Source organism: Macrotis lagotis, chromosome 1 (genome assembly GCF_037893015.1).
Source record: "Macrotis lagotis isolate mMagLag1 chromosome 1, bilby.v1.9.chrom.fasta, whole genome shotgun sequence".
NCBI lineage: Eukaryota > Metazoa > Chordata > Mammalia > Peramelemorphia > Peramelidae > Macrotis > Macrotis lagotis.
Window position 1 is genome coordinate 542,098,809 of NC_133658.1, and position 129,692 is coordinate 542,228,500.

The 129,692-nt window shown below is 36.9% G+C and overlaps 1 protein-coding gene and 1 pseudogene across 7 annotated transcripts; one reads left to right on the top strand and one right to left on the bottom strand.

Moving 5' to 3' along the window:
- The first annotated feature begins 3,559 nt into the window (after window positions 1–3,559).
- On the top strand, window positions 3,560–93,562 carry BCLAF3 (BCLAF1 and THRAP3 family member 3). Of its 7 annotated transcripts, XM_074214286.1 has the most exons (15): window positions 3,571–3,649; window positions 4,067–4,272; window positions 35,437–35,587; window positions 36,810–36,884; window positions 39,151–39,723; window positions 40,089–40,751; window positions 49,103–49,224; window positions 53,870–53,984; window positions 55,012–55,075; window positions 58,205–58,323; window positions 64,586–64,691; window positions 74,767–74,922; window positions 75,288–75,347; window positions 89,675–89,704; window positions 91,552–93,561. In XM_074214286.1, exons 4-13 carry the CDS (start codon window positions 36,844–36,846, stop codon window positions 75,324–75,326), a joined length of 1,998 nt encoding a protein of 665 aa, XP_074070387.1. In that variant the 5' UTR covers window positions 3,571–3,649; window positions 4,067–4,272; window positions 35,437–35,587; window positions 36,810–36,843; the 3' UTR covers window positions 75,327–75,347; window positions 89,675–89,704; window positions 91,552–93,561. The 7 variants fall into 7 exon arrangements, with proteins under 7 accessions (XP_074070384.1, XP_074070383.1, XP_074070381.1 ...); XM_074214283.1 differs by lacking the exon at window positions 35,437–35,587 and having other exon boundaries at window positions 3,560–3,750; window positions 4,183–4,272; window positions 55,015–55,075; window positions 91,552–93,562; XM_074214282.1 differs by lacking the exon at window positions 35,437–35,587 and having other exon boundaries at window positions 3,560–3,750; window positions 4,183–4,272; window positions 49,106–49,224; window positions 91,552–93,562.
- On the bottom strand, window positions 71,481–72,496 carry LOC141507019 (complement component 1 Q subcomponent-binding protein, mitochondrial pseudogene; annotated as a pseudogene).
- Window positions 93,563–129,692: the final 36,130 nt, after the last annotated feature.

Here is a 129,692-nt window from a genome sequence, read left to right on the forward strand (position 1 = left end):
TTGAGTATGTTCTATCACTTCAAAACAGGAAGGGAGAAGGGAGAAAATAGTGGGAAGGGATTGATATTCAAGGTATTCTATCAATAAATCAATCCTAAAGGCGCTTATGGATAAAAATGGAAGGACTACAAATAAAAGAAAAATGGAAAACATTATGCAAAAAACATTGCAACAATCTTTTTTCAAGGACATAAACCAATATATCAGATATACTTATAGAGGAGGTAAAAATGTCATTAAAGATAATAAAGATGGGAAAAGCAACCAGATTGGACCAAACATATACAGAAGAGATATATACTTGATTAGTCACAATTGTGAAGGCATTGAGGAACCAATACAGAAAAAAATACCTGAAGGAAGGGAAGGTACTAAAGACAAGAGAAAAAAATCTAAGAACTTTTTAGTACAGAAAAAAAGCAACTATGAAAATGGCAATTTTTATGTCTATTTTGCCATTCATTAAAAAAAATCTACAAGATTCATCTCAGTCAGCCAATTCACACTTATTAAGTATCTCTTATTTGCCAGTGTCTTCACTAAATGCTGGGGATAAAAAGAAGATCAAAGTCTTGCCTTCAAGGATATCTAACAAGCTAAAGGGGAAGACAACATGTAAACCATTGTTTACAAACTATATACAGGATAAACTGGAAATAATCAACAGAGGGAAAGTACTTGGAATTAAGAGTAAGGGGGAAAGGCTTCCTAATGGGAATCCTTGACAAAAATCTTAGTAAGAAAGAAGAAAAGCAGTTTTTCTCAAATAATAATCAACCATGGATCATATCTTTTTCATTTTTACAATTGCTTTTCATTTTTTTAAAAATTTCTTTTAAGGCAATGGGGTTAAGTGACTTGCCCAAAGTCACATAGACAATTATTAAGTATCTGAGGCTGGATTTGAACTCAGGTCCTCTTGACTCCAGGGCCAGTGCTCTATCCACCATACTACTTAGCTGCCCCTGCCCCATGTTTTTCATTTTCAAAGAGGATCAATGGCATCACAGGTTGATATCTTGATTTTCTCAAGAATTGGATTGTAGTGAGGCAGAACTGACACAAATTCATCAGCTTTACTCTCTTCCAGATTCATAGAGTACAGTGGCAAGAAAAATATTAAGTGATGCAGGGATGACATGGACATCTTCAATATCCAACCAAGCTCCAAGAGTTCCACAGTACCTGCTGAGGAGTCAGCTGCCTTTGTGGTTTTGGGAACAATTGTTCTCATTTTCCCATCTTCATATACTTGGAATAGACATCCTCCTAACTCACCAATGGGTCTGAAACACCTTGAGCCTTCAACCTTATTTAGAACATCAGCCAAGATGGTTTTATTGGGGTGTAGGTGTTGCACTTACTACAACTTCTAGGAACCAGAGTCAAGTGAAGGAAGATACCAAAGGCAAATAAGCATAGGAGAAAAGAGCTCAGTATGTCCTCACAGCAGAGGGTCTAGTCCTCCCTGAAGAGAATATAAGATCCTATTGTGCTTATTGTTTATTAAATACAAATTTTTTTTGATTCAGTAGAAGAAACACTATTTTCAAGGTTCTTTAACAAAAAGATATCTCCTATTCATACATCAGAATGATTTTTAGATGGATTGGAACATATGATACTGAAATAACCCTGCTCAAATGATGAAAATCAGACTTGTCTAAGGATGTTTGCAACTGTGATAGACAAGTTCAGGTTAAAGAATGATGGTCCTCTGTGGATGGTGAGGTCTTCCAGATGTCTTCCAAACTCAATGGAGTTTGTTCCAATCATTTACATAATTATTTTCTTTTTGCATTTGCCCAATTGATGATCTGAGAGATTTATTCTCATTTTGTAATTGTCCAATTGATGATCTGAGAGATTTATTCTCGTTTTGTGTTTGTCCAATTGTACTTTCTAAGGATTTGTTTTCTTGTTGCAAGGTATTGTCTCTCCCAAATTTTTAAGCTCCTTCCTTATTTCTTCAAGGAAGTCTTTTTGTGCTGAAGACCAGATTGTATTCTCCTCAGAGGTTCTAGGTCTTTCTGAGTTAGCATCTTTCCCTTCCAAGAATTTTTCTATGGATCCACCTTTCCGCTGACCCTTCTTCATTTTGATAAGACCTTGAGTTGGGGAGGGGCGGGTTTGCAGGGGCTTGGGATCCCTGGAGGCTTTACTCACTAAATGCAATTTCTCTGGTTGGTTGCTTTCTCTGGAGTGTCTGTGACCTTGATTGAGGGCTTCTCCCTTTGCTTGAAGGGAGGAGTTGGAGCTATTGAATTCTTTTGTCTCAATCAATGGTGGGCTTTACCCTGGCCTGAGGTCATTCACTCTCAATTGTCAGCAGGGCTGGTTCTTCTGCTCTATCCACTGCACCACCTAGCTGCCCTGGGAGCAGTTCTTGAGGCTGCCAGCAAGATACACCAGGATGGGAACCTGCACTCTCCTCCTCTGGTAACAGAAGGATGGGAGCATGGTGGGGAGGGGGGTCCTCCACAGGGTTTCTATGAGATAGTGTTGAGTTTCTATGATAATGGAATGGGGGTTAGTGTTAGTATGAAGTCAGTAGAGGTCAATCATTTAACACAGTTGTCACATAACATTTTTGATTAAAAAAAGCTAACAATAGCATTTTTTCTCTGCTACAAAAGGTCATTCTAAAGTAGAGGATAGGGCGGCTAGGTGGCGAAGTGGATAAAGCACCAGCCCTGGGGTCAGGAGTACCTGGGTTCAAATCTGGTCTCAGACACTTAATAATTACCTAGCTGTGTGGCTTTGGGCAAGCCACTTAACCCCATTTGCCTTGCAAAAAACAAACTAAAGTAAGGGATGTTCAGCTTTTGCAGATTTGTTGGTGAGGGGCTGCTGGGTTGTGTTTGAGACCCAGGCTGCCCATCCTTTCTTGGAAAAGTCATCAGGCTTGAATTCGGGCCTAGCTGAGCTAGCAAGGATTGGATATATATATATATATATATATATATATGTATTTTTTTTAAAGATTTTATTTACTTTGAGTTTTCCAATTTTCCCCCTAATCTTGCTTTCCCCACCCCCCACAGAAGGCATTGTTGGTCTCTACATTGTTTCTGTGGTATACAAAGATCCAAACTGAGAGAGAGATCATAAGGGATTAGCTATCTTAATAGCCAGGAAGGCTGCCATTTAGACAGCTTTAAGGTTAACTAGGAGCTTCCCATATCTTATCTCCTCGAGGCAGAGTCTCTAGGTGGAGGTGTTGGGCTAGGGCAGGGTGATGCCCCCAGGCCACAGGCATCCTTCACTTCCGGGTGGCCCCCTTCCAGGGGGCGGGGCCGCGTGCCACCCCTCCCAGCGCGTCCTCCTCCGCCGCTGGCGTGGGGCAGCGGGGCGCTTGCGCACTCGGCCGTCCGTCCGCCCCTCCCCCGCGCGGAGACCGGTGAGTGCGCGCGCGCCCCAGGGAAGGAGACCGCGGCGGGGCCGGAGCGAGTCTGCGGCTGCGGGAGCCGTCCGTGGCGCCGAGGTGAGGCGGAAGAGGCGGGGCGCGGCGGAAGTGGTTCCGGGTGCCCCGGCTACGGCTCGCTGCTGCAGCCGCGGCAGCCTCAGAAGCCGCCCGGACTTGGGAGGCGGCGGAGCTGCCGGCGGCGGCCTGCGGAGAGACGCTGCGGCCTCTCGGGGCCACTCCGCGGTGAGCCGCCCGAGCAGGACCGGCCGGGGCCGGGGAGGGATGCTGGGTGCGGCGGCCCAAATAGGGCCGGGACCCCCGCCCTCGTGGGGCGAGTGGGCGAGGTGCGTGGGGGCTGCGAGGAGAGAGGAGGGCGGGGGGGCGTGGGCTTTGGACCCACGCCGGCGCTGTTTCTGCTTAGGGGTCCCTCCGCCCCGCAGCCGGGGGGCGGGGGAGGTTCGGGCAAGTTGCTTCCGCACTGATCCCGTCCCTGCAGGTGGTGGTCCTGGCGCGGGGAGCCGGGTTCCAATCCTGCCTGAAACGCTTTATCTTTAGAAAATATCGACAAATCCTCCCGGGGTGGGGGTGAGGATCCAATGAATTACCACGATCCACGTTGCAGCATGAATATTAACTATCATTATTACTGCACCCTCCTAGGGGCGTGGGGGTGAGCTGGTCGCCGCCCCGGGTTTCACGGGAGACTGCCCACTAGGCTTTCCTGCCCAGTGCGGGCAGAGGCCAGCGAGTCCCACCTTTTCCCCATTCTCGCGCAGCCCGGAGTGCCCCAGGACGGGAAGCCTTTTGCACTACGTGGGCAGCATGTCCTTCTCCCTGGGGGAGTTCACCAGCTTCGAGCCCGCCGAGTAAGTAGGGGTGGTATGGGGAGGGACGGGTCGCGGGGTGCAGGGCCGAGAGAAGGGAGGGAGAGAAAAGCACTTCTACCTGGGGAGGGGGAGATTCTGCCCTTGGAATGAGCTTACCTGGCCCAAAGAAAGGACAGTCTTGGCACCAAGCCGGCGGGCAAAGTGGCTGAAACCTCGCCTTGTCAGTTTGGGGCACTTCTGAGGGATGGAAAGTTTGCCCTGCAACTGATGTGGAATAAAGCGTGATGCCAGAAAGAAAAACTGAATTTAAGAATTTAAAGGGTTTCTACAGTAATTCTAAAGGAACCAAAAAGAAGAGCATCCTTCTGAAATTTTGAAGCTTTTTCCCCCGTGTTTTTTTTTCTAAGTAAAAATGATGGGGCGGCCAGGTGGTGCAGTGGATAGAGCACTGGCCTTAGAGTCAGGAGTACTTGAGTTCAAATAGGGCCTCAGACACTTAATTACCTAGCTGTGTGGCCTTGGGCAAGCCACTTAACGCCATTTGCCTTGCAAAACAAAAACCAAAAAAAAAAAAAAGGAAAATGACTGCTTCTTTGTCTCCCTTTTTTATAGGAAACAAAAAATAAACTGGTTATGTAGTTTATTTTGCAACTCCCTCCTATTTTTTTTTGGTAACACTTTACTGAATGAAAGGTACTTGTATTTCATAGGAGTGAATTCAGAGGAAAGATTGGGTTGTTGAATATCAATTTTCTGGTTCATTTTTTTCATTGAATCTTGAGCCAGAATGTTCATATCCTTAGATACCTTGCGATTAAAACCCTTTTCTTCTCAAAATCTGTTACTTTATCCACAGAAAAAAAGGCAAAATTTTAGACAAATTAATATTTGTTAGATAATACAGTACTTTGCAGCTGTGAACTAGCCCACCTTTATTGGTTTCTTGTCCATTTCATTATTAATAACTAAGGTTTACCAAGCTCTTTACATACATTTTATCTTTTTTCAAAACAATCTTTTGAAGTGAGAGGTAGGAATGAGAATGGAAGGGAACTTTTTTTTACAGTTTTGGCAGTCTCCTGAATGAGATCTTATGAGCCCTTTCTCAGAATGTTTTTTAAAGTTACAAAGGAAATTAGTCATATTGAAATAAAGTTATTAAGAAAAAATTTTTAAGTTCAAGGATTCTAGATAAATATCTGGTTTTGGACTTTGAGAAGTTAGTGACTTAGGGCTTCCTGGCTTTGAAGCCAGCTGTATATCCACTCGGAACTTAATTTTTATTACCGTTTCCTTTTTTTTTAAAAACTAAAAAAAGAGAACTGAGTACTTAAGTGTAAATAAGTAAATAAGTAAATAAGTTCAAAGATAGGATTTGAACCCAGTCACAGGGCATTATAATTTCAACTCGTGCTGCCTCTGCTATATTGATTATATGTCGATTTAATTTTTGTTTTTAGTTCAAACTGGTTATGGGTATGTCTCTTTTCTGAATTCAGATCACAAGATCCATCTAATTGTCCGCTCTGGCAATGCAATTAAATTCTTGAGACATCTGCTGGAAGTTTCATTCCTCTAAAAGCAAAACATCTGTTGAATTTTCATTTTCTTTGCTGAGGGAATTTTGGATTTACTCTTGGCTAACTAGAAAGAATAGTTTTGTTATACATTAATATTAGTATTGTCACTTAGTTTGTATCAGCTGGGAAAAGAAATAAATTTGAAGCATAACTAGATTTATATTTTAGATTTTAGGAAGCAGGCTTTAAAACTTGAGTGAAAATAAAGACTCAGTGCTTTTAAGATAGGAGATGCTAAAGGAAGGTGATCAACACCTACTATGTGCCAGGTACTATGCTCTTTTGTTTGAGCCTTTCAACACCCCTGGGAAGTGGGTGGTTGCTAACTCTACTGTACTGATTGAGGGACTCCCCCAGGGACATCTAACTGGGAAGGCCATATATGCACTCTGGTGTTCTGGTTTTTAGGCAGGGTGCTCTAGTCACTGACTGGACTAGGGAGGCATCCATGAAATGTTTTCCAAAGAGTGAAATGGTAAGCTACAAAGGCTCAGGTGAGCTTGGTTGCTTAGCAGCATTCAAGCTTTGATTTTAAAAAAGTAGTTTTTAAGAAATTCACCTTAGGAGTGACAACTCTAGGTTTTTGTTTTTTTTTTTTTTTTGCAAGGCAAATGGGATTAAGTGGCTTGCCCAAGGCCACACAGCTAGGTAATTCTTAAGTGTCTGAGTCTGGATTTGAACCCAGGTACTCCTGACTCCAGGGCCATGCTTTATCCACTGGGATACATAGCTGCCCCCCCCACCCCAGGAGTTTCAACTCTAAATCTGGAAATCTTACCCTGGGCTTTTTACTGTCCTTTAGCTGAATGTCACATGATTTACTCCATCTACCTAACATCACCTATGCTTCCTAGCTTTGTTCTTCCTGTCATGCCTGGCAATGCCACCCCCTCTGGTATCTAGCCAACCACATGGTACCCTGGAGCACTGAGCTTTATGGCTGAAAGACTCAAGTTCAGATGTGGCTCCTGAGGTTAGCTGTGAGATCCTGGGCTAGTTTCCTCAAATACAAAATGAGGAATAGCATCTATCTCCTAAGGGGATTGTAAGAATCAGTAGCTAATATTTGTAGGGCAGCTAGGTGGTGCAATGGATAGAGCACTGATTTTGGAGTGAGAGAATAGGATTCTAATCCAGCCTCTGACACTTGGTTATTCACCAGCTGAATGACCTTGGGCAAGTCACTTAACCCTGATTGCCTCATATCTGGGACCATCTCTAGTTGTTCTCATTCACTGGTCCCAGATGACTCCAGAGGAGAAAGTAAGGTTGTTGACATAGCACAACACCCCTACACCCCTCACTCAAATCCACTTCACATATTTGTCTGGGCATCACCTCTTGTGGTTTTCTTTGTGAAGCACAAAAAAAACCTATTTAGCTAATATTTTTTAAATGCTTAGCACTGTGTGGGCACTTCTTTCTTTTTTTTTTTTAAGGTGTTTTTGCAAGGCAAATGGGGTTAAGTGGTTTGCCCAAGGCCACACAGCTAGGTAATTCTTAAGTGTCTGGGGCCCGATTTGAACCCAGGTACTCCTGACTCCAGGTCTGGTGCTTTATCCACTGCCCCACCTAATTGCCCCTACTTAGTAATTTTTAACTAATGCTTGTTTCCTTTTTTTCCTGGATCTCTTCAAATTATCTAACATCTAATTAAATGATTACAACCTTTTGCCACTAGATTTGTATCTCTTTATCTCCCTTTTGGCTTTACTAACCCATCCTTTGACCACCTCTGGGTCACTGCTCTCATAAATGTTGTTTTTCTTCTATTTGTTCTTTTAAAAATTTTATTTTAAATTTTTATTTATGGCAGTGGGGTTAAGAGTGAAAAGGTCACACAGGCAATTATTAAGTGTCTCAGGCTGAATTTGAGCTCCACTTTGTATTTCTTTATAAACTCCTTTAGGGCAGGGATTATCTCTTTTGTATTGTATTTTGTGTTCTTAGCATAATTTACTGGAGGGCTTGAGCCTTTTATGAGCTAAGGCTTGTATTAATAATAAAGTGTCATGTTAAAAGGTTTGTGAAGTTCCATATATATTTTTCAGTTTTATGAGGTAATAATTCAGATATTATTTTCATTTTACAATCAAGAAAACAGAAGCTTATAAGAGATTTTTGGTGATTTTGCAAATGAGTACTGTGTTAAGGACAGAGAAGATACTTTTAAATATGGTTGGTACAAAACCAAAAATAAAAATTGGTTCACTGTTTGGCCTAAATGATACTAGGTGAGAGAGATGGTAGAACTACTCAACTCTTTTTACTTTCATTTTCTTCAAGGAGAATGGGTTCCCAGCCTGAAACAATGCAAATAGGAGGGGATAATAGCTGAAAGCCATTAAAATAGTAAAAAAGCATATAATTATCTCAAATGAACTTGTACCTGCCACCCTGAAGTACCCTGCAAATGGTACCTCTATTGTTGATAATCTCAAATCACCCAACATTTCTTTTTCTTTTTTTTTGGCAAGGCAAATGGGGTTAAGTGGCTTGCCCAAGGCCACACTGTCAGGTCATTATTAAGTGTCTGAGATCGGATTTGAACCCAGGTACTCCTGACTCCAGGGCCAGTTGCTTTATCCACTGTGCCACCTAGCCACCCCATCACCAAACATTTCTCAAGCACTTATTATGTTGCACTGTACTAAGTGCTACAGAACAGAAAGCAGAAAGAAAATCTTTGTAATCCAAGAAAACTAGAAAAAGGGATTAAAGTGGAACAGGAGGAGAATGAAGGTAGTTGCCCTGTCCTGGAGGGCATTGTAGAGAGTCAGAATTGTGGTCTGGAGAGCACTGAAAACATAGTTGTCCCTATTCTGAATGCAGCTTCTAGGAGGAACCAGCCAATCAGATGGAGAGGTTTCAGGGGTGAAGGAGCTACTTTCAATGGGAATGGGGGTGGGAAGTGAACTTCCAGGGTGAATAATTTTCTATGGAATTGTAAAGAAAGTCTGTATGCACATCTTATCTGATGTGTAGTTTTTCTCTACTGTACAGAGAACTTTGTAAATCCCAAGAAGGGCCATAAACAGAGCATCCTTAGAAATGGCAGTGTTGAGCATATATCTGATTTACAAGAAGGAACTGGTTGGGTTCTCCCAAACTCCAGGCCTATGATCTTGTTATACTCTGACACATTTCTAGAGGAATCTTAGGTCTGCTAGAAAGGGCACTGGCTTTCTAAAGACTGAGTTGGAGTATCTTCTGTGCTAGAGACCTAAGTTCGTATATGTGTCCATTCGGATCTTCACTCTACCCAACTGAAAAAAAGGGAGAAAGTCTTTCCCTGCCAGGATTCTTCTTTTGAAGCATTTAGCATAGGGCTCTGTCCATAATAGGTGCCTAATAAAAATACTTGTTTCCTTCTATTGGTCTTGGTCTCCTTCCTGCTTACTTATGACCCTGAGGCAAATAACTTCATTTCCTTGGGCTCTTGTTTTGTCATCTGTGAAATGAAGTGATTGGACAAGATGATTTTCAGCTCTAAATCTCAATTAAATAAATGGTTTTTCTTCTCTGGATGACCCATATTGGTCTGCTGAGATTAACTGAATTTGAAAATATGAATTGGTTTATGGTAGGGTAGCCACTCTCTGGCATCTTAGAGGAAAAGAAATAAAAATCCGATATAATTAAATCTGTATTTGGGATTTTAGGAAAGAAGATTTTTGTGCTTGCTTTTTGTTTGCCTTCTCCCTCACAGAAATTGCCATCTTTGAACTTGCTTTTACAAAGTATTTTTTGTGCTTAATAAACTGAGTTATGCAAAAATAGAGTTGGCCCTTTTATTCTACTTAAGATAATAGTGGTAAAAGTACTGTTCTTCTAGGTTGCTGATTCTGTGAAGAATATAGATTTAGTGCATTTTTAGCATGAGTTAATTGAGGTGTGAGCTTGTGGCTAGAGTGTTTGTCATTCGGACGTAATAATCCCATTGGATTCTGATCATAGCATTTGAAGCAATTTATGTTCATTTATTGTGGGCATCCTTCTTTCAGGGCTGAAAAAATTTTTTTTTCCTTTCATCCCAGTGCTGATTATTTTGTGCCAAATTTGTACCAAAATATAACTTTAACAGGAATTAATTATAATTGCAATTTGTTACTTTCTTCCAATCTATCCTATAAATTAACCTGAAATGGCTAAATAACAAAACTTTGAGAAACATGTATTTTTTCGACATAGCATACTCCCACACTGAAAAAGTTAAGGACATGGATAAATTAAGGCACCTCTAGAGGAAGACAACAGTATTGGTTTGAGTAATTGTTTTGCTTGAAAAAGAAAAGTAGAAAAAAAGAAAAAAGAAAAAAAAGAAAAGTAGATTTAGGTGAAATATACTAGCTTTCTTCAGTTCTGGAAGAATTGCCAGGTGGAAGAATTAAAATTTATTCTCCCAGTCCGCTTAACCTGAAGCAGTGAGTAGAAATTGTAGAAAGGAATCTTTAGGTTTATTACAAGGAAAACTTAGTTAAAAATTAAAGGTCCCAGGGGGGTGATGGGTTCCTCATCACTAGAGATCTTTTAGCTTAGGCTGGATGACCACTTTACCAGGACAGTTGTAGGAGGTGGATGACACCAGATGACTCTTCAGAGATTCTTCAGTTCTGCTTAATTACCCTTGATGAAGTCTTGATAACTCTTTATCTTATTATCTTCCTAATAAGATATGTTAATGTCATGTCCATAATTTTTTCTAATTTTATGAAATGTAGGTATATTTTCATCTATCATGTAGATGAATACATTTATGGAACATTAGATTTGGAATCCACAAAGGTGTCAATTTCACGGCCAACACCAGGGTCCATGAAAATGCAAAAAAAATAGTGGAGCCATAGGGATCTATTTTATTTGAGTTTGACACCTTTCACTGAAGTGGACTTGGAGTCAAGAAACTGAGTTCAAACCTTACTTCAGTTAGTCAAATAGCTACATAATCCTTCCTGGTCAAGTTGCTTAAAACCCTTTTCAGTCTTAGCTTCCTCAGCTGTAAAAATGAGAATAATGAAAATCTACTTAAAAAAGGTTGTTGTGAGGATTAGCTAAGGACCACATATAAAGCACTTTCCACCTTTAAAGCATAATATAAATTGTTATTTTCTTTTATAATTTCAAATTGTTTTCAGAAAGTTTAGATTAAATTCACAGATCCATCAGCAGTGTTAGTCTGCTTGCTCCACTCCAATATTATTTTTGTAATTTGTCTTGGGCTTTATCTTCTGGGCAAGGGGATGAAAATTTTGTTGGAAAGGGCAATTTTTAGACTTGTTTTGAATCCTTTTTAAGGCAATTAATTTACATAAGTTAAACTTCTGTATTAAGTTGTTAAAATCAATTTCTATGTTCCCTCTTTTTGCCCATTTTTCAGCATTTTTAAAAAATATTGATTAGTATAGCGAACAATTGGTGAAGAAATTCCTTCTTCATGTAGTTTGGCATCTCTTCAGTAAACTTAAATCTTTTTTAAAAATGTTTTTATTTGTTTTTTTGAAAAACATGGCATGGTAATTTTCACCAAGCTTTTTTTTTTTTTGCAAGGGTGAGTTTGTAAATCCTCCTTTCTTGTGTCTCCCCCTCCCAGAAAACAATCTTACATAAACTCTCTACACATGGAATTATGCTAAAAATAAATCCATATTTCCAACCCTTTATATTATAGATGAGAAAATGTAGCCCCCCCCCACAGTATTTTCAATGACCATGGCATTCTAGTAGTGATTATGTTAAAATGTAGGAGTTGAAACCACTTTATGTTAAAGAGATAAAAACTTTAAATATTGCCACTATGGACAATTTGTGTTATATACCTTAGAATCATAGATGGATAGAATGTCCAAAAATGGAAGAGTATGGGTATCCCAAACCATTATTTCTTTTTTTTTTGGTAAGGCAATGGGGTTAAGTGACCTTCCCAAGGTCATTCAGCTAGTAAATAGCAAATGTCTTCTATCTACTGCATCTAGCTGCCCCAGTAAACCCATTATTTACAGTTGAAGGAAATGAAGTCCAGTGAAGCCACACTGCTGAGGTATTTACTACTTGAACTCAGATCTTACTCCAAATTCACTGCTCTCATTGTGACACTGATTCTCTGCATATCTATAATGATTGATGTTAGAATTTTCATCAAGATTTAATAAGTAACTTGTACACTGATATTCAGAAAAAAATTTAAAATTGTAAAAGAGCAATATGGTTTTTTTTGCAAGGCAAACGGGGTTAAGTGATTTGCCCAAGGCCACACAGCTAGGTAATTATTAAGTGTCTGAGACCGGATTTGAACCCAGGTACTCCTGACTCCAGGGCCTGGGCTTTATCCACTATGCCACCTAGCTGCCCCCAAAAGAGCAATATGTAAGAAAACTTCAACATCTCTCAGCCTTCACTAAAATCATGATTCTTAGCTAAATAAAAAAAAAAATAAAAATATCCTAGGAGGAAAAGAAATATTAACCTAAAAGATGCCTCCCAGTTTTTAATCATCTTTGATGGCAGTAGAGCATAGTGGATAGGCAGGCCATTGGATTTGGTAGCTGGAATATTTGGGTTCAAATTCTATCCCAGCCACTCTTTATTTTCATGATTAAGTAACTTTCCCTTTCTGTTCCTCAGTTTTCCCATCTGTAAAATTATCTTATCATCCCCTTATTAGATTGTAAGCTACTACTCAAGGTCAGGTACAATCCTTCAACTTTTTTTTTAATGTTTAAAATTATTTTTGAATTTTATAATTTTTCCCTAATTTTTGCCCCCCCCCAGAATGCAGTCTGTTAGTCTATACATTGATTTAAATTGAATGTTGAGAGCCACATTCTCATTAAGATATCTTTAAAAAAAATAGAGATAGCATGATTACATAATAAAATAGTTTTTTTGAAATTAAAGATAACAGTTGATCTTTGTGTTGAAATTGCTTCATTATCTATGGTACCTTTTAGGAGGATATAATTTTCTTATTCTCTCTCTTTTTTTTTTTGTTAAAGATTTTTCAAGGCAGTGGGGTTAAGTGGCTTGCTCAAGTCCAGGAGGCTAGGTAATTATGTCAGGCAGGATTTGAACTCAGGTACTCCTGACTCCAAGGTCAGAGCTATATCCACTGGGCCACCTAGCTGTCCATCCTTATCTCTTTTAATGAGATCTATTTTTGCAGCTGCTTTGTCTGAGATAAGGATTGCTACCCCTGCTTTTTTCACTTAAGTTAAAGCAAAATATATTTTGCTCTAACCTTTTATCTTCATATGTATCCTCTCTGCTTCATATGAGTTTCTTATAAGCAGCATATTGTAGGATTCTGGTTTTTTAATCTAATCTGCTAATCAATTATGTTTTTTGTTTTTGTTTTTTTGCAAGGCAAATGGGGTTAAGTGGCTTGCCCAAGGCCACACAGCTAGGTAATTATTAAGTGTCTGAGACCAGATTTGAACCCAGGTACTCCTGACTTCAGGGCCAGTGCTTTATCCACTATGCCACCTAGCCGCCCCTGGATTATGTTTTATGAGAGAGTTCATCCCATTCACATTCAGAGTTAAAATTACTAGTTCTTTATTGCCCTCCATGCTATCTTCCCTCTATTTCTATTTTCCCCTTTATCCATATTCCCCCAGTATTTTCTTTCTGAATACCATCACCTTCAGTATATTTGCCCCCTTGTGTCCAACCCTATTTTCTCTTTGACTTGGGAGTTCTGGAACTTGGCTATAATATTCCTAGGGGTTGTTTTTTTGGGATCTCTTCCTGAGGGAGGGAATCAGTGGATTCTCTCCATTTCTATTTTGCCCTCTGCCTCTAGGATATCGGGGCAATTTTTCTGTAGTAATTCTTTGAAAATGATGTCAAGGCTCTTTTTCTGATCATGACTTTCAGGTATTCCAATAATTTTTAAGTTATCTTTCCTAAATCTGTTTTCCATATCAGTTGTTTTTTCAATGAGATGTTTCACATTTTCTTCTAATTTTTCTTTTTTTTTGGTTTTGAAGTATTGATTCCTGATTTCTTGTAAATTCATCAATCTCCCTGAGTTCTATTCTTTGTTTGAAGGATTTATTTTCCTCAGAGAGTTTTCTTATCTTTTTTTCTATCTGGCCAATTTTGCTTTTTAAAGCATTCTTCTCAATAACTTTTTGAACTGTTTTATCCATTTGACCTAAGCTGGTTTTTAGCATGCTGTTTTCTTCTTTTTTTTTTTTTTTTAAGGTTTTTGCAAGGCAAATGGGGTGAAGTGGCTTGCCCAAGGCCACACAACTAGGTAATTATTAAGTGTCTGAGACCGGCTTTGAACCCAGGTACTCCTGACTCCAAGGCCAGTGCTTTATCCACTACTACACCACCTAGCCGCCCCAGCATGCTATTTTCTTAAGCATTTTTTTGGATTTCCTTGACTCAGCTGCTGACTTCACTTTCATGTTTTTCCTGCTTCTCTCTCATTTCTTTTCCCAGTTTTTTTCTTCTAACTCCCTCATTTGATCTTTCAAAGTATTTTTTGAGCTCTGTCATAGCCTGAACCCAATTTCTGTTTTTCTTGGAGTCTTTAAGAAGCAGGAGCTTGTGCTTCCTCATCTTCAGACTGAGTGTTTTGATCCTTCTTGGGCTCACAGGCAAAATATTTCTCAATGGTGTTCCTCTTTTTTCTCTGCTTGCTCATTTTCCCAGCCTGAGTCTGTTTTGGGGGTGCTTTCTGAACTTTTGGGACACTCCCACAAGGGTCTCAGTGTGTGAGGCTCTGTCCTCCCTCCTGGTCTGTGAATGACCATATGTGCCCTCCCTGCCACGGGGCCAAGGTGGGGGGGCCCTGTTCTATTGGGGGGCTAGACTGAGATCAGGATCTGAATATGTCAACCCCAGCTTCCTGTTCCAAGGACAGACCTTGGTAGTCTCTCTTCACTCCCCTCCCTCAGCTCAATGGGCTCATGCCCTGGGGGCTCCTGCTTCCCTGCTCAGCCTGCTTCTTTGTTTCCTAGATCTGGGCTGCAGTGGCCAAGCTGCTTGCTGTGTGCCCTGAGGGCTGGGCTTCACGTGCTAGCTCTGGCAGAGGTGTCCCCCCCCCTTCCCCCAATCTGTGCCTGGTGCTCCCTGGGGTGTAGGTCAGGATACTCCCCTGCTGCTGTGAGTTGCTGCTCCCAGCACCCTGGGGCTGCCTCCAGAAGGCTGAGGTTCTTTCTCTCTGGCGGGCCGCCCCTCCAACCCCAGGGAGCAGAGCCTTTCTGCTCTTTTCCAGGTTACCTTGAGTAGGAGAACTGCCCCACTGGGTCCCTCTGTGGGTTCTGTCTCTCAAAAATTTAGTTAGAGTCCTTAGTTTCAAAGATTTATGAGAGAGGGCCTAAGACAGGATCTATTTTAGTTGCCATCTTGGCTCCGCCCAGGTTACTTTCTCTGGAGTGTCTGTGACTTTGATTTGAGGCCCTCTCCCTAGGCCTGGCTGGGTGGTGGGTGTGAGGGGTAGCAACCTGGTCTAAATTTTCCTTGAACAATGGGCTAGGCCCTGTGTTGAGAATATTAATTTCCCTTTTCTGCTGAGGGATCTCTGCTGCCCACACCTGAGCCTGGGGCTTGATGGGGCGGGCCTGTTTCTGACTTCCTCTGGGAAGAGGTCTTCACTGAAAGTATGGAGCTCAGGGCCCTGGCTGAGTGCATCACTGTCCAGCAGCACTCTGCATCTCTCTGTGCTGGGCCTCCCCAGAGCTCCATTCCCATGGCTAAAGCCTCCTGGATCTTGGACCCCACTTCCTCAGTCAAATCCTTTGCAGCTGATTTTAGGTTAGTCTGGCTTTGACCCTGCCCCCACTGGCTCTCTGCCCCTGGATCATCCCTGGAGACAGACCTTTTGGTAGATGTTCTTCTCCTAACTTTTCTTTCTGGTTTTATCGATAAGATTTCTGTTAAGAGGTTTCTTTCATATTATTTCTGAGGGGGAAACTTAAGAGATCTTACCTCAGTGCCTTTCTTCTCTCCACTGTCTTGGCTAGAAGACCTAGTAAATGTAAATCTGAAGATTGACTGGGTTATAGCTGATTTATATCAGAGTTAAGTGTTTGAATCCAGATCTTCTTGACTTTGAGCCTAGCTTTCCAATCACTATACTACCAGAGTCTAAACTTTTTTCATTGTGCACCCTACTAAAAACTTTCAAGAACCTTTACCCCTTCAATATGTATATATTTACTTTGATAGAAATTCAGATTCAGTATGTACGATTTTACTGATAAATATGTAGGTTATATTTACAAAAAGATATTGAAGAGCAGATGATAAAGATAAAACACTTGATCCCTTGGAGTTTACTGGGGAAATGATATTTTCAGGCCTGTGCTTTTAGAAAAGTATATTATTGTAATGGATGGAGAATGAATTGTAGTGGCGAGAGAGACTAGAGGCTTGGATAATAGTTTGCAATTATTGCAACTATTTCTTCATATAGGAAGTTTGTTAAAGACTTAAAGTATAATAGTAGCTGTGAAACTTTTTTTTTGATAGCTTACTGGCAGGAGTTTCTCTTAATCCTTGCTTTCTAGGACTGAGTTTACAATGCCCAAGTTCCTTTAGAGGTGTGACTGTCTGTTGAGGGACACAATTCATATATTTTACTTAAGGCAGTGGGGTTAAGTGACTTGCCCAGTTTATATATTTTTAAAAGGACTTGTGGACCTGTCGGGTGTTGGAGAAAACAAGCCCCTTAATGAGTTAAAATGTCTTGAATAATATGTGAAATAGGGAGACTGAACTAATATACAAGTCAAACATACAAATTTCAAGATGTATATGTAGTACTGTGTTGGAGAGTACAGGAACACAGGTCCATTTAATTAGAAAGGCTTATTCCCACAGGAGCAGCATATTCCAGAGGGGAAATATATTCCCATGGAAGTGTGGGGAGTTCTACTGTAAAGTACTCTTCTGATTTTAGTGGGCTGATTTGTGTGTCTGTTCAGGGCACAGAAGATTTTTGAGATAGGTGCAGGGGGAAGGGATATAGTAGTAATTGGCAAGCTTATTTGGGGGCACATACCTGTCTTCATCTTGAAAAGATTACTGTCAAAATTTTTCGATGACCTATTCTTAGAGCAATGGTTTCATGCATAGATTCTGTAAACTACCAGTTTTCTTTAGGGAGAGTCTGTCAAGGTTGTATCTCACAACAGAAGAGAGAAGGACCAAATTCTTCCTTGCTCATAGAATCCAGCAGCCTCTCTGATGAGGGCACGCCATGTTGGAAACTCCTGTGGCAGTGTCTCCTTGCTATACAATCAATTCCAAAATTCTTGAGAGACCCTCAGAATGTCCTTGTTTAGTTTTTTGCAAGGCAGTGGGGTTAAGTGGCTTGCTCAAGGCCACACAGTTAGGTAATTATTAAGTGTCTAAGGCTGGATTTGAACTCAGATACTCCTGACTCCAAGACAGGTGCTCTATCCACTGCGCCACCTAGCCACCCCCAGAATGTCCTTGTGTCACTTCTTCTGATTCCCCTGTGAATGCTTGCTGTTTGAGTTCTCCATAAAATAGTTGTTTCAGGAAGCATCCAGCTTTTGAACTCTGGGTAACCCATCTGAATTGTGCTCTCTGTATTCCTGTTAGAATGCTTTGCAGTGAAGCTCAAGAAAGAACCTCAGTGTCTGGTATCAATGGAAACGATTCAGCTAAGTCTATTGCAGTTGTGCATCTCATGACCTCATTACAAAGATAATCTTCTGTTTCCTAAATGTAGAATTTCCTGAATATACTCTTGCAGCAAACATTGGCAGACAGATTGTGAGACTGACAAAGGCAATATGTGTGGTGCAGTATGATGAACTGATCACAGACTCATCCTTTCCAAGCTAAGTCACATTCAACTGAAAACAGTGGTGCCAAGGCAGAATGACTACCAGAAGAAACAGTGATCAGTGTTGGAAGGGATGTGGGACACTAGTACATTTTTAGTGGAGTTATAAACTGATACAACCATTCTGGAGAACAATGTAGAACTATACCTAAAGGGCAATAAAACTATGCATACACTTTGGTCCAGCAATATCACTACTAGATCTGTATCCAAAAGAGATCATAAAAAAGAGAAAAAAGACTGAAATGTACAAAAATGTTTATAGCAACGTTTTTTGTATTACCAAAGAATTGGAAATTGAGGGGATGTCCATCAATTAGGATGGCTGAACAAATCTGTGATACATGAATGTGATGGAATACTCTTTCTGTAAAAAATGATGAGGTGGATTTCAGAAAAGACTGGAAAGACTTACATCAATACATCATTGAGTGAAGTGAGCACAACCAGGAGAAAACTGTACACATTAACAGCAACATTGTATGATGGTCAGCTTATGATAGACTTAACTCTGCTCAGCAATGCAATGATGAAAGATATTTCTAAAGAACTTGTGGTGGAAAATACTATCCACATACAGGAAAAAAGAGCTATGAAGTCTAAATTCATACTAAAGCATTTTATTTTTAATTTTAAAATTTGTTTTATGCTTTTTGTTTTTAACTCCTTTTGTTCTGATTGTTTTTACAACATGACTGATGTTGCTGAGAAAAGCTAAATCTTGCACAGACTTGGAATATGAATGTTGATATTAGGGTGTTAAATGTTCTGGTTCTATTCACTTAGTGTCAATTAATGTAAATCTTAGCAGAGTTTTATGAAATCTGCCTACTTATTGAGCAGTAATATTTTATTGTATTTATATACCACAACTTGTTCAGCCCAATTAATGTACATTTGGGGTTTGTTTGGTTTTTTTAGATTTTTTTTTACAAGGCAAATGTGGTTAAGTGACTTGCGGAAGGCCACACAGCTAGGTAATAAAGTGTCTGAGGTCAGATTTGAACTCTGGTACTGCTGAATCCAGGGCCAGTGCTCTATCTGCTACCACCTAGCTGCCCCCATTTTGAGTTTTTTAAAAACCAAATTAGCCAATGATTTCTCTCCCCAGCTTCTATGTTCCTTCTATAACTGCCTTAATAACAAAAATTCTTTGAAATTGTTATCTTCTCTAGTAGGAATGTAGACAGTTTAACCTTATTAAATTCTTTGTGATTTATCATTTTATACTTTTCTTCAGTCTTTTATTTGGTAGTCAGATTTTCTATTCAGCTCTTATCACTAATGCTATTGAAAGTCCTGTGCTTCATTAAGTATCCATTCCTTTTCCCAGAAGGCTAATCCTTGGTTTTGGGAAGCTTATTCTTGGTTGTAATTCTATTTCCTTTGGCTTCTGGGATGTAATATTTTAAACCCTCCTATTCTTTAATGTAGAAGCTCTTAAATCTTGTGTTATCCTGACTGTAGCTCCAGATACTTGAATTTTTTCTTTCTGGTTGCTTGCTATAGATTCTTCCTCACCTGGGAGGATTGTAATTTGACTATCCTATTCCTAGGAGTATTCATTTTTGGTTCTCTTTTTAAGAGGACAGTTATGTGCCTGAATAGAACACTGGCCTTGGAGTCAGGGGGATTTAAGTTTGGTTGTGGCCTCAGATAACTCCTTTTTGAACTCTTGTAGGTCCTGAGACCACATTTTGCTTTGAGGCTTTGATTGTGGCTATTATTTTGTTTTTTTTTTGAAGTGAGTGTTTTGGTGTTCCTTTTCTCTGTAGTAACTTTCTATAATCAGATTTTTTTTGTTTCCTCATTTTTCCAATGTATTTCTTGACTTTTAACTTAATGTTAAAGTTAGGTTCTGTTCCCTGGAGTGGAGGAGGTACTGTCCCAAGTTTCAGGATTTTCATGCTCTTTTTTCAGAGCTTGGTCTGGGGATTTGTAAGTCTCTATTCTTTCAAGATGGTATGATATGGTCTAAGGCAAGGGTGTCTCGATTTCTTAGCTCTTCTGGGCTTCTTTCCAACAAAAATTGTCATTGCTCACCTGATCTATGATCAACCACAAATACTCTTTTCCACTTTGGAACTGTCACCAGGATTCTTGCTCATGCTCATGCTCCTCCTCTCCCTGGATCTGTGACCTGGAACCAAATGTGAGCAATGTATCATAACCCAGTGCTGGTAAAGTGTTGCCTATAATTTCTGACTAGTTGTCCAACCCCCTTAGCATCTGTTGACCTGTGCTGTGCATTCAGTAGCCCTCAGACCCTGCTGATGTTGTGCCAGGGTTGTTTCTGTACTGGACTATGCTCCATTATCACCTCAATGAAACAGGCTTTTTCTGCCAACTTTTTAAAGCTGTCCTGGGCTGGAAAAATAGTTTTATACTGTCATTTTCTTGCTTCTTCTGTTGCTCCAGAATTTGTTTTGAGTCATTATTTTAAAGTTTGAAGGAAAAAATTTGAGAGCTCAGGCCAGGTCCATGTCTTATTCTTTCATGTTGACTCTCCCCATATGCTGTTATTCTACAATGATTTTCTTAGTATTAAGGAATTCCTTTCTGCCATAATAGAAATCAGAAATCTTATTGTACAAGACATTTCTTTGCTTTATTATTCATGTCAGTAAGACCTTTTTAAGATTTGGTAATGGAGGGTGGCTAGGTGGCATAGTGGATAAAGCACTGGCCTTGGAGTCAGGAGTACCTGGGTTCAAATCTGGTCTCAGGCACTTAATAATTACCTAGCTGAGTGGCCTTGGGCAAGCCACTTAAACCCATTTGCCTTGCAAAAAAAAAAAAGATTTGGTAATGGAACTTTTCTAGTAACCATGTGGCAGATAGGTTATTATCTTCTTTACCTCTTCTGGGTGGTTCTTTATTATGGATAGAGCACTGACGTTGGAATCATGAGGATGAGAGTTCTAATCCAGCCTCTGATAGAAGTTGTGTGACCTTGGACAAGTTATTTTACCCTGATTGCCCCGCATCTAGGGCCATCTCTAGTTGTCCTGATTCATTGTTGCAGGAAAGCACCAATTTGCCCAACCCAGATGCCTCTGGAAGAGAAAATGAGACTGGTGACTTAGCACAGCACCCTCTCACTCAAATCCATTTCATGTGCTTGTCATGGTATCACTTCCCATATGTCATGGTCTTCTTTGAAACTGAAGGACAAACATTATTATTGTTACTCAAAACTAAAAGGAAAAATCTGGCTGAAAGTCTTTTAATGTTAAATGAAGCTTTCACCAAACTTTTAGTGCTTTTTTTTTTTTTTTTTACAAAGTTCCATTAATAGGTTGTATATATTTTATTATGGCATTATGTTATATGACTTCCATTTCAGCTGCATGTTAAAAAGAAAGTACCATTTAACAAAGTAAAAGTGACACAGCAATTTGTCTTCATTTTTTTGTGTAGTGGTGATCTGAAGAGGTGGGTATCATAGAATTTGGTGAGTTGTCATGGTAACCACCACAAATGTACAGGGAAAATATACATTCCAGCTACTATAGTAAATCAAGTGGTCATCAAACGCATCAAAACTATGTGAGAAGCTTTTTATTCTGTCATTATCCTCATAAGGTAGGATACAGACTGGTAATATAATTTTTAGTGATTTAATAGCTATTTCTTTAAAACAAGAAAATTGAAAATTTTTGAAGCAAAAATTTAAACCAAAGTAATGGTAATATTATAGGGATTAATTTTTTATAAATAAATTTTTTATAAATAAATACCCTTTTCCTCACAATTGCTATCATCAAAGGAAGAATGATCGTATTACTGTATTTCACTGATAACATAATTAATATTGTAAACCACCTTTTCATTTACAAAATAATTTCATTCCTCCTAAATTAAGCTTGGTAAAATACATGAATAAATTTAAGTGACAGTTCTTTGCCTTACATTAAAAACATACCTGCCATGTCAATTCAATAACCTAGGTGTTCCTTTTAAATTGATTTCTTTCCCCGTTCTACTCACTGGGAAAAAAACCCCTACCAGGATTCTTGATTCTGTTCCTTCTTTGTCTTTCTCTCACACTTTGCCTGCTGGACTCCAATTCTACCTGACAGAAATGATGAGTAGAAAATGGCAAGCCACATTGTTGCAGGAAAGCACCAATTTGCCTAACCCATTATAATAGAATATGAAGCTCTTAAGTTTCTAAATTGATTTTATTCCTCCTTTGTTTCCTCTCTGACTTGCATGCTCCATACTGGTTGTAACAAAGTTATAGTGGTTCCTTTTTGTAGTTGTTAGCCAGTTTTCCCTTTATTCTTATCATTCCCTTTAACCACTACCTTCATTTTTTTTTATTGTTGCCAATTTGGGGGAATGTTAAGTGAATGCAAATTAGTTTTAGTATTGGTTTAAGTAAGTTATAAATCATCTTTTTTTTGTTTTTGGAAGAATGCTCTTCAGTTCTCAACTCCCAAGATCCTATTTTGTTGTATATTCAGCATATATGCATAGATTGATTCTCTGCTGCTTGTGCTCATTGGTCTAACAGTTTACACCAAGAAAACCCAGGTGCTCCATCAGCCAGCCATACCATCTATATGTGGAACCATTGACTACAGCAAATGGAGAAGTTCTGAGTACTGTGGATAAGTTTACTTGTCTTAGCTGTGTCCTTTCCAGGGAGGTACACATTGATAATGAGGTTGACACATACCTAGCCAGAGCTAGCTCAGTATTTGGGAGACTCCAAAAGAAAGTGAGGGAGAGAAGAAGTATTAGACTGACTACCAAACTGAAGGTCTACAGAGCTATTGCACTAACCTCATTGATGAATGCCCATGAAATCTGGACAGTCTACCAGTGCCATACCAACAAATTGAATTGTTTCCATTTAAATTTTCTTAGGAAGATTGTGGAGGTCTCCTGGCAAGAAAAGATAGCAAACACTGTGATCCTTTTTTGAGTTAAACTGCCTAGCACTCCAACAGTACTAGAAGAGACAGTGCAACTACGATGGGCTGGACATGTTAGAATGACAGATATACGCTTGCCCAAAAACTATTTTATTGAGGGCAAGTGCTCACAAGGGGGTCAGAAGAAGCTATATTGAGACAACCTGAAGGTCTCATTGAAGAACTTTAGGATTGATTGTACAGCATGGGAGACACTGGTACAGGACTGCTGCTTGTCGAACTCTCATCAATGAGGGTGCTGCTACACTCTGTGAGGAAGGTAGACTTGAAGCAGCTCAAATGTGACATAAGTATGTTTAGAGTACTTGCCCCAGGTGGTCATATGGGCTATTTTATAACTGACCTGTGGTAGAACATTCTGAGCTTATATTGGGTTGATTAGCTACGGTCGGACATACTGTAATTTGTCTCAGAGAAAGTAATGTCATTTTGGCCTTCATAAGGAAGGACAAGAACCAATCATGATTCTAAAGGAAGATAACCTTGTGGGGACAGGTCAGATCTGATGTTAGTACTATGTTTTCTATAAAGACTCCAAGATTAGTCTTTGCCTGCACTTTTTCAGAGTTGGTAACATGTGACCTCAATTGAGTCTCCAGCAGGTCTTCTCTGTAGCTTTCTTATTAAGAACTGTTGGGGGTCGGCTAGGTGGCATAGTGGGGGCGGCTAGATGGCGTAGTGGATAAAGCCACCAGCCTTGGAGTCAGCAGTACCTGGGTTCAAATCTGGCCTCAGACACTTAATAATTACCTAGCTGTGTGGCCTTGGGCAAGCCACTTAACCTCATTTGCCTTGCAAAAATATAAAAAACAAAACAAAAACAAGAACTGTTGGTCTGATTTAATTTTTGTTTTATTGTTTTTTGAATTTTACATTTTTTTTCCGCAATCTTGCTTCTCCCCCCCACATAGAATGCAGTCTGATAGTCCTTTTTCTTTCTTTTTTTTTTTTTTTTTTTTTTTTTGGCAAGGAAATGGGGCTAAGTGGCTTGCCCAAGACCACATAGCTAAGTAATTATTAAGTGGTGTCTAAGGCTGGATTTGAACTCAGGAACTCCTGACTGCAGGGCTGGTTCTCTATCCACTGGGCCAACCTAGCTGCCCCTGTAGTCTGTAGTCTTTACATTGTTTCCATGCTATGATCAAAATTGAATGTGTTGAGAGAGAAATCATATCATATCTTAAGGAAAAAATAAAAGATAACAAAATTACATTATAAGATAACACTTTTTAAAAAAGACCTTTGGTCTTTGTTTAAACTCCATAATTTATTTGGATATAGATGGTATTCCCCATTGCAGATAACCTAAAATTGTCCCTGGGTGTTGCATTGATGGAATGAGCAAGTCCACCCCCATGTTGCTATTAGGGTGTACAGTGTTGTTCTGGTTATGCTCATCTCATTCAGCATTAGTTCATGCAAATACTTCTGGACTTCTCTGAAAACTTATCTTTCCTGATTTCGTAGAGCAATACTGTTCCATAAACATACGTATACCACAATTTGTTCAGCCGTTCCCCAGTTGATGTACATTCACTCAATTTCTGGTTCTGAGCCATCACAAACAGGGCTGCTTATGAATATTTTTGTACAAATGATGTTTTTACCCTTTTTCATGATCTCTTCAGAGTATAGACCCAGTATTGGTATTGCTGGATCAAAGGCTATGCACATTTTTATTGCCCTTTGGGTGTAATTCCAAATTGCTCTCCAGAACGCTTGGATGAGTTCACAGCTCTACCAACAATGTATTGGTGTCCCAGATATTTCCCACATCCCTTCCAACATTAAACATTGCCCTTTCTAATCATATTGGTCAGTCTGAGAGGTGTGAGGTGGTACCTCAGAGATGCTTTAATTTGCATTTCTCTAATCAGTGATGATTTAGAGCAATTTTTTTTCATATGGACTGGATAGCTTTGATTTCCTCATCTGTAAATTGCCTTTGCATGCCCTTTGACCATTTGACAATTAGGGAATGATTTGTTTTTTTATAAATATGACTCCGTTCTCTATATTTTTGTCAGAAATACTAGTTGTAAAAATTGTTTTCCAATTTACTACCTTTCTTTTGATCTTGGTTACAGCGGTTTTGTTTGTGCAAAAGCTTTTTAATTTAATGTAATCGAAATTCTCGTTTGTTTTTAATGATCTCCATCTCTTCCTTGGTCATAAACTGCTTCCCTTTCCTTAGATCTGAGAGTTAAACTATTCCTTGATCTCCTAGTTTACTTGTAATATTGTCTTTTATATTTAAATCCTGTACCCATTTTGATCTTATCTTGGTATAGGGTGTGAGATGTTGGTCTAATCCAAGTTTCTGCCATATTAACTTCCAATTTTCCCAACAGTTTTTATTGAAGAGTGAGTTTTTATGCCAGAAGCTGAACTCTTTGGGTTTATCAAAAAGATTACTTTAGTCGTTTCCTGCTATCTCTTTTGCACATAGTTTACTCCATTCATCCACCACTCTATTTCTTAGCTAATACCAGACAGTTTTTAATTTTAGTGTTTTTTTTTGGCGAGGTAATGGCATTAAGTGGTTTGCCCAAGGCCACACAGCTAGCTAATTATTAAGTGTCTGAGACCAGATTTGAGCTCTCTATCCACTCCACCACCTAGCCACCCCAATACCAGACAGTTTTGATGACCGATGCTTTATAATAAAATCTTAGATCTGGTAGGGCTAAGCCACCTTTTTTTTTTGACTTAAAGATTTTATTTAGTTTTACAATTTTTCCCCTAATTTACCCCACCCCCCCAGAAGGCAATTTGTCAATCTTTACATTGTTTCCATGGTATACATTGTTCCAAATTGAATGTGATGAGAGAGAAATCATATCCTTAAGGAAGAAACAAAGTATAAGAGATAGCAAGATCAGACAATAAGATATCAGTTTTTTTCCCCTAAATTAAGGGTAATAGTCCTTGGTCTTGGTTCAAACTCCACAGTTCTTTCTGTGGGTACAGATGGCATTCTCCATCTCAGACAGCCCTAAATTGTCCCTGATTGTTGCTCTGATGGAATGAGTCCATCAAGGTTGATCATCACCCCCATGTTGCTGTTAGGCTGTACAGTGTTTTTCTGGTTCTGCTCATCTCACTCAGCATCAGTTTATGCAGATCCCTCCAGGCTTCCTGAATTCCCATCCTTCCTGGTTTCTTTTTTCTTTTTCTTTTTTTAGGTTTTTGCAAAGCAAACTGGGTTAAGTGGCTTGCCCAAGGTAATTATTAAGTGTATGAGACCAGATTTGAACCCAGGTACTCCTGACTCACTCCAGGGCTGGTGCTTTATCCACTATGCCACCTAGCTGCCCCCCTTCCTGGTTTCTAATAGAACAATAGTGTTCCATGACATACATATACCACAGTTTGCTAAGCCATTACGCAATTGAAGGACATTTACTTGATTTCGAATTCTTCGCCACCACAAATAAGGCTCCTGTGAATATTTTTGTGCAAGTGATGGTTTTACCCCTTTTCTCTCTCTCTTCAGGGTATAGACCCAGTAGTGTTGTTCCTGGATTAAAGGATATGCACATTTTTGTTGTCCTTTGGATGTTCTTTTAAACCCCCTTCTTTTGCAATTTTTTCATTAAATCCCTGGAAATTCTTGACTTTTTATTTCTCCATATAAATTAGTTTTTTCTAACTCATTAAAGTGATTCTTTGGAATTTTAATTGGTAGGGCACTAAATAGGGAGTTTAATATATGTAGAATTGTTATTTTTATTATATTAGCTTGGCCTATCCATGAGTAGTTGATATTTGCTCAGTTATTTAAATCTGATTTTATTTGTGCGAGAAGTGTGTTTTCATCAAGTTGTTTTCATAGAGTTTCTGAGTCTGCCTTGGCAGGTTAGGCTCCCAGGTAATTTATTTTGCCTGAAGTTTCTTTGTTTTTTTAGGCAATGGGGTTAAGTGGCCTGCCCAAGGCCACACAGCTAGGTAATGATTAAGTGTCTTGAGGATTTGAATGTGGGTACTCCTGACTCCAGGGTCCAGGCTCTATCCACTGCACCACCTAGCCGCCCCCTGAAGTTTCTTTGAATGGAATTTCTCTTTCTAGCTCTTGATGCTCTATCTTGCCAGTAATATATAGAAATGCTGAGAATTTATGAGGGTTCATTTGATATCCTGCAACTTTGTTAAATTTGCTAATTGTTTCTAGTAATTTTCTATATGATTTTTTTTAGGATTCTTGAGAGATAGCATCATGTCATCTACAAAGAGTTAGAGTTTTGTCTCTTCCCTATTCTAATTCCTTCGGTTTCTTTTTCTTATTGCTGAAGCTAACATTTCTAACACAGTATTGCAATATTAGTGGTGATAATGGATTTGGTATCCTTGTTTCACCCCCTGATATTATTGGGAATGACTCTGGCTTCCCCACTGCATTTAATGCTTGTTGATAGTTTCAAATCAATTCTATAGTGGTTTTTAGGTTTTTGCAAGGCAAATGGGGTTAAGTGGCTTGCCCAAGGCCACACAGCTAGATAATTATTAAGTGTCTGAGACCGGATTTGAACTCAGGTACTCCTGACTCCAGGGCTGGGGCTTTATCCACTATGCCACCTAGCCGCCCCTTATTCTATAGTGTTTTTAGTAGGAATGGGTGCTCTATATTGTCAAGTACTTTTTCAGCATCTTTTGATATAATAATCATGATTTCTGGTAGATTTGTTATTGATGTAGTTAATTAAACTAACAGTTTTCCTAACCAACCCTGAATTCCTGGCATAAATCCTGCTTGGTCATAGGGTATTGTCCTAGTGATAACTTGTGGTAATCGCTTTGCTAAGATTATATTTAAGATTTTTGCATCTATATTCATTAGGAATATAGGTCTATACTTTTCTCTGATTTAATGTAATTTTATTATTTTTATCTCAAATATTTAAGAAATGAATATTTTCCTACCTTTACAAGTGATAGAAGTGTTAGTTCTACTAAGGGTTTTTTTTATTTCTGTGGGTAGGAAGGGCATAGGGATTATTATTTATTGGGGGGGACTGGAAAACCAATAATAGTCTGTTGGTGTACTTTTGGTCATAGGTCTTTTTATTTTTCATTACAAGATCTGAAGAATTACTGTGAAGAAACACTAAATTTTATTATGAATCAAAGAAAATAGGAAAAAAAACTATAAGACAAGTTTAAGAAAGTTTTATATGTATGCTTAGTCAATTACTTCTAGGTGCTTTGAACCAGAGGAAATACTAATAATACTTCATGAGACTCTGGGAGTAAGGCCAGAGAGGTCAGGAAGTTAAAATATCAAATTTAGATGTGGATTTTTATATTTAAAAAATAGAATTGTAGGAAATTTCAAATCTCTTGTAAATAGCATACTTTACCTTACAAATAATTAACCTGATTTTAAATACATTTCCCATGTAACTTTTTCAAAGCTGTCTGGCTTGTGATTCCTTCTGAATTTACTTTTGTGGATCAAAATACTGCTTGACTTCCCTTCCTTTTCTCCTGTCATTAAAAGTAAACCCTTAGGAGACAGGTGAAATCAAGGAAAACAACCCCCCCCCCCCCATGCCGTCTTATAGGAGTAGGAAACCTTAAAAAAAAAAACCTATAGAGAGTGAGTTTTGCCCATTAGGATTTTGAGAGACTCTTACAAGGTTGGCCTAATAGCCTGGTGTGTGGGGGAGTCTGAAGATGTTGTAATCCCTCTCAGGAAACTTCAGCTAGTTATTCTATTTAGATGCTAGATTTCCTCCTTCCCTGCCCAGGATGCTCCATAATGGACATTCCTTTTTGAAAAAACAGATGGTAGTAGATCAGTAAAAGGGACTAAATAATCAAAATTAGAATATTAACCATTAGTAATCATTGATAAAATGGAATTTTTTTAAGGAATAATAATGGAATTACTATTGTTGGTACCATGTGGAAATAAGTTTGGATTTCATAGTGCGATTAATGAAATATTTTGGGAAAGTTTTCTCTATAGTTTTTTTTTTTATTTACTTAGACTACGTAAAATATGTAAAAAAATCAATAATGTATGCATCTTGAATAATTCATTTACCCTATTTTTTAAAAATTCTTTAATATTCTCATTTTGTACAAATAATTTTTTATACATTAATAAAATATTCGTGTTTAAGAGTAAAGAAAGTTATCCCCTCCCCTCAGAAAATATAGACTCACTTGAGCGATAAAGTAAAGGGGAGAGAAAAAGATTAAGATTAATAATTGTAGGTATGGCCAGGTGGTGCAGTGGACAGAGCACCAGCCCTGGAGCCAGGAGCACCCAAGCCCATATCCTGCCCCGTACACCTAACAATCTTCCAGCTGTGTGACATGCAAGCCACCCCAACCCCACTGCCATGCAAAAAACCAAAAAAAAGAGACCTAAAGTAAAATAGTGATAATAGTAGGGTAGCTGGGTGGTAGACAGAGCACTGGCCCTTGAGCAGGAGCATCCGGGTCCAAATTCAGCCTCAGACACCCAACTATCCCCCTGCTATGCGGCCCCAGGCAGGCCACCCAGTCCCATTTGCTCTGTACCACCAAATAATAATAAAAAAATTTGCTTCAGTCTGTGTTCCAACACCACCAGCTCTGTCATGGGTGGATCACATTCTTTATGATAAGTCCATCACAAAAGTTACTTCCATGTTTTTCCACCCTTGCCATTACTGATCGGAACTCCCTCCTTTTGTATTTCTCCACTACCATGTGCAATATTTTCTCTCTCCTTTTACTCTGACTCTGCTGTAGGGTAGTTGAGTGGCGCAGCAGACAGATCCCTGGCCCTGGGGCCAAGAGGTCCTGAGCCCCCATACCATCCCTTAGGCCCAGCATCCACTTGGCCCTATGGTCCTGGAAAGGCCATCCAATCCCAGCCCCTTGCAAGAACTAAAAAAGAAGAAGTGTTATATCTGACCACTCTCCCCTCATGGTCCATCCTCTCCTCCACTCACGTCACCCCCCCCCTTCCCCCTGTCCCCCTTCTCTTCTTACTCCACATGTCTATACCCCTTTGAATATATATGCTGTTTCCTCTCCTAGCCACCTCTGATGAGAGCAAAGATTCCCTCATTGCCTCTTGCCTTCCCCCCTTCCATATTGCAATAGCTCATTGTAACAAAAATCTTATTATATGTAATATCTTGGCCTATTCCCCCTCTCCTTTTTCTTTCTCCCATTACATTTCCCTTTTTTCTGTTGACTATTTTTACATCATATTTTATCTTCAAATTCAGCTTTCTCCTGTGCTTCATCTATAAAAGCTCCCTCTGCCTGCTCTGTTAATTGAGAAGGTTCATATGAATATTATCAGTATCATTTTTCTATGTAGGAATACATGTAGTTCATCATCATTACGTCCCTCATATTTTCCCCTTCTCCTGCAATCTCTATGCTTCACCTGAGTCCTGTATTTTGAAGATCAAACCTTCTGTCCAGTTCTGTCCATTCCGACAGGAACATTTGAAATTCCTCTGGTTTATTGAAAGTCCATCTTTTTTCCCTGGAAGAGGACATCATTCAGTGTTGCTGGGTAGTTGATTCACGGTCACATTCCAAACTCTTGTGCCTTCCGGTATATTATATTCCAAGCCCTCTGAGCTTTTAATGTAGGTGCTGCTAAGTCCTGTGTGATCCTGACTGCAGCTCCATGATATTTGAATTGTGTCCTTCTGGCTGCTTGTAATATTTTCTTTTTGACTTGGGAGTTCTGGAACTTGGCTATAATATTCCTAGGGGTTGTTTTTTGGGATCTCTTTCTGGCGCAGGATGGGTGGATGATCTCCATTTCTATTTTGCCCTCTGCTTCTAGGATATCAGGGCAATTTTCCTGTAGTAATTCTTTGAAAATGATGTCAAGGCTTTTTTTCTGATCATGACTTTCAGGTATTCCAATAATTTTTAAATTATCTTTCCTAAATCTGTTTTCCATGTCATTTGTTTTTTCAATGAGATGTTTCACATTTTCTTCTAATTTTTCATTCTTTTGAAAAGGTTTTGAAGTTTTGAGTCCTGATTTTTAGTAAATTCATCAATCTCCCTGAGTTCTATTTTTTTTTTTAAGGCTTTTGGAAGGCAAATGGGGTTAAGTATCTTGCCCAAGGCCACACAGCTAGGTAATTATTAAGTGTCTGAGGCTGGGTTTGAACCCAGGTACTCCTGACTCCAGGGCCAATGCTTTATCTGCTGTGCCACCTAGTTGCCCCTATAAAGTGGATTTTAAACAAAATTTATTGATGAACTTTTGACAGAAAAATGAAGAGAAATACTCTTAATTACTCTTTATAAGCACATTTCATTGTTTTACATTTATATCTTAATTTATTTTAGGGGTTTTTGTTTTGGTTTTGCAAGGCAAATGGAGTTAAGTGGCTTGCCCAAGGCCACACAGCTAGGAAATTATTAAGTGTCTGAGACCAGATTTGAACCCCCAGGTACTCCTGACTCCAGGGCCTGTGCTTTATCTACTACACCACCTAGCTGCCCCTATCTTAGTTATTTATAGAAAAAAGAGACCCCCTGCACACCTGCACGCCTCCCAATATATATATAATAGTCTATTCTTGTAGTCCTCTCTGTTTTTCAGTCCTGGGAGAAGGAATGGTGTAATTAGCTCTTCTCCAAGACAGTGATTTCATTTCTACTTTTTTTCTCTTCATCAATTTATATATTTAGGGCTGAAATGTACTTCCCTCTCCTTCAAATGTATATATGTATGTGTGTGTATATACACACACACACATATAAAATTGGTGACTTCTGGTTGTTGCACATTGATTTCTAGAAATTTACAGCCCTCCTAACCATTGCTTTTTCCTTTGGTTTTTTTTTGTTTTTGGCTGTGTAATGGTCATGAAGAAGAACCTGAGAGTTGATTTAACATGTCTTTATTTCTCTTAATATATATTATGTTTGTGTGTGTGTGTGTGTGTGTGTGTGTGTGTGTGTGTATACATTTTTTTTAGGTTTTTTTTGCAAGGCAAATGGGGTTCAGTGGCTTGCCCAAGGCCACACAGCTAAGTAATTATTAAGTGTCTGAGACCGGATTTGAACCCAGGTACTCCTGACTCCAAGGCTGGTGCTTTATCCACTACGCCACCTAGCCGCCCCAACAAATAATAATTTTTAAGAGAAATAAATAGCCTACCCGATAAATACATTGGAAAAAGTCCAAAAATATGCAGTGTGTTTATGCCTTAGATGTCTTTCATTCAAGTCAGAATTCATCTTTAATTCACTTTTCAACATTTGCATCGTTGTAGGTTTCTATGTTTTCATGACTGCTTACTTCATGTCGTATCACTTCATGTAGATCTTTCCCTGCTTCTCTGTTTAGTCTCTGTATTCATCATGTATATTACTGTACATTACTCTTTATGTTTATGTTTCACAGTTTTAGTCATTCCTAATCAATAGATAACTACTTTATTTCCAATTCTTTGCTATCCCAGAAAGTTCTATTCTAAGATATTTTGGCAAACTTATTCTTTTAGCTTCCTTGGGGCATAAGCCATAATATGCATTCTCTGATTCAGAGGTTATGGGCATTTTTAGTTTAATCATTTTAGTTGGATCCCACTCTTTTGACCCCATTTCAAGATTTTCAAGATACTGGGGGCCTGGCTTGCCATTTCCTTCTCCAGCTTGTTTTTACAAATGAGGAAACTGAGTCATATAAAGTTAAATGACATATGCAGGATCACACAGCTGTTAAGTATCTGCAGCCATATTTGACCTCACAAGATATGTCTTCCTGATTTACAGTGCAGAACTCTATCGTCTATACCACTAATTTCCAGGACATCTTTGTCACTTTATTTATATAATTTCAAGTTGTTTTCTAAAATGGTTGCAGTGGTTTACAGAACCAGTAATGTAATAATATTCCTGTCTTCCCTCAACTCTTCTAGGATTGACTGTTTTCAACTTTTGGTAAGTTTTTCTTGGTCATAAACCTTTTATCTTTTGCTCTCTGGAATGTTTTCCTCTGCTAGCTTGTAGTTGTGGCTGCTAAATCTTAACTTTTGCTGTGTCTGCTGTTTGACTATGATGCATCTTGAATTTTTTTGGGGCGGATTTCTTTCAGGAGATGACCAATGTGTTCTAGCTGTTTTTGCCTTCTGGTTCTAAGAAATCTAGGTAATTTTATATTTTCTTGACATGTGTTAAACTCAGTTATTTTGTTCATAGCTTTTAGATCGTCTAGTAATTCTTTCCTTCTTGATTTTTCAGATGTGGTGTTTTTTACATGAGTTGTCATACCCTTACATTATTTGCATTTTTGGGATTTGTTTTGCCATTTCTTGTTTCATAGAATCATTAACTTCTATTTGGTACATTCTAATTTTCAAAAAGTCTGTTGCTTAAGTAAGACCAGTGTCTGAATTCTCTTGCCAATTCTTTCTTATATACTCTTCTTGTTTCTTTTTTCCTGTTATTTTCTCCAGTTCTATCATTCATAAATTCATTTTAGCTTGTTTTTTTACACTCTTCCTGTCTTAGGAATTCTGTTTCAGCCTGTCCCCAATTAATTTTTCTTTGAGGCTTTGCTTGTAGATAATTTGGAAGCCATTTTCTTTTAAGTTTATTTCTTGAACATGTGCATCACCATACTAACTTTTTTTATGGTGGTATTATATTTTTGTTTATGTAGTCTTACAATCTTCCTGATTTTGTGGTAAGATTAGTCGCAGTTGGGAAGGCAATGTCTGAGCCATCCTTGATCCTCTTGTGTAACCTATTGGGTTCTGCTACAACTTTCTCTAGGTCTGACAGGAATCTTCAAGACTTCAGTTTCAGAAGAGAGTGTGTTCCAGAAATCAGCTAAGTTTCTGTCTTACACTGTGTCTTGGCAACAAAGCTGTGGGCTTGTTTCTGGTTGGAGTTCTGTTCCACTTAGCCACTATTAGCCTGGCAGAAAGCTCTATGGATTTTGAAAATGACAAGAAGTATAGATTTTTTCCCCTTGGTTTGGGCTTTCTGTTGTCATTTTTCTGCCTTAGGTTTCTGATTAAGGGCTGGTTTTATGCCCCTGCTCTGTTGTCAGTGTCCAAGGCATACAGCTACTGCTTACTTTAGTAATTTTTTTTTTTAGGTTTTTGTAAGGCAAATGGTGTTAAGTGCCTTGCCCAAGGCCACAGATAGGTAATTAACAAGTGTCTGAGGCTAGATTTGAACTCAGGTACTCCAGACTTCAGGGCTGGTGCTCTATCCACTGCACCACCTAGCTGCCCCTTAGTAATTTTTCTATAACGTGACATATGTTATTCTAAAAATTGTTTCCATATGCAAAATTATTCTATTAAAACTCCATGACTTAGGGTGAAATGGGGTTATGGGAGCAACACTTAAAAATACTTGTGTTAGTGACTCATTAAAAAAAAGTTGGGAAGGGGGCAGCTAGGTGGTGCACTGGATAGAGCACCCGCCCTGGAGTCAGGAGTACCTGGGTTCAAATCCGACCTTAGACATTTAATAATTGCCTAGCCGTGTGGCCTTGGGCAAGTTACTTATCCCCATTGCCTAAAAATTAAAAAAGATGAGAAACAACAGTAGTAGTTTTTTTTTTAGGGTTTTTTTTTCAAGGCTATTAAGGGTCTGAGACTGGATTTGAACCCGGTACTACTGACTCCAGGGTGGGTGCTCTATCCACTGCTCCACCTAGCTGCCCCCTCAACAATAGTAGTTTAATAATTATTAAATGGTTTAAAAATATATGAATTCTACAATAAATAGTGTCTGCAAGCTAGGGCCATTGTTCAACTTATGCTTCAATTTTGGACTGACAAAGTCTAGGTTGCTTTAGGTGAGAGGTATAAGCCATGGGGGGTAGTGGGAGAGTTTGGAGCAGAAGGTGGGATGGGAGTAGACTTTATGGATATGGATCAGTTGCCTTTTGCCAGTTTTTGCTGCATTAGAAGGTAAACAATAAATATGTTACTTGGCTTTGAAAAAAGACTTGAAAGTTTCATTGTGGGTATAGTCATGGTAATGGTTGAAAATTGTTTTGTTTATTTAAGGCAGTGGGGTCAAGTGTGACTTGCCCAAGGTCACACAGCTAGGCAGTTAAGTCTCTGAGGCTGCATTTGAACTCAGGTACTCCTGACTCCAGGGCCTGTGCTTTATCCACTGTGCCAACTCACTGCTTCAATGGTTGCAAATTGTGATTTTCTGTGAAGTGATGTTACCCACCTTTGCAAGATACAATACATGGTGGGACAGCTAGGTGGCACAGTGGATGGAGCACCGACTCTGGAGTCAGGAGTACCTGAGTTCAAATGTGACCTCAGACACTTAATTACCTAGCTGTGTGACTTTGGGAAAGCCACTTAATTTATTGCCTTGCAAAAACCCAAAATATAACACATGGTTAATGAGGCAGCTGGTATGTGTGTGCATGCTTGCTTTGTTTTTTTTTCCAACTTTGTGCAATAGTAGTATTCAAGAATTTTTTTTTAAGGTTTTTACAAGGCAATGGGGTTAAGCAGTTTGCCCAAGGCCCCCACGGCTATGTAATTATTAAGTGTCTGAGGTCGGATTTGAACCCAGGTACTCCTGACTCCAAGGCCTATTCTCTATCCACTGCGCCACCTAGCCACCCCTAAGAATCTTTTTTGCAAGGTTTTGAGTTCTTTTTCCCCTTCCCTCCCTCCCCTCCCCCTCCCCTGACAGAAAGTAATCTAATATAGGCTTTTATTGCATTCAGTGTTTGTACTCAATTTGGCTGATACAATTTTTGTGTCTCCCTGATAAAATCATCTATGGAAATATAAAATTCATCTTATACTTAAATTGCTCCCTAACATATTAGTCATGTTAGAACAAATTTGCTTATAGCAGAACTGACTGTATTTCTCTGTGTTCATAGCAGTCTACATCTGGCATCTGATTTCCTTGCCCTGCATCACCACCTTTTGTTGAAGGCCCCTTCAGCTTGCATAGAATATATGATTGAGCAGTTGGAAATGATTGACAACTGTCTGTTGAAACCTGGTCTTGTTCCCTACACAGTCCCCTCAGTAAGATCTGAAACTTTTTAACTTGGTCAAAACATTCTTCACTGCCTGTTAATTGAAAGACTGATTTTCACCCTAAATTTCCTGACTTAAGTTGGTATTTTGGAATAGTTGTGAGGGATCAATTAACTGCTCCCTTTTAGGTTGGTCTTCAGCTTTCTTTTATAACTCATACCTGATCCTTTCCACAATTTTTGTTTTGTAATTTTGTTTGAGATCTGATATTGTGGCAGATACTCTTTCAGGGAGTGGAGGATGTACTCCTTTCTCAAGCACTATGTTATCTACAGTCTTACAGAGTTTTCTTTAATCTAGGCTTTGAAGTCTTCACAGGCAATAGAAGACTGATTTCTGAGATTACTCTAATTTATCAAATTGGAAATGGAGTTTTTTGGGAGGGAACTTGGATAAAGTTTTGGTTTTGTTGAAATATAATTTTTTTTTATAAATGACAAAGATAAAGAGAACATTATTGCTCTATTTCTAATTGGAAGTGCCTTGGTGAAAAATTTGGTTTTGGATTTTTGTTTTGGTTTTTTTTGTTATATTGAAATTGGTCAATCTAGGAAAAAGTAAAGGAAGGCTTTATACAGTAACTGGAATCCTAATTTACTGGTTTTGGAACTTAAAGTTTTGTATTTAAAATGAACTTTATTGTAATGAATCAAGTGCTATATAGATAGAGCATTATAATTTAGTTCTATAGCTTTGATTAATGTGACTTATTGTCCTGTTCCCCAAGAAAGTAAAAGTGAGGAAAAAGAATTGCTATTGTTATTCGTGAGTTGGACTAGATTAGGGATTTTTGACCTTGTTTGTATCATTGACCCCTTTTGTAGTCACATATGTAGTCTGCAGACTATACTACATTCTTTTCAATAATATTTTTAAATGCATGAAACAAAATAAGGGAAATGCATAGGATTACAAAGGAAACCAGTTATGCTAAAATAGAGGTAAAAGCACAATTCCAGGTTAATAACTTTTTATTTGAAAATGTCTTCTGACTTTGAAATTTTTTTTATACTGGAGACTTAATACCTTTATGTCCTTGGGGAAGTCACTTATCTGGCACTTTATTTTCCTTATGTATACAAAGAAGGCATTGGACTAGATGATCTGAGGTACTTTCTGCTGTACTTCGAAGTAGTTGTTTGCAGCTATCTTGCTTTACTAAATATAATCTATTGTTGTCTGTGGATCTTACTGATAATTTTTTTTGTAGTTTAAAAAGTGGATCTTGGTACACATGTCAAAAGATGACAAGATCACGGTCCAGATCACCTAGGTGGAAGCCGAGGTAAATGTTTACTTCCTTATGAAATTCAATGTTAGTTTAGTTATAATTGTGATGTATTATAAATTAAATAGTCTAGTATTTGTAAAATGCTGTTTGAATAAATGTACAGGTTATTATAATGGAATCTGATAATATTAATGAGTTACTTATCCACTTAAATCATTTCTGACCTGTGAGAGATGAAATTTAGGTGTGACAGACTTTTAGTATTGAATTACGAATGAAAAGTGTGCTATGAAGAAAAGTACAAAGGAAGAAAAATGTGACACGACTGACTTCTTTTAGTGAGTTGTTTAAGTTTGGAGTGTTTTTCTGCTTTCTTTTAAAAATACACACAAACCAAAAAACAGCAGATTTATTGGGAAATCTGAGATGGGAGGGAATGAAATGGGAGAGAATGAAAGAAACTTGCATTTGGAACCAAGGCCTTTGTTAAAATTCTGACTTCACTACCTAACCCACCTGTTTGAACTGGAATAAGTCATGCTTTAATTCTTATTCTCTGAAGGGACTAGTTGCTTTAATGAGGGAAGTAACAAATAAACAACTACATAGATAGAAAATAGATAGCGGTATCAATTTGGAGGTAATCTCAGAGGGTTATCTAGGAATGACCTTTTAGAAGGGAGGATTTGAACTGAGATTTGAGGGAAGTGTGAGATAGAGGAGAGGATTCTGTATGTTGGAGGCAGTCTGACTATTTTGTGAGAATAGCAGCAGGAAGATCAGTATTGCTGACTCCTTGAGCATGTGAAAGGGAGGTAAGACTGGAAAGACAGAAAGGAACCTGCTTCTGAAGAATTTTAAAAAGCAGCACAATGATTTTATATTTGATTTTGGCGATTATAGGGATGAAGTTTTTATCGAGGGGGCAAGGAAAGACCTGTGCTTTAGGAAGATCTTCAAAAACATTAAAATTAGTGGATTTTTGTAATATTATATTAAAGAGATTTCATAACTAAGTGAAAAGAGCACCATCATTATGGGCTATCTATTGGGAAGTAGAAATCAACTTTACTGAATGCTTCATATTAATTGATAGTGAGGTGGAAGAATCAAAAGGAAAGAAGCTGAGTTATGATTAAATTAATAACCACTTTTCTCCATATAGCATGTGGTATTAACATCTGTTATCAGTTAAAAGTTATTGTTTTGTAATTTAGTATCAGTTTCTCTCTGTGGTGAGAATAAATGAAAGGATGCATAGTAGTGTTAGACCTAGAAAAAACTTTAAGCAATCACTTTGTCTAGCACCTTCATTGTATAATTTAGAAATCGAACTCAGGGTGATTAAGTGATTATCCAGTAGTCACAACTAGTTGGTGTGAAAGCTGGAACATGATTGCAGTATTCTTTCCAGTGTGCCCTGCTACCTTTTCTGGGAGAATTTGTAGTGCTCACTAAATTAAATGTTAATTTTTAAAAATTTAATTTGAATTTTCTTCATTTAATAAAATAATTCTATCGCCAATATGGGAATGGAAGGAGAGACAAAAAAAAAATCCCTGTAGCAAATAGGCACAGTCAAGAAAAATATGTTTCCTCATTGACCATGTCCAAAAAATACATAAATTAGTCCTTCTGGAAAAAATGTTTAGCTTTCATTATAAAAGTATTCTGACAAATGATGCTGTCTAATCATCCACTCAGTGCAAGAGTCCTTCTTCATAGTTAATGGCATCCCTTATTCAATTCTTTTCTTGCCTGACCAAAGAAATATATGGATATTTAAGAAAAAATTTTTCAAATTACATGTAAAGGTAGTTTTCAACAATCATCTTTTTGCAGGCTTTTGTCCCCCCCACCCCATGATAGTAAACAGTCTCATATAGTTTGTATATTTACAATCGTATTTAACACATTTCAGCAGCTAGGTAGAGCAGTGAATAGAACACTGGCCCTGAAGTTAGGAGGATGAGACTAGAATCTGGACTTAGACACCTGATACTAACTGTGACACTGGGAAAATCACTTAACCTTGATTGCCTCATATTCAGGGTCATCTCCAATCATCCTCAGTCATATTGTCAAGGCATCACCTCCCTGTTGCCATGCATGGTCTTTTTCGAGAACGAAGGACAAATAACATCATTTCCATGTTAGCAAGAAAATGTAAATTCCAACTTTAAAAATTCTCACCTTTGTTTCTAGTAGCTTTAATTCACAGGTTAGATTTCAAATGTTTTTAAGAAGATTTAAAAATTAACACCTTGTTCTAATTCTCTCACAATAGAATCATCTTTTCTGTTTTTGTTTTTAAATACAGGTCTTTATCACCAGAATTTAGGAATCCTGAATACTATAGACAAAGATATTCCCATGGCACTTATGACTATGAATACAAGGGGTTCAGAAAGGATCCCAAAAGGACCATACCTTGGAGAATGGACAGTGAGAAATATGAACAAAATGATCCATGGATTTCTCATGGAAGTGTACACAGAATTTATGATCACAGGTCACCTTCCCCAAGTGAAAGGAGGAATTCTTTAGAAGATACTTACAGTTATAAGTCTCATCGAGGATATTCACCAGAAAGGAGCGATAGTAGTAGAAAACTTCATTATACTCCCAAATATTCAGATGTACCACCCTACAAAGAGCATGAATGGCATTATTCTTCACAAAAAGTACAAGAAAGGTGGTTGCCTGATGATGCCAGATTTACTGGAATTGGAAAAGAAGTGAAGCCTTTTCATAGATCAGCAGACTCTTTTAAATTTGAAGGAATGTGGTATGAAGATGACCTAAGGTACCAGAGGATACAGGAAGACAAATATGATCAGTCACCTCGTAGATGTCCTGAAGAACTTGTGACAAGGAGCTCTTTTCAGAAGAGGTACAGGACAACATTAATCCTGGGTAATGTAGTATAAAGCTTCCAGCGAAAAATAGCTCTTTACATTATAGTTGAAGAGAACCACCTTGAAAGGCTTTTGTCTAAAACATTTTTTTAAATTGTAATTTTGTTATGGGCTTTTGGGAGTTCTAAATATCTTTAAAGTAAATCATGTTGATGGCTAGAATTTTTTTTTAAAGGATATTGTTTTTCATTTAACTACTTGTGCCTCTCTGCACGGGCTTGTGGATTATAGGTTAACTTCTGCATTCTGCTTTTAAGGCCATTCTGTACAACAGTCTACACATATAAATTCTCATTTTATTCTCTCTTGAGCAAGTATAAACTGCTTTATGTCAACACAGGTATCCTGAGGATGGTGATTTCAGAGAATATGGACATACGTCAAAAAGAACTAAAGACATGGAAAGATATGAAAACAGGGAGCCATCCAGGAATCCTAAATGGAAGCCAGAACACTCTTTCCCATCTTACCAAGAGAAGAAAGGACAAAGGAGTGTTGAAACCCAAATGTATCGTTCTACAGAACGGGAGTACCTAGAGGATAATTCGTTAGCCAAGATATCTTATGGCTATCGACACAAACATTATAAGCATTCAGATGAGGAACAGTCCTTTTCCAATGGAAGAACACAAAAATATTCCAAGGAAGAAGATAAAAAATATAGTTCTCCAAAGGGTTCTCTAAGTAGAGAGTTAGATTATTTTACTAGTAGTGGAAGACTGAGAGAGACTGAGGAAGGGAAGGGTGATACTTTAAAATATCCTAAGAAGGCCTGTAGTACTTGTGCTAATCCTTATAAAAATGATATTGATATGAGACTCTTTAATAACAAACTGAGGGACAGAATAAAGAAAGAAGTTGATTTAAAAAAAGAGCAAGATTCTTCCAGTAGCCACTATGATACAAGTCATAGATGTTCAGATGGGAAATCTTCAGATGTCAATTTGAAGAAGAAATTGCTTACAGTTAAAGTGGATATGAAGAAGACAGTAGATAAGTACAGGTATTTACTTTTTTCCTCCTTTTCTTTGAGGTTGGCTAAAAAATTATGACTTGAATTTCGAAAATCTAGAAACATCAGAGTGGCAGAGCAGATCTTAGTTTTTCAAAAAGTCTGATAAAGACAATAGTGCTTGTTGATGGCAAATATATTGATAAAACACTGTTAATTTTGCTGTTACCTCAACTCACTTTGTTAGAATCTTTGTAATTACAGGTAAAGACGTTAAAGGAGTCATAGGATTCCTTTCTGAGTATTCAAGAAAAATAATATTAAATGTCTGTTACAATTATATCAAGTATCCATGAAAATATTTTTATAGAGTTATTGGGGAGGTAAGAGGGGAAGAATTAGGTTGAGATGGTGGATACTGGAGAGGGGGGAACATTTTGGTCATTCAGAGAAGTAAAGTAATTGTGCAATGGTCCAGAAAGTGTGAACATTGCCTTGAGTACCAAGAATAGGTTTCTTTCAGGGCTTAAGTGAGGCTAGATATGGTTCTCTGTCTCTCTCAAGTGTATGTGTACACACACAGACACCCACACCCACCCCACACACAACCCACACCCCCCCATCCACACACCCACACAACCCCACCCCCAAGAGGAAGGGGAAAAAAAGCATTTAAACTAAAAAGATTGTCCAGTGGGAGCAAGTGACCACAGAGGGAGGAAAAAAACCATAGTTATTCTATGTACCTCCTACTTGCTTCTTTTTAGTCAGAAAAACTAAATTAGATTTGCTTTGAGAGCTAGCCTTAAATCAAAAGAGATTTTAATTGAATTAAATATTAAGATTAACTACCCAAATAACGTTGACAAATTCTAGAAATGGATTTAGTCTTTGATTCACTTGATCCTATTTGAGCCATTAGGATTGGGATAACATATGGTCTAAATCACCCATCAGGAGACTGATACTTGAAATTTTTGAAATAGGAGAAAATCAACTCTGAGAACAGTTATTAGGGAGTGGAGGAGCCGTCCTTGTGGTGAATAAAAAGTCTTAGAATAGTTGGGCTAAAATACAGATCACTTTTAAAATGCTTTAATATTATCTTTGAAAACATTCAAAAGAGGGGCAGCTAGGTGACACAGTGGATAGAGCACCGGCCCTGGAGTCAGGAGTTACCTGAGTTCAAATTTGGCTTCAGACACTTAATAATTACCTAGCTGTGTGGCCTTGGGCAAGCCATTTAACCCCATTTGCCTTGCAAAAAAAAAAAACCTAAATGATAGTCCTTTTTACCTTTAAATGAACAAAAATAATAGAAGTGGAGTGCCTGGTTGAGAAGGGGAGAGTAGAAAAATGCTTTCTTTTTTTTTTTTCCAATGCTTGGCTGCTTGGTTGCCAGCTCTGTTCTATTTATGAATTTTATCTTTTAAAAAATACAATATGGTCAAAGTGTGTTTAAAGAATTCTTTTCTAGACAAATCTTTAATGGAGATGTCAATCATTTTTGATGTTTTTTCTGTCCTCTAAACTCTCCCCCGATTTTTATGTTATTTGTTTTTCTCATTAAAATATCCTCTTGCTAGACTACTATCTTATTTTTTTTAAGAATAAATTAAAGCTGACATGGGAAAAGTACTCTGAAATAGTTCCACGAATAAAGTTGTTGTCCTTCAGGACAACTTACTCTCTTTAGATCTAATGTTTATAAAAACTCAAGGAAATAACAGTAAAAAAAAGCAAACATAATAATCATTAAAGCTGGTCTGTTATTTTCATTTAATTTAATTTTACATATATATGTAGGCATGTGTGCCTCTATGTAAAATAACAATGTTATATTGAGGAGAAACAGCAGGCAGAGTAATCCAGGTTTAGACCCAAAGGGGCACCCTTTATGTCAATCTAAGAGATTTTGCGGTTTTTCTCTCAACTCAACCACCTAAGGAGTAACAGGTAGGGTAATCCATGCCAGCATCCCTTGTTGGCCCAACATTAACTTCTAGGAGATTGTAAACACTGTCATTTATTTTCCTTTCTCTACTACTTCTATGGCTAATGATTTTCTATCCTATTCCTCTTTCTTTTCCTACTATTGTTGGTCCGGTCACCTAGGAGCAATTTTCCCCCAATCCCAACCTCCCATTGTCTTATCTCCATTCATCTCAATTTATTCTACACAAATGCCTATGCAACCCATAACAAAATGAATAAATACACCTCATCTCACTTCTTTTCTCTTAGCTTTCTTCAGCTTTCTTCCTCTATAGTCATGTAACCACAAGTCATCAATTTCATTAAAATATCCTGAATTAATGTTCTCTTCCTCTCTGCCTCGTATTTCTATTTATTTTACATTTAGGCTGGGTGTATGTGTATGTATATATTGTTACACAAACAGCATTCCCCTGTTCAAAAGTAAGCTCCTTGAGAGCAGGGAATGTTTCATTCTTTATATTCCTAGCACAGTCTGAAACACTGCAGGTGATCCTTAAATCTATTGTATTAACTTATCTGCACAGACTGCCCAAAGCTGCCTTCTTATTAGGAAGTAAAAAACAATATGTTTTGTTTTGTTTTTTAGCTTTTTGTAAGGCAAATGGAGTTAAGTGGCTGCCCAACGCCACACAGCTAGGTAATTAAGTGTCTGAGGCCAGATTTGAACTCGGGCTCCTGACTCCAGGGCTGGTGCTCTATCCACAGCACCACCTAGCTGCCCCAGTAAGAAACAACATGAACTATATGGGTATTACTTTAAATTATATATCTAGTTTTTAATCTTTTCCAAGATCAGATTTTAGAGATGCAGTATGTATGAGAGTGTTTATTCTGTGTGGATGAAGTACACATTATGATTTGCAATCTGTCTACTCTGTTAGAAGATATTAATACTAATAGTAAAGGCAGATCTAAAATAAACATTCACACAAAAACCCATAAAGCTGCTAATTTAAAAATATATAATTAGTATTCAAACAAGAAAAACAAATGTCTCAAATATAGTCTAATATTTCTAATGTAAGCTTGCCAGTGACCACATCTCTACTCATTCCCATCCCCACCCCCGCCCCATTAGCTGAAGTTTTGTTTTCATCAATGCATCTTCTTGGATTTTAAATATAATTTGAATAAAAAGTAAGGAAAATATAATTATCTTGATAGTCACAGGATTTCTAGAATAAGTTTATTTGAATTTCATATTTTAAAAATGAATTTTTAGTATGTTGTAAAATGTCATTTTGGATCACAGTGTTCTTTAATTTTTTTAGAGGAGCAAAAAGGTTTGGTTATTTATAAGAAATTATTAGGATTTTACTTTTTCACAGGCTAGTTATTTTGTGTGGATGGAGAATGAGGTAATTTTTGGCTCCTTGACAAAGAGTTTAGCTTTTCTAAGAAACTACTAAATTGCTGTTTGAACTCTATTTCATATTGAAATGTTTTTAAAAGTTAAGATTGGTTGTGTTTTTTTTTCACTCTTTGATATAGAATAAATTCAGTAATAATGGATGATTTCTGATAGTCAATTTGGCTATTTAATGACACTGGGAAAAGCTTGAATTTTGAAGCATGTGGTCATAGATTTAGAGTTGGAGAAAAGACCTAGCAAATTAATTAAAAGGCATTTAATATTAATGCTTGTTGAATTGGTCAATTGAATTAAAACTGTCCACAGTTGCTGTGGGTGATAAATTTCTTTAAGAGAAGGCAGGATGACCATTTGTTGAATTTGGGAGTCTGGGGGTTATGGAGGATTCTTGTTAAGTTATTGTTGGGTTCTGAAATTCATTGATAATATTGGATAAGGAAATCCACCTGGACCCAAAGACTTTGTTCAAGATCACACAACTAGTAATGTCTAGAATTGGGATTATAATAAGATCCTCTTGAAAGAAATTTGTGCTTTTTTTTTTTTTGGAACCTAGGTTTGACACTTGACTGTCAGTAATTAGTTGTGTGACTTCAGACAGCTGACTTGATATCTCAGGATGCAGTTCCTCATCTGTAAAATAAGGGGATTGTTTAAACTGTTTTTTTTTTAAAGAAAGATTTATTTTGAATTTTACAATTTTCCCTGATCTCACTTCCCTCCCCCACCCCCCACAGAAGACAGTGTTAGTTTTTACATTGTTTCCATGGTATACATCTATCTTAAGTTGAATGTGATGAGAGAGAAATCATATCCTTAAGGAAGAAAAATAAAGTATAAGAGATGGCAAGATTACATAAGATATCAGGTGTTTTTTTTTTTTCCTGATTCAAAGGTCTTTGGTGTTCGTTCCAATGCCACAATTCTTTCTATGGATACAAATGGTATTCTCCGTTGCAGATAGCCCAAAATTCTCCTCGATTAAACTCTTATTTTCAATGAACAAATATTTTATTTCCTCACTTCTTTCCTCCGGAGGGAGGAGTGGGAACAAAGAAACAAAAATTCTTCTAACAAATATGTATCAAGGAAAAAGAAAAATTACTGCATTGACCATTTCAAAAAAATACTTGTATTATTCTTTACCTGTAGTACCTTACTTTTCTATCAGTAGTTGGGTGAGTATTTGTCATCACATCTCTCTAGAATTGTGATTGGTCATGTTTTGATCAGAGTTCTGAAGTCTTTCAGTATTTAGCATTTGTCTTTAGAATGCTGTTGCTATATAAATTAGTCTCCAAAATGTGCTCCTTTCACCCTGTATGAATTAATACTAGTCTTGCTAGGTTTCCCTGAAACTGTCTTTTTTCATGGACTAAATGATATTTGTTTTTGCAACTCCTTATTTTCCTGTGAAAGTCATGGCTAAATGTCTGATGGCTAGACAGGAAATGGCAAACTGAAACTTAGATTGAATTATAATAGCTGTGTGTTTTCACACAGTTCACTACACATGTTGATGTGTGGTCTTTTTCTCTTTATCCACAAATCTAGAGAAGAGACTGAGACTTGAGAAATAGAGAACTTGTAGAGGGAAAGGGAGTTAAGTTGTTAAGTTATAAAGTTAAATAAATTGTAAGTTTATAAAACCATGGGAGGTATCTTGCCAAGTAAGGTAAACTTAAAACTTCAGGGGAAGAGATTTTCCTTTTAAGTTCCCTGTTTCTTATCTTCTTTCCTTGTAGATCAAGCTAGATATTTAGAAATGTTTTGCAAAAGAAAATAAATTCTATAGATGAAGAAATTATTGTAGGAGTTTCCGATATTGAGTTGCACCCAAGCCTCAGGACCGACCTTGATATTATTGGGTTTTTCCCCCAAGACAGTGGGGTTAAGTGACTTGTCCTAGGTTACAGAGCTAGGCAGTTATTAAATGGCTGAGACCAGAATTGAATCCAGGTTGTTCCTAATTCCAGGGCCCATGCTCTATCCACTTCACCACCTAGCTGCTCCTGATACTATTTTTTAATAACAGTTATTATTTGAAAACCATCAAATAAACAAGAATTAATGGTCCAATATCTGTTATGAAATCTCTGCCTTTATCAAATAAGAAGTTCACGTTTAGTGCTTTTTACCAAGCAAAAGGACAAACCTATATAACTAATGATTCATAAGCAGACAGAAAATAGGCTTCTTTTCAAATTTCAAAACTTAAAATTTTTGAATTTTTTTGTGAGATATTTCAAAATGCTTTACTGCATACTGATGCCTGCTGATCTGATATTAAGCAGTGACCTAAAACCATGCCAGAATTTAAACATTCAAATAATTATTGTTCTCTTCAAAGTACTCACATCTACAACAGTATATTTAAATTTGTTCCAACATTGTTGCCATCACTATAACATCTTTAGAATGCCTCTTTTGGATTTCATTGCAGAGACTGTAGGGCATTGTTGTTAAGTTTCCTTTTGTGGCAAATTACAGGCCTTGGCAATGGGAAAACTAGAGTGGATTAAACTGATTCCATAACAATGAAGAATTAGTGGTGGTGTTTATATGTAATTTTTCACATTTTTTGGTAGTGTTTCATTTTTAATTAGTTAATAGATCTAATTTTTAATTTTACCACATAAGTAGTGATGCTTGTTTTCTTTTACTTAACTACATTTTTGGAATGATTGAGGGGAGACTGCCATCACCATATAGCTAACTTAAATCCCAATTTTCCTAGGACTATTAAATTTTTTTTTATTTTTAGTTTTTTTGCATGGCAATGGGGTTAAGTGGCTTGGCCAAGGCCACACAGCTAGGTAATTATTAAGTGTCTGAGGGCAGATTTGAACTCAGGTACTCCTGACTCCAGGGCCAGTGCTCTATCCACTGTGCCACCTAGCTGCCCCAGGACTATTCAATTTTAAGAAAATACAATATGCTTTCCAATGAGGTTTTGCAAAAGAAATAACCTTTGTTAACATATTCTTTTGATTCAGGAAATATAGTTGACATATATAACCAAGGCTTTGCTTGTTGCTTTATTTGATGTCATTCTGAGTCATATATACATAGGAAAACACAGGCAGATTTGTGAATACTAATAGTCACAATTTCCTGCTAAATATTTAACTCAGTAAATTTATTGAGATAATTTTTCCAGACTGAGTTAGTGTTTTGTGAATGAATGATTACATTGTGAAACCCAAGTCTTTGTAGTGATTATGAATATCTACCAGGTAGAATTTTTATAGTTGTCACCCAACTATTAGTACATTTTCCACCTGGTTCCTTTATAGCTTTTTAAATAAATGAACTAGCTTTTAGATAGAAGAAAACTTGTTAAAATTTGTTGAGTCATATTACTTAGGGAGTTGTGATCAGTAGATATTTTATGATAATCTTGGAGCTTCCAAAAATAATAGAATGCTCTTGCTTATTTTCAGAAACAATCAAATTAAATTTTTATGGAATTTATTTAGCTTAAATGACTATAATAGCCTCCCAGTTGCTAGAAAGGATTGTGTAAGTTTTTAAAGTGACTTTATATCAAAGAAATGACATTAGAAATGTTGTTGGCTTTAAATATAAAACTTATATAGTTGTATATTCCATGAAACAATGGATTTCTCAAACTCAACTTATCCAAAACTGGTTTCTTACCCCCATTTCACCTCCTTTACAATTTTTTTTTTAAAGACCTGCCATCTTTCTAGTCACCCAGGTTTCTTCCATTTCCCATCATTTCCCACATCCTGAGTTTCAAAGTCCTTCATAATCTGAGTTTCCAATAAAATCATCTTAGTGTTCCAGATTGATTGCACATTATACTCCTCTGATGTACTCTTAATAAATAGTCATATTTGCCTTTTTTGTCTGCTATGCCATCTCTTGAGTGTTTCCTTTCTCTCTCTTCTGATTTTTGGAGACCAAAGCTCATATCAAATGCCAGGTCCTAACTAAGTGAGGCTTTGCCTGACATTTCTCCCATTGTTAGTGCTCTGTCCTTCCCCACTCATTGCTTAGTATGTAATTGTATGTATTTTGTATTTACTGGTAAGTAATTTTTTAACTCTCAGTATTTTGCTAGATGCTTGAGCCTTGTGGCCTTAACACATCTAGCATATGGTAGGCGCTTTATAAAAAAATCTATTGAATTGGTTAATTACTTTCAAGATACAGTACAAAGTGATTGAAATTGAAGTAAAATATGAGAGCAGGAAACTCAACTAAAATTTGTAGTTTAAATATCTTAATTTACTGTGATTTTTCATTTGAAAATAAAACTAATTTAATGAAATGTTTATAGGTATAAAGTATTGGTAGTGTTGGGTTTTTCAAACTTTATTCCAAAATTATTCATTTTTACAACCACATGTAATTCTAATTTTTAATGATCATTTTTTGCAAAGTTTTGAGTTTTACATTTTTCTCTCTCCCTCCCCTTCCTTCCCCCTCCCACTGACAGAAAACATTGTAATATAGGCTGTACTTGCAAAGAAGAATCAAATCAAATCGGAAAAAAAAATACATGACAACTTTAAAAATTGAAGGTAGTAAGCTTTGGTCTGCATTTAAACTTCCCAGTTTCTTCTCTAGATATGTTTAGTATTTTCTGTCACAAATCTTTAAGTTTTTGCAAGGCAGTGGGGTTAAGTGGCTTGCCCAAGGCCACACAGCTAGGTAATTATTAAGTGTCTGAGGCCAGATTTGAATTCGGGTACTCCTGACTCCAGGGCCCGTGCTCTATCCACTGTATCACCTAGCCACCCCCACAGATCTTTTAGAAATGTGTTTTATTATTATATGAAGTGAACAAATCCATCAAAACTGATCATGATGATGTGTTCTTAAACAATTGAATTAAAAATTCTTGTAGGTCAAGAAGAGAAGATCTTTTTTGTTATAATATTTTTGCATAGTATTTTAAAACAAGTTCTTTGGTTAGATAACTAGTTTCAGATGTAGTTAAAAACATATGCAAGTTATTCTAGAACTGCTTCTAGCAGATGTTGCATTATTTGGTTGTTGTTAGCAGGAAAAAGGAAAACTTCCATCCAGTGTTTGAACATCTTGATCCCACAACACAGAATGTCCGAAACAAACCATCAGGAGAATTTACACAGGAAATCATCACAATAATCCATCAAGTTAAAGGTTAGTATGACTAAAACAGGGAATATTTGTTGACTTTTATGAAGTTACATAGCCTGGCAGATTCACTCAAACTGAAGAGTCTTTATGCTGTTCATATTTGTTAATCATTCTCCCTTATTCTAACTACAAAAACTATATATGTAACCTATATGGAAGGTAATTACCACATACCACAGAACTCCCAAAATACAAGTAAAATTTTTGAAAACATGAATGTATTGGGGGTTTGTGTGTTTGTGACTTCACTTTTCAGGGTGCTGTTTAGTTGGGAATTCCGAACAAAGTTTGTTCACAAATTTATGTGCTAAAATTATGTATTTTTTTTCAAAGGGTTTCCAGCCCTCCAGGTCATCCTACAGAAACTAATTATTCACATTTTGCATTTCTTTTTAGCACACTTGATTCTCTGATTTCCCCCATCTCAAAATAGATGAGAAGCTGCATAATGGAGATGGGCACACAAAATTAGCAAGAGAGAAACATTCTGATAGTGAGAGGAGGAAGAAAAAATAAGGGAAAAAAAGTAAAGGTATAGAAGTCTGAATCCAAGTATATTGTTATTTATAACCCTGTTCCCATTGGAGATTGAACTTTGTCTGAAGGTGTGTGGCTTTTTTTTTTTTTAAGTTTTTCCAAGGCAAATGGGGTTAAGTGGCTTGCCCAAGGCCACACAGCTAGGTAATTATTTAGTGTCTGAGTCCGGATTTGAACCCAGGTACTCCTGACTCCAGGGTCGGTGCTTTATCCACTTCGCCACCTAGCCACCCCTGATGTATGGCTTTGATAGGCATCTTACCCTGCTTGGATCCCAGGCTTGTGTGAGATTCCTAGCCATTCCAAGCCAAGCCAGTACACACAAGCTCCCCCTGCTCCCTAGTCCTCCACCAGTAGAGTGTAATCTTGAGCAGGGACTCTCCTGCTTGTTTACTTTCTACTCTCAAATCAGGGTGCCTAATGTGTAGTAGAAAATGCATTTTCATGAATAATGGTAAAAATTACTAGTGTCTAACAGTCAACAGCATATGCTATTTTATTTTCACAATCATGTGATATGTATAAAGCCACTTATTATTTTCACTGTATAACTGATGAAATCAAAGCTATTCATTTACTGAACATGTAGGTGCTTACTTTATACAAGGCATGATGCTGGGGATACAAAGACAAAATGAAAAAAATCCCATCCTCAAGGCGTTTACCTTTTTTCAAGGAAAAAAATGCTAGTTCAAAAATCAAAGCTCACTAACAATTGGGAAATCAATAAAATATTCTCATAAAAGAGAATACTTGAGATAATCCTTAAAGGTAGCTAAAAATTATGATACTTGAGGTGCAGGAGGAATGCATTTTAGGAAAAAAAGATAGATTCTGTAGTAGCAGAAGATGGAATGCCAAATTTGGACAAACAGCAATTTGACTAGAGTATAGAATATGTTAAGGAGAAATGGCATAGTACAAAATAAATTTAGAAAGTTAATAGACAGGAGCCAAATGAATTTTTTTTTCTAAGTGTCTGAAGACAGATTTGAACTCAGATCTTCCTGACTCCAAGACCAGTGCTCTATCCACTGCCACCTTGCTTACCCCCAAATAAAAGGATTTTGAGTGCTAAGGGGGACCAGTTCCTGTTTCATCTCAAAGGTAGTATGGAATGTTGAGACTTATGAAAACTCTTTTGTTGGCTTGGTAGTAGCTGAATTAGAGAAGTCAGACTAGAAGTGGGAATAACAATTAAATTAGCAAGATTTTCTGTGCAAAATGGGAGGATGGCAGATGAATTTGAGATGTGGCAGAGACAGAACTGAAAACACATACCAGCTGGTAAGGATTTGGGAGAAAGAAGTGTTTGAGATAATTCTGAGATAGCTAACTTAGATTGTAAATATGATGGTGGCTTCATCAAAATAAAAGAGGTCATGGAGCAGGGTTGGGTTTGTGGCAGTTGAGTTTTAGATATTTTTTGTAACACCCAGATGGGATCTTGTAGCAGGCAGTGAATCACATAGCATTTAGGACAGATTGGAGAGACACACGATTACTGAATGAGAGATGATGGTGTGATGATATAGTAAGGCCTGAAGGATAGTTGGACAGAACTAGAAGAGCCATATTGTGGACAGTAGGGGGAGAGAGTGATAATCCAGTATGACCCACCATTGTCAAAAGCTATGAAGACTTTGAAAAAATGAGGACTAAGAAATTTTTATCAGTTTTTTCAATTAGATCTTTGATACTTATAATCTTGGAGAGAACAGTTTCATTTCAAGCACTGGGTTCAGGAAACCAGGTCAGAATGTGGGTTGCTAAAATGGAGGTATAGTCAAGGCATTGGGTATAAATCAAAGTAGATGGCTATAGTTAATGAAATATTTGTTCTTGGTCATTCATAGTAATGATCAGAAGCAGGATCGGAGATCATAGGATAACAGATAAAAAGCTGCTAGTCATCCAATTTCTCTTCATTTTATTGAAGAGGCTATTGTACTTTTTTTTTTTTTTGCAGGCAATAGGGTTTCGTGGCTTGCCCAAGGCCACACAGCTAGGTAATTATGAAGTGTCTGAGGCCGGATTTGAACTCAGGTACTCCTGACTCCAGGGCCGATGCTCTATCCGCTGCACCACCTAGCTGCCCCTGCTAATGTCCATATTAAAGATGGAATTTGAACCCAAGATCTTACTTAAAAGTAAGATTTTATCATAATGCCTCCTGTAACCTTTCTCAATTCCAAGTCTTAATTCTTTTCTACTATATCATCTTTTTTGACATTAGTCTGAAATTATCAAAAGTAGGTTAATTTATGTTAATCCTTTTTGTTAAGGGGGGGAGGAGGATAATAGTAGTGATATATATGTATATACATACATATATGTATGTATGTATATATGAGAGGCATGCTCAGGAAGACCTGAATGAATAAATTATTACTTGATTCACGTCTTACCTCTATGATTTTTAAGTTAAAGAGAATTTGCTGATAGGCATTACTTCATCCAGATTTCCCTATATTAGTGAAATCACATACCTGGCGGGGAAAGGTATCTTTAAAAAGAAACCAAGAGATGTATTATGGCTACCATTAGTCATCTAGACAAATTAACCTTAAGGACTAGAAAGTTTAGGCACAACCTTTAAAGCAAAAATTTTATTTCAATTTTACTTAGAAAAGTTTTCACTCAGTTCTGTTTTCTTTGATTAAAAAATTGCATTCTCAATTGATGCAACTTGGCTCTTAAAGTATTAAATATCTTAAAATTTTAAAAGCATTTTTAAGTTCTAGTCCTTCAAATGTTAGTTATAGGGGGCAGCTAGGTGGTGCAGCGGATAGAGCATCGGCCCTGGAGTCAGGAGTACCTGAGTTCAAATCCGGCCTCAGACACTTCATAATTACCTAGCTGTGTGGCCTTGGGCAAGCCACTTAACCCCATTTGCCTTGCAAAAAAAAAAGTTATATTTCATTTCTTTGGAAAATTGATTAAATGGAACAAAAAAGCTCATTCTGGATAAATGATCAACTATTTCACCTGATAATCTTCAAGAATAGAGTTAATTATTTTTACCTGATATTAAGCCAGTATATTGCATATACATTTGGGTGGTAAGATAAATGATATTAGAGATTCAAGCAGACTTCCTCTGAATAAATTAACTTTATTTTGTTAATAAGACAGAATGTGAGGGTTAGATATTGGAATAAGAGGAAACTTCTCATAGCAATGATGTTGGATCATTGCTTCCAGGTTTGAAAGGATGAATTATGGGAAAATTTTCTGAAAAGGCATTTTGTTACTAGCATTTAGGGAATTGTTTTCCTTTTTTTATTAAGGAGAATATAATTATCAAAAGACTGTATTTTTAAGGAAAGTTCTGAAAAGATAGAATAGTATTAGTATATAAACTTAAATTACATCTAAATTTTTAACAATAGTTTGCTTAACTTGTTTTGGACTTTTGTTTGTTCATTTTTTAGTTATATTTGATTTATCATGACCCCATTTGGTATTTTCTTGGCAGAGATATTGGAGTGGTTTGCCATTTTATTTTTCCAGTTCATGAGGCAAATGGGGCTAAGTGACTTGCCCAGGGTCACACAACCACTGCCTGAGGCCAGATTTTGAACTAAAAAAAAATGAGTCTTCTGTTTCCCAGCCCAGTGTGTATCCTCTGTTCCACCTAGCTACCTTTGGTTTAGGCTTCCTGCACAGATTATCTTTGATCTAGCATTCACTATTATTTTTTAGCTTTTGTTTAAAATAGATATATTATACTAATTTCTATTAGTTGTCATTATTTCTGAGCCTCATTTTAGAGAATCATTTGAATATTTAGTATTTTTCTTCAGGATTTATTGAGATAATTACTCCCTCTATTCTTTAATAGTATTTAGGTGTGATTGACAGTTATACATGTATTACAAATCCATGGAATAATGAGACTGGGACATTTTATTTGTCAATACTCTTCAAGCAGTTATTAAGTACCTACTATGTTCTTAATACTGTTAGATTTTAGGATTACAAAGATCATATAATCTCAAGGACAAACTGACATTTTTTATTTTTCTGAGCCCTATTTTTGTATGTTCATATTTAATATTTTAAGTGCAGTCAGTTGTATAGTAAGATAAAACTACTTATCTTTTTCCAGCAAATTATTTTCCATCTTCCGAGCTTACTTTACATGAACGTTTCTCAAAAATGCAAGATACGCAAGTTCCTGATATAAATGAAATGAAAATGAATTCAGATCCAGAAATTCACAGGTAAATAATTTAATATTACTCTTCTCAGGCAAAAAATAAAATCTGGGAGAAAGTGCTTCTGATAATCTTCCCCCTGTTTATATCGTTCAATCTGGGTCTCTACTTCATTTACGTTTCCTTTGACAGGAGAGAAATAGAGCTATTATAGTATGTGCCTTCTTATGTTTTATTACTAGAATTTGTTGATGCTAGGGGTTTGTTTTCTCAATGGCCATATCAAAGTACCCCTCTTGAAGCAAAGTTGGATGAGAGTAGAATAGACTTGTGGTCAGTGGATGTCTGAAAATTTAAGACTCTTATGCCAAGTGTTCATGTGGCAGTCTCTTTGGCATTTGATGCTTCATGTTGCTCTGGCCCTATCTTGCCTTATCCTTTTATTAGAAAGGGCTTCTAGGACTGAAGAAACAAGCAGACGGTATTATTGAATGAATATACATTATATTATACATCACTAATCTCAGTGATGTGTGCTTGTTCCAAAGCAGAGCGTAATCTATTCAGGGGAAATTGTATTTTGTTTTGTTTTTGAAACTATTGACCTAATATCGAAGAATTTTGCAGTCACTTCAAAAGACCTTCCTTCTCTATTTCTCTATATTATTTGCCTGATTAGTGAGAAATTGATATTATCGTCAAAGTCACTTTACTTTGACTAGTCAGAAATAGAAGCTGCACTGAGGATCAAGTGTTTAATAGAAGCAAGTGTTTAATATCACTTGTCAAGTAAGTATTCAATGTGACCAAGTTACTTTAGGGTTGAAATACTACTAGAATCACCACAAAATTGAAAATTTTAAACTTTGATTATTAATACAATTTAGTGACTAAAAGATTAGTAAATGAGTGCATCATTACCTCTCTGTACTACTGAACTTGAGGTCCCTGTGAAGTCTGATAACAAAGTTCTTCTATATTACTTCAGAAATCTGAAATAGATCATTTATTCCAAATTTGGTCAGATTGTATTATAAAAAATGTTTCATTGTATGATTTACAGTTATTAATTATTGTCATATCTTTGTTTCAGAAGAATTGATATGTCTTTGGCAGAACTGCAGAATGAACGAACTGTGAAGTGTGAACCAGGACAGGTAAGTTGATTTAATTCTTAACTAGGGAAAATTATTTTATTATTGATAATCTATTACAAGATTTTGAAAAGCCCACATTCATTTGATCTAACAATAAGGATTATGTTTATGATTTATTTGGGATAGTCATACATGTGACCTGTCTCCCTCAAATAAACTTAAGTCTTGGTGATCCAAATCCAAGAGATTAAACACCATGGGTGATAGATCCAGGAAACCAATTATGCCTAGAAGTGCAGGTTGAGTCTCCCTGACTTGAGGTGGGCAGGAAGACAAAAGGACCTGGAACCACTTAAAAATGCATAAAACTAGAAGTAAGGTGACACACCCTTCCCATCCCACCTCCCCTTACTCTCCTATTTCCCTGTGTGTGCTTGTCAGTCATTAATAGCTCAGATAATGAAAACATGGGGTAGATAGCATTTCTTTGTTCTAGCTATTTCCTTCAATTTCCAGACTCATTCTTTTTATCTTTGGAGTGGATGGGGAGGTAGTTATCTTATGAGTCTGCATTTTATAGCTACTATCTTTTTTCCTTCTAAATTCCTGGTGTTTGATATGAGACTCAAAATGAACCTTTTTGTCTCCTGGACCTCTTATGGTTCTCAGTTTACTTTTACCCTAATATCATTTTTTTTCCAGTTTAATGCAATCTTGTCAAAATTCATATTAAACATAGGCTGAGATGTTTTCCTATTCCTTAAAAAGCCTACTTTTTGACCACTTAAAGTAAAACATAACAGAACAAAAGAATTTAAAACTGAAGCGCCTATCATTATGCTTTTATTTAAGTATTCATTTTTTTCCTTGGTCTGTTTTTAAATTTATATAAACTTCATATTCTCATTATCAGTTAGTTACCACAAATGCTGGCAAAAGTAAATATGCATGCCTTTTTAAGTTGTATGAAGAGTTAGACTGATTATAACATTTCTGTTATCTGAATTTAAAATTGCACAGGCCTATGGATTTTGATAAGATAATAGATAATGTAGGAACATGTAATATTTTAGATGATAGATAAAATCAGAACCATCTGATTTTAAGAGTATAAGTTTTGTTTTGTTTTTAGGTTTTTGCAAGGCAAATGGGGTTAAGTGGCTTGTCCAGGGCCACACAGCTAGGTAATTATTAAGTGTCTGAGCTTGGATTTGAACCCAGGTACTCCTGACTCCAGGGCTGGTGCTTTATCCACTGCGCCACCTAGTTGCCCCCTTTTTTTGTTTTGTTTTGAGTATAAGTTTTGAACTACAGACATTTAGGGAAAATATATTTGGCAATTTTTTAAAAAGTATGAAATTATGCTCAAAGTGGAGATAAATTTCTTTTTATTCTTAACCTTTATTATATAATTTAAGAAAAATGCAGTGGAGTATAAACTAGCAAAATACTGCATTTAATTTCTTAGTCTACATATCTATATTTTATGTAGTAACAGTATCTTTGCTATTTCTTTACTTTGGAAGAAAGTTATTTTACCTATTTGATCAATAAATAAAAGTTCATGAACAAAGAATAGAGGATCACTGATAATTAAATGGATAATTTTGATTACATCTAATCAAAAAATTTTTTATACGTGCAAATCTAAAATAGCCAAGTTGAAAAGGGGAACAATTAACTGGAGAAATAAAGGTCTCATTTTGAGATATATAAGGAACTGATTCAGATTTATATGAAAATGTGTTGTTATTTCCCAATTGACAAATTATCTTATGGATTTGAACAGAGGAAAGAAATACAGGTTTTCTATAACTATGAAAAATGCTTCAAATTACTACTAAGTAAAGAAACTTAAATTCAAGTAATTCCTGAGATTCTGCCTCATGCTCAAAGGTGCTAGTGATGACAAAAAAAGGAAAATGCTACTTGCTGAAAGGACTGTAGGGAAAAATGGGTAAATGTATGCACTTTGGACCTATGAATGGGTGCATTTATTTAGGAAAACAATTTCAAATTACATGCCTAACATAATTAAATGAGGTCATGTCCTTTGTTAAGTCTATACAAAAAAAGAGGAAAAGGTCCCATATGGGGATAAATTCTTATATTAGGTCTTTTTCTGGAAATTCAAGTGAATTCATCAGTGTTGGAATGACTGAATAATTGCTGTATATGACCACAGAGAGCCATTTTGTTGTATGAAATGAGAAAATAGGTAATTTTAAAGACATGAACTGTTAAATAAAATAAGCAAAACCAGAAGAACAATTTATATTGTAACAAAGAATGAACAATTTTAAGAATGAAATGAGCAAAACCAGAACAGTTTATATAATAATAAAAAATAATTTTATAGTAAAAACAAACTACTTGGAAGGTCAATGTTCATTACAAAAATACCTTTGTAATTTATTCCTTTATGTATTGTATTCCTTTATGATTCTACTCTAATAATGTAACGTACTTTCATTAAACAGTTTTGATGTATTAGACACAGAATGAAATATTTGTATAAATATATATGATTTTTTAGGGGTTGTTTTTTTTTTTTTTTTTTCAAGGCAAATAGGGTTAAGTGGCTTGCCCAAAGCCACACAGGTAATTATTGTCTGAGACCAGATTTGAACCCAGGTACTCCTCACTCCAGGGCCAGTGCTTTATCCACTGTGCCACCTAGTCACCCCAATAAATATGATTTTTATACCATTGAGGGAATTTGATTTAATTTCATATTTATTAAAAGAATTTTTACCCCGGGTAGAAGAAGAAAAATTAGATTTCCTACTATTAACAGATATAATGTTTGTGTAAGCACTGAGCCATTTCTGCAGGAATTTTATAAACAGAAAAATCTGAATTCTGAAGTTAATGTATATTTATTTAGGCTATGGTTTAGATTTATTGGATGAATTCTTTTCTTTTTTTTCTTTTTGCAAGTTAAATGGGGATAAATGACTTGCCCAAGGCCACACAACTAGGTAATTATTAAGTGTCTGAGGCTGGATTTGAACTCAGGTAGTCCTGACTCCAGGGCACATGCTTATCCACTGCGCCATCTAGCTGCCCCATGATGAATTATTTTAAAATATACTTTTACAAAACTCTTTCGATATTAAATAGGACTTTTTTCCAAAAGAAATAGAAATAGAATATTATATTCATAATTCAAAATCATCATTTCCTCAGGCCTTGCTTAGAGTAATAGAAGATCCCAATGATCTCCGACATGATATTGAGAGAAGGAGAAAAGAACGATTACGGAATGAAGATGAACGAATTTTTCACACGGGCAGAGCTATAGGAAGGTAAATAGGTTTTCTTTTAAACTCTAAAATTTAAATAGGAAAAAATAGATTTCGCTATCTGATCCTTACAATGTTTGTTCAGAACAAAGATTGTTATGATAATGTGTGTTTTGGGAATGTGAACTTGAAATGTTTTCTAATTAAGTTCTTTTAGAATAAAAGTTTGTAAAATTCTATAATTCTTTCAAGTCTGAATTCCGGTTTATGCCTTCTCTAAGGTTCTGCTGTTCTCCCTAGCTGGGAGTGATCTTTCATTGAGTCTTTCATAGTACTTGGTATACTTCTGCACTTGTCAATTTTGTCAATTTTCCTACTAGATTGTAAACATTTTGAAGATAGTTACTGTGTTTTATTGATTTTTATTTTTTCCCTGTGTCTAAAAGTATGATTTCCATTCTGTAGTCAATTAATTATAGTAGCTAACATTTTTATTGTACTTAAGAATTTCAAAAAAGCTTTTTATACATTGCCTCTTTATGACCTTCATAATAACTCTGTTATGTGGGTCCTACCAGTGTTCTACCCATTCTGGAGCTGAAGAAAGCGGACTCAGAAAAGCTGAATAAATTGCCTAAAATTATCTAGTTAGTACGTGTCAGAAATAGGTTTCAGATCCATCTGTCTCCAAATTTCAGTTCAGGAGTTTCTTCTTTTTGCTACCTTTTGTATATATTATTCTTCCTACTTCTTACTTGATTGAATGGAGTAACAGTTTTAAGAAGATGGGTGGATATGAAAGTTCTAACTCACCATCAAGTTTTTTACTTCATTTATTTCATATCCAACAAATGGACACCAAGACAGACACAGTAGTGTCCGAGTTGGTTTCACCTTTTTAGAAATCAGTCTGGAATTTTGCAAAAATGTGACTAATGTCATAAAGTCTAGAAGGGAATCTCCTCTACTCCCTTTCTCCCTTTGGTGGGATTCTCTGTTTTTGAGGAGGGGTCTTTGCCAGCCATGTTTCATTCTCTTCTTGACTCTGCTTCTGACTCTCTAGACTTGTACTCAACATTTCCCCATACCCTACCCCCTTTTTAGCTCCTTTTTCTGTGTTTCTTCCCCTCTCTTAGAATGTGAGTTTCTCGAATGTAAGGACTCTTTGTTTATATTTGTATCCTAACATCCTTTACTAGTCTGGTTCAAGGTCAAGGATTGAAAGTTCCTATGTATACCAAATTTTGTATAGCAGTAGAGAATCAAAAGAATGGAAATAAAAGAGGTGTACCCTTTGATTGGGGCAAGATTCAACAAATAGTGGTATCTGTGTACTGGAGTATCATTACTTCCTAAGAAGCTACAAATATGAGCAGTTCAGTAATAATATAGAAAGACTTTTATGAACTCAGAAGCAGAACACGAAAACACTATATACAATGACTTTAACTATATATAAAAAGAAAACTAATTACATGTAATTATATGATGACTCTGCTTGGCACTGGAGAAGACAAGAAATGTGCCTCCCCTCTCATTGAAGTTGAAGAGGGATAAGAGGATGTTGCCTACATTTTCAGACAAGAAAGTAGATTGTATTTCTTTCTTTTGGTTATTAATTTTTTCTTTTTTTTTTTTTTTTTACTGAGGAAGAGGGCTCACTTAGAAGGTGCATCATCATAAATGATTGCTGAACAAAAAACACCAGTTAAATTTTTGAAAATATATGTTAGATGTTCAAACTGAAGAATGCTTGTTATTGATTATCAGAATTATATGGAAAATATTCGAGATCTTCAGATCTTATCTCTCAACTTCTTTACTGCAAGCATGCACCAGAAGAGAATTTTCCCATTAGATAATATATGTGTGTGTGTGTGTGTGTGTGTGTGTGTGTGTGTGTGTGTGTGTGTATGTTAATTAACATTTAGTTTTCTCATACTGTGGATTTTTTTTTTTGGCTTAGCTTTTTTTTATGGCCATGCAAGAGTTTTGTTGGACAGGGTTAAGAGCATTAGGAAATGAGAGAAATGCTAAAAAAAAAGAAAAAGAAAAAGAAAGAAAGAAAAGAAAAATTTTTATAGGCATGTGTAATTCATATAAAATTAAAAATTTTTGTTTACTCTGGACCTTCAAATTCCACAAGTATATATGAAAATGCCCATCATAGGTGAAGATCGGCAACTTCATTTATAGTATGGTCTTGGAGAAGCAGCATGGGGAAGTTAAATATGTCTGTGATCACCCAGAAATTATGTTATCAGAGACAGGACTTTAACTTCTAAAAAAGGTCTGTCAGTGACCTGTACAGTTGTTTCATCATCAGTATGAATTCCCAGACCACAACATCTCTGGCCATCACTAATCTTTCTGTGCTGCCTAGTTTTTTCTTAAATTAAAAAAAAATTTAGAATTTTTTTCCAATTACATGTAAAGATAATTTTTGATATTCATTTTTTGTGAGATTTTGACATACGTGGATTTTTTTTTTTTTGCAAGGCAGTCGGGTTAAGTGGCTTGCCCAAGGTCACACAGCTAGGTAATTTTTAAATTTGAACCCAGGTCTTCGTGACTCCAGCCTGTATATGTGGATTTTTAAAAACAATTCATCCCCTATCTGCTTGAATACAGAGTTTGCCTTTTAAATTCTTTTTATTAAAAGTAAGTACTGCTTTCCAAAATGGTTGAGGTCATTTCACTATTTAGAATTATTAGGAAATTAATGAATTTGTCTATTCCCTTTGATGTAGAGATCCCTTTACTAGTCATATTTACTAGGAAATTTATATTCACATCAGTATTTACAGCCAATATTTGTAGCACAATAGCCCATATATGGAAACTCATTGACGGGAGAATGGCTGGACAAATGGTAGTATAAGATTGCAATGATGTGGTAGTTAGGTTGTGGAGTCAATAGAGGATTGGCCTTGGAATCAGGAGGACCCAAGTACAAATGTGGCCTCATATTAATAATTACCCAGCTATGTGACCTTTGGGCAAGTCACTTAACCCCATTGCCTTGCAAAAGCAAAAATAAATGAATGCAGTAGAATATATTGCTTCATCATTAAGAAGCAGTGTATCTTTAGAAACTAGAAAATTATCAGAAGATTTTAGGAACTGATACACAGTAAAATAGCCAAAAAGGTAATATATGTAATGATTGCAATGATGTAAATGAGAAGAAAAGAAATTGAATGCTGGGTTATTATAAAAAAACTAGTATTAGCCCAGAAGAAAATATTATGTGCATAGAGGACTATAGGAAAGGAGTACTTCCATGTCCTTTCAATCAGTGAGTATTAAATGCCTGTTAAATGCCAGATACTGTTCTAGGTGCTGATCGAAATACAGTCAACTCTCAGGGAGTTTAAATTTTATCAGGAATGGGTGTTTTTCTATAGGTATGAGGGTATATGTTTTTACAGAATTAGTATTAAAAAACAGAGGGTGGTAAGGAAGGGCATTAGCATTTAGAGGAATCTGGAAAGAATTTATGTAGAAGATACTTTAACTGGACTTTGAAAATAGAAAGGTTATACAATGAGGATATATCATGCCAGTGCAAAGGAACAGAGAAGTATGACCGAAGATTATATGTAACGAATAGAAGGATGAGTAAATGGTTCTGAGGATAGAGAATGTGTGGAGGACTTTAAATGCTAAATAGTAGAGCTTATATTTTAATCTTACAGACAATATAGAGATGCTGGAATTTTTGGAATAGAGAAAGTGAAATAGATCTGCTCATAAGGAAAACCTAAAGGATAAACTAAAGTTGTGACTTGTCATAGTAGAGCTAAGGGATGGAATCTGAGTGAGATTGTGGAGGTAGGAATAGCAGTTTTGGCAACTGACTGTGGGATGAGAGTGGGACACAAGACAGTTTTACAGGAAAGATAATGAGTTTAATTTTGGACTTTTAAAATTTGAAACAGGACTGGACATGCTTGCAGAAAATAGACTTTTAATTAAACATTTCAGGAAGCCATAGAAACCAAAGGACCAAGAACTTTCCAGGCCTATGAGACAGCCAATGGAAAGACACATAGACAGTGCCATATAAAAGGAAGTATAAGTAGTCTAGTCTAGCTGGATCAATGTGAAAGGAGGGAAATATAGTAAAAATAGACTGAAAGAATCAAAAGGGTATATATAGGTTGTAAATAGCTTTAAATATCTGAGGACGTGATTTTGGTCTTAAAAACCAATAAAGAGTCAGAATAACATTGGCAATTAAAAGAGAGAAACTTGAGGGCCAGTATTTTTACTATAATGCAGTAGTGTGTAGATGAGAGATGATGATATGATTATAGAAATGGGAATATAAAGGTGAGTTGAGAAAATTTGGCAACAGATTTAATGACACCTCAGTTGTGATACTGAGTAGGAGAGTATAGTAATTCCCTTCATATTAGAAAGGAAGACTTCTGGAGGATAGAAGATGAGTTCTTTATTAGACACGAGTTAGATGTCTAAGAAGCAGTTGGAGTTGTATTACTGTACTTCAGGAGAGAGGTTAGGGCTAGATATTTAATCAGGGACTGGGAAGCCAGAATGTGGTCTGGGCAACAGATGCTCTTGGTGGTCAGTAATCTTCCCCCTCCCAGGAAGTTGTCTTACCACCATCATCACCTATATATTACAACACAGAATCATTGCTAGTGACTGATGAGTGCTAAGTAATAACTATAGATAGATATTTTAATGATATATAACAGACTGCATTGAGGCTTATAGCAAGTCATATCTGTGCCCTGGGAAAGCAGGAAAAAGGAGCTGTTTAATGACCTTGAAGCTCACCAGCTGCCCATTAGTGTAGTACTTGTCAGAGTGGAGTCCTCTAACTTATATCCTTATATCCTCTGACTCATCAGTACATCTTCCCATTTGCTTTCTTTCTAGTCTTACTCTCTTCTTTAAGCTTCCTTTGGTGCTTATATTTTTTTAGGGGTTTTTTTTGCAAGGCAATGGGGTTAAGTGGCTTGCCCAAGGCCACACAGCTAGGTAATTATTAAGTGTCTGAGGCTGGTGCTCTATCCACTGGGCCACCTAGCGGCCCCTCTCATGGACTTTATGCAGGATTAAAATTTGTGGGTGTGGAACTTTATTAAGTGAATTTAAAAGTATGAGGGAGTTTACTATATATAATTCATGATTTAAAAATTTTCTGTTTTATTTCCTGTATTTTAAGATTAAAGAAGTTTTTAATTTTATGATTTACTTTGGCATTAGAAATATAAATGGAATAATTTTAAAATTTGATTTAGTAGGGTATCTATATGTACATGTTTGTTTAAAGTGGTATGTTAACCCTGTAGGATTTTGCTCTTTTGTTTTAATGATTTTTAATGTGTAATTGTATTTCTTGTAAATAACTGCCACCAGACATTTCCTACTTGATCAGAAGAGGAACTATCAAATTGAAATTTTGTGTCCCATTTCAATTGTTATCAATTATAGTAATCCATTTATCCTGATGTCATTTTTATTGCAACTTCTACTTCAGAGAACCAAAACATAAATAAAAAGACCTTTAGTCCTCATAAAAAGATAGAAAAATCTATATACCAGAACTTATATGTTTTCCTTAGAATACTTCAAGCTCTCATTGAGTTTATTTGATCAAAAATCCTAAGATTCTGGGATGAGTGCCTGGAAACTCCTAGTGATTGAAATCCTATTGATTCTCTGAAACAGCTTTTGGCAATCTGATAGTAAGAAAAGAAAAACAATGTCAGATATCTTAAGACATTTACTGTAGTTGTAAACATCCTGTAGCAGCCCAAGAGGGCTTTCAATCATTGTTTTAGAAAATGCAATAGTTGACAGGGCGGCTAGGTGGTGCAATGGATAAAACACCTGCTCCGGAGTCAGGAGTACCTGGGTTCAAATGTGGTCTCAGACACTTAATAATGACCTAGCTGTGTGGCCTTGGGCAAGCCACTTAACCCCATTGCCTAGCAAAAACTTAAAAAAAAAATGCAATAGTTGAGATCCATAATGAGTCCTCAAAAAAAGGGGTTAAATTTTTTTTCAGTATATTAAGAAGTTAATGAAGTTTTTAGGAAGATATTCATCAAAAATGACTAACATAAAAACTTGGTCTTTGAAATAGTAAATTTTAATTTCTGAAAAATTCATTTTAGTATGGTTCATTGATCACAGATAAATTAAGTATTTGCCATTATATCAGAGAAGCAAGGTGTTAATGTCTTAAATTGCTCTAAACACAGCCTATTTCTGATTTAGGATGAGATTGACATAAGAGTAAATTATTTAGACATAAGTTAAACAATTTTTCTTTCTTTCGTTTGACCAGGAATGATCAGAACTACAGTTTTTCAAAATTTCATGCGGGTGGATTCCAAAATCCTATAAGATTTATTAAACCATACTTCAGAAAATTTATTAGAAGATCTTACAAGGTAAGAAAACAAAGTAAAATCTCTAGTTAATATTTTTCTTTTCTGATTCAATCCTTTATATAAAGGAATAAAAAAAAGTGAAAAACAATTCAACTGACCTAACATAATATAACACTTTTCGGTGTTCTTAGCTACCTGACTCTTCTTGCCCTCTTCCATCCTTTCAGTGGAGAGTGGTAACTCCTTTTTCTTTGCAAATTTGGAAGCTGACTTTTGGTCATATGATTTGGCAACATTCAGTTTTTATTTTGATGTTTCTTCCATTTATATTGTATATCTTGTTTTTCTGTTGTACTTCATATTAATTTATAGAAGCTATCCCATGTTTCAGTTTTTACGTTCAATTTTTCTTTTAATGGAAATAACCCTCTTTCTATTATATTTAAGTACCACTTTTTCGGCCATTCTCCAGTCCATAAGCATTTGTCTTGTCTGCAGTTCTTTGCTACTACAAAGAAAGTACTGTCACATATTTCAGTGTCTATCTGATCTTAGTTTTTTTTTTGTTTTGTTTTGTTTTGTTTTTTTTTTTTGTTTTTTTGCAAGGCAAATGGGATTAAGTGGCTTGCCCAAGGCCGCACAGCTAGGCAATTATTAAGTGTCTGAGACAGGATTTGAACCCAAGTACTCCTGACTCCAAGGCCAGTGCTTTATCCACTACACCACCTAGCTGCCCCTTTATTTTTTTTTTTAAATTTATTTTTTATTCTCATTTTGTACAAATGTTTTTTAACATTAATAAAATATTCTTGTTTGCAAGTAAACAAAATACTCCTCCCCCCATGAATATAGACTTGCTTGGGAGAAAAAAGTAAAGGGGAGAGAAAAAAATTAAAATTAAAAAATAATAGTAACAATTGTAGGTATGGCCAGGTGGCGCAATGGACGAAGCACCAGCCCTGGAGCCATGAGCACCGGAGTCCATATCCAGCCTCATAAACCCAACAATCACCCAGCCATGTGACATGCAAGCCACCCAATCCCCACTTCCCTGCAAAAACCAAAAAGAAGGGAAAAAAAGACTCCACATAAAATAAAATAGTAATAATAGTAGGGGCGGCCGGGTGGCAGACAGAGCATTGGCCCTTGAGCCAGGAGCACCTGGGTCCAAATCCAGCCCCAGATACCCAAAGATCACCCCACTATGTGGCCCCAGGCAGGCCATCCAGCCCTATTTGCCCTGCACCCTCCCCCAAATAATAATAACAAAAAATGTGCTTCAGTCTTTGTTTCAACACCAACAACTCTGTCACGGGTGGATCACATTCTTTATGATAAGTCCATCACAAAAGTTACTTCCACATTTTTCCAATGTTGCCATTGCTGATCACAACTCCCTCCTTTCTTATTTCTCCACTATCATGTACTACATTTTCTCTCTCCTTTCACTCTTACTCCGCTGTAGGGTCACTGAGTGGCGCAGCAGGACAGATCCCTGGTCCTGGGGCCAAGAAGCCCTGAGCCCCCATACCACCCCTTAGGCCCAGCATCCACCTGGCCCTATGGTCCTGGGCAGGCCATCCAATCCCAACCCCTTGCAAGAGATAAAAAAGAAAATGTGTTATATCTGACCCCCCCCCCCCCCCTCCATGGTCCATCCTCTCCTCCTTTATTCACATCCCCACCCCTTCCCCCTGCTCCCCCCTCCTTCTTACTCCAGATGTCTATACCCCATTGAGTATATTTGCTGTTTCCTCTCCTAGCCACCTCTGATGAGAGCAAAGGTTCCCTTATTCCCCCTTGCCTCCCCCCTTCCATATCATTACAATAGCTCATTGTAATAAAAATATCTTATTATGTGAAATATCTTGGACTATTCCACCTCTCCTTTTTCTTTCTCCCTTTCCATTTCCCTTTTTTTCTATTGACTCCATTTTTACACCATATTTTATCTTCTAATTCAGCTTTCTCCTGTGCTTCAACTATAAAAGCTCCCTCTACCTGCTCTATTAACTGAGATGTTCATATGAATATTATCAGTATCATTTTTCTATACATGCAGTTCATCCTCATTAAGTCCCTCATATTTCCCCCCCTCTCCTTCAATCTCCATGCTTCACCTGAGTCCTGTATCTGAAGATCAAACCTTCCGTTCAGCTCTGGCCATTCCAAAAGGAACATTTGAAAGTCCATCTTTTTCCCTGAAAGAGGACATTCAGCCTTGCTGGGTAGTTCATTCTTGGCTGCATTCTAAGCTCTTTTGCCTTCCGGGATATTGTATTCCAAGCCCTACGCTTCCAATGTAGTTGCTGCTAAGTCCCATGTGATCCTGACTGCAGCTTCATGATCTTTGAACTGTGTCCTTCTGGCTACTTGTAATATTTTCTCTTTGACTTGGGAGTTCTGGAACTTGGCTATAATATTCCTAGGGGTTGGTTTTTTTGGGATCTCTTTCTCGGGGGGATCGGTGGATTCTCTCCATTTCTATTTTGCCCTCTGTTTCTAGAATATCAGGGCAATTTTCCTGTAGTAATTTTTTGAAAATGATGTCAAGGCTCTTTTCCTGATCATGACTTTCAGGTATTCCAATAATTTTCAAATTATCTTTCCTAAGTCTGTTTTCCATATCAGTTGTTTTTTTCAATGAGATATTTCATATTTTCTTCTAATTTTTTTTTTTTTGTTTTAAAGTATTGATTCCTGATTTCTGGTAAATTCATCAATCTCCCTGAATTCTATTCTTTGTCTGAAGGATTTATTCTCCTCAGAGTTTTCTTATCTCTTTTTCCATCTGGCCAATTTTGCTTTTTAAAGCATTCTTCTCCTCAATAACTTTTTGAACTGTTTTATCCATTTGACCTAAGCTGGTTTTTAGCATGCTATTTTCTTAAGCATTTTTTTGGATTTCCTTGACTAAGCTGCTGACTTCATTTTCATGTTTTTCCTGCATCTCTCTCCTTTCTTTTCCCAGTTTTTCTTCTAACGCCCTCATTTGATTTTCAAAGTCTTTTTTGAGCTCTGTAATAGCCTGAGCCCAATTTCTGTTTTTCTTGGTGTCTTTAGATGCAGGAGCTTGTGCTTCCTCATCTTCAGACTGAGTGTTCTGATCCTTCTTGGGCTCATTTGCAAAATATTTCTCAATGGTGCTCCTCTTATTTCTCTGCTTGCTCATTTTCCCAGCCTGGGCCTGGTTTTGGGGTGCTTCCTGAGCTTTTGGGACACTCCCACAAGCGTCTCAGTGTGTGAGGCTCTGTCCTCCCTCCTAGTCTGTGAATGACCATAAGCGCCCCCCTCTGCCACAGGGCTGAGGTGGGGGGGGACCTAGACTGGGATCAGGATCTGGATGTGGTCAGAGCCCCAGAGTCCTGTTCTAGAGGCAGAGGACAGAGCTCTCGTCAGTCTCTTCACTCCCCTCAGTCTCTTCACTCCCCTCAGCCTCTTCACTCCCCTCAGCTCAGTGGGCTCATGCCCTGGAGGCTCCTGCTTACTGCCTCCCCCTGCTTCTGTTTCTGGGTCTGGGCTGCCCAAAGACCAAGCTGCTTGCTGTGTGCCCTGAGGGCTGGGCTCTACGTGCTCGCTCTGTCAGAGGTCCCCCGCTGTTCCCCCACTTCGTGTCAGGTGCTCCCCGCGGTGCAGCTCAGGAGACTCCCCTGTGGCAGCTGCCCCCAGCGCCCTGAGGCTGCCTCCGGGAGGCTGAAGTTCTTTTGCTCTGGCAGGCCGCCCCTCCAGCCCTGGGGAGCAGAGCCTTTCTGATCTTTTCCAGGGTACCTTGAGACGGAGACCTGCCCCACTGGGTCCCTTTGTGGGTTCTGTCTCTCGAAAGTTTAGTCCTTAGCTTATGAGTTTTATCAGAGAGCGCCTAAGACTCGATCCCTTCATCTCACCATCTTGGCTCCACCCCCCTTAGTTTTTATTAATGAACTACTTGGAGTATATTTTCACTAATGGAACCTCTGGATGTTAAAGAATATGAAAATTTGTATTCATTTCTTATGATTGCAAATTGCCATCTAAAATGATGTGACTAACTTAAAGCTCCACCAACACTAGTATTTTGCCTTTCTTTTTTAATTAAAAATTTTTTTAAATTGTTCATTTTAATTTCTTCCATTTCTCCTCCCCCTTTCCTTGAGAAGGCAAGAAAAACAAAACCCATTAGAAATATGTACTGTCACAGAAAACAAATCTCCCCCCCCCCCCAAAAAAAAAAGACAGGAAGGAAGAAAAGAATATGGCTTTGATCTGCACTAAGTTTATCACCTTTCTTTCTAGAGGTGGATATAATGTTTCTTCATAAATTCTTTGCAATTATATATAGTCACTATTCCTGAGATTTTCAAAGTTGAATATTTTATATCACAACGAAACTGATTTTCAGTTAATACCCAATGATTTTTTTTTTTAATAGGGAGTCCTTCCCTATATGATTTGGCTATCAGTCTTTTTCTCGATGCAAAAGATTTTTTCCCCCACTTAACTTTTAACTTTCACTCCATAGATTTTGTTTGTTTAGAAGTTCTCCATTTTTTCTGTATTTAAGAGCAACATTTTTATCTCCTATAATCCTCTTAATCCCTCAGATTTTTAAAAAAATTCTTTTACCTATGGTCAGGAAACGAACTTCTTTTTTGCTCCTTTAATTTATTTATGATGTGACATTTTACTTGGACAGTAGATCATGGATCTCTTTATAGCTTAGTGACAGGTACTCTTTCTCTCTTTCCACCTAATTTCTGTTAGAAATCTTAGTTTTTATTGAGCCATAGGTTGTATTCCCTTGCTTCTTGTATTGTAATCATCCCATTGATTAATTTTCCTAATTTTAACCATACTGTAACCATAATTTGAGATCTGTTACTCCTTCCTGCCTAGTTTCTTTCATTATTTTCCTTGATCTTCTTGAGATTTGCTCTTCTAGAAGACTTTAAAATGTTTTCTAGTTCTGTCATGAAATTCTTTAGTACTTTGAATCACATGCCCCTAAATAAGTAAGCAAATTTAAGTTATTGCCATTTTTATTGTATTGGATCAAGTATAACCATGAACACTTAAGACCCGTGCAATTATTTAGACTTGTATGTATTTCTACCATAGTGTTTTTCAGTTGTCCTGTAATTGTTGTGTGTTTTTATACATGGACTCACATATCTTTTATATGTACTATAGTTAATTTGAATGTGCTGTGGTTATTTTGATTGGAATATCTTGCAACTGGCTTTTGTTGAGGTTTTTTTTTTAGCAATATGCTCAATAGTGTATATTTTTTTTGTTAGATTCTTATTTTGTTAACAATATTTATCATTTCAGTTAACTTCATGTGAATTCCTAGAATGGACCATCATGTCATTAAAAATATAATTTTGTTTTCTCTTTGTCTGTGCTTATTCCCTCAACAATTTCTTCTTTTATTATAAATATTCATTTCTAGAAAATAGGTAAAACAGTAGTGGTGATAATAGATATCCTTATTTTACTTTTGATGATAACTAGAAAAACCTCAACTATTTCTCCATTAAACAGTTCTTTTTCTCATATTGAGAAAGTATAATTTTGTTGTGCTTTTTAATATCTATACATAATATTTTTATATATACACAACATTGAATGTCGTATTTTTTCAAAAATACAAGACTGCATTTTAAAAATCCTTAAAATAATATGAACTATTACATTCATAACTTTATTTAACCATCAGTGTATTTGTTATAAATCTCATTTGATAAATATTTCATCTAACAAATGTTCATCTCATTTAAATTAAAAGCAGTTTTATTAGACTGTCATTAGTCAAAGCTTTGTGTGTGTAATAATTTTTTTCTTTGTTGTGATTCTTTTAATTTCTTCTATTTTGTTTTTTATGACAGTAGTTAATAAATTATTAACTATTTTTTTATACGTTAATAAAATATTAGGTGTCTGAGTTAGGATTTGAACTCAGGTCTTTCTGACTCCAGGGCCAGTACTCTATCCACTTATTGCACCACTTAGCTACCCCCTGATGTCTATTTTTCTACTGACATAAATATGCCAGTTGTCTTAAAAGAAATTTGAAAATATGTGAAGAATTCATAAATTTGACATCCTGTTGTTACTACTCTATTGATAACTAAAGCTCTGATTAAATGTTTACTGATTTAGCTATCGAATTTTGCCTTTGCTACATTCTGTGAGAGCATTCCTTTGTGAAGCCTGTGTTATGTAGTTTTAAAGAAACCTGGATTGAGATCAGAAATTATCTTGAAACCTCACTCTGCTATAGCTATGAAACTGGGAAAATCACTTAACCTCCCTAAACCTTATCTTCCTCATCTGTAAAATGAAGAATTTGGAGATCTCTGTGGTCCCTTTTATTTTAGCTATACAGTTCTTTAAGGTACTCACTTTTTTTAGCCACTATTTCTCATTTATTACAGTAGAAAATGTTACTATCACAAGACAATTATATGTAGGGTAGTTAGTAAATATTAAGGCATTTTCTAAGTTGGCTATTTTGATGTGTGGTCCAACCATTCGTTTTGCAATGATCTTATCTTAATTCTCAGAATATTCAACCTTTCTGCAGTCTTTAGGAGTACCACTCTCTCATGGTTCTCCTCTCCCCCAATGTGACTGCTTCTTCTCAGTCTCCTTTGCTGGATCCATGTTACACCTGCTAACCCTGGGTGCTCCACAAAGCTCTGTCCTGGCCCCTTTTTGCTTCTCCCTCTCTACTATTTCACTTGGTGACCACATCAGCTTCTAAAGATTCAGTTATCTTAGCCATGGGAATGATTCTGAAATCTACCTAATCAGCCCTAACTTCTGACCTTTATGTTCTTTTTTTTGTTTGTTTGTTTTTTTGGAAGGGTCCAAGCAGTTTTATTTTCATCATTCTGTGGTGGTATACAAAAACACTAGGAGAGCAAGTAAATAAAAGTGGGTTAGGAACATAATTGATATTTATGTCTGCCAGTATTTTAGCTGACTTTCCCATGATAGCTTCTAATGTTCTAGGTCCACATGGTCTTTCTGCCTCAGCCTCCCTACTGACACTTGACAAAGCCTTTCAGATCTTCCAGGAAGTTGGTGTATTCCTGGTGTTCAAGGGCTGTGCTGAGCTCAATGAGTTCATCTGCAAATGTGTTGTCCACCCCTCGGTCAGCCAGGAAGTCCATCAGGTGGTCGTACAGGGCCCAGTCCAATGAATCTGTGTTCAGTGTGTAGTTGGTATCCTTCCAGTCAGATTCACTGGTGGGTTGGAAACTCACTTCCTGGATGGAGAAAATGTCACTCTCATCCTCTTCTTCCTGTCCAACCTCATCCTCTGGATAGTGGCAGTCCAAGACAAAGGCCTTCTTGGTATTGTCCTTCACAACTTCCACCACAAAGTTTGGGGTTGTTGTAAGTTCAGGCTCTTGCTGTTCTTGGGCTTTCTGTCCCTCTGGTGGCTCATCATCAAAGGTCAGTGGGATACTGTTGTTAATATTGAATGTGACTGTGATCCTCTCCCTAGCTAATCTCCGGATTAGCTTGGCTTCTGTTCGTTGTACATCCAGTTCCCAATCTCCGGACATCTTGGGGAGAGATTTGTGTTTCTGGATTTTCCTCTCCTCTTTAATCTCATCTGTCAGAAATCAGCAAAGGCCTTGTCTTCCTCTGTGTGGAGGCCCCCGCATGTGCACGAACAGAGCCCGGGTGTGCTCCGGGGCAGCTGCAGCAGGCGCTGATGCGCGGGGCCTGGCCTGCTGGCCACTGCTCCTAGGAGGCCTCCGAAGGTGCGCATGGGTGGTGGCCAGTGTGGGCTGCAGCGACGGGAGGGCGGCGGGGTGCAGGGCCCGGGCCATGGGGCGCAGCAGCAGCGGCAGTGGCAGCAGCAGCGGGGCCATGACTGACACCGGTTCTTATTTTTAACTGCCTTGGACATCTACAACCATATGTTCTATAGACATGTTAAGTTCAAATGTGTCCATAATCAAATTCGCTATTCCCCTAAAGCCTACCCTCCTTCCAAACTTTCTTATTACTATCAAGGGTGCCATCGTCCTCTCATTCTGTTGCCAAGACATTTGGATTTACTAAAATTTCTCTCCTACTGGTACAAGCCTCACTACTTCATACCTAGACCTACTGATTGGTCTGCCTGACGCAAGTCTCTTCCCACTACAGTCCATCTTCCTCTCAGCCATCAAAGTGATTATGCTCAAGCCCAGGACCAACCATGCCAACTCCTTAATTCCAAAGGCTCCCTATCAGCTCAAAATCCTTTGTTTGGCAATCAACTCTTCATAACCAGCCCCAAATTACTGTAATGTTATTTATACCTTATACTCCACCACATACCACTTTTTTTGTTCCAAGTGTAATGACCTCCTTGTTGTTCCTCAAATAATACACTCTGTCTCCTGACTCTAGTATTTTTGATTGTAGAGCCTCTTGTTCTTCTTCTTTATCTCCGTCTCCTGGCTTTCATATAACTTCAACTAAAATCCTGTCTAATAAAGGAGACCTTTGCCATAATCCCTTAATTCTGGTGTCTTCCTTTATCTTATTTGTACATTATTGTCTGCATATGCCATCTTTCGTTTCCTAGCACTGGCACATATTAGTTGTTTAGAAATGATTATTGATTGACTTGAGTTCTTAACTCTTCAAACGTTACTCTGATTCTCTTGGAATATTGAAAACTGAGTAGAGAATGAGGCTCAGACTTGTTGTCCTTGACATGTCAACAGAATAAGGTATGTTGACTATTTCTGTTACTGCTATCTTTGGTATTTTTTAAGCAGAATGCTCTCTATTTTGAAGTTGAAAAATATTTCTTATCTGGAATCAGTGTTAAGTTTGAGGGAGGTATGCTTATCTACAGAATAGCTTGTTTTTCCTGACTTTTTATTCCTTTCAAATTATTCAGAATTTTTCTTTTTCCCTCCACCTTCCCATGAGTATGCTATGGATTAACCATTGACTGAGCCTTTTTTCTGGCCCACAACTATTTGAGTTTGTCCTATGGATATATGGATACACAATTTAATTTTATCATGGAAACTAAGAAGGACAGTTTACAGAATCACTTTTCAACAAACTTTGGAATTCACGGAATAAGTTGAACCCAAATTTTTCTTTTAAAATAACCCTGTTTGTTTTCAAAAATATGTAAAGAAATACAAAAAGGTGTTTGGTCTTTTTTATATATATTCCTTCATTCCTGTGATTATTTTGAAGGCAGTGACAAGGAATCCACATTATAAGAAGCAAGGTAACAGAATTAGTGGGTGGCATTTGATAGGCAGTATTAGAGAAGAAAATGCTACCTTGTCTCTTGTTTTGGAATTGTCTGTATTTTTGTAAGTATGTCTAGTGTTTAGGTATTAAATATTTTAGAAAGCACTTGAGAATTAAGTCCTAGTTCTGTTTTTTTTTATTAATATTTATTGTTGTGTTAACCTGTCTCCTGTCTCTGTTACCTTTTCTGAAAACTAGGGTGGCTTTACGTCAAATAAATAAGGAGGTAATATCAAGCTTGTGGTCCACACTATTCCCAAATGTAACCTGAAAAAATGGGATATAGATCCTGTCTCATTTTAATGTGTTTATATATTAACAATAAAAAGAAATATATGAACATGTATGTTTTAGAGAGCAAATGCTTAATCAGGTATAGTTATAATTAAGGGATATAAAGTGATGACTTTTGAGATGCACAACTTATAATTTTATCTAGTGAGCTAGTTTTATATTTTTGTCATTCATAATTTAGTCTTTCCTCTGAAGTATAATAGGTTATTGCTGGTAAGAACCTGGCAAGTTGTTTTTAATTAACTTTAATGAACTCAACAGTTTATCCTTGATATTTTATATCATTCTTTGACTGTATCTGAAGTACATGAATAACTTCCAGAGTTATTCTGTTATGGATTTGCCTATAATCACCACTGTTTACTGTACTGTTTACTGTAACAATAAAGCTGTGTCAAGATAATGTCTGAAAATACTATTTTAAAGATAAAGTGGAGGTATTATTGAACAAATTTAAATTAATGTGTTATATTTTAAAATATTACATATATAGTATTTGAAAATGCCTATTCTATCATTGTGTCATTAAAGTATTAGATTAGGAATCTAATATATTTTTTTTTTTTTTTTTTTTTTGCAGAGCAATTTGATAGAGGGCAGATTCCAGCCCCATTATAAATCAGGCCTAGTTCTGAAGGGTTTGTATGTTCAAGCTAAGTACCAGCGTTTACGTTTTACTGGTTCGAGAGGATTTATCACTAATAAATTCAGAGAAGAATTTCTAAGGAAAGAAAAGGTCAGTTCAGTTAAAGATATTTTAAAATTTTGGTGATTCTAGAGTTCTTAAAATGTTAGAATTTATCTTGGAGAATTTACTGAGTTTTAATTAAAATTCCTGGATATTGATGTTTTCTCATGGCAGTGTATAAATATGAGGGGATAATTAGAATAATAAAAATATTTTGGCTTAAAATATTTTTAACACCAACTCATGTTACAAAATTTCCGAATTCATAGATCTTCTGGTATCATTAAGATTGCACATTAAATTATACAAAATGTGGATAATAAATTATACAAAGTGGTAAACAGAATTAAAAATGTATTTTTAAAAATTATAATCATAACATCAAACTGAAGGTGTTACACCTTTCTTTGTAGGTTTTCATCATGTATTCGTTACCATCTTGTATGAGATAGTTCCAGTAGAGAAACAATACAGTTGAGTATATTAAGTACCATTGAAGGTTATTTAAGTGGTCCAATTTAAAGTATCATGGGACTTAGAACTAAGAGAGAACTTGGAGACCATTGAATCCAATCTTTATTTTGTAGCTGAAAAATCTTAGGCCTAAAGAGGTGATGATATTTGCAGACAGTCACATGGTAAAGGATCTGGAATTTTTATTCAGGTCTCCTGATAATCAAATCCATTGTTGTCATTATATCTTGCTATTTTTTTTTTATTTTTATTTTTTTGCAAGGCAATAGGGTTAAGTGGCTTGCCCAAGGCCACACGGATAGGTAATTGTTAAGTGTCTGAGGGCAGATTTGAACTCAAGTCCTCCTGACTCCAGGGCCAGTGCTCTATCCACTGTGCCACCTAGCTGCCCCCTATACCTAGCTTTTTGGAAGCTTTCTTTGCTTTTTTTTTTTCTTGACAGCAGTGGGTTACTCTAGCTCTTTCTCGACCCTCTCATCCCTCATGACATGAGGAACCCACCTTTTCTTTTTGCTATATTTTTCCTTCTTGATAACATTTATTCTCCTCTTCACTGTTAATATATTTTATCACCCTCTGCATGATGCTCATTTTTGGACCTTCACAGACTAGCAGAATATTGCTTTTTAAAAGATGGATATTTGTTTCCATGGAAAGCTTGGGGGTCATTAAAAGAACATTCTCCAAGTAATTAAAACCAACTCTTCTTCTGTTCATTTCCCTAACAGTTTGTTCTGCTTGATTTCTTAAGCTCCACTAACTTTATGCTTCCCCTAGAATAAGGTCATCATTAGAAATGTGATCATTATGGGAGATTGCTTCAACTATGGTACTCTGTATCCTCAGTTGCCTCTCCTCTTATTGCAGGGCAGAGAAAAGACTTAACTTCAGAAACCCTCCCTTTACAGAGGGTTCAAATTTTCCTATTCTTTTCCCCCTATCAATTACTCCACTTGATCTTGACTAAATAAACATCCCCATTCTCCCCTCACTGAGATACCCTGCTACTCCTGTCTTTTCAACTTCCTTTTGTGTGTTGTCTTCCCCCATTAGACTATAAACACCATGAGGGCAGAACTGCCTTTTTCTTATATTTGTATTATTAGTCCTTAGCACAGTATCTGTCACTTAGAAGACTCATCATTATTGTTTATTGACTATTGATTCTTTAATTCCAGACCCAATTTATTTTCCATCTTTACTGACTATCCCAGATACACATACTAGGTGTTCTATACAGATTTATGTGGTAATATGGACCACAGACATTCCTTTTCTATTTTCTTGGTTTTTCCTCTGTGAATGATTAAGTCAAACTCTCATTCTAGAAGACTATACTGTTCTGAATCTTGATGCAATTTTTCAGTGTCATTCTCAAAGGAAAATATGTGGACAACCTCTCTATTCATAGAGAGTTCTTCAACTTGGACCTTCTCTGACTTTTCTCCATTACAGAGAATAACCACATTTAGCTGTATTTCATCCAAGTTTATGATTAGAGGGTTAATTGAATATAGCTATTTCTGTTTTGTCTTCTAGAGAAACTTAAATTAGTTTAATGGGTGAATGGTAACAATTGTTGCAAAAGAGCCTTTAAGGTGACATATTATTCTATAATTCTAAACAGTGGCTGGTAAAATTTACTGTATCTTTCACTCAATTGCAGTGTGGTAAAGATGTCATGTGCTTTTGAATATTGTTTGTGACAACCTACTAACTTGATCAATACTAGTGTCAGTAAAGGAACCTTTAAAATATGTGTATAGCTGATTAAGTTACTGTATAATAGGCCACTAGTTGTTTTTTTCTCAGTCTTTTTTCATTTTTTTTTTTTTTTTGCAAGGCAAACAGTGTTAAGTGGCTTGCCCAAGGCCACACAGCTAGGTAATTATTAAGTGTCTGAGACCGGATTTGAATCCAGGTACTCCTGACTCCAGGGCCCGTGCTTTATCCACTACGCCACCTAGCCGCCCCTTCAAATCTCAATCTTATTAGGAATGTTCCCATCTAAATCTAACATTGATTACTTATTTTCAACCAAGCCCATTTTTAGGACATAAAACTTCCTGGTTCAGGCTCCCGTTCTGAGCATGTATTCCCACCTATGTGGGGTAACTAGGTGATGCAGGGGAGAGAGCAGTGGAATGGAATCAGGAGGACAGGAGTTCAAATCCAGCCTCCAAAACTGGACACTTTTTTTTTCATTGATAATGAAGTCCAAGATTGTTTCTGCTCTTTGATATCTTCCTATCTTTTAGATACCTTGCCATTGGGTTCTAAATGTTCTTAAAATCTCTTCCCTCTTATTTGGACCAATCCAGTTGCTTTTCTTGTCATCGTGCCATTTTTTTTTTTTAACCTTTTATAAACACCCAGGACTGTAATATAATAACCTAATTGTAGTGTTTCCATTGAACTTGGCGGAGGGAGGCAGTACTAATAATAATATTTACAAATCTTTACAGTTTGTCCTTTAATTTTTTCTCTTATTTTTAATCCTTAAATGTTTTGGTATGATTTCACTTAGTTTAATTCTTTAGTAGTTTTTTTGTTTGTTTAGTTTTTTTGCAAGGCAAATAGGGTTAAGTGGCTTGCCCAAGGCCACACAGCTAGGTCATTATTAAGTTTCTGAGATAGGATTTGAACCCAGGTACTCCTGACTCCAAGGCCCGTGCTTTATCCATTACGCCACCTAGCCACCCCCAGTAGATTTTTTTAAAGGAGAATTTTAGCTTCCACTCCTTTCTTCTTTGTGAAATATTAATGTCTATAGTTGCCAACCTCAAGATTTTACAAATGCATTTATATTATGTACCAATCCTTTTTTGTCGGGGGGGGGGTGGTCGTATTTGCAAGGCAATGGAATTAAGTAACTTGTCTAAGGTCACACAGCTAGGTAGTTATTAAATGTCTGAGGCTGTATTTGAACTTAGATTCTCCTGACTACAGGGCCCAGTGCTCTATCCTCTGCACCACCCAGCTGTCCCCTGAATCAATCTTAACTGTTATCATCACCTTCTCTCTTTGTCCACAAGTCAGGTATTTTCTGACTGATATTGACAAGTCTTTTATATGTACTTTAGTTCTTCCTATAGTGGCAGTAGATTTGTGGAGTTTATTGTAATTGGTGTCATTGTCCTGTTTCATTTACTGTTTTTCATTAGTAATTATGAACTTAAAAAAGTTGAGAATTGAGTTGGTTCAGTTTTTAGCGTTTTTTCATTTGTCCCCCTTAATTTCATTTTTACAGTGACACTTGCATTGACTTTAAGTATTAAATCATAACTTCAACATAAATAACATGGTTGCCCTTGCCCATAATGTGTAAGCTAGTAAACTAATTAATTTGATACATGACACATTTGGTACCTATTCATTCTTTCATGAAAAAAATTGTCATATATAAAAGTGTGAGAGTCAGTCTAGCCTCTATCATTCCCTTTTCCTGAACAACATTTCCTCATATATTCTTACAGTCTTTACCTTTTATTGAGGGCACTGTAATTTCTTTCTCTTCATCCTTAGCAACTAGTGTTGGTATATGTTGGTATTTTTTTCATTTCTGTCTTTTTGCAAATCCTCATCCAGGATCACAATACATGATGACCAGATATTCTATGAACATACTTTTTTTTGCCGTAGAGTCAAGATAGAATAAATAGCAACTTCAGTTTCCATAAAAGCTCTTTCACAATGACCTGGAAAACATTCCCAGCCAAATTTTGAGCAGAATAGTCTAGGGGGGGAAATCATAGCGAATAAATTTTTCAGTCCACAGTAGCAATAAGATGATACAGACCCGGTTTAGAGTCAAAGTTACAGGACAGAGAGGTGTGCTTATATTCATGAGGGTGCAGGAGGCAGTGAAGAGACTTTTTTCCAGGGTAGCATTACTTTGGAAGCACTGAAAACTTCAAAATACCCAGTGTTCTAGGAAAGAAACCAAAAGATGTAACATAGAAAGTCAGACCAGACATCCCCTACCCTGAGGTGAACAGAGCTTAAACTCAGTGAAAGAAGTAGTCTGGTTAGGGGTGGTTAGGTTGCACAGTGGATAGAGCACCAGCCCTGGAGTCAGGAGTACCTGAGTTCAAATATGGCCTCATTTAATAATTACCTAGTGACTTTGGGCAAGCCACCTAACCCCATTGGTTTGCAAAAAAATAAAATGAAGTAGGCTGGTTAAATGAACAAATGCAATAAAAATGAACCTGACTATAAAAATCTACTGTGAAGAGAAGGATGCTCAAGATTCAAACTCAGAAGAAGACAATGATTTGAAAACATTTTCTTCACAAGGAAAGCTTCAGAGAAAAAAATACATTTTGAACACAAGCCCAACCAGAATTCCAACCTTTACTGAAAAAAATAACTGTTCAAAAATTAGAATTGCTCAAGCTAATGACTCCATGAGGCATCATGAAACAATAAAACAAAAAAAATTTTTTAAATGTGAAATCTCTCAGAAAAATACATCAAGGAGAGATAATTTAAGAATTATTAAACTAACTGAAAGCTGTGAACTACAAACCAAAAAAATAGTCTAAACATAAAATTTGAAGAAATCATGAAGGAATACTGCCCTGGTGGACAAAGTAGAAATTGGAAGAATCCAAACATGAATTCTGGAATCTGAAATGAAATTAAAATTCTCCAGAATCATATAGCCAAAATCCTCGCAAGAAGAAAATAAGAAAGTAGTCAGAAAGAAAAACTTCACATACTTTGGAGCCATGGTAATGATCATACAAGATTTAACAGCTTCCAAGATAAAAAGGAACAGAAGACTTGAAAAGTGATGCCCTGGAAGCCAAAATAGCTAGATTTATTACCTAAAATAACCTGCCTAGTAAAATTTATAATCCTATAAGAAAAAAATAATGAATATTAAGTGAAATGGAGAATTTTGAAGCATTTCTGATTAAAATAGCCGAGCTGAATAGAAAATTTTGCTATTCAAGAATCATAAAGTTAAACCTGAGTAAAAGATCATAAGTGAATGAAAATAAATTGTTTATAATCCTGTATGGGCAAAATGATACATGATGCCCCCTAAGAACATAGCATCACTAGGGCAGATAGAGGGACAGGTAGGTTGCAAAGTGAACAGAACACTGGGCTTGCAATCCAGGAGACTCCTGACTTCATATCTGTATAAACTTATAGCTGTGTGACTAAATCACTTAGCCTGTTTTCCTCAGTTTTTCATCTTTAAAATGAGCTGGAGAAGATAATGGTAAACCACTTAAGTTGTTTTTGCTAAGAAAATCTCAGAAAAAATCAGATATGACTGAAATAACAATATTTGGAATGGTTATTTGAGTGTCATTTTGGGATCTCAAAAGAAGACTAAAAGAGCAAGATAAAGAGATGCACTGGGAGAAAAGGGGGGGGGGAGGATTATCTCCTAAAATGAAGCATGCAAGGAAGAATTTGTATAATAAAAAAGTTTGTTTTAGGGTGGGAAGTAGGCAATTCTTGAACTTCATTGTCATCTTAAATGGTTTTAAGTAGGGAAGAAAATGTACACATTTGGGTTCAGAAATTCATCTTAAAGGGAAGTAGGAGAGAACAGGGCTAAGAGAAAGGATAAAGGGGGGAGGATACATTGAGAGGCAGGGACCTAATTAAAAAGAATAGGATAGGGTGGCTAGGTGGCACAGTGGATAACGCACCGACCTTGGAGTCAGGAGTACCTGGGTTCAAATTCGGTCTCAGACACTTAATAATTACCTAGCTGTGTGGCCTTGGGCAAGCCACTTAACCCCATTTGCCTTGCAAAAAAAAAAAGTAGGATTGAGAATAAAGATGAAAGGAACTATGTGGTTGACACTCATAAAACAAAAGTCCAGAGCAGAATGGATTGAAAAATTGAAGCCCACGCTTCAGGTTTATTGAGACACTGTTGAAATAGTTAAGTAGAATCTCTTATTCCTTAGCTAAAGTGAAAGGACCAGGTTAGGAGTCATGATTTCAGGCAAAGCAAAAGCAAAAATATACTTAGTTTAATAAGATAATCAGGAAAACCTACATTGTGCTAAAAGGTACTATAATATGCATATTAATATAATTAGTTGTTGGTTAGTTTTTAATATGTTTATTAAATTGCATGGCATCCAAAATCTTAGGGGGGAAATGTTAATTGAATTAGGAGAAGAAAAACTTTTATTGCGGGGTGGGGGGGGGGACAACACCTTTTTACCCTCTCAGACCTAGATAAATCTAACCATAAAATAAACAAAGCAGTTGAGATGAATAGAAAAGTTAGCTATGATAGATTTCTGAAGTATGTTAAAGGGAGTTAGAAAAGGAGTATACGTATTTTTTCCACTTGTGCATGGTACCTTAACAAAATTGACCACATGTCAAGGCATTAAAAACCTCACAAATAAGCAGAAAAACAGAAATATAGTCAATAAAGGATCTTTGAAGCTTAGATAAAAAAAATTAAGAACAAAATAATATCCTTTTAACAGATAACCAAGGGGTGGCTAGGTGGCGTAGTGGATAAAGCACAGGCCTTGGAGTCAGGAGTACCTGGGTTCAAATTCGGTCTCAGACACTTAATAATTACCTAGCTGTGTGTCCTTGGGCAAGCCACTTAACCCCTTTTGCCTTGCAAAAACCTAAAAAAAAAAGCAAGTCAAAAAATAGTTCATGGGAACAATTGATTTTGTTAAAGACAATAATGAGACAGCAGTATCTAGATGCAAATTTTTTTTCTCTAAAGGAGAGAAAATAGATAAAAAAAATTGGGTATGCATCTAAAATACTAGGAAAATAACATTTTTCTTAATTAAACCTCAGCATAGGACATAAAAGGAGAGATTAATAAATTTGAAAACAAAATGCACTATAAGTATAAGGTAACACATTTTTGTAAAAAATTAAAGTAAAAAATAAAATAAATCATTGCAGAATTTGATTCATTTAAAAGTAGAAATCTGCATTACCAGTATTAAAAAAGAAATTATTTTTCCCCCAACTATATACCAATAAAACTGACTCTCTAAATGAAAGGATAATTTTAAAAATGTGTTTCCCAAATTAATAGAAGAAAAAATTGAACACTTTGTCTAAGGAACAAAAGAAATTTTAAAAAGCAATAAACGGGAGAGCCCAAAATGAAATGAATTTACAAGCCAATTTTACATTTAAAGAACAATTCCAATACTGTATAAATTTTGAAAAATAGGTTAAAGTCTTATCAAATCTTTTTTGTGACATAAATATGATTTTGATAGGGAAACTACTGAGAACAACAAAAAAATAAAAAACCACGAACCACTTTCCCTAATGAATGTTGATATAAAAATTTTAAGTTAAAATGCTAGCAAGAAGATTACAGCAATATAGCATAAAGATCATATCCTATGACCAGGTTGGATTTATACCAAGAGTGCAAGGCTGGGTCATTAATAGGACAGTTTTAAGGATAATTGACTGTAAGAGTAATACAAAACAATAAAAATCATGATTATTTTAATAAAGGGCTTTTGACAAAATACAATATACAATATCCTGCAGTGATAAAGATATGTCGGATATGGAATGTGATATTCTAGAAAGCAAAAGATCTAGGGTATAATCAAGAATAACCTTCCCAGCACAACTGACTGTAATTCTACTGGATAGAAAATGGATCTTCAATTAATTGAAGGACCTTGAAGCATTCTGAATGAAAAAATCAGAGCCAAATAGAAAACTGAACAATCAAACACAATACTTAAGAAGCATGAAAAGGTAAACTTGTGTAAAATTCTATTGAATGAAGAAATGATGATTGGGATAGTCTTTTTTAGGTTTTTTGCAAGGCAAATGGGGTTTAAGTGGTTTGCTAGGTGATTATTAAGGTGTCTGAGGCTGGATTTGAACTCGGGTTCTCCTGACTCCAGTGCCAGTGCTCTATCCACCATGCCACCTAGCTGCTCTTTGATGGATATAGTCTCAGTAAAACCTGTGAAAACTTAAAATGACCAGAACTAGGTGAATAATTTTAACAATACAAGCAACATTATAAAGATAATAATCAAAAAAACTTAGTAACTGTTAAATAGTGTTACCTCTGTATAGAGAACCAATGGACTTTAGTGCAAATTGAAGCATATTTTTTCTGTTTATGTAAAATTGTTTTTTTTGTTTATGTAAAATTGCCTTCTTCATGGTTGGTGGAGAGATTAAGGGAAGAAGATAATTTGGAACTGAAAGTAAAATTGTTTTTTTTTTTAAAAAAATGTTTCTGTCATCTTTGCATAGATAATAAAATAAACTATCAACTATATTTATTCCTTGAAGTACTGGTGAGCTGTTTTTCCATTTCACTGCAGTTTTTCTTGTGTTTATAGAAGAATTTTAAGATCTATTCAGCTTTTCCAAAAGTGAGTTTAGTTGTCAGCTACTGGATAAGTATGCCATCTCAAATTCATGTTTATGATAGAGATTAAAAATTGGATTTCAGCACCCCCTGGTCTGTCTTTCCTTTAACTCTTCCATTTTATTCCTTCAAGTTTTTTGTTTTTGTTTTTGTTGTTGTTGTTTAGGTTTTTGCAAGGCAAATGGGGTTAAGTGGCTTGCCCAAGGCCACACAGCTAGGTATTATTAAGTGTCTGAGACCGAATTTGAACCCAGGTACTCCTGACTCCAAGGCTGGTGCTCTATCCACTGTGCCACCTAGCAGCCCCTCCTTCAAATTTTTTGAACTTGAAATTTTTCAGTAAATACTTTGTTGAGAATCTCAGTGGCATTTTATTCACAATATTCAAATGTTGCCTTGCTATTTCTTTGGGAATGGATCATGAGAGGCAGAGTAGTATTGGTGTTTTAGATTTCAAATTTGGTCTTACGTTCAGGGATTACCTCTTATATGCAAATTTTAGCCATGGAAAAACATTTGATGTCAAAATTATTCATTCAACTTTCTGCTACTTTTTAAGTTAAAGAGGAACGAATTTCCATACTAGGAGTTTCCTGTACTGATGAATCACAGGTCCTGAACCCTAGGGGGAAAAAGTTGACAAATTCCAGTTGTTAGTTATTGATCACTCATTGCAATCCAAGTAGGAAACTGATGGTTTCTACATTAGTTTGAAATTACTTTAGGTCCTTCCCTGTTCACAAAAATGGGTTTGCCTAGGGCATATAACTTGATATCTGTGTTTTGTAACCACTATGGACTGATTGTTAATTTAAAAACAGTATATTAATGCTTTTTAAGTACTATTGATGACTGTAAAAAACTTTAAAAGACTTTAGAATCATTGCAAAGATAGACCATAATTTTAGAGGATTTTTGATGAAGCATACTTTGAACCTTCCTGCAGAGAGGTGTAAAGTATTTGGGGTGCTGACTTTTAATAAACCAATTTGCACATTGTAAATGCTGTACTTTATTTTAAAAAATTTTTTCTATTTTCATTTAATATTTATCTTTTGGTATAATTTTTTATACATTAATAAAATGTGATAAAGTAAAGGGGAGAGAAAAAATTAAAATTAAAAAAATAATAATAATTGTAGGTATGGCCAGGTGGCGCAGTGGACAAAGCACCAGCCCTGGAGCCAGGAGCACCCAAGCCAATACCCAGCCCCATACACACAACAATCACCCAGCTGTGTGACATGCAAGCCACTCCAACCTCACTGCCCTGCAAAAACCAAAAAAAGAGACCTAAAATAAAATAGTGATAATAATAGGGGCGGCTGGGTGACGGACAGAGCACTGGCCCTTGAGCCAGGAACACCCAGGTCGGAATCTGGCCTCAGACACCCAACAATCACCCTGCTTTGTGGCCCCAGGCAGGCCACCCAGCCCCATTTGCCCTGCACCCCCCCCCCATAATAATAATAAAAAATTTGCTTCAGTCTGTGTTCTAACACCACTAGCTCTGTCGCAGGTGGATCACATTCTTTATGGTAAGTCCATCACAAAAGTTACTTCCATATTTTTCTACTGTTGCCATTGCTGATCACAACTCCCTCCTTTGGTATTTCTCCACTACCATCTGCTATATTTTCTCTGTCCTTTCATTGACTTTGCTGTAGGGTAGATGAGTGGTCCTGCAGACAGATCCCGGGCCCTGGGGCCTAGAGTCCCTGATCCCCGATACCACCCCTTAGGCCCAGCATCCACCTGGCGCTATGGTCCCGGACAGGCCATCCAATCCCAACCCCTTGCAAGACATAAAAAAGAAAACAGGTTATATCTGACCACTCTTGCCCCATGGTCCATCCTCTCCTCCTTCATTCACATCCCTCCCTTCCCCCTGTTCCGCCCCCCCCCCCCCCTTCTTACTCAAGATGCCTATACCCCATTGAGTATATATGCTGTTTTCTCTCCTAGCCACCTCTGGTGAGAGTGAAGATTCCCTCATTCCCCTTTGCCTTCCCCCCTTCCATATCATTGCAATAGCTCATTGTAGTAAAGAAAAATCTTATTGTATGAAATATCTTGGCCTATTCCTCCTCTCCTTTTTCTTTCTTCCATTATATTTTCCTTTTTTCTATTGACTCCATTTTTACACCATATTTTATCTTCGAATTAAGTTTTCTCCTGTGCTTCAACTATAAAAGCTCTTTCTACCTGCTCTATTAAATGAGAAGGTTCATATGAGTATTATCAGTATCATTTTTCTATGCAGGAATACATGCAGTTCATTTTCATTAAGTCCCTCATATTTCCTCTTCTCCAATCTCTATGCTTCACCTGAGTCATGTATTTGCAGATCAAACCTGTTCAGCTCTGGTCATTCCAACAGGAACATTTGAAATTCCCCTGGTTCATTGAAAGTCTATCTTTTTCCCTTGAAGAAGACATTCAGCCTTGCTGGGTAGTTGATTCTCATTTGCATTCCAAGCTCTTTTGCCTTCCAGTATATTATATTCCAAGCCCTGTGAGCTTTAAATGTAGGTGCTGCTAAGTCCTGTGTGATCCTGACTACAGCTCCACAGTATTTGAATTTTGTCCTTCTGGCTGCTTGTAATATTTTCTTTTTGACTTGGGAGTTCTGGAACTTGCTTATAATATTCCTAGGGGGTTTTTTGGTGGGATCTCTTTCGGGGAGTGGGTAAATTATCTTTCCTAAGTCTGTTTTCCATATCAGTTATTTTTTCAATGAGATGTTTCACATTTTCTTCTAATTTTTCATTTTTTTTGTTTTGAAGTAATGAATCCTGGTTTCTCATAAATTCATCAGTCTCCCTGAGTTCCATTCTTTGTCTGAAGGATTTGTTCTCCTCAGAGAGTTTTCTTATCTCTTTTTCCATCTGGCCAATATTGCTTTTTAAAGCATTCTTCTCCTTAATAACTTTTTGAACTGTTTTATCCATTTGACCTAAGCTGGTTTTTAGCATGCACCCCCCTCTGCCACAGGGTTGAGGGGGAGGCTAGACTGGGATCAGGATCTGAATGTGGTCAGAACCCCAGCTTTCTGTTCCAGAGTCAGAGGACAGAGCTCTGCAGTGTCTCTTCAATCCCCTCCCTAGTTTCAATGGGTTCATGCCCTGGGGGTTCCTGCTTACCAGCTTTGCCTGTTTCTATTCCCTGGATCTGGACTGCCTTGGCCATGCTGCTTGTTGTGTGCCCTAAGGGCTGGGCTTCACATGCTTGCTCTGTCAGAGGTACCCCTCCCCTGTTCCCTCAATTTGTGCCCGGTGCTCCCTGCAGTGTAGGTCAGGATACTCCCCCAGTGCTGTGAGCCATGGCTCACAGCTCCCTGGGATTGCTTCTGGGAGGATGAAGTTCTTTGGCTCTGTTGGGTCACCCCTCCAATCCCTGGGAGCAGAGCCTTTCTACTCTTTTCCAGGTTACCTTGAGTAGGAGAACTGTCTCTCTGGGTCCATCTGTGGGTTCTGTCTCTCGAAAATTTAGTTAGAGTTTTATGAGAGAGCGCCTAAGACAGGATCCTCTCGTCGCCATCTTGGCTCCGCCCAATGCTGTACTTTAAAGAGTAAAAATTAATATTATTCTTTGACTGCATCTGTCATTACTCCCCAAATTTTTTCTGTTCACTAGAATAAATTTTATCAGCCAAATTCTTTAATAGAAGCTAAGTTTTAAAACATTGTACACCTTGATGGCATTGTGGGGATGATGATCAACTTCAATGGACTTGCTCATTCCATCAATGCAATAATCAGGGACAGTTTTGGACTGTGTGCGATAGAGAATACTATCTGTATCCAGAGAAAGAATTGTGGACTTTAAGCAAAGACCAGACTATTACCTTTAATTTAGAAAAAAAAACCCAGTTATATTATTATATAATTTTTGCTATCTCTTATACTTTATGTTTCCTCCTTAAGGATATGATTTCTCTCTCATCACATTCAACTTGGATCAATGTATACCATGGAAAGAATGTAAAGACTGACAGACTAGACTACCTTCTGTGGGCAGTGGGTGGAGGGAAGCAAGATTAGGGGAAAAATTGTAAAACTCAAAATAACTAAAATCCTTAAAAAAAAGAACTAGCCATGAAATAAATCATACACCAAGATCTTTTAATGTTGAAAAAAATTCTTTAATGATTTTTTAAAGATTTTTATAAAAGTAGTTTTGAGGTTTTGGTTTTGTTTTGATATTGAAGGTATAAAAAGTTAAGAAAACCATCTTTAAATTTAAAAAAACCCATCTTATCAAAATTAATTTTTAAGATTATTTTTCTGCTTTCTGACTTCCAAATGTCAAAGGAACAAAGCTCTATGTAATTATCCACTTGCCAGCTTTGTAGAAAATGAATTTGGTCAGGATGTAATGGTGGAATCATATGGTAAGTAGTTCATATTTACTGTGTAAGTGACCATACAGCCTGAAGAAACTGGAAATGACCAGTAACTGAATACTGTTTTCCCCAGGCATATTTTTGTTTCATATAAAACATGATTGTATGTGAAAGTCATAATGAGTTTTGAATTTGAACCTAGAGCTGGGAATATAATATAATATACAAAGACACATGAGAGAGGTTAAAAATTAAGGTGTCTATTTTACCTGCTTATTAATTATCAGAAAGTAAGGAGGCTCATTGAAGCACTTAGGGGTCTGTAGTCTATTAAGTACTGAATTTATATTGAAATACCTTCAGCTACTATTCTGCTATGTAGTCTGTTCTAAGAATTTTTCACCATATATCTGGTAATGATGTATTGTGAAAAAACAATGACCCATAGCACACATAACTGTACTTTTAGGTGTGCAGCCTTGTAGGTTCCAGTTTCATAGGTGAGGAGGCAGAGGCTCCAAGATTGTGATTTGTCTATGATCATCTAAGTGTAGTGTATGAATTAGATACAAATATAATTTTCCTGAATCTTAAGTCCAACTTTTATTTTCACTATAGTGTGTTGTCCCTCAATGAAACAAATGCAAAAAACAGTTAAGATTTTAATGACTTTCTAAATTTTGTAGATAATGAATGCAAAGGGATTTCATAGAAAGGAGAAATCCTAGTAAGTCATCAATGAAGGCTTCAAGAAGAGATGAAAATGTAAGGTGGTCTTTGGTGTTCGGGAAAGATAGAGTTTGGAAGCTAAGTTTCCATGTAATAAGGTTTGCTACAATGGAGCCTATTTAACTAGATCCTAGAAAACCATTTTAGAAAATTGGGCTTACTTCATAAGATAGTAAGCAACCTTCAGCAGATGAATGACATGTAGCAAATAATTAAACTGTATTAACCTGGGGAGAGGTGGCAGTGGACTGTGCACCTTTGGAGATTTGAAGAACAATTGGTTTTGTAGACAATCACCATAATTGTGGCATGGACTGATGTGAATTAATACAGGGCATTGTGGTGATAGTGGGATTGTAGACAGTGATGAGATGAAAATTTTATGAATGGAGGGAAGGGGGTGAATCTCACATTGTTAAGAGAGACTCTGTTATGTATCCGTATGTACATATAGAGATCATTGATGAGTTACATTGTAAAGGGCAATGTGTCAAAGTTACAGTAAAAACACAACACATACATAGCTTTCCAAATAGTAGCAATAATCCAATTAAAACTTAAAATGTCTTTTTTTAGAATTTTTTTAAATTACTTCTAGTGAGAAAATTGAGACTTGTTTTCTGAAGCAAAATGCCAGAATTTTTGTAACCCCAAAATAAATCAAATACACTGTAGTCCTTTGAAGTTAAAACCTTAACTTAGAGGGATAAAGTTAACTATCTACTCCATAGTTATAAAATTTATATTCTGAAAATGTCTTCAGCTCATATAGAGATGATAAAATGAGATAATAATCACCATCATTATATTTGAAATTAAAATTTTCTAGACAAGTAAATGCAAAATAATAATAAATTATCCTTTTATATTTCTTTCAGTTTTAATTGTGTAAGGTGCTAGAAATACAGGTAAGGATATAAGTTCTTAATTTTTTTAAGTGTCTCTGAAAAATATCCCATTTCATTTTTTCCACTTGTTTAGTTGCATGATCTTGTCTCCAACTTGGGTTTATCAATTTAGTATTTTAGCTTTTATTCCAATATAAAGTTTCATATTCATCATACTTGAATCATGACCATTTTCAAGTAATTCTGTTGTGCTAATACCTTTCTCACTGAAAACTTTTAGTTTTTGCAAGGCAATAGGGTTTAAGTGGCTTGCCCAAGACCACACAGCTGGGTAATTATTAAGTGTCTGAGGCTGGATTTGAACTCAGGTGCTTCTGACTCCAGGGCCAGTGTTCTATCCACTGTGCCATAGCTGCCCTGAAAACTATTTTTTTAATAATAAATCACAGATACAATATCAATATATTATTCATCTTTTTAAAATTTTTATTTTTTTGGTTTTTGGCAAGGTAGTGGGGTTAAGTAACTTGCCCAAGGTCACACAGCTAGGTAATTATTAAGTGTCTGAGGCTGGATTTGAACTGAGGTCCTCCTGACTCCAAGGGTAGTGTTCTGTACATTGTGCCACATAGCTGCCCCCACACAATATATTATTAAAGAATATTTAGAATGTATTCCCATAGAAGCTTCTTTGCCCTCAGCCAGGCCAAAGGTTCCATGAGGTTTTTAGACTTTTAAATGAGAAAAATTATGCCCTACCACAGAGAATAATGGAACAATCATCAAGAACAGTCTTCTGGGGCAGCTAGGTGATGGCAGTGGATAGAACACTTGCCCTAAGGTCAGGCCTCAGACACTTAATGACCTAGCTTTGTGATCTTGGGTGAATCACTTAACTCCATTGCCTTGCAAAAACTACAACAAATAAACACAAACTCAAACAATCTTCTATGAAATCTTTATTAAGGGGGGGGGCACATAAAAAGGACAACATGGCTAACCCAACCAAATGAATATTTATTTTCTAAATAGTGAGATAATATAAGACTTCACTAATGGCTCTTCTGTTCCCAGTCTTCTAACTTAATCATGTCTTCAAGGATTCTGGGCATCTTTTGTTAAGACGTTTGGAACTCATGAGGCAACTGTCCTATACTCTTCCCCTGGCTTTTGTCAGGGGCCATCATTCATTCATTGCCTCCCATCAACCCCCATCCCCCACTGGTCAAAGTGGAATGTGTCAGAACTGTGACCACTGATTTTTAAAAGATTCCAAACACTGATGGCACTCTCAGGTCACAGAAACATTAGTATGAGAGATGCAAATGCATGCATCACCCACATTCAGTCTTTTATTAGTCCTAGTATTTTAAGTACTAAAGCATCCAGAAACTGACATGAGAAGCTGCAGTAAAAAAAAACAAAAACAAAAAAAAAACAAAAAAAAACAATACAGTATTAGTGCTCTGGCTTCTTGGTCTCTGGGAAGAAGAGTAAAGTTTATGCAGTAGGTGCTAGTAGTGAGATGGAAAAGTGCTATTTTAGCTTTCTTGCTGTGAAAATAAAAGTATAGATTCAAGAAGCAATTCCCATATGACACAGGTATTTTCAAAATCCTGGTGATATTGTTGGTCATGAGGCCCACATCACAAAGTCTTTTTTCATTAACTTGTTAATAGAATCTAGTAGAGACCTTGGTATTTTCTCAGTCCTGCTACCCTGTCTCATACTATGATTTTTATTTTGTTTATTAAATATTGTTTTTCCTCTTTGATATCCCCTGTATTTTTGCAGGGGATGGTACTTTGTAAATTAAATTTTATCATGAAACTTTATGACATAAACAAGGGTGGTATAAGTTAACTTGGCTCTGGTTTTGACTCCTGGATTTTTTTTTTTTTCAATAGGAGCATCATATGGACTTCGCTACTGAAATCTAACCTGTGAATGTGACAGCTGGGAATGAATATTATAAGAGGATTTCTGCTTGGCAACATCTCTTTGTCAGGAGTTAATAAGGAGTTGGAACTAATACTGTAACTTTCTTGATAAATAACTTTATTTTTCAGTAGTGGAATGCTGCAACTTTTTTACAGTTAACAGTTGCTTTTAAATTGCAGCATTCAGTTTGAAAGTTTTAACTACAGTTCTCATGAAAAAGTCTCAAGAATACTGAAAGGGAATTTATTTATTGATAACATTTTCTCTGAGCATGGATAGAGTTTATTCCGTTGTTATATCTAAAAATTTATATGTTGAAAGTTTATTGCTTATGTAATAAAAAAGAAAAACCTACAGAAAACTTTGAAGTGTTTCTGAATTGTATTGGGATTTGTACCTAATAAGTCTTGAGCAGTGGCCTAAGGGCATTGAAATTTATATTGTGTTTATTTTCCATTCCCTATTGTGACTTACCTTGTCCCTTTAGATTTTCTTAAGTGTACTGAGAATTTTAACTACTTAAGTTCACACATTCTACAATGTAAATGCTACAGGAAAATCAAGAACCATTTCAAACCTTCACCTTGGTAGTTTTGTCTATTCTAAAAACATTCACATTTGTATGATGGATGAATTCCTGTATTTTTTTCCTCACTAATATTAGCTCTTTTCAGATTTCTGAATGTCATTGGCAAAAAATTTTGTAAAATTTTTATTACTTAGGTGGGTACACTTTTTCCAAGGTATATATTTACAAGAGGTTAAATCAGGTACATTTTTTAACGTGTGGTCTTTTTACATGAAATTTTAAATTTATTTTTAATTGAAATGATGGTAAATGAAAGATCTTAGAAAACTCATGTCCTGCCAGTGCAAGATTTCAGCTCAATTTAAAAAGAAATGCACAATGGCATTTTCTTTTAGATACATAATTTTACAGATTTATCTGGGGCATTTGATAGATCAAGTGATTTGCCTGGGGTCACATAATCAATCTATGAGAAAGATGGAACTCGAACCCTCCCTAATTCCATAGGGTCATCTTTATTCATTACGCTCTGCTTCATCCACTCCTTTAAGTTTTCTTATTTGTTTGATTCTACAAAGTCAATTCTCTATTAAATTGAAATTTATATTTTTGAAATTAAAGATCTCATTTCCTTTTTTTAAAGATACAGGAATATGCTTTTTTGAGTGTTAATTTTTCAATAACATGCATAGTTTTCAGTATCCACCGCATTTACTTTTAATTCAAAAACAGTGTGTTTAAAAATAAAGAATCAAATAGGCACCATGTCTCAGAAATAGTATCATGAGCATATAAAGGTAAATGTTTAAAACTTAATTTTTTTCCTATTGAAGGCAACGGGACAAACACCCTAATTCTTTTTGCAAATGTAAATTTTAATTTTTCATGTTTGCGTCATCTATAACAATTTAACGTACTTTGAAAAATGCAACGGAGTTGTTTACTCAAATCCTTAACTATTAGATTCCTTCACTACTGATGTTAGATTGTTTATTGGATAATAAATATAAATATGTTGTCGTTTCTTTTAGTCTTTAATATGTTTAGTATCTCCTTTCTAGTAAGGGAGGAAACACGCATTTATTCATTTACCTACAAGGTAGTTGGCACTGTACTAAACAGTTTGCAATTATCTCATTCAGTCCTGTAACCATCAGTTGCAGAAATTGAGTCAGGTTAAGTGATAAACCTAGGATCATACCCATGTAGGGTGAATTTGGATTTGAACTCAGGACTTCTGACTCCCCAGCCTTCTCTCCTGTTTATTATCCAACTACATTGCATGTAATTGTATAGGAATCAACTGTTGAAGATATTTATGGCAACTAACTGAACAATATTAGAATTTTGAGAATTTCTCATAATTTCTCACTTGGACATAATGAAGTCTACATTTGTCAAGAAAAGTCTCTTTTTTAGTTTTTTTCCATGGCAATGGGGTTAACTGGCTTGCCCAATGCCACACAGCTAGGTACTTAGGTGTCTGAGGCTGGATTTGAACTCAGGTACTTCTGACACCAGGGCCAGTGCTCTATCCACTGTGCCACCTAGCCACCCCTAAAGTCTCAAATTTAATAGCTCTGTATTTATTGAACATCATGTTTAGGGGTGGCTAGGTGGCACAGTGGATAGAGCACTGGCTCTGGCTTCAGGAGTACCTGAGTTCAAATCTGACCCCAGGCATTTAATAATTACCTAGATGTGCGGCCTTGGACAAGCCACTTAACCCCATTGCCTTGCAAAAATCTACAAAAAAAAATGAACATGTTTAGTCAGGTAGTTTTTTCCCCCAACTCCTAAAAACTGTTTTCACTGTTGTTCTAGTTGTACTACATAATAGGTAAAAATATTTGTAGATAAGATTCTTAGGTTTGGTTGGATAAAATGTCACCAATTCAATGTGATTTATAGTCATAAAATGTAAATTAGTGGCTAATTCAGAGGACTAAAATGTTATTCTAAAATTTAGAACTTTTCTTTGACTTTGAAAGTCTTTGGGGAGCAGCTAGGTGGCACAGTGATAAGAGCATCAACCCTGGAGTCAGGAGGACCTGAATTCATATGTGGCCTCAGACACTTAATTATTGCCTAGCTGTGTAAACTTGAGCAAGTCATTTAACCCCATTGCCTTAAGTTAAAAAAAAAAAAAAGATTGTTAGACCCTTCCTACCTTTCTGGTCTTATATTCCTTTCTATAAGTGTTTCAGCTACAATGACCAACTTGCCATCCTTCTGTTATGAAGGGGGGTGTGTGTGTATTACTAATGCCTTCCTTGTGAAATTATCTTCTATCTTAAGTATGTAGCAAAGTTGTATGCAGGTGCCATTAGAAGGTGAGTTCTTTGAGGGTAGGAACCCTGTTTTTGCACTTCCGTTGTCTTCCTAGTATCTGACAATATAGTAAACACTTAAGAAATTTGTTTACTGATTTAAATGTATATGAAATGGGTACATGGATGTTCCATATAAAATTAACACCAAGAATATGGAGAAACGGAACATTCTGTAAAATGTGAAACTTTGGAACTAACTTACTCCAAAGTTCCATGTTTTACAGAATGTTTTTCCTTACACTAAGAAAAAGACACCATTTTTTTTTGGAAAAAAAATTAAATCTCAAATTAAATTTACATAGTGTTTCATGGTCAAAATCACTGAAAGTTTCACAAACTCCTGAATGCCAGGGACATCTTATGAATCTATAAGAAATCCCATAGAACTGTTCTCAGATACTCCCCCTTGACCATGGGGCAAGGATGTTCAGATACACTGGAGGGGATCATTATTGAACACAAGAGCATTTATTAAGTGTCTGCTAAGAGTCAAGCACCATACAAGGTGCTGGGGCAGCTACAAAGACAAAAATCAAACAGTATTAATCTTCTTATACAGGTGGTTCAAATACATAAATCACAACTATTCAATCCAAAATACATATAAATTAAAATGGTTTTGGAAGATTTGACTAGTTTAGGATGAGCTCCTCATTGAGTTGAGAGTGAGTTGTCCACCCATCAAAAATCTGAGTTTTCATAAAATAGTTTTTATTTCATTTCCATCAGCTTTGATTTGGGCTCCTGAATGGCTGACTAGGATTGAAATTTCAAGGAGCTGAGGCAGAAGAACTGGAGAGGATGCTTACTGTACCATCTTGAGAAAACACCTCTCCACCAGGATTGTCCTCCAAGCAATCACCAAGCATATGGGAGGATGAATGAGTGTGTGTAAATATAAGTGAGTGTGGGATACATGACTGGTAAGCCTGAGCTGTGCTCAGAAGCCTGTACACATCAATAAGTCTGTAAATCGGTGTCCCTTAGTGTTGTGCCAGTGTCACATGACTGGCAAGTGAAAGGCACCAATCTTCAGTGTACCTGATAAGTACAACTTTCTTTAGCATCTTTTGTAAATCTTAATGGTTTTCTAAACTCCAGATAGATGTTTTTAGGCAATTGAGAATTTCTCATCTTTAATTTCAGCATAGAATACTTACATGCAAGACACTGCCAGATGATTTGGATAATGCTTTTTTTCTTACACTGTTATTACTACTTTCAGAGAAGCAGTGTGAGGTAATAGAGAGTAGTGCTCTTAAGTCCTGCAGACCTGGATTCAAATTCTGCTTCTATAATCATAAGCAAGTCAACCTCTGAACCTTGGTTTCTATTGAAAAATTGTAATAGTGCTTGCACCTGCCCTGTGTAATCATGGTGGAATACTTTGTGACCTTTAAAGGACTATAAATATGCTAGCTGCTGTTAACCTCGGTGCCTCTTGCCTATTCTGCTCTTTTCTAGACATTGAAGATAAAGATAAAAATGAAGCATTGCCTACTCTTAGAAGCTTATTTTTTTATTGAATTAAATAATGTCTATAAATTTAAAGTACGGGGCGGCTAGGTGCGCAGTAGTTAGAGCTATGGCCCTGGAGTCAGGAGTACCTGAGTTCAAATCCAGCCTCAAGACACTTAATAATTACCTAGCTGTGTGACCTTGGGCAAGCCAGTTAACCCCATTGCCTTGGAAAAACCTAAAAAAAAAATAAAGAAAAGTATCTGGGTAGAATGCACAAAGTAGTTGAGGGGGAGACAGACAGACTTATGGGGGAAGATCATCTTTGAGTTTTCAATCTAATCAGGAGATGCTGGAGGGAGGTATTCCAAGATGGGGAGATTTGTGACCTCTGAAAAGACATGAAGAAATCAAATAACACAAAGACTCAGCATCAAGTCATTTTAACCATGAATGTTTGATGGACAGTAATAGACAGTAAATCTAGAAAAAGAAACTGGATTGTGAAGTGTTTAAAATCTGAGCAAAGGATGCAAGAGTGAACCATGGTATTTTGAGCTGAGGAGTGATGGTGAGATCTGTACTTGAGAAATCTCAAGCTGCCTATGAAGGATGATCTGGCAAAGGAGAGTGGTTGAGGGATTCTGTCTTTTTATTTTTCCTGCTCTATTTTTGCATCTTTGATAATTCTTTTGAAATACAACTTGGTTTGGCAAGACTTATTTTTGAATTGAGGCCAGTCTATATCTGAAGCAGTTAAGCATAGAAAGCCAAAAAACAGTCCCCAGCCACAGAGCTCACATAGTAGTAACAATAAGCTGCAAACTGCTGTAACATGTATAGAGCAGAGGGAAAGCAGTAGCAGTGCTGGAGGGAGACAGAAAAGCCTGTAGGTATGGGGTTTGAGCTGAAAAAACTTTCTTCTTTGAAGAAACTAGGGAAATGGGAAGTGTTGATAGCAGAGAATCATTCAAGGAAAAGCAAGGCGGTATCCTGAGTGAAGGATTGTCAAATATGTGATGGTGAATAAAATGTAAGAAGACAGTTAAAAGGTGCAGGTTGGGTGGGGCAATGGATAGAGCACAGTCTTTGGAGTCAGAAGGACCTGAGTTAAAATCTGGCCTTAGACACTTGATAATTAATTGCCTAGCTGTGTCACCCTGGGCAAGTCTCTTCAATCCCATTGCCTTTAAAAAAAAGGCAGTAAAGACGGGAAAGGGCAAAGCTGTGAAATTTTAGATGCCAGACAGAATTTTGTGATTGATTCTAAAGAAAGTAGGGAATCCATGGCATTTATTGGATTGGGGTCAGATGCTTTAGGAAAATCATTTGAACAGCTGAGTGGAGGTTGGATTGGAGTGGCGAGGGACAGGATGCAGACCACCTCCCTGGAACCTACTGTAGTGGTTTGGTTGAAAGCAGTAACATGAGGCAAAGCTATGAGAGCTGGACATCCAGTGACTGGGCACCTGAATGTGGCCTTGAGGAAGTCACTTCCTTTCCTATAACCTCAATTTCCTTATCTGTAAAATGAATGGATTAGACTAGATAATATTACAATCCTTTCTAACTCTAACTCTCTAATCCTATGATTCCAGTTCAGAAAAGGAAATCCACATTTTAAAGTCAAGGAACCTGGATATGAATGTTGAGCTATTTTCTATCTGTGACTTTGCTAGCTTACTTGATCTCCCTGGGCCTCTTTTTCCCCTGGGAAATTGGGAGAGTTTGATTATTTGACATGCAAAAGACCCTTTCCAGTCCCAAGTTTTCCTAAAGCAATGTCTTCCTTATAATAATTGCTTATTTTTCATACTGAGTCAAAAACTCAGCTTCAAGAGTACAAGATAATGGAGACATAGACTGTAGTTTCTAGGGGACAGATATGGGAGTTTTTCACGGACTACAAACCTGTGTCTTGTGTATAAGGTGGATTCAAAAGCTAATGTGATCCTGTGCTGTTTCATTTAAAAAAAAAAGTGGCAGTCCTTCTGTACAGACAGCTAGCAACTGGCCTCAGACACTTACAAGTTATGTGACCCTGAACCAGTTACCTAAACCTGTTTACTCTCAGTTCCACATCTGTAAAATAAAGATGACAAACCACACCAGTGTCTTTGCCAAAAAAACAAAAACAAAAACTTCAAGTAGAATCACAGTCAGTTACAGCTGAAATGAGCAAGTGCTGGTCTGTACCACATCTGCAGTGTTGGATTCATATCTGCACACCAGATTTCAGGAAAGGCAACAACCTAAGTGTTAGCAAAAGATATAAACTAACATGAGGGTGGGCAAAAACCCAGTCTATATGAGGATTTGTTGAAAGAACTGATATGATTAGCCTAAGGAAGATAATACTCAGAAGAGCCAGGTATGATATTTCCAAGTACAGATCTTGGTATGACCCTGGGGGCTGGTCTAAAGGAGTCTGTTTGTCTCTGGATTATTCTCCCAGCTCAGAAACTTGGAAAAAAGCTGAATCAAATTTATCTATGACTTTAAGTCATAAGACTTAAGACTTGTGAATACCTGTGACCAAATACAGTCACAGGATGCTCAGATCTGTTAGATTCACTAGATCTACCCCTAGAGAATAAGGACTGTGTAGAATCCTTAAATCTTTCCTATTCCTCTTAAACTCTGACTGTCCAATTAAGGCCCTTTTCTGGAGAATCCTACCTTGTTAAGGAAATGTTACTCTATTGATGACCCAACTTGGAAACTTTTCATCTCCAGATTATCAAATAGCTCATCTCCAAGACTATAAACATCTGTTTTCAGGGGTCACTAGTCACATACCTCTGCTCAGAAAAGATCAAGGCAGAATACAACTGGGAACTGGAAGTCCAGTAAATTCACTGGGCAAGCATAAGCTGCTTACTATGTGTTCCTGCAGGTCCCCATATTAGTGCCTAGGAGAAGGAGAGTTCTCCAAACCCTTCCCATCCCATCCCTAGTGGTCTAGAAGAGACCAGAGGAGAGATCATGGGAGGACTAGGGCTGAAATAAACTTTTTAAAAAGGGTTATTGCCTCTTTCCCCAAAAAATCATTTTATGTTTCCATGCAATATTTTGATTTAAAAATTTCTTTTCAGCACATGAGACTGATGAAATGTTGTAGAGGCCTTGGATTGGATGTTACACAAGCAACTGGATTTATTCAGCTTTCTCTAAGCAGATTAATGATATTTCCAAATATTTTCAAAGCCTCTTTTTTTATTGTATTTATTTGTTTAGTATATATTTTATTATGTACACAGCACTACTAATTAAATATTACTAAATTGAGGGTTAAAAGAGAATAGAAAATTAAATTTTTTGTTGATCAAAATGTTTCTCTCTTTGGGGCAATAAGATAACTGGAACAATTAAATAACCACAACAATGGCAAGATGCTTTTGCACTACTCTAAACTGATAAAAGGTTTCTTAAGAATCAGTGTAGTTTAGGGGCAGCTAGGTGGAGTAGTGACAGAGCACTGACCCCGGAGTCAGGAGTATCTGAGTTCAAATATGGCCTCAGCTGTGTGGCCTTGGGCAAGCCATTTAACCCCATTGCCTTGCAAAAACTAAAAAAAAGAAAGAAAGAAAGAAAGAAAGTAACCCTTCTAAGACAAAAGTCAAAACACCTCAAAGGAACTTTGAAACTACTGACATATTCAGAAGTAGAATAGGCTAGAGTACAGCTAGTGTTTTAAATCAACTAATGTGTAGAAAGGGAAATGCTGTGAAGGTAAGACTGGAAAGGAGGAAAATTTTGGATGGTGCTAAAGGCTAGTATGAATTTTTACTTGTAATAAGATAATCAGCATTTATTATCAATACTTCATGTGCCAGGTAAATACTGAACTAAGGAATACAAAGAAAGGGGGAAAAATCTGTATTTTTAAGGAACTCACAGTCTGATGGGGGCAACAACATACCAACAACTACATACAAATAATGAATAAACTGAAAAATAAAATTGGAAATAATCAACAGATGGAAGGCACTGGAATGAAGGGAGATCAGGAAAAGCTGTCTATAGAAGGTGAAACTAGCTGGGATCTGATTGAAGCTGTGGAAGTCCAGAGGAGAAAATAAGATGGAAGAACATTCAATGTATTAGGGAAAATATCCAGAGTTGGGTGATGGAGTGTTTGAAGGATGGCAAAGAGGTTCTAAGAATATTTGGTGGGATGTAAGGATTAGGAAGACTATAAAGCTTGGTGGGGGAGGACTACTCATGAAGGACTTTGAATACCAAATAGAATTGTATATTTGTTCTTGACAGTGGTAATAGGCCACTAGAGTTCAACTGGGGAAATGGGGAGGTTGATATGGTTAGACTTGAGCATTAGGAAGATCACTTTGATGACTGTAGAAGATGTTTTGGAGTAGAGAAAGACTTAAGTCCAACTAGTAGGCTATTACAGTGTGCTAGATGTGAGATGATGAAGGTCTATACTAGTTGAATGGTAATGACAGAGGAGCTTAAGAGAACACATGCAGAGATTATTAACAAAGGTAGAATTAATAGACCCTGGCACAAGATTGTATAGGAGGATGTGGTTGGTGAGAGAAAGTATGGAGTTAAGAATGATACCTAGCTTAGGAACTAAGATGCCTAGAAAGATTGTGGTACACCCAACAGAGTTAGAAAACTCAACAGAAGTTAGAAAGAGGGGACAGTATGGGAGGAAAGATGGAGTTCAGTTTTGAATCTGTTAAGTTTAAGATATCTATGGGATGTCTTGTTCAAGATGTCCAATAGGCAGTTGAAAATGTGAGACTGGAGGTCACCAGAGAGGTTAGCAACTAGAGAAGCAGATATGAGAATCATCATGATAGACAGAATAATTAAATCTATGGGAACTAATGACATCACCAATTGAAATCGTATACAGGGAGAAGAAAAGGGAGCCCAGGACAGAGGTCCAGGAGGGTGGAGGCAGAGTACTGGGCATCACTTGGATGAAGATACAGCAAAGAAAATGGAGGAGTAGGTCAGATGAGTGGGAGGAGAACCAGGAAAGAGTATTGTCCTGAAAATCTCAAGAGAAGAGAGTATCATAGAGAGGATCAATAGTGTTTTTTTCAAAAGTCATTTGATCAGATAATAACTTTGGAGACAGCAATTTTTTGTTGAATGAGAGGGTTAGAACCTAGACTACAGAAAGTTAAAAGAGTGAGACAAAAGGAAGTGGAGAAACCTATTGTAGACAGTCGTCAAGAAGTTTAATCACAAAAGTAAGGAAAGATATGGGATGATAGAGGAGATAGATGATTCAAATGATGGTATTTTGAGTAAGAGGGAGAGATGAGCATGTTTTTAGGCAGTAGGGAAGCAGGCAGTAGAGTAGGAAATATTAAAAGACCCTGGGGAAGAATTGAGGGGTAGAGAGATTTGGGATCAGAGACATGGAGCAGGGTTTGGGGTTGCAATGCAGAAGGAGAGGTGAAATGACAATAGGCTGTAATCAGATAAAGGAATTTCAGAGCTAATGATAATATTAATACAAGCAGATCTCTTAGAACCAGAGGGAAAAGTGGAAATAGGACTCCATCATTCACCTCTCAAAAGAAACTCCAAAATAACTCTCAGGACAATTATAGCTAAAATTTAAAGATTTCATGTCAAAGAAAAAAAACTGCAATCAACAACAGTGTACTAAAGAGAAGCAATTTTGAAAGAAGTAGGTAACTGATCAATGTAAATACCAATTATGATTGCAAACAAAAAGAACTGAAGTACTGACAGAGGAACCATAGCCAAGATCACAGATAATTTAGCTGCCACCAAAGGAGCTTTAAAGTACTTGTAATATGATATTCCAGAAGGCATAGAATATATAGATTTACCACCAAGAATTACTGACCCAGCAAAACTGAGTATATAATCTTTTGTGGCTTTTTGCAAGGCAATGAGATTAAGTGACTTGCTTATGGTCTCACAGTTAGGCAGTTATTAAGTGTCTGAGATCAGCTTTGAACTCTGGTCCTCCTGACTCTGGGGCTGGTGCCTCTATCCACTGTGCCACCTAGCTGCCCAGAATATATAATCTTATAGGGAAAAAAATATTTTTTAATTAAAGGACTTCTAAGCATTTCTGTGAGTTTTTTTAAAGGAAATAGAGTTAAGTGACTTGCCCAAGGCTACACAGCTAAGTAATTATTTAAGTGTCTGAGGCTGAATTTGGATTCCAGGGCTGGTGCTCCATCCACTGCACCACCCAGCTGTCCCCTTCTAAGCATTTCTGATGAAAAGACAAGAGCATGACTTCTAGCCAAGATGGTGGAGAGAAGCCAGGCACTGTGCTAAGGTCTCCTGGCTTTCCCCTAGAACTAACATGAATCACATCTCTTAACAGAGATTTGATTGACAAAACCTAGAAAAAGAAACTAGGAAAAGAACATCTCCCAAAAGGTCTGTCTCAGGAGACCATGGGTGAGCCTGGGGCAGAGATCAGAGAGTCTTCTCAGGGGCTGCGGGATGAAGCCCAAGGACCAACCAAAGATCAACCACAGAGGCTTTGACTGCAGCCTGGGGAGCTCCAGTGGGCTTGGAAAGGGAGTTCCAGCACAGAGAGTTGCAGAGTGCAGCTAGACATCAATCTGCTCAGCTAAGCTGGTCTGGAGGACCAGGTCTGTGAGCTCCATACTTTCAGCAGAGGCCTCTTCCCAGAACAAACACAGTAACTCTGCCCCTACCCCCCCACCCCCCCACCCCCGCTCAGGAATGGGCAGCAGAGCTCCTTCACCTGAATAGGAAGATTAATGTTCTTGACCCAGCCCACATTGTTCAAGGATAACAATATCCTGCTGCATCCCCCCGACTCCAGGCCTAGGGAGCAGGCCTCAAATCAAAGTCACAGACATTCCAGAGAAAGACTCTAGCACCCCATTGGCCTTCCCACTTGGAATTACTAAGCCCAGTGAGCAAAAACTCTAGGGTTTTCAACAACAAACCTCTGTGAACCAGCACCTCCCCCAACACAAGATGCTAGGTAAATGAAGAAAAGCCAGTGAAGGGGAGTACATAGAAAACTTCCTTGAATGCAAAGATCCTAACTCAGAGAGATCTAGAACTTCTGAGGACAATATGAATTGATCTACAGCCCAGAAAGACTTCCTTGAAGAAATTAGGAAAGAGTTTAAAAATCAACTCAAGATAAAATTAACACCTTGCAGGAGAAAATCAACATCTCCCAACAAAAACTTATTCTCTCAAAACCCCAATTGGGCAAATGGAAAACTTCAAAAATAGATTTGACCAGTAGGAAAAGAAGTTGCAAAGGTAAATGGAAAAAATTCTTCTCTAAAAAATAGAATAAGGAGTAACTAGTTGGCACAGTGGATAAAGCACTGGCCCTGGAGTCAGGAGTACCTGGGTTCAAATCCGGTCTCAGACACTTAATAATTACCTAGCTGTGTGGCCTTGGGCAAGCCACATAACCCCATTTGCCTTGCAAAAAAAAGAATAGAATAGAATCTGTGTAAACTAATGACCTTATGAGACAACAAGAATCTGTTAAACAAAACCAAAAATATCGAAAAAGAAGAAATTGTAAAATACCTCATGAGCAAAACCACTGATCTTGGAGAATAGATCCAGAAGAGACAAGTTAAGAATCTTTGGGCTTCCTGAAAACATTGAGAAAATAAAAAAAACCTGGATTCAATATTACAGGATTTAATGATGGAAAATTGCCCTGATATGGAACCAGATGGGAAAATAGTTATTAAAAGAATACATCGATTCCCTCCTGAAAGAGATCCCAAAATGGAAAAAAAACCCAAGGGCTATTGTAGCCAAATTCCAGAACTATCAGATAAAAGAGAAAATTCTGCAAGTAGCCAGAAAGAAACAATTTAGATACCAAGGAGCCCCAGTAAGGATTACACAGAACCTGGCTGTATCAACATTAAGGGATCAAAGGGCCTGGAATGCAATATTCCAAAGAACAAGGATCTTGGAATGCAGCCCAGAAATTATTCTCTGGCAAAACCAAGCCTTCTCTTCCAGACGAAAAGATGGACATTTAATGAAATAGGAGACTTCCAACTTTTCCTGATGAAAAGACCAGAGCTAAATAGAAAATTTGGACTTCAAACAGGAGATGAAAGAAACATCAAAGGTTTAAAAAGGGTAAGGAAAAAAAGTGCTATCCAATAAGATAAAACTGACTATATCTCCACTTGGAAGAAAGATTCTCATAACTCTTAAGAATTGTAACTCTATTAGAGAGAATATACTTAGCCAGAAGCAATGGACACTCATGACTTATCTGTGACTGATAGAATGATTTGAAAAGAATATCTCCTTAAAAAGGGGAACAGTAAAGAGACGGAAGGATGGAGGACATTGAATGGGATAAATCACAGTACATAAAGAAATATGCAATAGAGAGGAAGAAAGGAGGAGTTGAGAACCACCTGAATCTTACTCATCAGATTTGGCTCAAAGTTAACATACACACTCCATTAAGAAACTTATCTTACCTTTGGGCAGCTGGGTGGTGCAGTGGAGAGAGCACTGGCCCTGCAGTCAGGAGTACCTGAGTTCACATCTGGCCTCAGACACTCAATAATTGACTAGCTGTGTGACCTTGGGCAAGTTTCTTAACCCCATTACTTTGTGAAAACCAAAAAAAATTTTTAAAGAAACTTATCTTACCTTCCAAGTATTAAAAAGGGAAAGGGGGAGAGAAGAGGAAAAGAGGAAGTAACAGAAGGAAGGGAAGGAAGAAAGGGGAAAGGGAAAGGGGAAAGAAAGGGGAGGGGTGGATATAAGAGGCAAACACACTGAAGGAAGTGGTATTCAGAAACAAAATACTAGGGAATATGGATAAAGTGAAAAAAGGGGAAAAATAGAAATAGAAGGAAGATAGCAGGGAGGACAATAAAGAGTTAGTAATTATAACTTTGAATGTGAATGGGATGAATTCTCCCATAAAATGTAATAAAATCTAATATATATATATATGTATATATATATATATATATATATATGATATATACAATACTTTTTTGCTTCAAATGAAGTAAAAAAAATAAGGGTAGCAATCCTTATTTCAGACAAAGCAACTGCAAAAATAGATCTCATTAAAAGAGATAAGGAAGGAAACTATATCTTCCTAAAAGGTACCATTGACAATGAAGCCATTTCCATACTAAATTTGTATGCACCAAGTGGTATAGCATCCAAATACTTCGAGAAATTGAATGAGTTACAGGAAGACATAGACCGCAAAACTCTATTGGTGGGAGACCTCAACGTCCTGCTCTCAGATTTAGATAAATGTAAATAGAATATTAAAAAACCTAGACATGGTAGACCTTTGGAGAAAGCTGAATGGGGATAGAAAGGAATATCCTTTTTTTTTCTGCAGTATATGAAACTTACACAAAAATTGACCATGTACTAGAGCATTAAAAACTTTATAATCAAATGCAGAAATAGTGAATACATCCTTCTCAGATCATAATGCAATAAAAATCAATGTAATAAAGGACCATGGTGAAATAGACTTAAACTAATTGGAAACTAAATAGCCTCATTTTAAAGAATGAGTGGATCAAACAACAAATTATAGAAAGAATTAACGAGTTCATTCTAGATAGTGACAACAACAAGACAACATACCAAAACTTATGGGATACAGCCAAGGTAGTTGTCAGGGAATGTATTATATCTTTAAATGCTTATGTGAAAAAAATGACAGAAAGAGGAAATCAATGAATTAAACATGCAGCTAAAAAAAATAGAGAAAGAACAAATTAAAACCCCCAAATTAAATACCAAATTAGAAATTCTAAAAATTAAAGGAGAAAATAATAAAATTGAAAGCAAGAAAACTATTGAATTGATAAATAAAACCAAGAGTTGATTTTATGAAAACCTCTAGTTAATTTGATTTAAAAAAAAAAGAAAGAGGAACACCAAATTGCTAGTATCATAAATGAAAAAGGTGAACTCACCACCAATGAGGTGGAAATTAAAGTAATAGGCATTATTTTACCCAACTGTATTCCAATAAATTTGATAATATAAGTGAAATAGATGAATATTTACAAAATATAAGTTGCCCAGGTTAAATGAAGAGGAAAGTATTTAAATAACCCTATCTCAAAAAAAAGAAATTCAACAACCCATTATTGAACTACATAAGAAAAAATCTCCAGGACCAGATGGATTCACAGTTCTATCAAACATTTAAGGAACAATTGGTTCCAATTCTATTTAAACTCTTTGGAAAAATAGGTGAAGACCTAACTCTCTGCCTAACTCTTTCTATCACACCAATATAGTGCTGATACCTAAACCAGGAAAAATCAAAACAGAGAAAGAAAATTATAGGCCTATCTTCCTAATGAATATAGATGCAAAAATCTGAAATAAAAAGACCAGAGTTGATTTGAAAATTCGAAGTTCAAACACAGGAGTTAAAGGAATCATAAAAAATATTAAAAAAAATAAATAATGAAAAAATAATTGAAGGCGGACAAATCGCTCACCTTCTCATAAGGGAAGATAATATATGTGTCCCCAATGAACCCTATCATCAGCAGGGGACATGGAGATAGTCTAATTAGGCAAAAGATCTAGGAGTGATTCTGTTCATATATATATATATATATATATATATATATATATATATATATATATATATTGATAATCATGAAAGAAGACTTGAAGGAGGGGAAAGGAATATACTAGAGGTGAAAGGGAAAGGTTAGGGAAATGTATCTCATTTAATCAGGGTAGGTAAGTAGACATTTATGCAAACAAGGGGGGGTGGAATCACTGATACTTGAATTTCATCTGTCCTAGTCAAGAAAGGAAAGAATAATACCCCCCCCAAACACACACACACACACACACACACACACACACACACACACACACACATACACACACACACACAACTGGGTACAGAAATACATTTCCCTCAACAGGGAAAATGGAAGGAAAGGGTAGAAGAGAGAATGGAGAATTAAATGATGGAAACTTAGTCTGAGAAAAAGAAACTGAAGTTATAAAATCCAAAATATAGCTCTTAATTGAGGTGGTAAAGTATAGAAATATGAGAAGATGCCAATGACTGAACAAGTTATTGTATTTAAATGTTATAGAATACTATTTTATCATAAGAAAAGATAAAGGGGATGGTTTCAGAATAACTTGTAAAGATATGAATTTATGAAAAGTGAAGTGATTAGAACCAGCAGTAGAATTTACACAAAGACAATAGTATGCTAAAGACAACTAACTGTGAAATAATTAGGTAATTCTGATCACTGTAAAGGTCAGTCATGATTGTAGTGGTCTCAGACACTTGATAATTACCTAGCTGTGTGGCCTTGGGCAAGCCACTTAACCCCATTTGCCTTGCAAAAACCTTAAAAAAAAGAAATATGATTGAGAATTGGAATTCCAATTATTCTGTCAAAGCTTCCCATTTTTTCCCCTTTTTTTTCATTTTTTGCAAGGCAGTGGGGTTAAGTGGCTTTCCCAAGGCCACATGGCTAGGTAATTATTAAGTGTCTGAGGCCAAATTTAAACTCAGGTACTCCTGACTCCAGGGTCTGTACTCTATCTACTGCGCCACCTAGCTGCACAGCTTCCCATTTTAAAGATACAACAATTGTGATCCATTCCACTTGTTCCTTCATCATCAAGGAATGTTTTGTTAATCTAAAAACTGGTTCTCTCACCAAGGATATAACTAGTCTGAGGCAAAATTGACATAAGTGAAGTTGTTTATCTGATTAATGTAAACCTTAAGAAAACTTTCGAGTCATGTGCTATAAGAGGGGACCTGTCAGTTCCCTGGGTAAATATATAGAAGGCCTGAATATCAAAATTCACCAATTATAAATCACTTCAATGATCTGTAATTTAATTCGTGAAAATGCTCTCTCTAGTTCCAAAAGCAATCCCACTATAATCTAATAGACCTTATTTGAAAGTTAGGACCAAAAACAATAATATGCAATCAAAATGATCTAATCAACTCCAGACCTAATTAGAGTAGTCCTTGGATAAAAGAGTAGTCCATTAATGGGTCTATGCTTGAAGCCTTAGGAGTCTGGTTGAACTTGCAAAGGACTACTGGCAAAACCTGGCAGCTCAGGGTCACTCTATACCACATTAAACTATTGATGTAGAATTTTAATGGATAGCAAAGCTGAAAGTCAATATACTGCATAACAATAATCATTCAAAAAAGTTCAGACTGAAAATATATCTGGAATCAAGGAAATGAAATTTAGCAAGTATAGGTATCAAGTCTTGCATTTAAGTTGTAAAATTCAAATCTTATAAAGTCATATTATGGGAAAAATTCAGACTTTTTAAAAAATCAATTTTTGTTTTTTTATAATCTACATTTCTCACAGTAAAACTAGGGTATTTACATGGTACAATGGATAGAGTTCCAGGTCTGGAATTAGGAACATTTATCTCCCTAAGTTCAGATCTGACCTCAGACAATAATTAGCTATGTGACCCCAGGCAAGTCACTTACACTTGTTGACCTCAGTTTCCTCATCTATAAAGTGAACTGGAGAAGGAAATGGGAAACCACTTTGATATTTTTGCCAAGAAAGCCTCAAATGGGGTCATGAAGGGTCAGACATGACTGAAATGACCAAACATATATATATATATATATATATATATATGTGTGTGTGTGTGTGTGTGTGTGTGCAATTGCCACTGTGTCCCTCCATCATCCTCTTCCAAGAACAACCCTTTATAAGAAAGAATAGCAAAGAACAAAATGAAAAGTACATGACTGATAACCAACATATTGAAGAAGTCTGACATCATATGCAGTAGACTTCAACATATACCTCTATAAGGAAGTGAACAATGTTACTTGATCATTTTAATTTCATAGCACCTAGTTTCAGTTGTCCATTCCATTTACATTGTTGTTGTCATTGGCATCTTGTTTTCCTCTGCTTGATTCACTTTGCATCATTTCATGTCTTCTCATGCTTCTTTATATTCAAGTTGATGATTTCTTTACAGTATAGTAATTTCATATGTTCATATACTGCAACTTGTTTAGTAATTTCCCAATTGACAAGTTTCTGTTTTGTTTCAGAAGATAATTTTGGCAGCATTTTTTATGGGAATGATCAGTTGAACATAGCTCAAAATTGGTTAGTGGGGATAAATGTAATGGGAAAAGCATACATAGTAGAGAACCCCATGGGTCTGGTTCTTTATTTGTAAAATGAAATCAATTTGTGAGATCACTTCTATCTTTGAAATGCTATTGTTGACACAATTCCAGAAGGCTCAAGATAAAACATGCTATACCTTACCTGACTCTTGAGAGAAAAGTAATAGATTTAGAATACAAATTGAGACTGTTTTTGGAAATGGCAAATGTTTGTGCATTTTGGGTTTTTTTTTTTTTAGTTTTTTTGCAAGGCAATGGGGTTAAGTGGCTTGCCCAAGGCCATACAGCTAGGTAATTATTAAGTGTCTGAGGTCAGATTTGAACTCAGGTACTCCTGACTCCAGGGCTGGTGCTCTATCCACTGCACCACCTAGCCACCCCCAGATTAAACAATTTGTACTGAGATCCCAAATCCAATCTATCCCCTATACCAGAGGTGTCAAATATGCATCCCATGGGCTGCACCACACTCTTGAATATGACCTAAAACAGATTAAAATAAAGTTCCTATCTGATTTTAATGTATTGGTGGGTCAATTTCATATACATACATACATATATAAATATATATTCATATATATATATATATATATATATAAAATCATATTTGGTTTTCTAAGTCAATATACTGCCCATAGAGGTCCTTGTGTACTACTTAGTGGATCTCTTTTCTATTTGAGTTTGACACTACTGATCTACACCATACTTGCTTCTCAATATGAGAATATATACTTCTACTGTCATTTCAAATGATACCTGATTTCAGCAGTGTTGGTGGTCCCTCAACCAATGTAAATCACAAACTTTCCATACTTTAGTAGATGGTTTCATGAGTTTTGCATGGCTTAAAATAAATTTAATCACCTAGTGGTCAGGTTCCAGATGATAAAATTAACTGAGTCATCCTGGGGCTCATCAGAATACTGGTGAGGTATCAGATTGGCCAATATGACCAGAAAGGATAATGATCAATGTTGGAAGGGATGTGGGAAATCTAGGACACTAATAAATTGTTGGTGGAGCTGTGAACTCATCCAACCTTTCTGGAGAGTAATTTGGAATTATGCCCAAAGGATGATAAAAATGTGCATACCCTTTGATACCAGCAATACTACTGAATCTATACCCTGAAGAGACCATGGAAAAGGGTAAAAACTTATTCAAAAATGTTCATAGCAGCTCTGTTTGTGGTGGCAAAGAATTGGAAATCAAGTGAATGTCCATCAGTTGGGGAATGGCTGAACAAAATATGGTATATGTATGTTACGTAACACTATTGTCCAATTAGAAACCAGAAGGGATGGGAATTCAGAGAAGCCTGGAAAAATTTGCATGAACTGATGCTGAGCAAGATGAACAGAACCAGAAGAACACTGTACACCCTTGTGGGTACACAGGCTATTCTAACAGCCATAACACAAATCATCTCCAAGTAAACCGCCACCTGGACAGTCTCAGGAACTGGCTTGCCGCCCTGAGAGATAAGGTGAGCTAGAGTCCTTGGGAGCCAGAGTCCTTGGGAGCTGGACATTCCACCCCACTGACCAAGGGCACTAGACACAGCTGTGCCTTATCATCTCCTCCCTAACATACCCACCTATCCTGTAATGCAAGAAGCTGCACATACACACCGCTTGCACCCCCCAAATTACCTCATTATTCGTTGTTCTACCCCGGAAGACCTAACAGTATATATGTAATAGCTAAGCAATAATAAAATTGAGCTGGAGGTATAAGGCAGTAGTGGCTTGACTCCTTATTCTCAGCTCCCCTCTTGGAGGGAGGTCGCCACTGTGGGCCCCAAGGAAGGAAGCCACAACACACCCTAACAGAAACACAGGGGTTATGATCAACTTTAATGGACTTGCTTATTTCATCAGTGAAACAACCAGGGACAATTTTAGAGTATCTGCAATGGAGAATACCATCTGAAGCCAAAGAAAGAATTGTAGAGTTTAAACAATGATCAAAGACTATTACCTTCAATTTTTTTTTAAAAACTGTCTTATGTGTACTACATAATTTTACTATCTCTAATATTTTATTTTCTCCTCAAGGATATGATTTCTCTCTCAATCCATTCAATTTTTTTTTTTTTTTAGTTTTTGTAAGGCAAATGGGGTTAAGTGGTTTGCCCAAGACCACATAGCTAGGTAATTATTAAGTGCCTGAGGCCGGATTTGAACTCAGGTACTCCTGAATCCAGGACCAATGCTCTATCCACTGTGCCACCTAGCACCCCTCAATCCATTCATTTTCAATCAATGTATAGCATGAAAACAATATAAAGATTACCAGGCTGCCTTCTGTGGGGCAGGGGGAGGAGGGAGGGAAGGGAAGGTGGGGAAAAAATCATAAAATTCTAAAACCTTATGAAAAATGATAGGTTGAAACTACTGTTAATTGGAAAATAAAATATTAATAAAAAAATAAACAATAGAATATTGGTTAGGTTCTAGGGTCACCCTCCCCTTTTCCTCTCTCCATACCCAGTGATGAGACATTAAAGATAGACTTTATTAGAGGTACAAAAAAATAGGACACAGGGTGGAGCCCAGGTGTTAGAGTGAAAAAGCATTCAAGTCTAGCTGACCCCACAGACTTCTTCGACAAGGAGAATGCATCAGTCTGAATTTTGGTAGAGACAAAATAGGACAGTAATGCTTGAACTGGTGCTTTGGAATCATTTAAAACTTCAGGGACAACCTCAACCCTCTCTTGATATGCTTTTTTCCATTGTGAATTGATCATAAATTACTTGTCTTTATGTCTGTCAGGTCTCATTGTCCAGTCCAAATAAGAGCTATCACAGTTCGCCAAAGTTCTAACCTTGTATTTCAAAATGCTCTTAAAAATTTCTTCTTGACTAAAAAATACAAACAAAAATTTCTTCTTGGGGGTGGCTAGGTGGCGCAGTGGATAGAGCACCGGTCTTGGAGTCAGGAGTGCCTGGGTTCAAATCTGACCTCAGACACTTAATAATTACTTAGCTGTGTGGCCTTGGGCAAGCCACTTAACCCAACTGCCTTGACAAATCTAAAAAAAAAAATTTTCTTTGTGGCTCTGACATATTCTCAAATCCAGCCTATTCAAAAGTGAATTTCTTTTCCTACCCTAAACAATTCCCCAACTGAACTTCCTTCAGTTAAGGCCCCTCTAGCTGTCCAGAATTCAAATCTGAAGTTTCTTGATTTGTTCCTTTCCTTCCACACCACTCTGCTGCCATCTACTGTTTATTAATCCCTGGGAACATCTGCCCCGCCCCCCCCCCCCCCATTCTTTTCTCTACATGACTAATATCTTTAATCTAATTAACTGCTTTTGACTTTAAAAAACAAAATCAAAACCAGGTTCCAGGAGGGTCTCTTCCTCCAGTCTCTTCTTCTCTCTCCCCACTAAGTCACACTTCCTAAAACAAATTTTTTTTTAGGTCAATCCCTCCACTTTTGTAATATTTAACATGAGATTTAACAAATGATTTATCAACACTTTCTAATATAAAACTAGACAAATGGTAAATGAATCTTCAGAGTGCAGGAGGCTGGATAGGTATTGATATCAGAAGAAGAAACTAAAGTCTTGAGAGCTCAAGTAGCAGTAAGGTCAAACTGAAACTCAGGTCTTCTATTAGCTTAGAAATGTCTACTACATCTTTCTAGTATTTACTAAAGTAGGATTTCTATTGGGAAAAGGCTGGTGTTTACAGATTCAGGCTCTTTATTAGGTGAGAATATAAACAATGAGACTACCATTTTAAAAAACAAACATGAAAAAAAATCCAAATTAGAGCTATTATCATGGAAAGCTTATTAAACTCACTCCCATGATGCTTTATTGCTGAAAACATTTTTGGAAACTCTTATTTTAATAGCATTACCAATGGATATTTCTTTTTTCTGGGATCCAGGTTTCGATTATATTTTTTAAAATCCAAAGTCATTAGGAGCCAAAGCTAATAAAGTATGTGATCAAGCAAGGATCTACCAGTTTTAGATCAAAACTACAAATAATGTACTTCTTTAAATTTAATTTTTTTCACCAGAGAGGAAGTTTTAGAGTTGCTTTGCTTTGACCAATGTTGTCATTGGCATGGTTACTAAGGTGATTACTTTGAAAACAATATTGACTTGAATGTATGAGTTCTATTACATTTTTAAAGTCCTTTTACTTTACAATCACTATGTGGTTTAAAGTATTAACATTTTTTGTTTTTTGGGTTTTTTTAGGTTTTTGCAATGGGGTTAAGAGGCTTGCCCAAGGCCACACAGCTAGGTAATTATTAAGTGTCTAAGGCCAGATTTGAACTCAGGTACTCCTGACTTCAGGGCCAGTGTTCTATCCACTGTGCCCACCTAGCTGTCTGAAAATATTAACATTAACCCTATACTGCAGGAGGAGAAGAAAAGTGGATAGATATTTAGTAAAGTAAACTTGACAACTGAAAGATTTAAGATCTAGTCCTATATCTGATGTAGACTGGCTATATAACTAAGCAAAGCATTTCACCTCAAAGGGTGAAAATCATTTTATCTCTCTCTAAGACTGTAAGTTGCAGAGATGAAGACGAATGTTGGTATGGGAAATTCTCCCCCCCCCTTTTATTTACCTTTTCATTTGTATCTTGAGTCTCTTGTTTGAAGTCCAAATTTTCTATGTATTTTCTGGTATTTTCATCAGAAAGAGTTGGAAGTCTCCTATTTTATTAAATGCCCATCTTTTGCCCTGGAAGAGAAAGCTCAGTTTTGCCAGAGAATGAATTCTTGGCTGCATTCCAAACTCCTTTGCTTTTTGGAATATTGCATTCCAGGCCCTTTGATCCCTTAATGTTTATTCCTCCAGGTCCTGTGTCATCCTTACTGTAGCTCCTTGGTATCTAAATTGTTTCTTTCTGGCTGCTTGCAGGATTTTCTCCTTTATCTGATAGTTCCAGAATTTGGCCACAATATTCCTTGATGTTTTTATTTTGGAATCCCTTTCTGGAGGGGATCAATGAATTTTTTTTTAAATTTTTTTTATTAAAGATATTGAGTTTTACAATTTTCCCCCCAATCTTACTTCCCTCCCCCCACCCCCCATGGAAAGCACTCTGTTAGTTTTTACTTTGTTTCTATGTTGTGCATTGATCCAAATTGAGTGTGATGAGAGAGAAATCATATCCTTAAGGAAGAGACAAGAAGGCTAAGAGGTAAAAAGATCAGACAATAAGATATCTGTTTTTTTCCCCCTAAATTAAAAGGAATAGTCCTTGAACTTTGTTCAAACTCCACGGCTCTTTATATGGATACAGATGGCATCTCCTGGTGGAATGAGCGAGTCCTTCAGGGTTGAACATCACTCCCATGTTGCTGTTAGGGTGCACAGTGTTTTTCTGGTTCTGCTCCTCTCACTCAGCATCAGTTTATGCAAATCCCTCCAGGCTTCACTGAAATCCCATCCCTCCTGGTTTCTAATAGAACAATAGTGTTCCATGACATACATATACCACAGTTTGCTAAGCCATTCTCCAATTGAAGGACATTTACTTGATTTCCAATTCTTTGCCACCACAAACAGGGCTGCTATAAATATTTTTGTACAAGTGATGTTTTTACCCTTTTCCATCATCTCTTCAGGGTATAGACCCAGTAGTGGTATTGTTGGGTCAAAGAGTAAGCACATTTTTGTTGCCCTTTAGGCGTAGTTCCAAATAGCTCTCCAGAAAGGTTGGATGAGTTCACAGCTCCACCAACAGTGTAATAGTGTCCCAAATTTTCCACAACCCTTCCAACAATGATCATTATCCTTTCTGGTCATATTGGCCAATCTGAGAGGTGTGAGGTGGTACCTCAGAGAAGCTTTAATTTGCATTTCTCTAATAATCAATGATTTAGAGCAATTTTTCATATGACTATGGATTGCTTTGATCTCCTCATCTGTAAATTGCCTTTGCATATCCTTTGACCATATGTCAATTGGGGAATGGCTTTTTTGTTTTAAAAATATGACTCAGTTCTCTGTATATTTTAGAAATGAGTCCTTTGTCAGAATCATTAGTTGTAAAGATTGTTTCCCAATTTACTACATTTCTTTTGATCTTGGTTACATTGGTTTTATCTGTGCAAAAGCTTTTAAATTTAATGTAATCGAAATCATCTAATTGGTTTTTGGTGATGTTCTCCAACTCTTCCTTTCCATAGATCTGACAGGTAAACTAGTCCTTGATCTTCCAATTTGCTTATAGTATTGTTTTTTTATATATCTAAGTCCCATAACCATTTGGATCTTATCTTGGCAAAGGGTGTTAGGTGTTGGTCTAATCTAAGTTTCTTCCACACTAACTTCCAATTATCCCAGCAGTTTTTATCAAAGAGGGAGTTTTTAATCCCAATAGCTGGACTCTCTGGGTTTATCAAACAGCAGATTACTATAATCGTCTCCTGCTTTTGCACCTAGTCTATTCCACTGGTCCACCACTCTATTTCTTAGACAGTGCCAAAGAGTTTTGATGACTGATGCTTTATAATATAATTTTAGATCAGGTAGGGCTAAGCCACCTTCTTTTGCACTTTTTTTCATTAAGCTCCTGGCAATTCTTGACTTTTTATTTCTCCATATGAATTTACTTACAATTTTATGTAACTCATTAAAGTAAATTGTTGGAATTTTGATTGGTAGGGCACCAAATAGTTTAGTTTTGGTAGGATTGTCATTTTTATTATCTTAGCTCTACCTATCCATGAGCAGTTGATATTGACCAGTTATTTAAATCTGATTTAATTGGTGTGAGAAGTGTTTCATAATTGTTTTCAAAAAGTTTCTGAGTCTGTCTTGGCAAATAAACTCCCAGGGATTTTATATTGTCTGAGGTTACTTTGAATGGGATTTCTCTTTATAGCTCTTCCTGCTGTATCTTGCTAGACATATATAGAAATTTCAGTTGAGGATATATGAGGGTTTATTTGATAACCTGCAACTTTGCTAATATTGCTAGTTGTTTCCAGTAGTTTTTTGGATGATTTCTTGGTATTCTCTAAGTAGACCATCATGTCATCTGCAAAGAGTGAGAGTTTTGTCTCTTCCTTCCCAATTCTAATTCCTTCAATTTCTTTTTCTTCTCTAATTGCTGAAGCTAACATTTCTAATACAATATTGAATAGTAGTGATGATAATGGGCACCCTTGTTTCACCCCTGATCTTATTGGGAATGCTTCTAGCCTCTCCCCATTGAATATAATGCTTGTTGATGGTTTCAGATAGATACTGCTAATTATTTTAAGGAACTGTCCATTTATTCCTACACTCTCTAGTGTTTTTAATAGGAACGGATGCTGTATTTTGTCAAAAGCTTTTTCAGCATCTATTGATATGATCATATGATTTCTGATAGGTTTGTTGTTGATATAATTGAGTATACTAACAGTTTTCCTAATATTGAACCAACCCTGCATTCCTGGAATAAATCCTACTTGATCATAATGTATTATCCTAGTGACTACTTGTTGTAATTGTTTTGCTAAGATTTTATTTAGGATTTTTGCATCTATATTCATCAGGGAAATAGGTCTATAATTTTCTTTCTCTGTTTTAACTCTTCCTGGTTTAGGTAACAGTACCATATTGGTTTCATAGAAAGAGTTAGGCAGAGTTCTATTTTTCCCTATTTTTCCAAAGAGTTTATATAGGATTGGAACCAATTGTTCCTTAAATGTTCGGTAGAATTCACTTGTGAATCCATCAGGCCCTGGAGATTTTTTCTTGGGGAGTTCAATGATGGCTTGTTGAATTTCTTTTTCTGAGATAGGGTTGTTTAGGTATTTAATCTCCTCTTCATTTAACCTGGGAAACATATTTTTGTTAATATTCATCCATTTCACTTAGATTATCAAATTTATTGGCATAGAGTTGGGCAAAATAATTTCAGATTATTAATTTAATTTCCTCCTCATTGGTGGTGAGTTCACCTTTTTCATTTATGATACTAGCAATTTGTTTTTCTTCTTTCTTTTTTTGATCAAATTGACCAGGGGTTTATCAGTTTTATTGGTTTTTTCATAATACCAACTTTTGGCTTTATTTATTAATTCAATAGTTTTTTTGCTTTTGCTTTTATTAATTTCTCCTTTAATTTTTAGAATTTATAATTTGGTATTTAATTGGGGATTTTTAATTTGTTCATTCTTTAATTTTTTTAGTTGTATGTTTAGTTCACTGGTTTCCTCTTTCTCCAATTTATTCATGTAAGCATTTAAAGGTGTATAATATATCCCCTGAGAGCTGCTTTGAGTGAATCCCATAGGTTTTGCTATGTTGTTTCATTATTATCATTATTTAGGATAAAATGGTTAATTCTTTCTATAATTTGTTTTTTGGTCCACTCATTCTTTAAAATGAAGTTATTCAGTTTCCAATTGGTTCTGGGTCTATATTTCCTTGGTCCAATATTGCATTTGACTTTTATTGCATTGAGATCTGAGAAAGATGTATTCACTATTTTTGCCTTTCTGCAGTTGATCATTAGGTTTTTATGTCCTAGTACATGGTCAATTTTTGTATAAGTTCCATGTACTGCAGATGAAAAGGTATACTCCTTTCTATCCCCATTCAATTTCTTCCATAAGTCTACCATATCTAGTTTTTCTAACAATTTATTTACCTCCTTAACTTCTTTCTTGTTTATTTTATGATTCGATTTATCTAGATCTGAGAGTGGGAGGTTGAGGTCTCCCACTAGTAGAGTTTTGCTGCCTATGTCTTCCTGTAGTTCTTTAAGCTTCTCTTCTAAGAATTTAGATGCTGTCCCATTGGGTGCACATATATTCAGTATTGAAATAGCTTTATTATCTGTGGTACCTTTTAGGAGGATAAAGTTTCCTTCCTTATCTCTTTTAATGCTTTCTATTTTTTTTTTAAGTTTTTGCAAGGCAAATGGGTTAAGTGGCTTGACCAAGGCCACACAGCTAGGTAATTATAAGTGTCTGAGACCAGATTTGAACCCAGGTATTCCTGACTCCAAGGCTGGTGCTTTATCCACTACGCCACCTAGCTGCCCCCAATACTTTCTATTTTTGCTGCTGTTTTGTCTCAGATAACGATTGCTACCCCTGCTTTTTTTTACTTCAGCTGAAGCAAAATATATTTTGCTAAAACCTTTCACCTTCACTCTATGTGTATCTCTCTGCTTCAAATGAGTTTCTTGTAAGCAGCATATTGTCGCATTCTGGTTTTTAATCTACTCTGCTCTTCACTTACATTTTAAGGGAGAGTTCATCCCATTCACATTGGGGGTTATGATTACTAATTCTTTTTTTTTTTAGGTTTTTTTTGCAAGACAAATGAGGTTAAGTGGCTTGCCCAAGGCCACACAGCTAGGTAATTATTAAGTGTCTGACACTAGATTTGAACCCAGGTACTCCTGACTCCAAGGCTGGTGCTTTATCCACTACACTACCTAGCCGCCCCTTATTTCCCTCCATACTTTCTTCCCTCTGTTTATATTTTCCCCCTTCCCCCTCCCTTTATCTGTATTCCCCAATATTTAGTTTCTGAATACCACCCCCTTCAGTGTGTTTGCCCTCCTATATCACCCCCTCCCCTTTCTTTCCCCTTTCTCTTTTTCCCTTTCCCCTTCCCTTCCATTCCTTTTGTTAGTTCTGCTTTGTTCCCCACTCCCCCTCCCTTTCTCTGTCCACCCTCCCCTTTTCCCCTTTTAATCCTTGAAAGGTTAGATTTTTTTTAAGTTAACTTAGTATGTGTAAATTGACTTTAAGCCAAGTCTGATGAGAAGAAGATTCAAGTGTTTCTCATCTCCTCCCTTCTTCCCCTCTATTACCATAGGTATTTTGTACCTCTTTTTGTAATGAGATTTTCCCCATTCAATCCCCTCCCTCCTCCCGTCTCCTTCCTGTCCCCCTTTTTTAAGGAGGTAGTGTTTTTTAGATCATTATATCTGAGTCATAGAAAATTCTGAATATCTGTCACTTCTAGCTTTATACATTCTATCTGATAGAGTTAAAATTCTTGAGAGTTATTAGAGTCTTTCTCCCAAGTGGGGTTAAAGCCAGTTATATCCCATTGGATAGCAGTCTCATGGATAGGTCACGAATGTCCATCACTTCTGGCTAGGTATATTCTCTCTGTTAGAGTTACAATTCTCAAGATTTATGAGAATCTTTTCCCCCATGCTGGAATATAGCCAGTTTCAACTAATTGGATAGAAATTTTTTTATCCACCCCCCCCTTTTTTTTTTAACCTTTTTGTGTGTCTCTTGAATCTCCTGTTTGATGACCAAATTTTCTATTTATCTCTGGTATTTTCATCAGGAATTTTTGGAATTCTTCCATTTCATTAAATGTCCATCTTTTTCTCTGGAAGAGAAGGCTTAGCTTTGTGGGATAGTGGATTCTTGGCTGCATTCCAAGCTCCCTTGTTCTTTGAAATATCTTGTTCCAGGTCCTTAATGTTGATGCAGCCAGATCCTGTGTAATCCTTACTGTGGCTCCTTGATATTTAAATTGTTTCTTTCTAGCTGCTTGCAGGATTTTCTCTTTCTGATAGTTCTGGAATTTGGCCACAACATTCCTTGGTGTTTTCATTTTAGGATCTTTTTCTGGAGGGGAATGATGTATTCTTTCAATATCTACTTTGCCCTCTGGTTCCATGATATCAGGGCAGTTTTCCATCATTAGATCTTGTAATATTAAGTCCAGGCTTTTTTTTCTCTTCAATGTTCTCAGGAAGTCCAATAATTTTCAGGTTGCCCCCCCTTGACCTATTCTCAAGGTCAGTGGTTTTGCTGATGAGGTACATTTTCTTCTATTTTTTCTACTTTTTGGTTTTGCTTAACTGACTCTTGCTGTCTTGTGGAGTCATTAGTTTCTTCAGACTCCATTCTTTTTTTTTTTTAGAGAGTAGTTTTCTTCATTAACCTTTTGCAACTCCTTTTCCAATTGGTCCATTCTACTTTTGAAAGAGCTTTCCATTTGACCAATTGAGATTTTGAGAGAATTATTTTCTTTTTGCATATGTCCAATTGATGATCTGAGAGATTTATTCTCATTTTGTATTTGTCCAATTGTATTTTTTAAGGATTTGTTTCTTGTTGCAAGGTATTAATTGTCTCTCCCAAATTTTCTAGTTGGTTTTCAAACTCCTTCCTTATTTATTCAAGGAAGTCTTTCTGTGTTGAAGATCAGGTCGTATTCTCCTCAGAGGTTCTAGGTCTCTCTAAGTTAAGGTCATTTCCTTCCAAGAATTTTTCTATGGATCCACCTTTCCACTGACCCTTCTTCATTTTGCTAAGACCTTGAGTTTGGGAGGAGCTGATTTACAGGGGCTTGGTATCACTAGAGGCTGTACTCACTGGGTTCAATTTCTCTGCCTGGCCAGTAGGAGGTGCTGGTTGCTTTCTCTGGAGTGTCTGTGACCTTGATTGAGGCCTTCTCCCTTAGCTTGAAGGGAAGAGTTGGAGCTAATGAATCCTTTTGCCTTCAATCACTGATGGGCTTTGCCCTGGCCTGAGGTCATCCCTCTCCCTCTTGTCATTTGGGCTGGTTCTTCTGCTCACACACCTGTGCCTGAGGCAGAAGTAGTCTGCTATTATTTGTTCCAGGAAGAGGCCTCAACCACAATGGAGGTGTGGATTCAGAGTTCCTCAGACCAGAGGAGCCCAGGCATGGTGTGTCCACAGCTATCCTGCACTGGAGCTCTCCCCGCAGCCCTGTTGGCAAGTTCTAGGGGGTCAGCACTCCCCTTCTCCCTAGTTGACTCAAGCCCCTGCTGTCCAGCCCCACTGCTGATCCAGCAGGTCTGGCTCTTGGGCCCTCAGACTTCCCGGCTCCAATTCAGCTGCTAATCTGGCTGATCCAGGGCTGATCCACCCTCTGTGCCCAGATTCACAGCCCAAATTCGTCCAGTGCTGCTGAGGGAGACAAATCCTGACGTAGATGTTCTTTCTCCTGGCTTTTCTTTCCAGGTTTTGTAGGTTGGATTTCTTTTAAGAGGTTTGTTTCATATGTTAGATGGGGGAAAAACAGGAGACTTTAGAACTGTGCCTGTCTTCTCTCAGCCATCTTGGCTGGAAGTTCTCTCAATGAATTTTTTCTTTAGGTTTTTTTATTTTTATTTTTTTGCAAGGTAAATGGGGTTAAGTGGCTTGCCCAAGGTCACACAGCTAGGTAATTATTAAGTGTCTGAGACCAGATTTGAACCCAGGTACTCATGACTCCAGGGCCGGTGCTTTATCCACTGCGCCACCTAGCTGCCCCTCAATGAATTCTTTCAATAACTGTTTTTTGCCCTCTGGATCCATATCAGGGAATTTTTCCACCATTAAATCCTGTAATATTGAGTCTGGGCTTTTTTAACTCTTCAATGTTTTCAGGAAGATCAGTAATTATTAGATTACCTCTCCTTGATCTATTCTTGAGGTCAGTTATTTTGCTGTTGAGGAATTTTTACATTTTCTTCTATTTTTTTGAATTTTTTTGTTTTGTTTAACAGATTCTTGTCTCATGAAGTCATTGGTTTCCACAGACTCCATTCTTTTTTTTTTTAGAGAAGAATTTTCTTCATTTATCTTTTTAAACTCCTTTTCCAATTAGTCAGTTCTATTTTTGTAAGAGTTTTCCATTTGACCAATTGAGGTTTTGAGAGAATTATTTTCTTTTTGCATTTGTCCAATTGTATTTTCCAAGCATTTGGTTTTTTTTTTTTTGTGGCAAAGTATTAATCTTCTCTTGGGTTTCTTTTCCCAAATTTTCCAACTGATTTTTAAACTCCTTCCTGATTTCTTCAAGGAAGTCCTTCTGTGCTGGAGACTAATTCACATTCTCCTTAGAAGTTCTAGATCTCTCTGAGTCATGGTCTTTACATTCTAAGTAGTTTTCTATAGACCCCCCTTTCAATTGCCCTTTCTTCATTTTCCTAAGATCTTGTGTTGGGGGGAGGGGGCTCATTCACAGAGGTTTGGTGTTGGGTTCTCTAGAGGCTTTACTCACTGGGTTTAGTAACTCCATGTGGTCCAGCCAGTAAGGGGTGCTAGAGGGTTTGCTCACTGATTTTAATAACTCCACCCAGTCCTTCTGGTAAGCCCCAGACCTTCAGTCCCACAGACATTGTCTCCACTCTCTAGTTGGTTCTCGGACCACTGCTCCCATGCTAGTCTTGCTCTCAGGCTCTCACCCCTGTCCTGTCCTCCTGGCAAAACCTCTGCTCTCTGTACCTGGTAAGTGTTCTTCTCCTGGCTTCTCTTTTTTTTTTGTTTTTTGTTTGTTTGTTTGTTTGTTTTTGCAAGGCAAACAGTTAAGTGGCTTGCCCAAGGCCACACAGCTAGGTAATTATTAAGTGTCTGAGACCAGATTTGAACCCAGGTACTCCTGACTCCAGGGCCGGTGCTTTATTTACTATGCCACCTAGCTGCCCCTCTCCTAGCTTCTCTCTCTTTGTTGATCAGATTTCCATTAAGAGGTTTGTTTCATATTATATATGAGGGAAGATCAGGAGACCTTAGCACAGGGCCTGTCTTCTCTCCTCCTTCTTACAGGAAATCAACTCTCAATACCAATGAAATTATAGCTCTGGGGGGAAAAAAAGAAAAAAAGAGAAAAGAGTCCTGAAGATGAGAATTTCTTCTAGAGGTATTGATTACCTCATCCTACCTATACTTACTCACCCTGTGTGAGTGCATTTTTGCTAAATACTCCCAGGGGGACTCACCCAACATGCTAGAGGCTTACCCTTGAGCCATTTTCATTTTGAGAGTTCCAGGGCAACATGTGGTCATCTATCCCTCACTCTTGCCTTATTAATGGCCATTCCTAATCATTTTTTTTGGAGGATATCTCTGGTCACCATCCACTTATGTATTGTCATTTATTTGTTTGCTTTGTTTATTTATTTACTTATTCATTCATTTAAAGTATTCATTTTTGAAATTGTGAAAGCCTAGATGGAATGAGTTAACATGAATTTGCACTGTACATACCTGGCATTATTTCATTATTTTCTCCATATGGAGCAAGAGAGGAAAGTATGGATGATTAATGTTTGTTGAATTATAATGATTAGTTATTTTCTTAGAGAAATAATACTAGTGGGGAAGAAATAATACTAGGATATTTCGAATAGCAAGTCAAAAAAATAAAAAAATGTATGATAATATGTGGAAGGTGAGATCTCATTGTTCCTCAGTTCTACTGAATTTTGAACAAAAGAAAAAATCAGCTTATTTTTCAACAGGAAAGATTTATAAGATGATAGGGAAAACCTTCTTATTATTGCTTGTGAAACACTGAGACACATCATGATAGTCTCTACTAGAAGTTTTCTAGACAATTCTCAGATAAAAAGATTTTTATCTCATGTGAATGAGATTGCTTACTCACTGATTCATTCTGGTTTTATATACTCTTTACAATTTGTTTTCTTCATCCTTTTTGCTTTTAAGTCGATCACAAACTCTTAAGGATTTCTTGCACCACCTAATGGACAAAGTGGGGTATTATGTGTCTTCTATTTTTGACAGTGTGTTTAGCCATTCACTTAATAGTTTTATTGACACTTTAAAAAAAATATGGTTCATTTCCAGATGTACATGCCCTCCCCTGAAGCCTTTTTTATAGTTCTAGGACAGTTGCTAGATGAGTACTACTCAATTGAGGGTAACATACATTTACTATCCTTTATTTCTCAGTGTGTATTGCCTGGATTTATTGCTCTAGGGTTTCCTGCCTTCTCAAAAGCCAATCAATAAGCATTTATTAATTAAATTAAGCATTTATTAATTCAATTTATTAACTATGTGCCAGACTGTGCTAGACACTCGAAATATGAAACAAAGCAAAATCTAGTCCCTGCACTCAAGGTTATTAAACTTCCCACTTCTTTATTCTAATCCCATGTCAAATTCTTTAAAAAAAATTTTTTTTGTTTATTTAAAGCAATGGAGTTAAGTGACTTGCCTAAGGTCACCCAGCCAATAATTGTTGAGGCAGTTTACTAAAGCCTAGTATTTTATCCACTATTCTACCTATGTCCTAATTAGCCATTTTACATCTAAACTCTTTACTGGCTGTGTTGTGTCAGTTAACTAACATCTATTAATTTCTTATTATGTGACAAGAATAATTCTGAATTCAAAGATAGTTGACAAGATAATCTCCACTCTCACAGATCATTTTTTCTTATGGGGTTGACATCACAAGCTTTGCTTTTACTCTTCCAAACTGAGAAACAAGGTTCCATCTAACCGATCAGTTTCCCAGGGATCATCCTGAGAGATTAGTGTGACTATAACAAGATATTACAAAGATCATCTACTCTGAGCAGACTGGCTGTATATCGATGGTGGGCTGCTTCAGTATTAGGAAAACTATAACCATAATTGACCATAGTAAGAACAAAAACATCAAAAATCATGTTTGTATCAAGAGTCAGAAAAAAGTTTTCAACAAAATACAACATTTGTTCCTGTTCAGACATTAGAAGGCACAGGAATAAACAGAGTTTTCCTTAAGCTGATAAATGGTATCTATCTAACCAGCTAGGTGGCTAAGTGGGCCTAGAGTCAGGAAGACTTCCTCCTGAGCTCAAATTTAACCTCAGATTCTTCCTAGCTGTATGATGATAGGCAAGTCATTTACCCACTGTTTGCCTGAGTTTCCTTATCTGTAAGATGAGCTGGAGAAGAAATGGTAACTATTTCAGTATTTTTGTCAAGAAAATCCTAAATAGGGTCACCAAGAATTACACCTACATTACAATTACACAACATCTAAACCAATTCCAAGAATTACATGTAATGCAAATAAGTTAGAGGCTTTTACAAAAAAAAAACCCAACAAAACAAAAAACATGAGTAAAGCAAGAATGTCCATCATCATTGTTATTCAGAATTGTACTACAAATGCTAGCTATGCCATTAAGACACTTCTTGTTGTTGCTCATTCTTCCTTCCTGAAGAGGACCAATTACATCTGGAGGGTCCTATCTTGACTTGCAAGTAAATTGGATCTAAGTGAGGCAGGGCTGTGCAAAGTCATTAGCCTCATTCTCTCCTCCAGAGCCATTCAAGTCCAATGGCAAGACATATGATAGCCCCAGTTGAGCCTTTTTAAGCTAATGTCTTTCCCAGGTCTCAGTTTGTCTGAAGCAATGCCCTTTCAGTGATTTAAGGCTAAGTAAGAATGGAGGCAAATGATGGACTAGTTTGCCTTCACAAAATTAATCTGGGAAGTGAAGACCCCCCCAGAATTTCTGAACAGCATAGAAATAATTACTATTTACACTCACTTTGAATCAACAAAAACTGAACACTTGGCAATAAGTCACTAAAAGGAAACTGAAGGAATAAGCATAGAAAACAAAAATATCATCTTTTGCAGATGATATAATGGTTTATTTAGAGAAGCCTAGAAAGTCATCTAAAAACTCTCCAAAAAATCCAAAAACCACAGCAATGTTGCAAGATAGAAATAAATCCACACAAATCATCAGCATCTCAGCATATTGACAACCAAACCCATCAGGAAAAATTAGAAAGAAATTTCATTTAAAATAAAGGATATCGATAGTGTAAAATATTGAGAGTATTCCTGCCAATAAATACACAGGAACTATATGATCACAATTATAAAATACTCTTTACACAAATACAAATCTAAATAATTGTGGAAATATTGTTTTTTTCATTTTAAGTCAATGTAATATAATAAAAATAACAAGACTACTGAAATTAAATTTATTTATTCAGTGCCATACCAAATTGCTATTAAATATTATTAAAATTCATCTTGGGGAACAAAAGGTTAAGAATATCTGAGGAATTAATGAAAGTGGAAAAAAGATTATTAAGAAGGACTAGAAGTAGGGCAGAGCCAAGATGGCGACAAGAAGGGATTGAGGTTTAGGAGCTCTCTGATAAAATTCATCAGCTAAGGACTCTAACTAAACTTTTGAGAGACAGAACCCACAAAGGGACCCAGTGAGGCAGTTCTCCTACTCAAGGTAACCTGGAAAAGAACAGAAAGGCTCTGCTCCCCGGGATTGGAGAGGTGGCCTGCCAGAAGGGTGGCCTGCCAGAGCCAAAAAACTTCAGCCTCCCGGAGGCAGCCCCAGGGCGCTGGGAGTCTCAACTCACAGCAGCGGGGGAGTCTCCTGAGCTGCACCCCGAGGAGCACCGAGCGCAAAGTGGGGGAACAGCGGGGGGAGGGGGGGGAACCTCTGCCAGAGTGAGCATGTGGAGCCCAGGCCTCAGGGCACACAGCAAGCAGCTTGGTCTTTCCCTAGCCCTGATCCAGGAAACAGAAGCAGGCGGAGCCAGTAAGCAGGAGCCCCGAAGGCATGAGCCCATTGAGCTGAGGGAGGGGAGTGAAGAGAAACTGCAGCTTGGTCCTCTGCCTCTGGAACAGGACTCTGGGGCTCTGACCACATTCAGATCCTGATAGCAGTCTTGGCCCCCCACAGAACAGCAGGGCCCCCCCCACCTCAGCCCCGTGGCAGAGGGAGGTGCTTATGGTCATTCACAGACCAGGAGGGAGGACAGAGCCTCACACACTGAGACCCTTGTGGGAGTGCCCCAAAAGCTAATGAAGCACCCCAAAAAAAGACTTAGGCTGGGAAAATGAACAAGCAAAGAAACAAAAGGAAGACTATTGAGAAATATTTTGCAAATGAGCCCAAGAAGGATCAAAATACTCAGTCTGAAGATGAGGAAGCACAAGCTCCTGCATCTAAAGACTCCAAGAAAAACAGAAATTGGGCTCAGGCTATGACAGAGCTCAAAAAAGACTTTGAAAATCAAATGAGGGAGTTGGAAGAAAAACTGGGAAAAGAAAGGAGAGAGAGATGCAGGAAAAACATGAAAATGAAGTCAGCAGCTTAGTCAAGGAAATCCAAAAAAATGCTGAAGAAAATAGCATGCTAAAAACCAGCTTAGGTCAAATGGATAGAACAGTTCAAAAAGTTATTGAGGAGAAGAATGCTTTAAAAAGCAAAATTGGCCAGATGGAAAAAGAGATAAGAAAGCTCTCTGAGGAGAACAAATTCTTCAGACAAAGAATAGAATTCAGGGAGATTGATGAATTTACCACAAATCAGGAATCAATACTTTAAAACCAAAAAAATGAAAAATTAGAAGACAATATGAAATATCTCATTGAAAAAACAACTGATATGGAAAACAGACTTAGGAAAGATAATTTAAAAATTATTGGAATACCTGAAGGTCATGATCAGGAAAAGAGCCTTGACATCATTTTCAAAGAATTACTGCCCTGATATTCTAGAAGCAGAGGGCAAAATAGAAATGGAGAGAATCCACCGATCCCCCCGAGAAAGAGATCCCAAAAAAACAACCCCTAGGAATATTATAGCTAAGTTCCAGAACTCCCAAGTCAAAGAGAAAATATTACAAGCAGCCAGAAAGACACAGTTCAAATATTGTGGAGCTGCAGTCAGGATCACACAGGACTTAGCAGCAGCTACATTGGAAACTCAGTAGGGCTTGGAATACAATATACCAGAAGGCAAAAGAGCTTAGAATGCAGCCAAGAATGAAGTACCCAGCAAGGCTGAATGTCCTCTTCCAGGGAAAAAGATGGACTTTCAATGAACCAGGGGAATTTCAAATGTTCCTTTTGGAATGGCCAGAGCTGAACAGAAGGTTTGATCTTCAGATACAGGACTCAGGTGAAGCATGGAGATTGGAGGAGAGGGGGGAAATATGAGGGACTTAAAGAGGATGAACTGCATGTATTCCTGCATAGAAAAATGACACTGATAATACTCATATGAACCTTCTCAGTTAATAGAGCAGGTAGAGAGAGCTTTTATAGTTGAAGCACAGGAGAAAGCTGAATTCGAAGATAAAATATGGTGTAAAAATGGAGTCAATAGAAAAAAAGGGAAATGGAATGGGAGAAAGAAAAAGGAGAGGTGGAATAGTGCAAGATATTTCACATAAGATTTTTTTTATTACAATGAGCTATTGCAATGATATGGAAGGGGGGAGGCAAGGGGGAATGAGAGAACCTTTGATCTCATCAGAGATGGCTAGGAGAGGAAACAGCATATATACTCAATGGGGTATAGACATCTGGAGTAAGAAGGAGGGGGGGAGCAGGGGGAAGGGGTGGGGATGTGAATAAAGGAGGAGAGGATGGACCATGCGGTGGGGAGAGTGGCCAGATATAACACATTTTCTTTGTTACTTCTTGCAAGGGGCTGGGATTGGAAGGCCTGCCCAGGACCACAGGGCCAGGTGGATTCTGGGCCTAAGGGGTGGTATGGGGGCTCAGGGCTTCTTGGCCCCAGGACCAGGGATCTGTCTGCTGTGCCACTCAGCGACCCTACAGCAGAGTCAGAGTGAAAGGAGAGAGAAAATAGAGTACATGGCATTGGAGAAATAAGAAAGGAGGGAGTTGCGATCAGCAATGGCAGTGGTGGAAAAATATGGAAATAACTTTCGTGATGGACTTATCATAAAGAATGAGATCCACCCATGACAGAGTTGTTGGTGTTGGAAAAAAAAAAGAAGGACTAGAAGTACCTGATTTCAAACTATGCTACAAAAATGTAATCATCAAAACAATTTGGTACTGAATGAGAGAGTGGGTTCTTCTATTGTCCTAATTGTTGTTCTAAAAGCTGAGATCTTTGGAATTATTGGTTATTGGTTTCATTTTTTCTATGTATATTGCATACCACTGATCAGTCTCTATTTCTTACTTAGTATGAAATTGTTTTGATGATTATGACTTTGTAGTCTAGTTTGAGGTCCAGTTTTGCAAGGGTGAGGGAACAAATTTGGAACTGAAAATGAAATAACATAGAATTTTCAAAATATTTTTAAAAAGGCATAATTGCTTTTTCTCTGTATCCTTCTAACTGGCCATGGAACTATATGTTTCATTCTTTTTTTTTTTAATTTTTTTTTCAAGGCAATGGGGTTAAGTGGCTTGCCCAAGGCCACACAGCTAGGTAATTATTAAGTGTCTGAGGCCGGATTTGAACCCAGGTACTCCTGACTCCAGGGCCGGTGCTCTATCCACTGCACCACCTAGCTGCCCCAAATTGTATGTTTCAAATGTGTTTCTTGTATATGAGATATAATTGGATTCTGCTTTTAATCCATTCTTTTACCCTCTCTTATGGGTGAGTTCATCTATTCATATTCATAGTAATAAGTATTAATTGTGTATTTCTAGAGCTAGAAAGGGAAATCCCATTCAAAGTAACCTCAGACCATATAAAATACCTGGGAGTCTATTTGCCAAGGGAGACTCAGAAATTTTTTGAAAACAATTATAAAACACTTCTCACACAAATTAAATCAGATTTAAGCATCAACTGTTCATAGATAGGTAGTAGCTCTACCTATAATATAGTAATATAATATAATAAAAATGAAAATTCTACCAAAACTAAACTACATGTTTTGTGCCCTACCAATCAAAATTCCAAAAAATTACTTTAATGAGTTAGAAAAAGTTGTACATAAATTTATATGGGGAAATAAAAAGTCAAGAATTTCCAGGGATTTAATGAAAAAAGGTGCAAAACAAGGGGGCCTTAGCCCTACCTGATCTAACATTATATTATAAAGCATCAGTCATCAAAACTGTCTGGTATTGGCTAAG

Bases quoted from the DNA above. Each gene is read 5' to 3' on its own strand.
- BCLAF3 (XM_074214280.1), top strand. From the start codon at position 3,689: ATGCTGGGTGCGGCGGCCCAAATAGGGCCGGGACCCCCGCCCTCGTGG. The intron at 3,751-4,182 runs GTGCGTGGGGGC...ATTCTCGCGCAG, and splicing joins TCGTGGGGCGAGTGGGCGAG to CCCGGAGTGCCCCAGGACGG. The intron at 39,724-40,088 runs GTACAGGACAAC...ATGTCAACACAG, and splicing joins AGGAGCTCTTTTCAGAAGAG to GTATCCTGAGGATGGTGATT.